The sequence below is a fragment of the Schistocerca nitens genome, chromosome 11 (assembly GCF_023898315.1).
Source record: "Schistocerca nitens isolate TAMUIC-IGC-003100 chromosome 11, iqSchNite1.1, whole genome shotgun sequence".
In the NCBI taxonomy this organism is placed as follows: domain Eukaryota; kingdom Metazoa; phylum Arthropoda; class Insecta; order Orthoptera; family Acrididae; genus Schistocerca; species Schistocerca nitens.
Window position 1 is genome coordinate 53,221,089 of NC_064624.1, and position 144,179 is coordinate 53,365,267.

The 144,179-nt window shown below is 42.8% G+C and overlaps 1 protein-coding gene across 1 annotated transcript; it reads right to left on the reverse strand.

The window, feature by feature from the left end:
• Nucleotides 1–47,735: 47,735 nt before the first annotated feature.
• Nucleotides 47,736–106,410, reverse strand: LOC126213294 (putative ankyrin-containing lipoprotein Lxx09580). Its single transcript, XM_049940966.1, has 3 exons — nt 106,319–106,410; nt 53,557–54,124; nt 47,736–48,310 (listed from the first exon to the last, which is right to left on the reverse strand). The coding sequence occupies exons 2-3, from the start codon at nt 54,111–54,113 to the stop codon at nt 47,830–47,832; spliced, it is 1,038 nt and encodes a 345-aa protein (XP_049796923.1). The 5' UTR covers nt 54,114–54,124; nt 106,319–106,410; the 3' UTR covers nt 47,736–47,829.
• Nucleotides 106,411–144,179: the final 37,769 nt, after the last annotated feature.

Below are 144,179 nucleotides of genomic sequence, written 5' to 3' on the forward strand. Positions count from 1 at the left end.
GTGTCAATATTTGCTTAGGCTTAACCTTCGCTGGGGATGAAGTGTGCCTCCATTCCATTGATTGCCGTTTTGTTTCAGGGGTGTCGTACGATACCCAAGTTTCATCCCCCCGAACTATCCGAGAAAGAAAACCATCGTCTTCTTCATTGTAGTGTGTCAAAAACTGAAGTGCACTGCCCATCCGTTGTTTTTGTGTTGTTCAGTAAGAATTTTGGGTACCCAACGTGAGCAAAGTTTTCGAAATTTCAGTTTTCCAGTAACAGTTTCATGAATTAGTGATCGTGAGATTTACGGAACTTCCATAGCAAGGGCACTAAGTGTAAACTTACTGTTGTGCTTAATCCTCTCTTCAGTTGTGCGAGCCAGTTCATCAGTAACTGCAGACGGGCGTCCACTTCGTTCTTCATCATGCACTTGATCACGTCCTTCATTGAAAAGTCTGACCCATATTCTAACCATTCAGTCACTCATAGTATTTTGTCCGTATACCTCGCAGATTTGGCAATGAATTACCTTTGGTTTAACATTCTTTGCATTTAGAAAACGAATCGCAGATCTGATTTCACACGGGGCGGCATTTTCAATTTGGATGATATTATAAAAAGGCACAACAAAGCACACGTTGGCAGCAGCGATCTGAAAATGGCGTACACGTCTTCTCCTTGAGTCAGAGTAACTGCCGCACATGCTCGGAACTGCGATCGTAGCGCTGCCGCGGATAGAAACGGAACTTACTTTCTGGACAACCCTCGTGTAATCCGTTACATCGCAGCAAGATGAATTTATTTAATGTAAATGACTTCAATAAAAAATACTCTATATTTTCCCTTTTGATCTAAGGGAAAGAGTGAGAAAGGAGCTTGCTTAATCTGAAACAGAGCATGTGCTCGAAATTCCAAAGGTAGTTTGCATTTGACTTCCATGTAAGGTGATATCAATGTACAGTGAATGACACTAGATGTTTAGTGAATTACGCTCTCATACTGCACACGGCAAGATGGGACGATGTCGAATCGATACGGATGTACACGGCACTGGATATATGGTTATCTGTGGCCGCAGCATCAAGCGCATTTACTCAATATTGGAGATAGATATGACCTTGCTTTCAGCCTTAAAAATAAATTATATATGTGAGCGACACTTATCATGGAGCATTTTACAACCTAATGGCAACTAGATGCAAATCACTTAGTGGCTACACTCTTTAAACAGAAACTCTACGAAGTATATTGCATGCATTATATGATCTACAAGTATACAACTATGACCATAAAAAGGATAACTACGTTGGTATCAATAAAATATGAAATTCTCTTGTTTTAAAATAAAAGAATGTACTATTCGAAATTACTTGAGACGTGAGAAGACAATAAGTCTCGAAAATCGCACCCCTACATGTTTATTAATGGCCACAAATGAGTGCAGGTGTGTTTCATTAATAAGTGAGGTTTGTGAGTGAGTTGTGTGCCAATGTAAGATGTTGAAGGAAGAGTTTTATATGTATGGTAATGCATTTTTGTTAATTCTAAGGTGCCTAATGGCAGACTAACTTAAACATATATAATACTACAGCGCAATAAAAATAGATTTACAGTCTTGTAAGTGTGTGTCCCATTGCGACGTTGTTATTTGTGTTTCCTTGTTTTACAGAACTTGATTATGGCATAACATTGTCTCGAAACAACCGATGGTAAATAAATTAAATATTTCCGACAACTAGAACATAAGATTCCCAGTAGTGATTCGTGATAAAGATATATAATGGCTTTCCTAAAGTACTTCTCAGTAAACCGCACACGGCTCATATTATTAACAATGAAAGGATATGCGTAATCGATTTTCTTAGCTCTCTTAGCCTACCACGATTAGCGAACAACAAAAGATACAATACTTTCACGGCAGTTTGTAACTGGTCTTTCATCCTTCTTACCACTAAAAAATAAACAACTCACACGCGACTTGCATGGCTGTATATCAAAAATACTAACTGTTCTGTCAAAAGCCATAGGAATTGTGTATAATGTGATCTACGCTAATCGTATTACCTACGACCAGAACACGGAAAGTGCCGTACGCCAATTTTCCAGAAATTTCGCTCAGTGAAAGAGGGGCCAAGATAAGGGAGAGCGTCTCTCGGTTTATCCGTAGATGCTCGGCCCTTTCTGAGAATACGATAGCCCAAGTTTTCGAGGTATTTCATATGCCTCTTATCGAATAACGGTTCAACAAAAGCACTGGCTAACTAGATAGCATTCCGACTTCTGACTTCAGAGCCCCGTGTACGAAAAGCGATTACTATCTCTATTTTTGTTTTTCGTATACCTATCTACGTCCGTAGAAGATTAGTAGACGAATGTTTACCAGTGTATACCGAAATAACTTTGTCCTGTTCGTCTACTAATTGTATGTCTCGCGGATGAATTTAAAAAAAAAAAAAAAAGAAAGAAAACAATAAATGAATCGAAAAATTATTTGAAATTGTTTTCGGTCATATTCCTGTGTATTTTGATTCATGATCAGTTGGAAGAGCTTGTATTCGGAAAAGCGGCTTGCAGCGAAATTATTCCGAAGGCCTGGGGTCTTCAACAGTGTTAACGATGTGTCTCTCACCAGTAGGATTCGTACGAGGAGAGATCGCTGTATAAAAACTACCTTCGCACAATGCTAGTGCTGTTCGGAATTTCTATGTTTCGAAAGTTTCTCCAGTCGTTATCATCTAAGGGAATGCACTAAACCTAACTCAAGAGTAAACATGAGAATAAAATACAAGAATTAATATAAGAATAGAAATAATAGCGAAATGTAAGGATATGAGAACTTAAGGAGATTGCAACCATTGAAAGTACCATGCGCAGACATATATTACAATGAGGTCACAAAAGTCATGGGATACCTCCTAATATCCTGTGTGGACCTGCTTTCATCCAGCATAGTGCAGCATGGACTGAACAAGTCGTTCGAAGTCCCCTGCAGAAATAGTTTTAAGTAGGCTGTTTAGGTTTTTTTTATTGGTAACGCCACCTCTGTATGAAAATCACTGGCTGTGCTGTGTGCAGTCTGTGGCTGCTTTGCATTGTTGTAATACTCGCCATTGTAGTGTTAGGCAGCTGGCTGTGAACAGCGCGTAGCGTTGCGCAGTTCGAGGTGAGCCGCCAGCAGTGGTGGATGTGGGCAGAGAGATGGCGGAGTTTTGAAATTTGTCATGAACTGCTATATATATTAGTACTATTGAGGTAAATACATTGTTTGTTCTCTATCAAAATCTTTCATTTGCTAACTATGCCTATCAGTAGTTAGTTCCTTCAGTAGTTTGAATCTTTTATTTAGCTGGGAGTAGTGGCGCTCGCTGTATTGCAGTAGCTTGAGTAGCGAAGATTTTTGTGAGGTAAGTGATCTGTGAAACGTATAGGTTAATGTTAGTCAGGGCCCATTCTTTTGTAGGGATTATTGAAAGTCAGATTGCGTTGCGCTAAAAATATTGTGTGTCAGTTTAAGCACAGTCATGTACAATTGTTCTAAGGGGATGTTTCATATAGTGAACCATGCTCCCTATATAGCCGTCCATAACTGCGAAAGTCTTACCGGGTCAGGATGCTGTGCACGAACTGGGCTCTTGATTATGTCCCACAAATGTTCGATTGGGGGCCAGATAATTCCCTCAACTTGTCAAGAATGTTCTTCAAACCGACGGCGAACAGCTCTGGCCAGTGAGACGGTGCATTGGCGTCCATAAAAATTCCATCGTTCTTGGGAACGGCTCAAAATTCCATTTCGAGTCAATCATCGGTTCAGTTTGACCAGAAGACCCAGAGCATTCCATGTGACCACAGCCCACGCCACAACGGAGCAACTACCAGCTCGCACAGTGCCTTTTTGGCAACTTTGGTCCATGGCTTCATGGGGTCTGCACCACACCCTAACCCTACAGTCAGCTCTTACCAACTGAAATCACCACCCATCTGACCAAGCCACAGTTTTGCAGTCGTTTAGGGTCCAACCAATATAGTCACGAGCCCAGGAGAAGCGATGCATGGGATGTAGTTCAGTTAGCAAACACATTGACGTAGGTCATCTGCTGCCACCGCCTATTAACGCCAGATTTCGCAGCACTGTGCTATCGGATAGGTTCGCCGTACGTCTCACATTGGTCTCTGCTGTTACTTCAAGCAGCGTTGCTTGTCTATTAGCACTGACAAGTCCACCCAAACGCTGCTGTCCTCGATCGTTAAGTGAAGGCCACCGGCCACTGCGTTGTCCATGGTGAGGGTTAATGCCCGAAATTTGGTATTCTCGGCACACTCTTGACGCTGTGGATCTCGAAATATTAAGTTTCCTAAAGGTTTCCGAACCAGAATGTCCCATTCGTCTAGCTCTAACTGCCATACCGAGTTCAAAGTCTGGTAATCCTCGTCGTGTGGTCATAATCCCGTCGGAGACCTTTTCACATGAATCACCTGAGTACAAATTACAGCTCTGGCAACGCACTGCACTTTTATACCTTGCGTACGCTGCTGTTTCTATATGCGCATATGACAATCCCCTGACACTTATTTGAAAAACCGCTTATAATTTTACAATTAATATAACGCCATTGTATGCATACATTCATGAGAATGTTCCGTGAAGTAAACTTCTACGTACATCTGTAGATAAATGAAAATAAATAAAATAACATAAATAAAAACAGTGTTTTGAAACGAGGATATAAGATGAACATCAACAAAAGTAAAACAACGATAATGGAATGTAGTCAAATTAAATCAGTTGATGCTGAGGGAATTAGATTAGGTAATCTGACACTGAAAGTGCTAAATGAGTTTTGCTATTTGGGGAGCAAAATAACTGATGATGGTCGAAGTAGAGAGGATATAAAATGTAGACTGGCAATGGCGAGGAAAGCGTTTCTGAAGAAGAGAAATTTATTAATATCGAGTATAAGCTGTCCGGAAGTTCTTTCTGAAAGTATTTGTATGGAGTGTACCCATGTACATGGACGATAAATAGTTGAGGCAAGAAGAGAATAGAAATTTTTGAAATGAGTGATACAGAAGAATGCTGAAGATTAGATGGATAGATCACGTAACTAATGAACAGGTACTGTACGTGGACGATAAATAGTTTGACAAGAACAGAATAGAAGCTTTCGAAATGTGGTGCTACAGAAGAATGCTGAAGATTAGATGGGTAGATCACATAACTAATGAGGAGGTGTTGAATAGAACTGGGGAGAAGAGGAGTTTGTGGCACAACTTGTCTAGAAGAAGGGACCGGTTGGTAGGACATGTTCTGAGACATCGAGGGATCACCAATTTAGTATTGGAGGGCAGCGTGGAGGGTAAAAATCGTAGAGGGAGACCAAGAGATGAGTACACTAAGCAGATTCAGAAGGATGTAGGCTGCAGCAGGTACTGGGAGATGAAGAAGCTTGCACAGGATAGAGTAGCATGGAGAGCTGCATCAAACCAGTCTCAGGAGTGAAGACCACCACCACAACAACAACTGAACAGAATTTTTTATCAGTTGCTGACCCTCGAATCATGAAACGACGCGACGCAGTCTTGTTTCGATTCATGAGGGTCAGCAACTGATAAAAAAAAGGGGCCCCCGGGGTCCCAAGGTCGCGATGGCGGCGGTCCATGTCCCGCTGAGATAATTTGTCCTTTTAGGACAATTATCTGGGCAAGCACCCACGCCAGCAAAAGGTTGCCCGACACGTGCTGTTCGATAACGTAATGTATATAAAAGGTGGCAATGATTTATTTATTTTAGTCAGCAAAATGTCTTGGGTAAATCAGTATTTAAGGACGGGCAACCATTGCTCTATACAATACGATGGAGGTGTTTTATATCCGGGACCAGAGGAAGACATTGAAATGGCAGAAAGAATTCCATTAACAAGTGTTAATCGTTCTCGTAGCAGTAATGATACTCGAACAGTGCAAAGAGAGGATGCTGCTAATCGTATACGGTATGGAGATAATCCAGCATACGACGATTTGGATACGAGTGGCGAAACAGTTGAATTTGAACGGGTGCCTGAAACAAGGCCAGAAGAAAGTAATCTTGGAGTGCGACGGCGCCGCCCAAATAGACCACGAAATCGTGGCCGAGGTCACCAGACTGCAGATGTAGCAACCGCTAGCGAAACAGTGCCCTTGTTATCTCCGAGTGTCACGGACGGGGCCGCAATTAGCACAGCTGGTGTTACAAGTTCAGGGCAGATAGCGGTAGCGGCTGGCGCGACAACTGCTGCCGCCGCAGGTGCTGCTTACGGCGTTAAAAAAGTAGTTGAACGTGTACAGAACAAAGGATATACTTTACCTGGTAGTGATTACGTAGGACCGGGAAATCCTGTAAATATAGACGCACCTCGCAGTGGAGCAGATGCCATTACTAAAGAGCACAACGTAGGATACGATAAGCTGCTAAAGGAAGCAAGAGAACGACCATTTACAGAAGAAGAGTTTAGACAACGAGTTCAACAGTTGGATGCAAAAGCTATAATTGATTTCGCAATTGACTGGAGTCATACACGAAATTGGCATTTATTTGTGGGAAAATATGGCCTAAAATTGAAGACAGCTCTTGAACAACGTATTGGAAAAACTTTGTACCCGAAACAACCGAATGCCGAAAAAACAGGTATGTAAATATAATTTTGTTGTGTATATATTTTTGGTTTTCATTGTTTGATTTTAACGTTTCTTGCCTTCAGAATTATGATATTCCACCGTGGGAACGGTCTAATTGGGAGTTCATGCATGAAGGCCAGAAACGCTATGCCTATGAACAATGACTAATGTCTCGTGTTCGCCGTGGTTTGCCTATAGATCACGAGCGTCCATCAACATCTGGTTCAGCCACTGGAACAAGTTCTGTAGACGAACATCACGTCGACCACGAGGTATCAGACAGCGAAGAAGACGAAGACGAACAAGGACCAGAAGAAACACAACAACATTCTGAACCACAACGTTTAGTACCATATTCTGATAGTGACGAACGTATGAGTTCGCCAAAGCAGGTAGATTAAGGTAAACGTCAGGCTGCAGCAGCTCAATCTGGTGGATCTAAGAAAAAAAAAACGTTAACAGGCACTGCAGCACCATCTGCTAACTTGGGTGATTCTCCTAATACTCGTGTTGATCCATTACCTGCTCCTTCTATATTAGATACTGGTAATATTACAAGATATCGCAAAGTACGTAGATTTTTCACATATGGTTTACCATATAAAGTGATTGAACATGAAAAGGTAGTATGCATGGTTACTCCTTTGGCAGAAATTCCCGTTGATAGGCCATTTTTGTATATGACACCTTCTGAATTCAATTTATTACCTGATGATAGTAGAATTGTTCATTGTTCTGTAAAAGTAATTTCACGTAATCCTAGAATTGCGTTTCTGACTAATTCAAGTGATACAGAACTTGCAACATTAAATCAAAATAAGAATATGATTACAAGTGTAGAAATTAATTTGAAAATACCGGGTATTAATGTAAAACCTACAGCATTTACTGCAAATGCACCTATGGAAACAACTGCCATTGATCATAAACGACAGTTTGATTCCATTTGGAAGTCATGCTATGGTTATAGAAATGATGAAGCAGACTTTCTTACTAAAGTGCCTGCACATCAATTTGGACAACCCATTAATTTGAAATATTATTATGCGTGTGTTTCTAGCTCAAAAGATAAGGGTTTACATAATTGGGGTTGGAAATGTGTACAGTCTTGTGTTTCTGAAGTAGATGCCGATGCAAGAACAGGAAGTGTTATTGTTGATTATACTTATACACCAACATTAGGTTTTCTCAAAATTCCAAAAGTAGCCAATGTTGATATTTTCCCTATTACAAGTACTGCTCAAGATGTAATTCAAAGGTATAATATTAATGCTGATAAGCACTGTAATCCTTTTATGTCGTGTGATAGTTTTTCTTTAACCCATTTTGAGCCAGCAAGAATGGAAGAACAATTAGTCGGAGCTGTTAGTCCAGTCACAAATGCAGAAGCATCGGGATATAATAATTTAATAGAAAAAGCTGATATTGCTTCTGCGGGTCACAATATTAGACTTCATGATACAAATGTGTAACCGAGCCTTCATGTAGGCATTAATCCTACATATGCTTTAAGCACAAGCAGTTTAAATAGTGATGTTACAAAATATACTGATACTCAAATGTTGTTTGAAGTTATTGCAGAATGTTCAGTTTATGCAGATGGTCTAGAGACACATTACCCTAGAGCAACTGTATCAAATGTACAAGTATCAGATATGATTTATATGTCTAATGTAAAAAGGAATGAGGAATCATCTGTTTATAAGGGTCAATATGACATTAAACAATTGTAATTTGAAATGTAACAATTATAGTTTATTTTTATTTGTTGTAATAATTGACAATAAAATATACATTGTACAAATTCTTGGTTTTTATTTAATAATCAATATTATACATTTGAAGTAACTGAAAGAAAGCCAAAGGATACGGCTTTTTAGAATCATTTTTTAATTCATCAAACTTTCTCCACCTAATTGTACGTACATGAATATCTTTAAAATCTGGGTGAGAACAAATAACTGGTTGTGAATTTGAAATTAACAATAATGGAGTACGTCTTAATACAGTGTCTCCTTTGTACTTCACTCTAATGTTACATGCAATTCCTTCACACACTTTTTTGAAATCCTCAATTGCACCCTCCTCTAAAGAAATTTCATTACCAACAATGACACGTCTATTAACAGTATCTTGCAATGCAAACTGGTTTATTTTATTATTACAACGTCCAATGTGGCCAACATTTAAACCAAGTGAAATTATGCAATTTTTGCCACTATTTGGTGGACCAACAATACATAATGTGTTTAACTTTTTATTTGGTACATATATATTTTTACCTTCAAATTATTGCCATTGATACAATCCTTTTTTATTAATCCAAGATACAAGATTTGTTAAAAATTTTGTAGCCTCATCAGTATCATCTTCACATTGAAATAATAAAATTTTATTTAGCCAAAAAAGGGAATCTTGTAGAGTATAATAATATTCCCAAACATTTGTTGAATGAGAATAAAAAATATTATCTTCAGAACCAGAACACAATAAATTTTCTAAACCATGTAAAGCCAATTCATTTATTGTTTTTTTTATACAATTCTAAGCCCATATCGAAAAATCGTTTGAATTTAGGGTCAATCAAATTAATAAAATATGGATGAGCAGATGGTATTACATTGACTATATTTTCCGGAGGGATACAATTATAACTTAATAAAAGGGATAGTACCTTTTTCGCTGTTTTTTCAGCATTGCACCCTTTCCCTGTAACGATTGGCTGGCGCTTGCTATGAGGCCATTTACATGCTGCTTCACTGGCGAGTTCGCTTCCACATTGATTAACATTTCCAGTGTCTTGCCCCTCCAATACTGTGAGGGATTGCTCGACGAAACTGCTCCATTGTAAATTTCAAGCTCACCAGGCAATCGCTTATCGGTTCCTCTAAGCCAAACTTGTTCCCTACTTGGCCGTTTTTGCAAGTAGATATACAAATTATACAAATTATCAGTAGATTTAGTATAGATTTAAGTGTCGGAAAGTCGTTTCTGAAAGTATTTGTATGGAGCGAAGCCATATATGGAAGTGAAACGTGGACGATAAATAGTTTAGACAAGAAGAGAATAGATGCTTCCGAAATGTGGTGCTACAGAAGAATGCTGAAGATTAGATGGGTAGATGACATAACTAATGAGGAGATACTGAATAGGATTGGGGAGAAGAGGAATTTGTGGCACAATTTGACTAGAAGAAGCGATCGGTTGGTAGGACATGTTCTGAGGCATCAAGGGATCACCAATTTAGTATTGGAGGGCAGCGTGGAGGGTAAAAAATTGTAGAGGGAGACCAAGAGATGAATACACTAAGCGGATTCAGAAGGATGTGAGGTGGAGTGGGTACTGGGAGATGAAGAGGGTTGCACAGGATAGAGTAGCATGTAGAGCTGCACCAAACCGTCTCTGGACTGAAGACCACAACAACAACAACAACAAATCAAAACAGTAAGGAAGTTTCGAACATAGGGTTCAAACTCGAGAGCGAGCGACCGTGACCACTGTGCCACCATATCGACTGAGGTTATCGCGCACTTAAAGACATGCAAATTACGCAGGAAACTTTGACCGTCGTTTTGTCAGAAACGCGCGAGTCTGTAGATAAGCCGAGACACTTGTTTGCTTATTTCGACTTCTCTTGCTCCGTGAGAGATTTGAGGAAAACCGAACTGTGGCACTTGCCAGTTTCTACTCGATAGTTTAATGCATTCATCTACGTACGCACGTGTGTATACCTGCTGCAATACTTACTTCACCGAAACAGTAGTCCGTGAAATCGAACTCCTCAGTCAGTACGCGACGCAGGTGATCTTCACTATCGACACTTCTGCAATCGACTGCGAAGGGGAAAAAATAATACGAAGGTAATCCGAAAAGTAAGGTCTCCTATTTTCTTATAAGTACATAGACCCGTTTATTTCTACAATCGTTTACATCAGTTTACAGCTTGAACATTTAGCTGTTTTCGACATAATCACCATTTCTGTAGATGCATTTTTGTAGACTGTGGCACTTTTTGTATGCCCATGTCATAGCAGCTAGCCCCCATGCTGTTCAGAAAGTTATGACCTCTATTTTCACCTCGTTTGAATCGCTTTCCGGCCAAATGTTCTTTTAACCTAGGGAACAGGTGATAGTCACTGGGCGCCAAGTCAGCACTATAGGGTGGTGGGTGGTTATGTTCCACTGAAACTGTTCCAGGAGAGCAACGGTTTGCCGAGCGATGTGTGGGCGAGCGTTGTCATGGAGAATGCGTACGCCCCTGCTCAACATTCCCCTTCTCCGGTTCTGAATTACACGTTTGAGTTTTTTCAGGGTCTCAGAGTACCTGTCAGCATTAAGGGGGGTAGGACGTCAAACGGGCCGACTTGGAGCAGGAGAGGCATCACCGAAGATTTTAATTTTGCACTGTCTACACTTTTACAAATAAACTGATAAAACATTGTCAGCATCACCAGGAAGGATTCAGGCTTCACACTCATTGCAGTGGAAGTTCGAAAACATAACAAAATAATTTTTTTACATGTGAAATTTCATCATTTTTTCACTTACTAGTGGCTGAGTTTGTTGCTATAGGTACACTTTTCTTCATAAGTTAGAGAGATTCTTCGATGAATTTTGCACAGCATACATACCATACTTACAGGTGTATCAAACTGTAGAATTTATTTAATTTATGAAAAAAAGAATGAGCTGTTGTATTTTAAATTTCATGTTTAGAAAAAACACAAATTTTGTAGTTAATTACTTCAATTTTTACCGCAGTTTTTAATAGATTTGGAACATTCTAGAGTTTCATACACCTTTAAGTACGGTTTGTGTGCTGTGCAAAATTCATCTAAGAATCTGTCTTATTTATAAAGAAAAGTGTGTATATAGCAACAAACGCTGCCATTAGTAAGAGAAAAAAATGATGAAATTTCACATGTAAAAAAAAATTATTTCGTTATGTTTTACAACTTCCACTGCTAAGAGTGTGAATTCTGAATCCTTCCTGGTCATACTGACAAAGTATTATAAATTTATTTGTAAAAGTATAGCTATATAGATATTAAGATATTAGGGTATGCAGATGATCTAAATATCATTAGCGATAGGAAAGAATCTGTAACAACAAATGCGAATGCGTTAATCAAGGCTAGTGAAGATGTAGGTCTAAGGATAAGTGAAGACAAAACTAAATACCTGGTTACTACTAGAATGCCAACAGCAGTAGATCAGGAAATGTTAAGAGTTGGACACATGCAGTTTGAAAAAGTGAACACATTTTAGTATTTAGGCGTGGACATCACTTCGAAAAATGAGATTGAATCCGAACTGAAGAAGAGATTACGGGCGGAAAATGCGTGCTACCTCTCACTGAATAGATTACTTTCATCACGGATATTGTCTAGGAATTTAAAGATTAGAATATACAAAACTATTATTCTACCAGTTATGCTGTATGGGTGTGAGACTTGGTCTCTCACTGTGCAAAATGAAAAGCCGTTTCGAGTATTTGAAAACAAAATTTTGAGGAAAATTTTCGGAGCAAAAAGGGATGGCATTAGCGGAGAGTGGCGAGAACTGGATAACGAAGAGGTTTACGAACTCTATTCAAGCCCTGACATGATCAGTATTATTAAATCACGTAGGCTGCGATGGGCGGGTCACGTAGCTCGAATGGATGAGGGCAGGGCAGCGCGCAGAGCAATGGTAGGGCACGTAGAGGGAAAACGTCCTGTGGGGAGACCGAGGCGTAGATGAGAGGACAATGTGAAGGCTGATTTGAGGAGCCTGGGTATTGAAGGCGAATGGAAGGAAATAGCCCAAGGCAGGGACAGATGGCGAAAATGCGTTGCTGCGGTGATGGACTCTCGAGTCCGGTATGACCAGTGAGTAAGTAAGTAAAATAATAGACAGTGGAAATTGAAATGTCCTGTGGTGCCTCTCCTGCTCCAAGTCGGCCCGTTTGACGTCCTACCCCCCCCTCCCCCTTCCCCTTAATTGTAGGCCCAGCGATTCAGCTCCGACGACGAGGTGAAAGAGGAGGTTCATAACTTTCTGAACAGCATGGCGGCGAGCTGGTATGACATGGGCATACAAAAACTGCCACAGCGTCTACAAAAATGCAGCGACAGAAATGGTGATTATGCCGAAATTAAATGTTCAAGCTGTAAACTGATGTAAACCATTGTAGAAATAAACAGGTCTATGTACTTACAGAAAAAGAGGAGACCTTACTTTTGGGATTATTCTCGTATAAAGAGCACTGAAGGACCTGAGTCGAAACAAGGTCCCGGGAGTAGACAACGTCCCATTAGAAGTACTGACGGCCTTGGAAGAGCCAGTCGTGACAAAACTCTACCATCTGGTGAGCAAGATGTATCAGACAGGCGAAATACCCCCAGACTTCAAGAATAATATAATAATTCCAATCACAAAGAAAGCAGGTGTTGACAGATGTGAAAATTACCGAACTATCAGTTTAATAAGTCACAGCTGCAAAATACTAATACGAATTCTTTACAGACGAATGGAAAAACTGGTAGAAGCCGACCTCGGGGAAGATCAGTTTGGATTCGGTAGAAATGTTGGAACACGTGAGGCAATACTGACCTTACGCCTTATCTTAGAAGAAAGATTAAGGAAAGGCAAACCTACGTTTCTAGCATTTGTAGACTTAGAGAAAGCTTTTGACAATGTTGACTGGAATACTCTCTTTCAGATTCTAAAGGTGGCAGGGGTAAAATACAGGGAGCGAAAGTCTATTTACACTTTATACAGAAACCAGATGGCAATTATAAGAGTCGAGGGGTGTGAAAGGGAAGCAGTGGTTGGAAAGCGAGTGAGACAGGGTTGTAGCCTCTCCCTGATGTTATTCAATCTGTACATCGAGCAAGCAGTAAAGGAAACAAAAGAAAAATTCGGAGTAGGTATTAAAATCCATGGAGAAGAAATACAAAATTTGAGGTTCGCTGATGACATTGTAATTCTGTCAGAGACAGCAAAGGACTTGGAAGAACTGTTGAACAGAATGGACAGTGTCTTGAAACGAGGATATAAGATGAACATCAACAAAAGCAAAACGAGGATAATGGAATGTAGTCGAATTAAGTCGGGTGATGCTGAGGGAATTAGATTAGGAAATGAGACACTTAAAGTAGTAAAGGAGTTCTGCTATTTGGGGAGCAAAATAACTGATGATGGTCGAAGTAGAGAGGATATAAAATGTAGACTGGCAATGGCAAGGAAAGCGTTTCTGAAGAAGAGAAATTTGTTAACATCGAGTATAGATTTAAGTGTCAGGAAGTCGTTTGTGAAAGTATTTGTATGGAGTGTAGCCATGTATGGAAGTGAAACGTGGACGATAAATAGTTTGGACAAGAAGAGAATAGAAGCTTTTGAAATGTGGTGCTACAGAAGAATGCTGAAGATTAGATGGGTAGATCACGTAAGTAATGAGGAGGTACTGAATAGAATTGGGGAGAAGAGGAGTTTGTGGCACAACTTGAAAAGAAGAAGGGACCTGTTGGCAGGACATGTTCTGAGGCATCAAGGGATCACCAATTTAGCACTGGAGGGCAGCGTGGAGGGTAAAAATCGTAGAGGGAGGCCAAGAGATGAATACACTAAGCAGATTCAGAAAGATGTAGGCTGCAGTAGGTACTGGGAGATGAAGAGGGTTGCACAGGATAGAGTAGCATGGAGAGCTGCATCAAAGCAGTCTCAGGACTGAAGACTACAACAACAAAGAGAAGGTGGGGGCGGGCTTTTTATACAACATCGATTCCGCTCCCGGCGCGGCCTGGCTGTGACGACGGCGACGGCGGCCTTGGCGGGACGTGTGTAGTCGAGACGATGCATGCGCTGACCTGCTGGAGTTTATTGGGCGGCCTCTCCGCATCGATTATTGCGGGTGGGCGTGGCCGGGGTGGCTGCGACCACACGGCACGAGCCAAGTGTTTCCTGCAGGGAAGACGCACTGCGGCGACACACAGGGTGCTGCAACCACGCACGGCGGAACGATAGAAGCCACATACCCACTGTCACGTCTCCTCGAATGTTGTTTCTCGTAGATGAAGCTTTGCTTCTCGGTTCTTACGAGGAGAACACGGCAGGTGCCACAATCTGATATCCCTTAAGCTTCGCTCATTGTAAGAGAAGCAAAAATAAGATCACATGATGTGTCTCGGCTTGTCTGTAGGTACTCTACCGTTTGTGAGGAAGCCTGTGAGTGCGTGCTGTCCGTTCTTCCGGGAATGTCCAAAAGAACAGTGCTAAATCCCGCCTAATCGTCAAATATGGCGTGTCTAGGAAATCTCCTCTCTTAGATCACTAGACAGCAATACAAGCAGATCGTATTAATGAGTTTTATAGGAAAATGAACAAGTAGAAGATGAACCGTCCCCTTAGAAAAGTTTATGAATTACATTACATTATTTGATTTTTAAACAGCTGAGCAGAACTGAACGTACTCACACATTTCCCTCTTTTCTTACTCTGATCAACACTAATCTGGCACTCAATATTTTTAGCGCAATATATTAGCGCAGTTCTGACTTTCAATAATCCCTACAAACAATGGCTCTGACTAACAATAACCTATACCTTTCATGAATCACTTACCTCACAAAAATCTTCGTTACTCGAACTACTCCAATATAGCGAGCGCCAATACTGCCAGCTAAATAAAGGATTCAAACTACTGAAGGCACTATCTACTGATAGGCACAGTCATCAAATGAAAGATTTTGATAGAGAACAATGTATTTACCTTAATAATGTTCAAAAGTCATTATATATATATATATATGTATATATATATATATATATATATATATATATATATATATATATATATATATCAGTTCATGACATCCAGTCTTACAAATTTCCTTTTTCTGACGGACACACGTCCAGATCGTCCACTCTCAAAATTGTGCCATCTCTCTCCCCACATCCACCACTGCTGGCGGCTCACCTCCAACTGGGCAACGCTATGCGCTGTTCACATCCAACTGCCCAACAATACAATAGAGAATATTTCAACAATGCCAACCAGCCACAGACTGCACACAGCACAGTCAGTGATTTACATACAGAGCGCTCCGTGGCGTTACCAACATAAAAACCTAAACAGCCTACTGACAAATACTTAACTTTTTGTTACATGGATGTGTCGCAAGCAAAGGGCGACATGCAAAATAAGCAAGGTTCTTTGGTATGTTGTTGTTGTTGTGGTCTTCAGTCCAGAGACTGGTTTGATGCTGCTCTCCATGCTACTCTATTGTGTGCAAGGTTCCTCGTCACCCAGTACCTACTGCAACCTACATCCATTTGAATCTGTTTAGTGTAGTCATCTCTTGGTCACCCTCTACGATTTTTACCCTCCACGCTGCCCTCCAACACTAAACTGGTGATCCCTTGATGCCGCAGAATATGCCCTACCAACCGATCCCTTCTTCTAGTCAAGTTGTGCCACACATTTCTCTTCTCCGCAGTTCTATTCAATACCTCCTCATTAGTTACGTGATCTACCCATCTAATCTTCAGCATCCTTCCGTAGCACCATATTTCGAAAGCTTCTATTCTCTTCTTGTCTAAACTATTTATTGTCCACGTTTCACTTCCATACATGGCTACACTCCATACAAATACTTTCAGAAAAGACTTCCTGACACCTAAATCTATACTCGATGTTAAAAAATTTCTCTTCTTCAGAAACGCTTTCCTTGCCATTGCCAGTCTACATTTTATATCCTCTCAACTTCGACCATCATCAGTTATTTTGCTCCCCAAATAGCAAAACTCCTTTACTACTTTAAGCGACTCATTTCCTAATCTAATTCCTGCAGCATCACCTGATTTAATTCGACTACATTCCATTATCGTCGTTTTGCTTTTGTTGATGTTCATCTTATATCTTCCTTTCAAGACACTGTCCATTCCGTTCAGCTACTCTTCCAGGTCCTTTGCTGTCTCTGACAGAATTACAATGTCATCGGCGAACCTCAAAGTTTTTATTTCTTCTTCACGGATTTTAAGCCCAACTCTGAATTTTTCTTTTGTTTCCTGTACTGCTTCGGTATAGACAATCCTAATACAAGCGAAGTAATAGAGTTGGCTCTTCTATTCAGGTCGCTAGTCTTGAAGCCTCTGTTTGACTGGCCCGCCGCTGTGGCGGAGAGGTGTCGGTCAGCGAGCGACGTCTTCTCAAAGCCCTCTCTGTTCTATCGGTTATAAATAAATAAATAAAAAATAAAATAAAATATTAATTATTGTGTATGCATGATAGTGATTGGTTGTAATTAATATTTGCTTATCTAGAATGTGGACGTTTATTTATTTGGTATCAGACGTTTGACAATGGCTTTTTATAAATGCAGTGTTATTCGTAGTTGACCGTGAAATGTAACTCAAATAATCGGACTTCGTGTTTAAATCGTTTCCAAAGACTGCTGCGGTAGGTGCGGACTCAAAATCTCAACATTAGAATAATTTGCCAGCCATTTCAATACGTCGTACAGAGGTGACTGTCTATTTCATAAATATAGAATCTTTACAGAGTCGAGTGCCTAGTGAATTGCAACTCGCACTGTTCTTATATAACATCAAATATGGCGGTGTGCCAGTTAACAAATATACGTGCTTCCTGCACCAGCTATTGTACAAGACCTACTTCTTCTTAATGAAACATAAGAGTGTCATAACTATATTTTGTTTTATCAGCGACATAGTGCTGCAGTTCTTTGCCATAGGCTTTATTTATTTGTCAGAGATTAATTATTTAATTAAGATTTCGCGTTTCCGAGGAAACTTACGCACGGAATGCAAATGTGCCTTTATACAATCCCGACTGGAGTGCCGGCGCTTTGACTTTACGCCGTAACAAACAGACACCGAGCATTCATATAACCGATTCGCCTCGATGGGCAATGAATTCACAACCTTCAGTGTGGATGCACAGTTCGTGTGGGAATTTTAAAGTAGCGAACACAGAGGACATGGACGATGACGGCGGATAAGTGGCGCCAGGTGGAAATGTGGGAGACGTGTCGCAATGGCGATAAACAGTGTCTGGATGGCCGAGTGGTTAACGCAACTGCTTGGTAAGCAGGCGATCCTGGGTTCCAATCGTAGACCGGCACACGTTTGCACCCGTCGCCGCTGATTCCGCGTTATGTCCTGGTGCAGCTTATACCAGCAGTTTCCTTTCCTTTCCTCTCTCCCCCACCCACTTCAATTTACAGAATATGTTACTGAGAAAATGACGGTCACAATTTTCGAAATTATTTTCGATGCCTTTTAGCACACGATAATGTCATTCGAAATTGTGGCACATTGGCCAGCATTCCGATCTCTTACTTTGGCCCATGTCTTAAACACTACCATTATTTTCATTCATTTTATTTTATTCCTCTCCTTTGCGCCCTAGTACCTGTGGTTCAGACACTGCCCATCCCTGTGAAACAATGCTCTGAGCAATAGCAACCTCCTGGGCTACACTCGTCAGACTTTGTCTTCCTTCCAGTTTCCCAATGATTCCTCGCCATTTTAATCCATACAAATTCTGTCTCTGGGGCACATTGTAATGAAAAACACCACCACGGTGCACCGTAACTGCCCCCTGTGTGTCAGACACAGTCTCTTCCTATTCCTTCAAGTGCCTTGTATCATGCGCCCATCTCCACTTGGTGCTATGGCCACAGTGACATCACACCATGTGATGACCAACTGTCTGTGCATGACTGGATGACATCTGGAAACATGCTCCCATACTTTGATTCGTTTCCAATGAGCAGTTACGTCACTTCATCTAAGGTGTCCTTGCATTCTTCAGAGCAGTGTAGTTTGTTCAAAGTAAATGATCAGTTTGGGATTAATTTAATCAGCAGTATCATATGTGTAATCCTAAACCAGCTCTGTTGGAAAATGAAAGAAACCAAAATGTACAAAAATTTATTAACAACATTAATAAAGTAAGTACACCCTCCTAATACAAGGCTTCGGTTTTCAACCTTATTGTAATAATATTGTGGCATGTGAATTACTGTGTGCAGAAAGAGGGAGAGGGAGAGAGAGGGACAAGAATAGTTTTCCTTTATTTTGCTTTTATATTCTCTTTTGCAGTCAAAGCTGTCATTGCAGATTGACACTGACTGTTTGAGTTTGAGTAAGCAAAACCAATAAATGGAACTTCACGAGAATAACTTTGTAGTGGCATATATACTCCTGGAAATGGAAAAAAGAACACATTGACACCGGTGTGTCAGACCCACCATACTTGCTCCGGACACTGCGAGAGGGCTGTACAAGCAATGATCACACGCACGGCACAGCGGACACACCAGGAACCGCGGTGTTGGCCGTCGAATGGCGCTAGCTGCGCAGCATTTGTGCACCGCCGCCGTCAGTGTCAGCCAGTTTGCCGTGGCATACGGAGCTCCATCGCAGTCTTTAACACTGGTAGCATGCCGCGACAGCATGGACGTGAACCGTATGTGCAGTTGACGGACTTTGAGCGAGGGCGTATAGTGGGCATGCGGAAGGCCGGGTGGACGTACCGCCGAATTGCTCAACACGTGGGGCGTGAGGTCTCCACAGTACATCGATGTTGTCGCCAGTGGTCGGCGGAAGGTGCACGTGCCCGTGACCTGGGACCGGACCGCAGCGACGCACGGATGCACGCCAATACCGTAGGATCCTACGCAGTGCCGTAGGGGACCGCACCGCCACTTCCCAGCAAATTAGGGACACTGTTGCTCCTGGGGTATCGGCGAGGACCATTCGCAACCGTCTCCATGAAGCTGGGCTACGGTCCCGCACACCGTTAGGCCGTCTTCCGCTCACGCCCCAACATCGTGCAGCCCGCCTCCAGTGGTGTCGCGACAGGCGTGAATGGAGGGACGAATGGAGACGTGTCGTCTTCAGCGATGAGAGTCGCTTCTGCCTTGGTGCCAATGATGGTCGTATGCGTGTTTGGCGCCGTGCAGGTGAGCGCCACAATCAGGACTGCATACGACCGAGGCACACAGGGCCAACACCCGGCATCATGGTGTGATCTCCTACACTGGCCGTACACCACTGGTGATCGTCGAGGGGACACTGAATAGTGCACGGTACATCCAAACCGTCATCGAACCCATCGTTCTACCATTCCTAGACCGGCAAGGGAACTTGCTGTTCCAACAGGACAATGCACGTCCGCATGTATCCCGTGCCACCCAACGTGCTCTAGAAGGTGTAAGTCAACTACCCTGGCCAGCAAGATCTCCGGATCTGTCCCCCATTGAGCATGTTTGGGACTGGATGAAGCGTCGTCTCACGCGGTCTGCACGTCCAGCACGAACGCTGGTCCAACTGAGGCGCCAGGTGGAAATGGCATGGCAAGCCGTTCCACAGGACTACATCCAGCATCTCTACGATCGTCTCCATGGGAGAATAGCAGCCTGCATTGCTGCGAAAGGTGGATATACACTGTACTAGTGCCAACATTGTGCATGCTCTGTTGCCTGTGTCTATGTGCCTGCGGTTCTGTCAGTGTGATCATGTGATGTATCTGACCCCAGGAATGTGTCAATAAAGTTTCCCCTTCCTGGGACACTGAATTCACGGTGTTCTTATTTCAATTTCCAGGAGTGTATTTTACACAGATGAGGACTATATCCTAAGATTCATGTCTACCATTTTGATAACATCACAGGTCAGTCAGAACAGATGGGATTGGCAGGTTCGATATTCACCATAAATGAATTTATAATATAAACATTCTAAACTCGAGGTTCCTTTATCATGGTGGTATAAAAGTAATGGGAAGTTCTAGAATGGATGAAACCCAGTTCTGAAAAGTTAAATACTGCTTTAACTTTAGAAGCGAACTTAAAAAAAAAAAAAATGTTCAAATGTGTGTGAAATCTTATGACTAAGGTCATCAGTCCCTAAGGTTACACACTACATAACCTAAATTATCCTAAGGACAAACACACACACCCATGCCCGAGGGAGGACTCGAACCTCCGCCAAGACCAGCCGCACAGTCCATGACTGCAGCGCCCAGACCGCTCGACTAATCCCGCGCGGCGAACTTTAAAACCTATGTATCTTCTCTCACATCATGTGAAACTTGAGTTGATGTGCTGAATAGTTTCTGTGACATTTCTAAACGTCAAAGCCACTTACACTGCATAAGTTAATAGAATATGTTTTTCAGTCAGTGTGTTTTGTGTAGTCAGTAGATACATTAGAACATTCTCACCACTGATGCATTAATACATGTGAAAACTGTTGCCTTGAGAAGTATTTCATGATGCAGTCTCTAAGCAGATAGATGTTACTACTGACTCTTGTAGACTGGAAGCCAAAAGAAATTTTTACGTATGTTGTAGTTCCTATGGAAAGAGTGTCAGAGGAAGCCAACAGCAGACCACCTCCATTAGGATACGGGAGTGAGGGTCTCCCCATCGTTCCCCTACGCTCAGTCAAGAAGCATCGGACTTCATTTCCATGTCCATGGAAAGAGTAATGCCTCGCTCTCCACCTTCCTGATACTTTGGATTAACTACGATGGCAAACTAATGAATTGGTAACTTCCTAGGCATGAGTAATGTCGTGTACAAAGGAAATCAGTTACAAAAACTGTGTCCACTTGATTCTTGGGTATCATTTGTAAGTCAAGAACATTTACAAAATAAGATTAAATGAAAGATAAAGGATTCACAGAAGTGCAGCACTATTCGTTGCATGTTTCTGTCTTTAGTTTCAGAATGTCACAAAAGATCAATGTGTAGTTTTTTTACTGTTTTTTAAAAAAATTTCACGGGATATAAGGGAAAGGATTAACTTTATTAATTTCTATAATAATGTGTTATATCACAAACAAGTTTTACTTTAGCACATCTTCCACCACCTTTAGCCCAAACAGAAACACTCTCCTGCTCATTTATTTTCCTACGATTTCTTGTCCTTATCGTGAATGGCATTGTAGAGGTAAAATATGATGAACCCATATCTTTGTTGAAAACTTCTCCAACATGATAGGTACGATGAGCTATAACATCTCTGTTATTAAATGCTTCTAAAGAAGTCACACCTTTCACAGTAGTACTTGGATAACGCACTACAGCAACAGTAATCCATCCATTACCAGACACATTTGAATCTTCTTGGGTAAGTGTAAAATTAATTACACATCCACAAAACATAGAAGGCCCTTGCAGAAAACTCTGTGCTCCCTTATTAGCAACTTTAAATTCCAAATCATCTGTGGCCTTGTAAACAGCAAGACGCGAACGTCTATATCTTCTCCTATAACGAGAGAATTCAAGATGACGTAATCCGTCCTTGAGCGACGCGTGAGCTACTGAGGTTGTGGCTAACTTCCCTCGAAAAAGAAAACTTACCCAGAGCTAGTTATAAAATAATTGATCTTATGAAAGTTTTATATTGTATCATTGAATGCAGAGGTCATGCTGCATAAAAGTACTTACTACACTATATTAATTTTTTTCACCCTCGGTCATGATTTATTCGTTCAGCATGAAAGTGAAAGAAAAATCGCAGGAGGAGGTGAATCAAGAGGTAAACAAAAAATTATTTGTGTATACAGAATTATACTGTGATGTGTTGTGATATGTTGTGTTGAATGTAGTGGGATGGACAACAAATATTGTAGCTGTGGTTTAGCAGCCTTCCCTTGTATTGGCTGTAATGATGAGAGACTGATAGTAACATAATGTGCCTCTAGCAAAAACTAAGGAGAAGAAGGCAAAATCCGTTTTTAGGCTTTACACTATATGGACTGAAGTATTATTATGAGTGGGTGAAATAATTTGGGCATATGTGCCTGGAGACCTTTTAGAAGTAGAACGTCGTATCACAACTGTTGTCATCTCAGGATGTGAGCAGTCGCCTAAATGGCGAGACTGTTGACACCTGCCACTTAGGCTTAGTCAGATGTCAAACTGTCATGATCACAATGCACATGCCTAAAGGCTAAAGTGATTACTCACAAATACAGGGAATAAAGGCTCTATTTCCGATTTTGGCAAAAATAAATTTATCTGGTGCAATCCTTAAGTATTGTTACATTAACTTCTATATTCCCACATTTCTTAGAGATTTTCTGAAGTTAAAAATCTGTGAAATCTAAAGCAATCATTTGTGCTTAGCCGGTCGGGGTGGCCGAGCGGTTCTAGGCGCTACAGTCTGGAACCGCGCGACCGCTACGGTCGCAGGTTCGAATCCTGCCTCGGGCATGGATGTGTGTGATGTTCTTAGGTTAGTTAGGTTTAAGTAGTTCTAAGTTCTAGGGGACTGATGACCTTAGGAGTTAAGTCCCATAGTGCTCAGAGCCATTTGAACCGTTTGTGCTTAGGAATACAGTATTTGTCTGTAGTGGATCTGGTTGCATACATATACCTTAGAATTCTCACTGTATGTGCCTGTGAGGAGGCGGATGGGAGGAAAAGCATCAATGATGTTGTAATTTGTGTAATATATAAGGGAACTTGGGGTTAGTTGTCAAACATGGCAGGTCATGGTTTTTTTTTCAGTAATAAAGTAGAAAGGGTACTTACAGACCAGCATATAATTCACAATTTTAAAAGCATGCAGCTTTCTGTCATTCAGAATTCTTTTTAGTTGTTGTGATTTTGTAATACAATATTTTAACTACCATTTTCAGCCTCTAGTGATTCCTCTATTTTTGAAAGTGTTGCAAACTTCTCTGACTGTTTCTTTCCCATTGTTTTTGGATGAGTCTGTGTATGTGTGGTGTGTGTGTGTGTGTGTGTGTGTGTGTGTGTGTGTGTGTGTGTGATGGGATTTGTGATCAGCTGTTGGGCTCTTTATCTATTACATAATCGATTGGTGTGAACAGAAAGTAGTTAGTCGTATTCACATGGTCGTTTAGTTGTAGTTTCCTTTCTGCCTCTGTTTTGTATATGTGATTTTGCAGTGGAAAGTCCAGGCTGGAATAGCAATATTATGAATGGGATAGATGTGATTTTGCAGTGGAAAGTCCAGGCTGGAAGAACAGTATTATGAAAAGGATAGACTGCTACTCGCCACTTAAAGGAAGCGCTGAGGAGCAGACAGGCATAAGAAAAAGACTGCGAAACGTTTGTGCTTTAGGACGAAAAGGGAATTTCCTTGTAAAGTTAGCAGGTGACTTTCTTAACTTGTTCGGTTATCATATATTGTTCTCTTGTTGTTGGAGTGTTATTCACTTTTCTTAAATCTTCTGCAGAAGTTGAGGGGCTAGTTCCATTTCTCCAGACTCTGATATGTTCTTTGTGTTGGGTGTCAAATGTTTGCTGCCTTCCACTACACACTTTCCATTACATGTATTACGTTTTAATGGATGTACTGCTACTTTCTGGTAGATGTACATGTCTGTTGTTTTTGCAATGTACTTTTAGACTGAATGATATGTCTTCATGTTTATACCTTGTTGTTCAAACCGGTTTGATTGAAAGACATGATAATTTTTAGAACAAATGTCAAAAGGCACCTGTTTCTTGACAACAAAAATTTGTCACATATTAAAAAAATACATAAAAAAGTACTTATAAATTAAGTGAATGTGACTAACAAATCACTGCTTACAGTAATTTATTACGTAATAGACAATCATCCCAATAAATGAACACCAATCCCACTCATCTCCTAAGTATTAAAAGGTACACACACTCTCTCTCTGTCTCTCTCTCTCTCTTCCTTTCTCTCTCTCTTCCTTTCTCTCCCTCTCTAACATAAACATGTATACAGTCAGACCATAACCAAGGGATGGCGAGGACTAGAGACGGTGGCAATGCTAACAAATCAGATAACACTTTAGGAACTGATAACTGCAGGTAAGTTTTATGTTAGGAAACTCAATGACCAAACTAAGATTGAAGGTTTTCAACTGGTTTTCCACATGAAGAAAATCTTTGTTGTTTTCAAATAATGAATTGGATGTGACACACACAGTGGTTATGGTTACTACAAGCCACACCACAAGTTGGGAAACGGGACCAAATTTCTATTAGTTTACTGTCGAGTTGAGATTTTCACACACAAATGTTTTATTCATATCTTACATAAACTAACAGTACGGCAATAAACAACATTTTAAACACGCCGCTAACGACAATCAAATCATTTATAGCAATACAACAGTTAAAAAAATTTAAAGAACATTAGTAAACAGGCTACTAAAGTAAACACACAACTTTGTTAATAAAGTACGGTGAGGTAGTGAAGCTACTACCGCCATTAAAGAAAATCAAAGGTCTCAGCAAACACACGATTACTGGAATATCATTAGAACACAACAGATATGACGGACACGTGTAAGGCGGCCACAAATCACCCACTCAGGGATGCTCAGGCTAGACAGAGTACTGACCTATTTAAATACGCCCGTAAACACAAATGCCACTCTCAGGCTGGTCACTGCACCGACTTTTAGCCAGCGAAAACTTGTGATAAGATGGATTAACTTGCTGACAGAATTACAGCTAACCTCGTGCAAGGAAACCTTACTCTACAAAGTCCTGAATGAGCGACCACATGATCAACCAACAAGAAGCCTGAATTTACTCATAACACACGACAAAATAGGGAAACAATTATACTGCTAAAACTACACATCGCATCGGGTAGTAAAAAGAGGAGGAGGAAAGATCGCTGTCTTCAATTACACCGGTGGTGGGGACAAGAAACCCGATCGCCGGAGGCCACAAGGCAGAAGAGACACTGGTTACGCAAACTTATTACTTAATGATTACAATCTTCCACTAACTTAACTTGCAATTATGCTCGAACAGGCAGTACACGACCTCCGATGGCCAGGATCCACACATCCGACCGCGCACGCGTCGCCAGCGTACCCAACACGCCACGGTCACGCGTCAACACGCTCTCTCACCGGAGTTCACGTCTTCTCTGCAACGTTGACGCGTATTGACCGCTTCTTCATGTGGTGTCACCGCCAGACACCACACTTGCTAGGTGGTAGCCTTTAAATCGGCCGCGGTCCGTTAGTATACGTCGGACCCGCGTGTCGCCACTGTCAGTGATTGCAGACCTAGCGCCGCCACACGGCAGGCCTAGTCTAGAGAGACTCCCTACTACTCGCTCCAGTTGTACAGCCGACTTTGCTAGCGATGGTTCAATGTCTACATACGCTCTCATTTGCAGAGACGACAGTTTAGCATAGCCTTCAGCTACGTCATTTGCTACGACCTAGCAAGGCGCCATATTCAGTTACTATGTATCCTGAACAGATAATATTGTGAATCATGTACCGTCAAGAGCGACGTGCATCATTAATGGATTAAAGTTAAATATCAAACTAATGACGTCCGCTTTCTGAATTCTAATTCCTTGTCATGTTCCAGACCTCACGTCAGTATAGTCCTTCCCTCCTCACGCGAGCCTGCGTGAGCTAAACGCATGCGTTTCGGCATCCACTAGTAACACGGTGTTGGCTCTCCGGCCAACACAACACTTCATGTTAGGTGTCTCCTTTTAAACTCCAGTGTTGAAACGGAGGACTTAAAGAAGCTTGTTAACGTCCCACCAAGGTGAAATGAACAGCAGCTACTCGTGGGGCGATTCTGTGTACAGCCAACCCGCAGGGAGCTCTTCCGTCAACTCGCCCGCTCGTTACACACAACCGACATACATCACGAGGCGACTCGGTACAGCCGACCACGCCTGGTCCGCGCTGGCGAGCCACACTGCCCTCCTCTGTCCACCAGACTCTCTGAGCGCACGCCCCTACTTCCGCGCCACCACACGAAGTAACCACCGGTCAAAGATCTCACTTCCTCCATAGCAGTTTCCCGGAAGCAAAAACGCAGATATCGATAGCAGATAGAAAAGGCAACCAAGCAGCCACTTAATGACAGACAACATATCAAACAAACACGTCAGGGGAAGAAAACGAAAACCAGTGCGATCTAAATACAAGGTGTAGCACGAGTCGATACACGGCTCAGATGCTAGACAGTAAGTACCTCTCCACTTTATTATTCAAAATCATTCATTGACTGCTTTAGATCAATTACCGTAATGTGACAATGAAGAAATTCATATACGAGGGCACGCTGAAAAGTAATGCCTCCGAATTTTTTATGTGAAAACTCGTAAAGCTTTTTAAATAAAACAAACGTGACTAACATTCTACACCTTTATTCTTCATGCCTACGTATTTACAGCCTTTTGCTGGCTCTGAGCACTATGGGTCAGCAGTCCCCTAGAACTTAGAACTACTTAAACCTAACTAACCTAAGGACATCACACACATCCACGCCCGAGGCAGCATTCGAACCTGCGACCGTAGCGGTCGCGCGCTTCCAGACTATAGCGCCTAGAACCGATCGGCCACTCCGACCGGCCAGCCCTCTGCTGCTAGAGGGCTCCGAATTAAAGTGTGTAACATGACGGTGTGTAAGTTAACTACAGCAGTGCGCGAGAAACAGCTAGCTTTAGTCGAGTTTCAAATTTGAACAGTTTGTTCAGACACTGAGTGAGGTTCCTCTCCTTGAGCAAGACAATGCCAGAACACACACGGATGCTGCGATGCCTGCAGGAATCAAAGGCTTGCTTTCACTGCCAGTGATCACCCTTCATACAGCCCCACTTGGGCCCACCTGATCGTAAAGAACACCGCTGAGTACTTCACTTTGACAGTGCAGGAATGGTGCAAACTCTGTCAACAAAGACAAACATTCGCCACTGACAGTATCAATTAACTTGGCTCCTGTTGAGAGAAATGTGTACGTTACCAGATTGACTATGTTGAGATCTTCACACAAAAAATTTAGAGCCATTACTTTTCAGCACACCTTTGTAATATTCTGAGAATCACACAGAAGATGCCTAATCTAGCTCTCTAAATATTTTTTTTTTAAAAAATGGCAACATGCAAAATCTCTTTTTCCAGTAAACTACTTCAGTTATTTACAGCTGCTGCGAAAAATTGTTACTACAAAAAATTGTTAATGTCATGAAATATCAATTTGCCCAGCTTTGTATATTCTCAGTGTTCCCTACAATTTCTGAGTGACATGGCCCCACACATTTATACAATATTCCAAAACAGGATGCGCGAGTGACTTTATAGTGGTTTCCAATCTCTTTGTAGACTGACATTACTCTATTAACCTGCCAATTAATTGAAGCGTGCCAGCTGCTTTACTGCTACTTGACCCTTTACGGTTATTGCATTTCGTACCTTTAGAAACTGCCACATTCCAGGTATTTGTAGTAGTTGCCTGTAACTGTTTATTGTAGTGATCAGACACCACCTTTTTGCATTTTTAAGGTGCATAATTTTACATATCTATCCATTCAAAGCAAGTTACCCATTTTTGCACGACATTATGCTAATAACAAGACGTGACTGGACATTTGTGCATAGACATTTCTGCATAAATAACTTCATTGACTGCAAACATTCTGCGATTGTAACACACTTGGGTGTTAAAGCATCCTAAAATATCTGATCATTCTCACTTCGAATCCTGCACAAAGTTCGGTAAACACAGGAATGAGATGACATACGCAGCTCCTGTCTGGGGATACGCAGCGTCCACACACCTGGACCGCCTCCAGACAATACAGAACAAGGTATTACGTATCATAAGCAATGCTCCCCGATACACACCGACAGCGGACCTTCACCGAGAATACCGACTGGAGACTCTCCAGGAGGTATTCACAAAACTCGCCACACGACTGTACAAGAAATCAAGTCACTCGAACAATCCTCACATCCTACACTTGGGCAACTACGATCACAACCATAGACGGAAACACAAGCGCCCAAAGACACTCCTTAGGGACTGAACATCTATGGTAACTTCGTAACTACGCAAACGACACAATGAGGCGAGCCCCTGCACTTCAGCCACTGACTAGCTTGCTAGCTGAGCCTCTGCCAAGAGAACTGGCAATCGCAGGGAAGCCACACACGACTCACAAACAAACCCCCAACACATATCACACTGCCAGTTCCTTCAGGACCATCGAACTGACAAACCTACGACGACATGGCTATATTACAGGAGCGGCAGGAGCAGCAGCTGGCCCAGGAGACATCGCCGGCCCAGCAGGAGCAGCGCTCACCTCCTCGACAGGAGTGATCGTTCCATCACAATCTGGCATCGCTTCTATGGTACTGATGCATGATACCCAGCCACTAACACAACCTTACCTTGCACGATCTGTCGCAGATAGCAAGAAACCGCTACTGCCCTTGCTACCCAACCTGACACTGTCGCGGAGGTTTTCTTTTCCTTTGGCACTTGCCTTGGCACTTTTTTCCCTCTGCCCTTAAAACCGCTCTTCTTTCAAGCTTGACTCTGTCGAGCTTTTTCGACCACTTCTATCACCCAGATGCGCCCGTATTAATGGGTAGCAACCCTACCCTGACGTACGGATAACATCGCAGTTCCTCGCTCCTGCGATCTCCTCGATGTAATTACTAACAATGCAGAGGTGACAGCAGACCTTTTGAGTTGGTCACCATGCTTTTGCGAGCGTGGAGGGGCTCACATCTAAAAAAAAAAAAAAAAATGAGCACTATGGGACTTATCATCTGAGGTCATCAGTCCCCTAGAACTTAGAACTACTTAAACCTAACTAACCTAAGGACATGACACACATCCATGCCCGAGGCAGGATTCGAACCTGCGACCGTAGCGGTCGCGCGGATCCAGACTGTAGCGCCTAGAACCACTCGGCCACTCCGGCCGGCAGTGTGTAATCCACTGGAATGTACTCATGTCTATTGTTATAACATTAACCGCTCAGTTCAGGTACCTGGAGCAGAAACACATGAAAGCCACTGTTAAAACAGGCTGTTATAAGATTAGGTTAGTGCCACAGTTCTTTGAATTGGTAAGAATCCATTCTAGTGGTTTTACTACTTATTTTCATGAGTGTATGTGTGACAGATTGAGATGTCGCTTTCTGAATACTTCGTAGTACAATATGAAACGAAAAGTATCTACACTCTTCATATTTGTCAAACTGATTAGATGTGTCTCTCTCTCTCAGTTTCATTGTTCACACAGGTAATTGTCCAGTATACATTATCTGTCCAATAACCATCGTGACACAGCTGAATGATGTTCTTGTGACACAGTTCATGATTTTAGGACTATCACTTTCAAATAAATCACCAAGACTGAACTGTTGACAATGATATATAACACACAACTTCCATGGAAAGTATTTCAACTACTTTGGCCAAATTATTGTAGATTGAGTTGTCCAAGTGTGGCATTGACACTGCACAACACACACACACACACACACACACACACACACACACACACACACACACACACACACACACCATGGAACCTAAGCTTCTACTGAGCACCAGAGGGAGGACTCAGTAAAGACATGCAGTATACGCAGTGATACTACAGTATGCTTATGTCCCTGCGCAAAAATTTTCCGTCTTGTGAAAGAGAACTGCAGAGAATAAGAAATAAAGTACCTCTGGCAGTGGAGATAGGAAGGGCTAGGAGCTGTTCCATGGATCCAGACCTATCTAGCATGTGATCACATTGTCATACCATGTAGTTTGACCAAAAACATATGAAAATACAGAGTTGTAACCCATGGCATGAGGAATCGGAGACATCTACAAACCTACAGTGCAGCCTGTTGCAAGAATTAGTCATAATATTAATCAGTTTTAACGAAGAAAGAAAATGAAACAAAATTTTATATTCTTAAATTCTTGATAAAAGAGGTAAAAATGTATAAATGCTACAAAAGTCACATTATACGTCATTCCCAATGTTGTTGTCGTTGTTGTTGTGGTTTCAGTCCAGAGACTGGTTTGATGCAGCTCTCCATGCTACTCTATCCTGTGCAAGCTTCTTCATCTCCCAGTACGTATTGCAGCCTACATCCTTCTGAATCTCCTTAGTGTATTCATCTCTTGGTCTCCCTTACGATCTTCAGCCTCCACCCTGCCCTCCAATGCTAAATTTGTGATCCCTTGATGCCTCAGAACATGCCCTACCAACAGGTCCCTTCTTCTAGTCAAGTTGTGCCACAAACTCCTCTTCTCCCCAATCCTATTCAGTATCTCCTCATTAGTTATGACATCTACCCATCTAATCTTCAGCATTCTTCTGTAGCACCACATTTCAAAAGCTTCTATTCTCTTCTTGTCTAAACTATTTATCGTCCACGTTTCACTTCCATATATGGCTTCGCTCCATACAAATACTTTCAGAAACGACTTTCCGACACTTAAATCTATACTCGATGTTACCAAATTTCTCTTCTTCAGAAACGCTTTCCTTGCCATTGCCAGTCTACATTTTATATCCTCTCTACTTCGACCATAATATTTTGCTCCCCAAATAGCAGAACTCCTTTACTACTTTAAGTGTCTCATTTCCTAATCTAATTCCCTCAGCATCACCCGACTTAATTCGACTACATTCCATTATCCTCGTTTTGCTTTTGTTGATGTTCATCTTATATCCTCGTTTCAAGACACTGTCCATTCTGTTCAACAGTTCTTCCAAGTCCTTTGCTGTCTCTCACAGAATTACAATGTCATCGGCGAACCTCAAAGTTTTTATTTGTTCTCCACGGATTTTAATACCTGATCCGAATTTTTCTTTTGTTTCCTTTACTGCCTGCTCAATATACAGATTGAATAACATCAGGGAGAGGCTACATCCCTGTCTCACTCCCTTCCGAACCACTGCTTCCCTTTCATGTCCCTCGACTCTTATAACTGCCATCTGGTTTCTGAACAAATTGTAAATAGACTTTCGCTCCCTGTATTTTACCCCTGCCACCTTCAGAATTTGAAAGAGAGTATTCCAGTCAACATTGTCGAAAGCTTTCTCTAAGTCTACAAATGCTAGAAACGTAAGTTTGCCTTTCCTTAATCTTTCTTCTAAGATATGTCGTAAGGTCAGTATTGCCTCAGGAGTTCCAACATTTCTACGGAATCCAAACTGATCTTCCCGCAGGTCGGCTTCTACCAGTTTTTCCATTCGTCTGTAAAGAATTCGCGTTAGTAATTTGCATCTGTGACTTATTAAACTGATAGTTCGGTAATTTTCACATCTGTCAACACCTGCTTTCTTTGGGATTGGAATTATGATATTCTTCTTGAAGTCTGAGGGTATTTCGCTTGTATCATACATCTAGCTCACCAGATGGTAGAGTTTTGTCAGGACGTTGGATATCCTCCCATAATATGTAGGATACTGATTGAAGAGTGTTTTGAAGAATTAATCTTAAATTTGGTGGTATCTAAATACATGCAGGCATGAAAGGACTTTTATAAAACAGCCAATTCTACAGTTGGGATAAAACTTTTATAGACGGACGATGAGTCTGTCGTTGCTCTGAAAATATTAGGCAAATGCTCAATCATGTACTTGCGTGAACCACAGTGTGACGAAAGTCAGCCTGATGAGCGTATAATCACGAATGCCCAGTTTCGATGATTTCACTGACGGTACTTGAAAGCCAAATCCAGAATCGTTGTCCTTTCCACAAGTCGCATTACTCTATCAGTTTTGAGATTGTAGCTCGCTGTAAAGTAAGGAACTGAAATATCTTCTATAGGAAATATTGTCATTGAATACTGTGAAAAATGTCATTTAATCAAATTATTATTACTATTTATAACAAAAACAATGTGTTGGACATATGCACTTGTCGGCCGTCGTGGCCAAGCAGTTCTAGGCGCTACAGTCCGGAAACATGCGGCTGCTAAGGTCGCTGGTTCGAATCCTGCTTTGGGCATGGATGTGTGTGATGTCCTTACGTTAGTTAGGTTTAAGTAGTTTACGGGACTGATGACCTCAGATGTTAAGTCCCATAGTGCTCAGAGCCATTTGAACCATATGCAATTACTGTGTCACACCAAACTGGTGGCAGTATTTCTGATTTTTTAAGGAACATAATTCAGTTTCCTAGTGAACTTAGATCTGACGTGCACAACAAAACCTACAGCAGAACAACGCTCAACATTACGCAGTTTTGGGAAAGGGAAATTTCTGTCAAATTATGTATAACTTTCCTGTTATTTGGGCAACGGCCTTACCGCAGTGGATACACCGGTTCCTGTCAGTTCACCGAAGTTAAATGCTGTCGGGCGTGGCCGGCACTTAGATGGAAGTCAATCCAGGCTGTCATGCGCTGTTCCCATTTTTTGGGGTGCACTCAGCATCGTGATGTCAGTTGAGGAGCTACTCGACCGAATAGTAGCGGCTCCGGTCACAGAAAACCATCGTAACGCCCGGGAGAGCGGTGAGCTGACCACACGCCCCTCCTATCCGCATCCTCAGCTGAGGATGACACGGCGGTCGGATGGTCCCGATGGGCCACTTGTGGCCTGAAGGCGGAGTGCTTCCTGTTATGTGTTACATTGTTCGTCGCCCTAGACCCGGTATCGGATTTCAGAAACATATAAAAGTAAGAGACGATAAGTAGAGGAGCCGGCCGAAGTGGCCGAGCGGTTCTAGGCGCTTCAGTCTGGATCCGCCAGACCGCTACGGTCGCAGGTTCGAATCCTACCTCGGGCATGGATGTGTGTGGCGTCCGTAGGTTAGTTAGGGTTAAGTAGTTCTAAGTTCTAGGGGACTGATGACCTCAGAAGTTAAGTCCCCACATAGTGCTCAGAGCCCGTAAGTAGAGGAAACATAGGCCAGCTCACCATGCTACATGTTGCCAATTCACAGGTCTCACCTGGTCATATGGCTCCAACTGATACCTTTCTACCCATTGCACCAATGTTAAAACTATTTGCATCATTCGTTTAATGTCTCCATTTCATGCTCAGTGCTTTATTCTGGCTTGAGCAATATCGTTCCATATATCATTTTTACTGATTCTAACCTTTCTTCTAAACTGACAGAAAAAAATAAATAAAAAGATAAAAAAGAAAATCGCAACAGCAAGAAGGAAGTGTGTGACATAAACGAAAGTTGGTAGGCATGTTTCCACATCTGAAAGATGATGTCTGTTCCAACTTCGTGCGAGTTGAGTTGCAGAAGAGTGGCACTAGCAGCCCAACTATGGGGATGCAAATCAGGTTTGCTTTAAATACATGCCTTAACGCTAGCTATGTTTGAGACTGCATCTGGTGAGCTGATGTTATTCAGGAATGCCTTTAAGACAACAAAGACGCAGTTCTTCTTATTCTTATTCTTCTTCTTCTTGCGTTACGGCCTCTGTAGGACCACAGGTAGCCCCTTCGTGGACTGCATTTTCCTTTTCTTCTCCCAGAAGCTCTTCATTCTTTTTCTTCTCCTCTCCCGCTCTTCTTCCGAGATCTTCAGTTTCCGTTTCTCCTGGCGGCTCCACTGGTGACATTCTAATCTTTTCCTGTATTCTTCTCTGTCATTGATCTCCGTCATATTTGTCGTTGTATATTTGTTCCTCCAATTTTCCTTTCCTTCGACCTTGATCCCCAATTCCAACCATCTTTCCGATGTTCAACAACTCACTTGGTTCCTGTCTTTCCCCTTGTCCTCCCTGTTGTTTCCCACACCCTCTTCGTCATTCTGTCCGTACTCATCCTAACTACATGTCCAGCAAACCTTGTCCTTTTGAGTCTGATTTCCCCAGATATTGTTCTCATGTTCCGGTGCAATTCTTTCCTAGGTCTTCGCATCCACCTCTCTCCACCTCTTTTGGGACCTAGTATCTTTCTCAGTATTTTCCTCTCTTCTTTCTCTAGTTGCTCTGCCCCATTTCTTCCTAGTGTCATCGTCTCAGCAGCATATAATACTGCATTCCTCACTGTTGCCTTGTAGTGGCTTATCTTCGCCTCTGTGGATATATTTATTTTATTGTATACCTCTCTCGTCATGCGGAAGTCTGAACTCATCTTCATTATCCTCTCTGTTATTCCCTCCTTGCTCCTGTTCCTTCCTGTTATAAATTCTCCCAGGTAATTAAACGTGTCCACCATTTGCACAGTGCCTTCCGGTGTTTCTCAGTTTGCAGTGGGGTTTAATGTCTTTGTCTTGTTATAGGCGATCCTCTGTCCCACGTTTCTCGCTACCTTACTGAAGTTGTCGAGTTGTGTCTTTACGTCTTCTTCCGTCTCACTTACTATTGCTATGTCATCTGCAAACGCTAGGCAGTCCACCTGAGCTCTGTTGTCCTTTTTGTCCCCCACATCGGTCTTTGGGTTTATTGCTCTCCACTGCCTGATCACTTCGTCCAGTGCTATATTGAACAACAATGGTGACAAAGACGCAGTTATCAACACCTCACTGAGTTACAATGATGTCACGTAATAGGGCCGCGAGGAGCTGCCTATTCCTTCTGCAATCTTGCAGGTATGTAGCCACTGTACGTAACTGGTGGCAGCAGTCGTCACGAGAATGTACCGTCTACATCTACATCTACATCTACATCCATACTCCGTAAACCACCTGACGGTGTGTGGCGGAGGGTACCTTGAGTACCTCTATCGGTTCTCCCTTCTATTCCAGTCTCGTATTGTTCGTGGAAAGGAGGATTGTCAGTATGCTTCTGTGTGGGCTCTAATCTCTCTGATTTTATCCTCACGGTCTCTTCGCGAGATATACGTAGGAGGGAGCAATATACTGCTTGACTCCTCGGTGAAGGTATGTTCTCGAAACTTTAACAAAAACCCGTACCGAGCTACTGAGCGTCTCTCCTGCAGAGTCTTCCACTGGAGTTTATCTATCATCTCCGTAACGCTTTCGCGATTACTAAATGATCCTGTAACGAAGCGCGCTGCTCTCCGTTGGATCTTCTCTCTCTCTTCTATCAACCCTATCTGGTATGGATCCCACATTGCTGAGCAGTATTCAAGCAGTGGGCGAACAAGCGTACTGTAACCTACTTCCTTTGTTTTCGGACTGCATTTCCTTAGGATTCTTCCAATGGATCTCAGTCTGGCGTCTGTTTTACCGACGATCAACTTTATATGATCATTCCATTTTAAATCACTCCTAATGCGTACTCCCAGATAATTTATGGAATTAACTGCTTCCAGTTGCTGACCTGCTATTTTGTAGCTAAATGATAAGGGATCTATCTTTCTATGTATTCGCAGCACATTACACTTGTCTACATTGAGATTCAATTGCCATTCCCTGCACCATACGTCAATTCGCTGCAGATCCTCCTGTATTTCAGTACAATTTTCCATTGTTACAACCTCTCGATATACCACAGCACCATCCGCAAAAAGCCTCAGTGAACTGCCGATGTCATCCACAAGGTCATTTACGTATATTGTGAATAGCAACGGTCCTATGACACTCCCCTGCGGCACACCTGAAATCACTCTCACTTCGGAAGACTTCTCTCCATTGAGAATGACATGCTGCGTTCCGTTATCTAGGAACTCTTCAGTCCAATCACACAATTGGTCTGATAGTCCATATGCTCTTACTTTGTTCATTAAACTGACCAGACTCTGGACGGCCGTGCAGAACTTCTGACAGGGAAGTATGGGTCTGGTGCACCGTACTCCATTTACAGCATCAGTTTTAGCAGCAGTTGGCACCACAGTCACAGAAATAATTTTTAAAAATCGGTTACTTCAAGGACAGCTCCAAGCCAGACCCAAGACCACTGCCATTTCCGACTTGAGTGGTGTGAAGCGACGACTCATTGGAGGGCAAGATGGAGACCTGCTGTTTCCTCCGATGAAAGCTTGCTCTGCCTTGGTGCCAGTGATGCCCATGTGTTAGTTAGGAGGAGACCAGTTGAGGTCCTGCAACGGACCTGTCTGTGTGCTAGAAACGCTGGGCCTACACCTCGAGTTTTCGTCTGGGGTGCACACCAACTGCTAATTTGTACATCAGTCTGGTGATTCGACCCGCCGTGCTGCCATTCATTAACAGCATTCCCGGAGATGTTGGTGTTTTCCAACAGGATAACCCTCGCCCACAAACCGCTGCTGTAACCTAACCCAACATGCTCTACAGGGCGTCGGCATGTTGCCTTGGCCTGCTCGATTACCACATCTGTCTCCAATCGAGCATATGTCGGACATCACCGGACTACAACTCGAGTGTCATCCACAAACAGCATTAACCTCCCTGTATTTACCGACCAAGTGCAACAAGCATCCCATTGACATATGCCCCTGTACAACGTAATGCATGCACGTTTGCATGCTTGCATTCAGCGCTCTGGCGGCTATGCCGGTTATTAATATACCAGCATTTCACATTTGCAATGACTCATCTCGTGCTGACATTAACCTGTCATCTTGTAATGTCAGCATAACCTTCCCTGCTGATGGTTCTGTTCGAAACTTCTTTCGTTTTGGTGATGAGGAATGGCGCCATTCCTTGCTCGCTCTCTTCGTTTCCGGTTGGTGGAAGTGAACCCAGGTTTCTTCCCCAGTAACGACTCTCGCAAGGAAGCCATTATCTTCTCGTTCAAAGCATTCTTCACAAGCATCAACACGTCGTTCTCTCATTTCAGGAGTCAGCTGCCGTGGCACCCATCTTGCAGACACTTTGTGAAACTGGAGCACATCATGCACAATGTGGTGTGCTGACCCATGACTAACCTGTAAACATGCTGCAATGTCATTCAGTGTCACTCGGCGGTTTTCCTTCGCTATGGCTTCAACTGCTGCAATGTTCTGTGGAGTCACAACTCGTTGTGCCTGACCTGGACGAGGAGCATCTTCCACTGAAGTCACACCGTTTGCGAACTTCCTAAATGGCTCTGAGCACTATGGGACTCAACTGCTGAGGTCGTTAGTCCCCTAGAACTTAGAACTAGTTAAACCTAACTAACCTAAGGACATCACAAACATCCATGCCCGAGGCAGGATTCGAACCTGCGACCGTAGCGGTCTTGCGGTTCCAGACTGCAGCGCCTTTAACCGCACGGCCACTTCGGCCGGCCGCGAACTTCCTACTCCATTCGTAGACTTGCTGCTGTGACAAACATGCATCACCGTAGTGAACCTTCATTCGTCGATGAATTTCAATAGGTTTCACACCTTCACTACGGAAAAACCGAATAACAGAACGCTGTTCTTCCCTGGTGCAAGTCGCAAGTGGGGCTGCCATCTTTATACTGATACTGCGACAGTATGTGTGCATCTGCAGTATGCTGCCACCTACAGGCCATTCTGCACGCTGTTTGTAGCACGCTTACCAAGTTACAGGATAACGGCGCGAAATTTCAATTTGTTATTATAAATTTAAGGTTTTCATTTGACTCACCCTCATATTTTGTGGTGTTGCGAATTTTTTCGTCAGTGTACTTTCTTTGTTAGTCTTCACATATCTGCTACACATGTCACAATGCATTGCGCAAAAATCTTATACATCTGGTTCTTTGCACCTTTCAATACATTTTCACTTCCTACCTTTCAAATTTTTACAGTGATCAACATTATGACAATATTGTGGTATGCTCGTTGATATCAGACTATGAATTAACGGTACCTAGTTTGTCTGTATCTATATGGTATAGTTACATATCTTGCCGGCCAGAGTGGCCGAGCGGTTCTAGGCGCTACAGTCAGGAACCGCGCGACCGCTACGGTCGCAGGTTCGAATCCTATCTCGGGCATGGATGTGTGTGATGTCCTTAGGTTAGTTAGGTTCAAGTAGTTCTAAGTTCTAGGGGACTGATGACCTCAGCAGTTAAGTCCCATAGTGCTCAGACCCATTTGAACCATTTTGAACTTACATTTCTTAAGTGGATCCTCTAAAAAGTGTGGTGCACCTGTTTAGTAATTCGTATGCAGGAGACTACTGAAAGTTTTTGTAGGGCATTGCCCCAATCTTTTGAATCCTTGTAGAGCAGACTTGACAGCAGACAGTAAATGACATATAATGTGTGTGGCAGTTATCGTAGTAGGTGAAGCCGGCCGGAGTAGCCGTGTGGTTCTAGGCGCTTCAGTTTGGAACCGCGTGGCCGCTACGGTCGCAGGTTCGAATCCTGCCTCGGCCACGGATGTGTCTGATGTCCTTAGGTTGGTTAGGTTTAAGTAGTTCTAAGTTCTAGGGGACTGATGACCTCAGATGTTAAGTCCCATAGTGCTCAGAGCCATTTGAACCATTTATTTATCCTTGCTGACTCACACAGTTAATAATTGCATTTCTTCTATAGCACAATAGCTGTATTTCCCCTATTGTTTAGCCGGCTGCTGTTGCCGAGCGGTTCTAGGCGTTTCAGTCCAGAGCCGCGCAGCTGCTATGGTTGCAGGTTCGAATCCTGTTCTAATTATCCATTGTTTCTACTCAGTTTAAACTGTGACATGGAATTCTCCATCCTTTGTGATCAGTGTGGAGTGTGACATCATGGACATCACTGACTGATGCTGAGTTGGAAGAACCAGTAAATACCTTAACAGATGAAGGACCACTTTCCGATTTCGGAGATCATCTCAGTAATGCACCTAAAAAAGAATTGTATGATGTCAACATGTTCAAAATAGTATACAGACTTCTGTTTCTAAAAACTGGAACAAAGAATGGCAGTTGCAACCACCGGCACACCATGGCTGACTCCATTCTTCAAACATCATCAAGAATACTATGAGAGTTACCAGGTATGCAAGTGACCGAATAAGTGATGTAAAAAGGTCATTTGAAGTAGTATTGTGTACAATGCTTCAGAATGTCATTATAGAGCTGTCAAATATTGAGGGTCGATGAGCTTATGGTCAATAATGGACAAACATCGATGTTTCTGTTTCCCACACACGCTTGGGAGTCATTGCTTGTGGTAGTATATTCATCACATGTCGAATGTACAAAAAGTTTGGCGGACATGGATACTGGGGGGGGGGGGGGAGATATTTTGATTAACCATATCCTTTGAAAATATTGCGTCTTACAATCTGATAAGAAATCCAGAAGAGAGGAAAGACGATGTGCTGGTAAACTTGTCACAATGTGTAGTATCTGGACTAAGGGGTTAGAAATCCTTCCCAAACTAGACAGGATGGAAAAAAAATGTGTGACGAAATTTTATCCCTGGATAGCTGATGCCAGTAGGAACCTAAGTTACTAATGTTGTAAACGTCGACAACGCACCATTTTCAAACTACGGAAACTTGGCGCCAGACGCTCCGATTGGCTGTGGGATTGCCCTGTTGCCATTCGTCGCTATGGTTGTCGGTTCACCCATACAAACATCTGTCGCCTCGTCACTGCTCCAACGTGATACGCACATGTGTCGAATAGGTCTACCTGTTTGTCTCTACCTCACGTCAGAGCACACACACATCACCTGCGATTTAGTCATACAGTAAGCATGGCGACACAACATTCGTTTGAAGAACAACGAGATAAGGTTTTTGTTTATGGACTAGCCGAACGTAATGCACATGAAGCTCGACGGTTGTATGAGGAACGGTACCCAACAGCCCACCACCCACACCTCCAAACGCTTACAGCAGTTCACCGTCGACTTGGTGAAGCAGGCTCATTAGCGTGATATCATGGTGATGCTGGAAGACCTCGAACACGACGGGATGCTGCATTTGGAGAGTCTGTTCTCAGGCACTTCGAGGAAGCACGTACGACAATATCTCGAGTGGCTGGACACGACACTGGGATGGCTCATTGGTTAGTCTGGGAGGTTTGGAGGGACGGCAGACAGCATCCATTTAGTTCCCACCCTGTCCAAGACCTAAATCCTGTGCACGACTATGAACACAGGCTAGCGTTTTACCGGTGGATTCTGAACGTGTTGCACGAGATCCCGACTTCCCCGCCATTGTGAAGTTCACCGACGAGTGCACCTTCCATCGGGATGCCTTTACAACGCTCAACACGTTCATTACTGGACAAGGGGAAATCCTCATGTCACATGCGTCCAGGGAAACCAGGAACGATTTTCGCTCAACATTTGGGCAGGCATTGTGGGTTGGCCATCTGATTGGACTAGTCCAACTACCTCCTCGACTTACCGGAGAAATTACCTTCACTTTTTGCTAGAAACTCTACCTGACTGAAAGATCTTCCCCTGGAGATACAGCTACACATACGGTTGCAACATGGTGGGACACCCGCAAATAACATTCGTGCTGTGCACGGATATGTAAATGAACTCTTCGACGGCGGGGTTACTGGCATGGGTGCTCGTAGGACATGGCCTCTTCGATCACCAGACCTCACGCCACCGGACTTTTACCTGTCGAGATTCTTCAAGGTTCTAGTTTACCTACCCAGACGCGAACCACCTAGAAACGAGGAGTAATTAATAGATCGCATTCAACATGCCGTTAACCACATCAGGGCAGTGCCAGAAATCTTTGAAAGAGTTTGACAAAACACCGTTCGGCGTTACCAAGCTTGTGTTCCGTCGGAGGGTCACCGAGCAACTGCTTTAAGTGAACAATGTCCTAGCTACAAAAAAAGGACCTTTCTAGGGCCGACACAATTTGTAAAAAACATTTCTGTACGCGAATTAACTGGTGTTGACGGGTTTGTTTCGAGTATGTTTTATCATCAAACTACAGTGTATGTGGGGATTCGCCCCCAGGCCCCCAGAGTGGAACGCCGGCGCCTTTCCACCGAGCGTGCGGGCCGCCTCGGATACATAGCGATCTCTGGCAGACAAAGAATTCGCGGTTCTGCGTTGTCCAGAGCATCCGGCAACAGGGCAATCTCGCGGCCAATCGGAGAACGTGGCGCCAAGTTTCCGTACTTTCAAAATTGTGCGTTGTTGATCTGCACAACATTAGTAGTTTTGGTTCCTACTGGCATCAGCTATCCAGGATAAAAATTTTGTGACACGGTTTTTCTCCACACTGTATAATCTAGGGAAAACGAGTCCATCGACGAGCAGTTGGTAGCATTCATAGGCCGCTGATTCAGATTTCTGTTTGTTTTAGTGGCTAACATGATCAGAGAGGTATTGCTTACACTGCTTATATGCAGTTGGTCATTAACTACTTTATTTCTGAATGCAAGGACTCTTTGTATGTGAAAGTTTCCTTGTAATATCAGAATTTTTTCACTCTAATAACTTTCATGTCTTGTCCCAAGTTGGATGGTACATGTCCACGCTATATCAGGTGTTCGGCGAAGGTAGAATGACTATTTTCTTCCTTCCAGCTTTTTATACAGGGTGTTACAAAAAGGTACGGCCAAATTTTCAGGAAACATTCCTCACTCACAAAGAAAGAAAATATGTTATATGGACATGTGTCCGGAAACGCTTACTTTCCATGTTACAGCTCATTTTATTACTTCTCTTCAAATCACATTAATCATGGAATGGAAACACACAGCAACATAATGTACCAGCGTGACTTTGTTACAGGAAATGTTCAAAATGTCCTCCGTTAGCGAGGATACATGCATCCACCCTCCGTCGCATGGAATCCCTGATGCGCTGATGCAGCCCTGGAGAGTGGCGTATTGTATCACAGCCGTCCACAATACGAGCACGAAGAGTCTCTACATTTGGTACCGGGGTTGCGTAGACAAGAGCTTTCAAATGCCCCCATAAATGAAAGTCGAGAGGGTTGAGGTCAGGAGAGCGTGGAGGCCACGGAATTGGTCCGCCTCTACCAATCCGTCGGTCACCGAATCTGTTGTTGAGAAGCGTAGGAACACTTCGACTGAAATGTGCAGGAGCTCCATCGTGCATGAACCACATGTTGTGTCGTACTTGTAAAGGCACATGTTCTAGCAGCACAGGTAGAGCATCACGTATGAAATCATGGCGGTGAATCGAGGAAGTAAAGTACATACTGACGAAACTAAAATGAGCTGTAACATGGAAATTAAGCGTTTCCAGACACATGTCCACATAACATCTTTTCTTTATTTGTGTGTGAGGAATGTTTCCTGAAAGTTTGGCCGTACCTTTTTGTAACACCCTGTATATTTTATATGTCTTGTTTTGAAGTTCTTTCCTGTATTCCTGAGATACACTGATTCACATTCGTGACAAAGTAACTGGGTGAGCCACTAACTATTGCCACCAAGAATAACTCCGAAAGTATGATAGTAGCTGAAACGCTTGTGGGACAGATGTTGCATGCGACAACGGGGGCCATAATATGACTTTAGTTTTTTGTTCCTAGGTGGGGTCGCGTCAGAGATATGAAAGTCAACTTTTTTTTAGTGGAATGTTATAGTTTGGCTATCGAGACGATGATTTCATCTGATGGGATGCCACAGCTATTTTCTGATAGCGGCTATCGAGACGAATCCAGTGATGTGTAACAGTAAGGTCTTTGAAGGTCAAAAAGGTAGCATGAACGTCCATTTATAGAAAGTTTTCGAAATGATGACCATTGGTATCAATGCAGTGCTGCAATCTTCTTATCATGGACTGAGTGGTATTCCTCATCACATCGGCACTTATCGAAGCTCATGCTCTGACAAATCTCTCTCGCGTATCGTGCAAATAGTAAATATTCGCCGAATAAGGCGTATCCATATAACGTGCCATTGACATGTAAACAGTGTTCGACGGTTTCGCAATACAATACTAATAGGAACAGTAAGACTAGTATCGTCGAATCAAGCGAATGTGAATGATATATTCCTTCGAAGAACAAGTCGATATGCTTCTCATTTACGTAGAATGCCAACGAAATTCAGTGAGAGCTATAGACTTTTATGCTGAAACATATCTTCAGCATACTCACCCGACACGTCGTACATTTAAATATGTGTGTGACAAATTGAGAACAACTTCTCATTCTGGAATTTCCAAATCGTTGGACTGGACGCGGAGGAGATGTGTCGTGGCCGGCTCGTTCGCCAGACTTGACGCCTCTGTATTTTTTTCTTGTAAGGATTCGTAAAAGACATTGTTTATAAAGACGTTCCAACTACACCTGAAGATATACGAGAGAGAATTGTCAGAGCATGTGCTTCGATGAGTGCCGATGTGATAAGAAGTACCACTCAATCCATAAGAAGATTGCAGCACTGCATTGATACCTATGGTCGTCACTTCGACCACCTTCTGTAGATGGACGTTCATGCCACCTTTGTTACCTTCTTTGACCTTCAAAGACCTTACTTTTACACATCACTGGATTCGCCGCGATAGCCACTATCAGAAAATAAATACCAAACCGTAGCATCCCATTAAAAAAAAAAAAAAAAAAAAAGTTTACGTTCGTATCTTTGTCGTGACCGCAACTAGCAACAAGAAACAAACGTCATATTATGGCGCCCATTGTCCCATGCAACTTTTGTCCCACAAACTTTTCAGCTCCTATCATACTTTCGTAGTTACACTCCTGGAAATTGAAATAAGAACACCGTGAATTCATTGTCCCAGGAAGGGGAAACTTTATTGACACATTCCTGGGGTCAGATACATCACATGATCACACTGACAGAACCACAGGCACATAGACACAGGCAACAGAGCATGCACAATGTCGGCACTAGTACAGTGTATATCCACCTTTCGCAGCAATGCAGGCTGCTATTCTCCCATGGAGACGATCGTAGAGATGCTGGATGTAGTCCTGTGGAACGGCTTGCCATGCCATTTCCACCTGGCGCCTCAGTTGGACCAGCGTTCGTGCTGGACGTGCAGACCGCGTGAGACGACGCTTCATCCAGTCCCAAACATGCTCAATGGGGGACAGATCCGGAGATCTTGCTGGCCAGGGTAGTTGACTTACACCTTCTAGAGCACGTTGGGTGGCACGGGATACATGCGGACGTGCATTGTCCTGTTGGAACAGCAAGTTCCCTTGCCGGTCTAGGAATGGTAGAACGATGGGTTCGATGACGGTTTGGATGTACCGTGCACTATTCAGTGTCCCCTCGACGATCACCAGTGGTGTACGGCCAGTGTAGGAGATCGCTCCCCACACCATGATGCCGGGTATTGGCCCTGTGTGCCTCGGTCGTATGCAGTCCTGATTGTGGCGCTCACCTGCACGGCGCCAAACACGCATACGACCATCATTGGCACCAAGGCAGAAGCGACTCTCATCGCTGAAGACGACACGTCTCCATTCGTCCCTCCATTCACGCCTGTCGCGACACCACTGGAGGCGGGCTGCACGATGTTGGGGCGTGAGCGGAAGACGGCCTAACGGTGTGCGGGACCGTAGCCCAGCTTCATGGAGACGGTTGCGAATGGTCCTCGCTGATACCCCAGGAGCAACAGTGTCCCTAATTTGCTGGGAAGTAGCGTTGCGGTCCCCTACGGCACTGCGTAGGATCCTACGGTCTTGGCGTGCATCCGTGCGTCGCTGCGGTCCGGTCCCAGGTCGACGGGCACGTGCACCTTCCGCCGACCACTGGCGACAACATCGATGCACTGTGGAGACCTCACGCCCCACGTGTTGAGCAATTCGGCGGTACGTCCACCCGGCCTCCCGCATGCCCACTATACGCCCTCGCTCAAAGTCCGTCAACTGCACATACGGTTCACGTCCACGCTGTCGCGGCATGCTACCAGTGTTAAAGACTGCGATGGAGCTCCGTATGCCACGGCAAACTGGCTGACACTGACGGCGGCGGTGCACAAATGCTGCGCAGCTAGCGCCATTCGACGGCCAACACCGCGGTTCCTGGTGTGTCCGCTGTGCCGTGCGTGTGATCATTGCTTGTACAGCCCTCTCGCAGTGTCCGGAGCAAGTATGGTGGGTCTGACACACCGGTGTCAATGTGTTCTTTTTTCCATTTCCAGGAGTGTATTATAGGTGACTCACCCAGTACATCTGCATCTTGGTATTTATCTGGTTTGTCTGTTGTTTGTTAACGTGATAGGTGCGTGTTTCTTATTCTGTAGGCAATGCGTAATCCCTGCTTCTTTTATGTATTCGCTATCCTGTGTGTTGCTTTGCGTTTGTACGTCAAAGTGTACGACTCTTTTCTTCCGTTAGTCATGTTATGGGCGTTAATGTTTTCTTTTACTGTGTGTGTGGTGTGGTATCTGTGAGGTTCTGTGGTGTTTGTATTCTCTGCTTGTTTTCATTTTTCTTTGTGTTTTTGATTCTTTGGTTGAGCTTCTATCCTATATGAGTGTTTTAACCATTGTTTGTGGCTGTGAGCTGTAATGTTTGTAATTGTTTTTCATAGTTTTCTTTGCTGAGTGGAATATTATTTAGTCTGTGTAACATGTATCGTAGGGCTGTTAATTTTCGATTTTTCAGGTGGTTGGACGAAGCATGTATAATTGTATCTGTAGCTGTTGGCTTTCTGAAGATGTCAAGTGTGTGCTTATTGTTGCCTCTCTTTACTGTTATATCCAAAAAACGTATTTCCTTTTGTGTTTCTTCCTCCATGGTGAACTGAACATTTTTATGTATATCGTTAATGTCTGCATTAACTGCTAGTTTGCCTACCATACAGATTATGTCATCCACATATCTGTATCAGTAAACAATTTTGTATCCTTTCTTTGTGATGACTGTATCAAAGATTGTGTTTTCTATGTGGTTGATGAACATGTTTGCCAATGTTCCCAATATTGGGTATCTCATTGGAAGCCCATCTTCTTGTAATTAAAATTCTTTTTTCAAATTGGAAGTAATTTTGGGATGTGATTGCTTTGAGAGCTTCAGTTATTTTATTAATATTGTCTGCAGCTAGTTTTTTGTATGTCAGTAAGTTTTCTTTAATTAGTTTTAGTGTGTATTGAGGTATACATGTTCTCTCTGTTGAAAGGGTGTCATTCCGTTTGTGGAACGCGAAATTTAACCGACAGGAAGTATATGCTGTGATATGCAAATGATTAGCTTTTCACACAAGGTTGGCGCCGGTGGCGACACCTACAACGTGCTGACATGTGGAAAGTTTCCAACCCATTTGTCATACACAAACAGCAGCCGACTGATGAAACGTTGTTGTGATGACTCGTGTAAGGAGGAGAAATGCGTACCATCACGTTTCCGACTTTGATAAAGGTCGGATTGTAGCCTATCGCGATTGCAGTTTATCGTATCGTGACATTGCTGCTCGCGCTGGTCGAAATCCAATGACTGTTAGCAGAATATGGAATCGGTGGGTTCGGGAGGGTAATATGGAACGCCGTGCTGCATCCCAATGGCCTCATATCACTAGAAGTCGAGATGACAGGCATCTTATCCGCACGGCTGTAACGGATCGTGCAGCCACGTCTCGATCCCTGAGTCAACAGATGGGGACGTTTGCAAGACAAGAACCATCTGCACGAACCGTTCGACGACGTTTGCAGCAGTGCTGCGTTGGTGTACTTAACGATGAACCTGGGTGCACGAATGGCAAAACGTCATTTCTTTGGATGAACCCAGGTTCTGAGTACAGCATCATGATGGTCGCATCCATGTTTGGCGACATCGTGGTGAACGCACATTGGAAGCGTGTATTCGTCATCGCCATACTAGCGTATCACCCGGCGTGATGGTATGCGGTACCACTGGTTACACGTCTCGCTCACCTCTTGTTCGCATTGACGGCACTTTGAACAGTGGACGTTACATTTCAGATGTGTTACGACCCGTGCCTCTACCCTTCATTCGATCCCTGTGAAACCCTACATTTCAGCAGGATAATGCACGATGGCATGTTGCAGGTCCCGTACGTGCCTCTCTGGATACAGAAAATGTTCGACTGCTGCCCTGGCCAGCACATTCTCTAGATCTCTCACCAACTGGAAACGTCCGGTCAATGGTGGCCGAGCAACTGGCTCGTCACAATACGCCAGTCAGTACTCTTGATGAACTGTGGCATCATGTTGAAGCTGCATGGGCAGCTGTACCTGTACGCGCCATCCAAGCTCTGTTTGACTCAATGCTCAGGCGTATCAAGGCCGTTATTAAGGCCACAGGTGGTTGTTCTGGGTACTGATTTCTCAGGATCTGTGCACCCAAATTCTGAGAAAATGTAATCACATGTCAGTTCTAGTATAACATATTTGTCCAATGAATACCCGTTTATCATTTGCATTTATTCTTGGTGTAGCAATTTTAATAGCCAGTAGTGTATTTGTACAGAAGGAAGCCGTTTGAGGAACGTAGTTTTTTAAAAATGATAAATGCCATGAATGTTTTGTAAATGGCAAAGTTGTAAGGTTTCAATTACTATGAATGAAATTTCTTTCCTTCATCACGTCTAGTTTTATTGGATTGTGGAAATGTTCCTGTTTTCTGTGTCGCCCTGTAGTTCGTAAATATGGGTAGAAAGAATGACTGCAGGATTAACTTTTTTGTATTATTTATTTTAAAAAAATAAAAATTTAGGTAGAGAAGCAGTTTTAGTCTTGCTCCAGGGTTATCTGTTGGAATGCTTGTTTATCTCAGCATGTCTACCAAGTGCAGGCGGTGATTCTGCCTGGCGATGTCCAGCGCCGTTTCCCCACAGCCAGTCCTCACCTGCCTGTTAGCCCCCGCTTCCAGCAGCACCGTCACCGCTTCGGCAAAGCCACCGGATGCTGCTTCGTGCATTGGCGTCCACCCAAATTGATTCATGGCGTTGGGGTCGGCGGAATTGGCCAACAGCAGACGCATCACATCCGTGCAGCTATTGAACGCGGCCTCGTGCAGAGGCGTGCTCTGCCCCCGGTCTCTGGCATCCACCTCGGCTCCAGCTGCTACCAGGCACCGCGCCACCTCCAGGTGCCCATTGCACGCTGCATAGTGCAAGGGGGTCCACCACCTCTCATCCCTAGCTGCCACGTCCGCCCCTGCCGTGAGCAGCTCCTTCAGCTCCTCCACAGCGCCCACCTTAGCTGCCTCGATCAGCCTCCTGTTCTTCTCCTCTGCAGGAAGCCTTCTGTCAAAACAAAGAAATTCTCACACTTTTCTCCAAACACACACTTCTGATAAACTAAATTATAATGGAAGCTGAGCTGTGACCAGTTATAAAAAGACGTATGTACAATGACAAATTAAAAATATACAGTACTCTCCTATGATACAGATCACTGGGAAAGTATTTCTGCATATTGAGGTTTGGATATATACTTGCATCATGATCTCCAAGTACTCACACTCTTCATTAAAATTTTTACATTGCACATCTCAAGAAATTCATTTGTCATTTTGATTCCTAAGAGTAAGTTCACTTGATCTCAAGATGCAATTGTTAAGTAGTCATTCCCCCTGGTGAAATACTTGCTGTGTATGTGTGTGTGTGCGTGTGTGTGTGTGTGTGTGAGCTGACGTTTGTGGCAGAACGGTTCTAGGCGCTTCAGTCAGGAACCGCGCTGCTGCTACTGTAGCAGGTTCGAATCCTGCCTCGGGTATGGGTGTGTGTGATGTCCTTAGGTTAGTTAGGTTTAAGTAGTTCTAAGTTCTAGGCGACTGATGACCTCAGAAGTTAAGTCGCATAGTGCTCAGAGCCATTTTGAACCACATCCATGCCCAAGGCAGGATTCGAACCTGCGACCGTAGCGGTCACGCGGTTCCAGACTGAAACGCCTTGAACCGCTCGGCCACCTCAGCCAGCTAAAGATAACAAGTTTCTGTTTTTGTATACTTGTGATAAAACTTAGAATGAGAAATGATCTTTTACAAAATAATGTTGTGAAGTTCGCGTTTTTGAAACATACATTCTTACAATCAAACCAAGAAAACCACAAAATTTGTGCTATTGTAACAGTATCAGTTTCTCCCTTTCATATCATGAACAAGTTGAGATTGTATTTGTGTACAGCCAAGCAGATGGGAACAGTAGAGCGGCAGTACGGCTATACCAAAACAATAACCCTCACAGACACTAACCACACCACATAACATTTTAAGCTAGTTTTGGGTGTTTGTGTGATCATGGGTCCTTTCAGACAGACGAATGTGAAGGGAAACTGAGGACTTTGCATAGACCAGGTCTGGAAGATATTGAAACGAACCCTTGTACAAGCTATGGGCAAGTGCTCTCCAACATGGTGTAAGCCAAAGTACAATTATGTGTATCCTGCATGACAGCTGTTACTATCCCAATTGCGTGCAATCCCACAGGGGCCACTTCGCACATTTGTTGGGATGTGGATGTTATGCAGCTCTGTGATAAGCTCCAGCATGACTTCTTGTCGTTGCATCCACATGCTCGTATATACTTGCAGTTGGCTCCTGGGTAAGTGTAAAGCGATGCAAGAACTGTACATATCCTAAGTTTTTACCTGTTCGGTAAAATTAAAGTTTGGCTTCTAGACCTCTTTGTAAACCACTCATTTATAATGTTCCCATAATGGGAGTGCTTTGGCAAACAAATTAGCTACATATTCTCTGAAGAAAGTGTTTCTGCTTATTCTGTTTTCATTTATGGAGGATACATAAATATTAAATAACAGATCCTGTAGCTATACCACTAAGGCCCTTCAATCATTTCAAACCGAATGTATTACATTTTACTCCATATCTAGATAAAGTTGTGTACCCAACTGTATCGCCTACATTACACAATGTGTCATATCGGAATTTTTATTTTTTATCAGATTTTACTTCCTATAAGGAAATTATAGCTCACTCTGCTGTGTAAAACTAGTCTTTAAAAGTCTATATATTTTCATTTATGACGTGTTATTTTTTATAAGGTCTTTTATTTGTCCTCAAAACCATCTGATGTCCACCAAAGAGAGACGCCTTCACTTTCTTTGACCTGCACGTCTTTGTTCTTATTGGTTATTGGCAAACATACCTAATAGTACTCTGTCTCGAGACACATTCTGCTTTCCAGTACGGTTTTCTTATTCTCCTTACCAACGAACTTTTGGCCACCTTTTTTTTAAAGTGCTCTTCTAGTTGACTTTATTTTCTGCTCTTTTATTTCCTCCTCGGATTGTTCCCTTGTCACTTTTTAGTAACCTACTGGGAATGCATCCTGAATGATGTCCTCTCTCTTTAAATTGGTGAAACTGTAGTGATGTCTGTATTGTGGCAGACACACATTGTGGCAGGGTGCATGGAACGTCTGCTCTTAATTACACACACTGATAATGCATCACATTCCTATGTAAGCTTATTACGCTTATACCACACAGAGTTTTAATATCCTCCTGCGCCATCAGGAACACTAACCCATGGTTCCCCACTTCTCGGTGGGCTGTTTGTGAAAGCTGTGACTGTCATGCTTTAGGCCGCTGACTTGTGAAGATGTCCACCTGTTAGCTTTAAGGTGTCGTTCTGGCTGCTAATTGTGTACTGTGAGACGTGATATCGGCATAGTGATATGCTTCAAGTCTAAAAACTGCAAAAGGTCAGAATTTATAGTATGACAACACCACAAATGGAAAATGATAGATACATGACTGCCATCCTTGTATGGTACCACAGCATACTCCAGAGTTCCTGGTGCTGGTAAAAAATGACATTTCCTGCTCATATTCTGTTTCTGTTTAAGCTGCATTGCTGTCTTATTGGTAGAAGCAGCGAAGCTACTTTTTGTACAGACGTTTGCATCGTGCAACCCAAGAGCTGAGCACTCTTCTACTGGCCTGCAAAGAGCACAGGTCACTGTTATATACTGAACAGTTGGAGCTATGAAAATCTTGATTCATTCATGACCTTTGTTATCTAACTTATTTGCTAATAACCACAGAACAGTTCAATGTAGTGATCCATCGAACCAGTTATGAAAAGGCAATGAAAGCATTGAGAGCTACACTAAATGATCAAAAATATTCGGACATCCCAAAAAACATACGTTTTTCATATTAGGAGTATTGTGCTGCCACCTACTGACAGGTACTCGTTATCAGCGACCTCAGTAGTCATTAGACATCGTGAGAGAGCACCATGGGACGCTCCGTGGATCTTATGGACTTTGAACGTGGTCAGGTGATTCGGTGTCACTTGTGTCAGACATCTGTACGCGAGATTTCCACACTCCTCAACGTCCCTAGGTTCATTGTTTCTGATGTGATAGTGAAGGGAAGACGTGAAGGGACACGTACAGCACAACAGTGTACAGGCAGACCTCGTCTGTTGACTGACAGAGAATGCTGACGGTTAAAGAGGGTCATAATGTGTAATAGGCAGAAATCAACCCAGACCATCACACAAGAATTCCAAACTGCGTCAGAATCCACTGCAAGTACTATGACAGTTAGGCGGGAGGTGAAGAAACTTTGATTTCATGGTCGAGCAGCTGCTCATAAGCCACACATCACGCCGGTAAATGCCAAACAACACCTCGCTTGGTGTAAGGAGCGTAAACGATGGACGATTGAAAAGTGGAAAAATGTTGTGTGGAGTGACGAATCACGGTACACAATGTGGCTATCCGATGGCAGGGTGTGGGTATGGCGAATGCCCGGTGAATATCGTCTGCCTACGTGTGTAGTGCCAGCAGTAAAATTCGAAGGCGGTGGTGTTATGGTGTGGTCATGTTCTTCATGGAGGGAGCTTGCACCCCTTGTTGTTTTCTGTTTCAGTATGACAGCACAGTCCTACGTTGATGTTTTACGCACTTTCTAGCTTCCCACTGGGGAAGAGCAGTTCGGGAATGGCGACTGCATCTTTCGACACGATCGAGCACCTGTTCATAAAGCACGGCCTGTGGCGGAGTGGTTACACGACAATAACATCCCTGTAATGGACTGGCCTGCACAGTGTCCTGACCTGAATCGTATACAACACCTTTGGGATGTTTTGTAAAGCCAACTTCGTGCCAGGCCTCACCGACCGACATCGATGCCTCTCCTCAGTGCAGCACTCCGTGAAGAATGGGCTGCCATTCCCCAAGAAACCTTGCAGAACATGATTGAAGGTATGCCTGCAAGAGGGGAAGCTGTCATCAAGGCTAATGGTGGGCCAACAACATACTGAATTCCAGCATTACCGAAGGAGGGCGCCACGAACTTTTAAGTCATTTTCAGCCAGGTGTCCGGATACTTTTGACCACATAGTGTAGAGAATTGCCGTAGCCGTAACAGAGATACACCAAACAGAAACTCAGTAGCAAATATTGTAGGCTTGACAAAAACAAACAAAAACACACATACACAAAAAAAAATGTTCAAATGTGTGTGAAATCTTATGGGACTTAACTGCTAAGGTCATCAGTCCCTAAGCTTACACACTGTTGTTGTTGTTGTTGTTGTTGTTGTTGTTGTGGTCTTCAGTCGTGAGACTGGTTTGATGCAGCTCTCCATGCTACTCTATCCTGTGCAAGCTTCTTCACCTCCCAGTACTTACTGCAAACTACACCCTTCTTAATCTGCTTGGTGTATTCGTCTCTTCGTCTCCCTCTGCGATTTTTACCCTCCACGCTGCCCTCCAATGCTAAATTTGTGATCCCTTGACGCCTCAGAACATGTCCTACCAACCGAGCCCTTCTTCTTGTCAAGTTGTGCCACAAACTCCTCTTCTCCCCAATTCTATTCAATACCTCCTCATTAATTATGTGATCTACCCATCTAATCTTCAGCATTCTTCTGTAGCACCACATTTCGAAAGCTTCTATTCTCTTCTTGTCCAAAGTATTTATCGTCCATGTTTCACTTCCATACATAGCTACACTCTATACAAATACTTTCACAAACGACTCCCTGACACTTAAATCTATACTCGATGTTAACAAATTCCTCTTCTTCAGAAACGCTTTCCTTGCCATTGCCAGTCTACATTTTATATCCTCTCTACTTCGACCATCATCAGTTATTTTGCTGCCCAAAAAGCAAAACTCCTTTACTACTTCAAGTGTCTCATTTCCTAATCTAATTCCCTCAGTATCAGCCGACTTAATTCGACTACATTCCATTATCCTCGTTTTGCTTTTGTTGATGTTCATCTGATATCCTCCTTTCAAGACCTACTCTGAATTTTTCTTTTGTTTCCTTTACAACAGATTGAATAACAGATACTTACACACTACTTAACCTAAATTATCCTAAGGACAAACACACACACCAATGCTCGAGGGAGGACTCAAACCTCCATCGGGACCAGCCGCACAGTCCATGACTGCAGTGCCTTAGACCATTCGGCTAACACACACACACACACACACACACACACACACACACACACACACACACACACCATCGGGAAACACAGAGGAGTGCCTTGTCTTGTCCTTACCTGATTTCTGCACGTAGCTCATCGAGTAGCCGATTCACTTCACCTGTTGCTTCAGGCTGCTCGCGTTCCGCATCAGCCCAGCCCTGCGTGGCGAACACCTGGGGGTTGGACCATATGAAGCTGATGGCAGCCGACTTGAGGGTAGGACAAGGGTGTCTTAGAGCGAACACAGCTGTGTCCGCTGCGTTCTCCACAGTCAGCCGAGCAGCCAGCTGCTTCTCGCAGTCAGCCTTCAGCTCCAGCAAGCCGTACTTGTCTGCAGCCTCCAGGAGCTGAAGGCTCGTGCTGGATGGCTGTGGAGACTTCAGCTTGTAGCAGTAGCCCACCACCAGGCGCAGGACTGGGCCCTCCACGTCGCTGATGGTGACCACGCCACTGCTGGCCTCCAGCGTGTCGTGGCGAAACATGGCGCCGAACACGGGGCTCCTGGCTGCCAGGACCGCCCGGTGCGCCGCCAGCCGCATCTCCCCCGCCACCAGCACCACGGTGGCGCCGTCCGAGGCGTCCAGCACTGCAGCCAGGTCCTCGGTTACGGTGTCCTCAGCCTTGGTTTCCATTCAGGATGATTCTGAAACACGGCACCACTGAGCAGGCCTTTGCCCTTTCACAGCACCCTCAGCACTTTTACAAGGCAGAGGAAAAGCTTTGTCAAGAAACAGATTTTAAAAGCCACCCGGAGTCGCCAAGCGGTTCTAGGCACTTCAGTCCGGAACTGTGCGACTGCTACGGTGGCAGGTTCGAATCCTGCCTCGGGCATGGATGTGTGTGATGTCCTTAGGTTGGTTAGGTTTAAGTAGTTCTAAGTTCTAGGGGACTGATGACCTCAGATGTTAAGTCCCATAGTGCTCAGAGCCATTTGAACCATTTATTTATCCTTGCTGACTCACACAGTTAATAGCTGCATTTCTTCTATAGCACAATAGCTGTATTTCCCTTATTGTTTAGCCGGCTGCTGTTGCCGAGAGGTTCTAGGCGCTTCAGTCCGGAACCGCGCAACTGATATGGTTGCAGGTTCGAATCCTGCTTCGGGTATAGATGTCTGTGATGCAAGGGTGTACCCAGGATCTGAAGTGGGGGGGGGGGGGGGCAGGTGATACTAGTCTCAGGAAACAAGGACTCGAGACAACATACAGCACTTCTTATTTAATAAACAGTAAACCAGTGGAAAACTGCTTTTAATAAAAATTTTAAATGCAAGAATGCACTTGTACAATCCGAGAAAACGTGCAGCATTTCTTATTAAATAAAACAGTAAACTAGTGAACAACTGCTTTAAATAAACATTTTAAATATAAGAACAGTAGCATAGCGAGGTGCCTGTTTAGACTGCGGGCTGAGCAGAGCGATGCAGAACAGTGCTGCACGGTAGCTCCGAGTTTTGTTTCGTGCGATCGGTGGATGCGATTTCTTGCGATGGACATCGAAAGTCCCATATGTACGTCAACATCCCGTGTTGTGGGATCAGAAAAAAAAAACACTGCCACGACAGAGGCCTGGTATGCCAAGCTTGGAATGAACTGTATACCTACAAAAAAATAAAATAAATAACTACCAAAAATACTACAGACAAGAAACGCATAAACTTTGGTATATTTGAGTTATGTACAAATTTTATCATTTTAATAAAGAAATCATAGCCCCAGTAGTTACAGTACTCAATAAACGATTTATGAGGTAAATTTGCAATAATGACAGTTGACAGGTTTTGAACACCTCTCCTCATCCTTCTTGAAGCTCCACTCTTTGCTTCTGAAAGCATGCTCCAAAGCGCTGTTTTCGAATATGTCCTGGTAAGAACTCAACTCAAGGGAGATTTTGGGTCTGCCTTTATCGATTAATATGTTGTAAAAGAAGGAGATGTACTGAATAACAATGTCTTCGTGTTCTAAAGGAGTTGTTTTTCTTTGGGAGAATATGCAACTTGCTCGTCAAAAATCCGAATGTGTGTTCCACTAGAACTCTAGCCGCCGATAATTTTTTAGTAAATAATCTTTCTTCGTCACTTAGTAACAATCCAGAAAATGGACCCATTAAATTATGCAAGTGAGCAAGGGCTTCAGGCAGCCCTAATGGGGCTTTTACTGAAGTGCCCGGTTGTATTTTCGGTGATGGCCAGTTTTGTGGAACGTTCTAAAAATTATTTTATAAATCAGTTGCACTAAATGTCTCATCTACTGCTTGTCATAACATGCACGTCAAATGCTATTAATCTACAGTTAGCGTCACCTGTAACTAAGAAATTAATAGTTTGGGAGCAGAAAAGCATTTTGCATTTAAATATGGTAGGCGAAACGATGTTGTTCGTTAGAAACTTCACATAGTCATGATCCCTTACTGCCTACAAGTGAATACGCTGTTCCTTGGCGACATAACATGCCTGCGAGTAGCAGAGCGGATTGCTTATCGCTCAATTTATTATTTCTACAAACTTCCCTGCAGACAGTAACGTGCCGAAGACGAAAAAATTACTCCCGGATCTGCGTGAACGAGTTCGAATATCTTCTGGGGGGGTACGCCCATGCTGTGATGTCTTTAGGTTAGTTAGGTTTAAGTAGTTCTAAGTGTAGGGGACTGATGACCCCATAGCGCTTAGAGCCATTTGAACCTTATTATTTCAATATCCTCATTATGCACCTGACCAGTGACATCCTGATTATATACTGCATCACCATAGAAGTGTGAGAAACCTCATTTCTTTAACTTCTATACACATTCCAGTGTTACTTGAACATTAAGTCTTTCAAAATGTTGACGTAGGACAATACTAACAAGAGACAAATGTTTTACTAAGCGACTTCTACTCTCTCTTGAAATTTAGGAAAACAACGATATTTTGCGACTGGAATCTGTTGTTAATTGCTACTCCCATATGTTGCCACGCAGGAGCTGATTCACGAAGCTTACTGGTCATATGCTACCAAAGTATGGGAGGGAGGGGCTAACTGAGAAACGTTAGCTCTGGGAAACTGCTACAGTCAGACAAATTACTCCTCAACATGCTTCCCATATTCCAAAATGACGACGGCCAACCATGTTCACACGAAATGTTGTTGAGTGAATCATACTGAACATGCCATCCATTGTACTAAGACGATGCAATCGTTCCGGAAGTAAACTCAGATTATCACAGCTTTTGAGATGATACTGATAACAGGGTATTACTTATTGAGTTACTTCTCCATTGCAGCACCACAACCTTTTGCTTGCCCAACACTCACTCCCACTTCATACAGACACAATACCAGCATAGACTCTTGGGGGGGGGGGGGGGGGTGTCAATACACTACTAAGTAACTGGTCTTCCTATATTTTACTGGCATGACTCACTGTTCTTGGTGGTCATCAATGACTGCTGTCAATTAGCATATAACCACCGACTCCAATGTTTAAAAACCAGATACCAGAATCTTTAAACAAACTCTGTACAGTGTCAATACAAATGACACAAATTAAATTCCAATAAGAGGATTTCCCATTGGGTGTGTCAGGGAGGCATCCTGGAGATTTCTGCTGGAGGCAATGGCAATCACAGTGCAATGTGTGACCCACTGCCATCAACACTTTCCCCAAACACAGTGGAGCGCATCAAGTCCGTCAAAAAACAATTCTACAGTTATAAATTCATCATTTACATTTGGTCTTTCCTCGTGTGTAGCACTTCTTTACCATACCCTTCCACTGTGTTTCCTTTCTAATTATAGAGCTGTCACATATAGTCTTAAGGATGTCTAAGGTCATAAGAGGTCTCAACGATGGAATGAGCAAAGTGGAATGACCTCAGTATATCATAAACATTAAGGGTCATTTTACAACTAACTACAATATTAGATGTAAAAAAAGTCCTATGCACACCATACACCACTATCTAGGGATGAGAGTGGCGTGTTATACTGCACAAGAAAAGTGTTCTTCTGGGACACTCTGTAGTAATTTTCTCTATTTCTAAGTGGACATGTGATGAAGACCATTTAGATTAATGACTTTTTTGGGGTGACAAGATGTAGTTTGGTAACAGCTGCATCAAATATGTTGCAGGTAGTTAGTAGACTTGAGACAGACATCGTCCAAATATACAAAACAGAGGTAAGAGTATGATGTTAGTGATTACTACTGCAGTTTATCTGCGTATATCGACTCAGCGTCGCCAGTGTCACGTGACCTTGATCTGTACTGGAGATCTTTACTTCTCCAGCGTGTGGGCAGGTAATTGTATTCTGTGGGAAGTTTACATAAATGCTTTGGTTGAAGTGTTAGGTAAAAACAGCAGGTGAGTAGTACTGTAGAAGCAGCAGTAGCTTGTTTCACAGTGGCAATTTTTATCCTTATATACAAATACAATCTGCCGGGAAGAAATCGCATTACCAGGATGGAGTTGTGTGACATAACGAAAATTGTCAGCCGTGTTCCTACATGGTGTCTAGTACACACATCGCACCAGTCAGGTAAGAGTGGCGCTAGTAGCGCAACTATGAGGATGCAAATCACTCAGACTCCGTCTGAACAGGCCTTGGGAGGCCAAACGGTACCGACCGGGCGCCGTGTCATCCTCAGCCCACACGCATCACTGGATGGGGATATGGAGGGGCACGTGGTCAGCACACCACTCTCCCGGTCCTATGTCAGTTTACGAGACCGGAGCTGCTACACCTCAATCAAGTATCGCCTCAGTCTGCCTCTCAAGGGCTGAGTGCACCCCACTTGCCTACAGTGTGCGGCAGACCAGATGGTCACCCATCCAAATGCTGGCCCAGCCCGACAGCGCTTAACTCCGGTGATCTGACTGGAACTGGTGTAGCCACTGCGACAAGGCTGTTGGCGATGCAAATCAGGTTTGCTTTAAATACACGTTGTAGCGGTCGTGACGGTTAGTTACATTTTAGACTGGAAATGGTGAGCTGGTGAAGGCGACAATGACGCCATTATGAACACCTCACTGAGGTTGGACGAGATCATGTAATAGGGCTACGAAAAGCTGGACGTTCCTTCTGCGATACTACAGAAAGACATGGCAGGAATGTAGCCACTCTGGTAGCAGTGGTCATGAGAATGTGTGGCCAAAAAAAGATTGGGCTCTGGATGGCCACATGACACTACCGAAGGGGAGACCATCGTGTTCAGCAAATGGCTCTAGCGCATCTGGAGCAACAGTTGAAGTTGTTGGCACCACAGTGACACAACCAACCATTACAAATCGGCTACTTCAAGGACAGCTCTGAGCTAGACGCACTGTAGCGTGCATTCTGCTGACACCAAACCGTCGCCATTTGCGGCTTCAATGGTGTCAGTGAGAGCTCATTGTAGAGATGGTTGGAGGTCAGTTGTGCTTTCTGATGAAAGCTGGTTCTGCCTTGGCTGTGTGCTGGTCAGAAGGACACTTGAGGGCCTGCTATCAACCTGTCTTTATGCTAGGCACACACTGGACCTACACCTGAGTTATAGCCTGGAGTGCCATTTTGTGTGACAGTAGGATCACTGTTGTGGTTGTCTCACGCACCCTGACTGCAAAACTATACCTCACTCTGGTAATTGGACCTATTGTGCTGCCATTCACGAATAGCACTCCGACAGGACAACGCTGACTCACATACCGCTGTTGTAAGCCAACAGTCTCGCAGAATCGGCATATTGACTTGGCCTGCTACATCACCAGATCTCTGTCCGACTGAGCACATATGGGACACGATCAGACGACGGCACCAGCATCATCCACAAAGAACATTACCCATCCATGTACTGACTGACCAAGTGCAACAGGCACACAGTTCTATCCAGCACCTGTGCAACACAATGCATGAAACATATGCATGCTCACATCCAACATTCTGGCGGTCACACCGCTTATTGAGGTTACAGCATTTTACATTTTCAATGGGTTATCTCGGTCTTGCACTAACCTGTGATCCTGCAATGTTAGTCAAATACAAAGATAAAAAAAAATGTCTTGCATCACCACGGTTCCGAGAGTTCCGAAACCTGTACAGAAAATTGGAACAGAGATCAACATTAACATCATTTCCACCCTTTTTATTGCTCATGAAAACCACACACTGCATGTTGTACCATCATACAGCGAGACCTTCAGAGGTGGTCGTCCAGATTGCTGTACACACCGGTACCTCTAATACCCAGTAGCACCTCCTCTTGCATTGATGGCTGCCTGTATTCGTCGTGGTATACTATCCACAAGCTCAGTATTTCTGTGTGGGATTTCCAACAATTGGTTGAGTCTAGTTGTTGCACTCCGCCGGGAAAAAGGAAATCTGACACTTTATTTGCAGGCATCACATGACGTTCCTCATCTCAGTGTATGAGGTGGACAGAGTATTCTCATTTTCGACTTTTCCGCACAGCAGCGTGCCTCGCTTCACGCGGGGTGGGATCGGTAAACAACTTTTTAGCGAAACTTCCTGGCAGATTGAAACTGTGTGCCGGACCGAGACTCGAACTCGGGACCTTTGCCTTTCGCGGGCAAGTGCTCTCCCAACTGAGCTACCCAAGCACGACTCACGCCTCATCCTCACAGCTTTACTTCTGCCAGTATCTCGTCTCCTACCTTCCAAATTTACCTTCCAACGGCACACAGTCTTAATCTGCCAGGAAGTTTCATATCAGCGCACACTCCGCTGCAGAGTGAAAATCTCATTCTGGAACTTTTTAGCGAACTAGCGGTGGCAGAAAACAGCTTAACTGGATTAAATAACCGGTTATTGAGTACTCACTTTTGGCGAAATAACCTGTTTCACCAGTACCAGGTAGTTATTCCGACAACAAAAAATGGTTCAAATGGCTCTGAGCACTATGGGACTTAACATCTGTGGTCATCAGTCCCCTAGAACTTAGAACTACTTAAACCTAACTAACCTAAGGACACCACACAGATCCATGCCCGAGGCAGGATTCGAACCTGCGACCGTAGTGGTCACGCGGTTCCAGACTGAAGCGCCTAGAACCGCTTGGCCACACGGGCCGGCATTTCGACAACAGCCAATTCCGCGCACGTCGTCTGTTATGTCAACTTGAGCACACGCCATTACCTCCCCTCTGGTCTCGCTCTGTCTTACCACGGATAATGAATGCCCTGACCACGTTACCTTCGCAGTACCACGGAAACAGCTGGTGAGTAACTGTTAATACTGGGTGCTGTCTATTTACCGACGAATGTACTTCTGGTTAGGTCTAACTCTGTTTGATCATGAATAAATGACAATGACGTTAAGATCTACATCTACGTTATTACTCTGCTATTCACAATAAAGTGCCTGGCAGAGCGTTCAATACACCACGTCAAAGCTGTCTCTCTACCGTTCCACTCTCGAACGGTGCGCGGGAAAAACGAGCACTTACATTTGTCTGTGCGAGCCCTGACTTCTCTTATATCATCGTGATGATCATTTCTCCCTATGTAGGTGGCTGCCAACAGAATTTTTCGCAAACTGGTGATTGAAATTTCATGAGAAGATCCCGTCGCAAAGAAAAACGCCTTTGTTTTAATGATTACCACTCCAATTCACGTATCATGTCTGTGGCACTATCTCCCATACGTCGCCGTAATACAAAACGAGCTGCCGTTCATTGCACTTTTTCGATGTCATCCGTTAGTCCCATCTGACGCGGATCCCACACCACACAGCAATACTCCAGAATATGGCGGACAAGCGTGATGTAAGCAGTCTCTTTAGTAGACCTGTTCCACCTTCTAAATGTTCTGCCAATGTATCTCAGTCTTTGGTTGGCTCTACCCACAATATTATCTATGTGATCGTTCCAATTAAGGTTATTTGTAATTGAAATCGCTAAGTATTTACTTGAATTTACAGCATTCAGATTTGTGTGACTTATCGCGTAATCGAAATTTAGCGGATTTCTTTTAGTGCTCATGTGGATAACTTTACACGTTTCTTCATTCAGGATCAATTGCCGCTTTTCGCACCATACAGATATCTTATATAAATCATGTTGCGATTCGTTTGGTCTTCTGATGACTTTACAAGACGGTAAATGACAGCATCATCTGCAAACAATCTAAGACGGCTACTCAGATTGCCTCATATGTCGTTACTATAGATCGGGAACAATAGAGGGCCTATAACACTTACTTGGGGAACGCCGGATATTATTTCTGTTTTACTCGATAACTTTCCGTCTATTACTACGAACTGACCTCTCTGACAGGAAATCACGAACCCAGTCGCACAACTGAGGCCATACTCGGTAGGCACGCAGTTTGGTTAGAAGACGCTTGTGAGGAACGGTGTCGAAAGCCTTCTGGAAATCTAAAAATATGGAATTAATTTGACATCCCCTCTCGATAGCACTCATTACTTCATGAGTATAAAGAGCTATTTGTGTTCCGCAAGAACGATAATTCCTGAATCCGTGCTGACTATGTGTCAATAAATAGTTTTCTCCGAGGTAATTCATAATGTTCGAATAGAGCATATGTTCCAAAACCCTACTGCAAATCGACATTAGTAATGTGGACCTGTAATTCAACGGATTACTACTACTTCCCTTTTTGGGTATTGGTGTGACTTGAGCAATTTTCCAGCCTTTACGTACGGATCTTTCTGTGAGCGAGTGGTTGTATATAATTGTTAAATATGGAGCTATTGTATCAGCATACTCTGAGAACAACCTGACTGGTATACAATCTGTACCGGAAGCCTTCCTATTATGAAGTGATTTAAGCGACTTTGCGACACCAAGGATATCTATTTCTATGTTTCTCAAATGGTTCTAGGTACTATGGGACTTAACATCTGAGGTCATCAGTCCCCTACACTTAGAACTACGTAAACCTAACTAACGTAAGGACATCACACACATCCACGCCCGAGGCCGGATTCGAGCCGGCGACCGTAGCCGCCGAGTGGCTCCGGACTGAAGCGACCAGAACCGCTCGGCCACAGCGGCCGGTTTCTATGTTTCACATCTTGGCAGTTATTCTTGATCGGAATTCCATGGAAATAACTGCCGGAATAACTGGTTATTTCCAGAGGTACGTATAGAAATACTAATGGTTGCTGGTAACCGTAATATTGGACAACTGGTATCTGTAGAGCAAATATTTTCTTCTCTCAGCTCCACGATCCCAGAACATTATACCACACGACAGGATTGAGAGAGAGTATGCCAGAACTCATTTTTCCAGGCCAACACAATGAAAAACATTTCTGAGGCCTGAAAATAAAAATATGTTAGCAAGAATGCTTGGTCTCAGACTAAAAGTTAATACGTCGTCAACTGAAACAGTTTTGCGAGCAGTTTTTAAAACCTTACTCAAACCTTTATCATTGTACTCTTACAAGGGGAACCCGCCAAAGGTCGCTCTAGGACACGGACGAAACTTGGCAAATAATGAGACCGTCTGAACGGTTGCATAGTGATTAAGAGGTCTAGTTGGTGTCCAATGCTGCTCTCCCTTCATATTTTGTCGTTGAGGATGTACGTGACATGAATATTGTTGTGGCATCGTGAAATACAGTGAAATTATCGACAACTGAAGTAAGTGTTTGAGTTCTTATTGTTAACACATTTTATCATTACAGAATTTACATCATTTTATATTCTAACGGTAACTGAAAATAAAAACAAAGTCTAATATTTCAATTTTTGCTTCCATTTCTACTTTTTACCTGTAGATAACCATTGCCTCCCCTATGACCACAGCAGTCATAAAGACATTGAAAGCATAACAGTTCTGAACACTACGGGCAACGTGCGAAGGCGCATATGTCGCGGTCGTATTTTTTAGTCTGACAACTGAAAACCATTAGGAAAATCAGCCTCGTTAACGCTAATAAATACCTCGCGGTTAGGCGTTAGTTTCGCGGCAAACCACAACGCATACAAAGGCATTTTCTCGAAAGCTGGAGCCAGAATCTGATGAGGGATCAAAGGGTATACTGTGACTCCAACGCTCCTACTTCTCAGCTCCCATTTGCTGTGCGATGAGAACAGGGCAGTAATCAGCGAATGTAACTATTCACCTGGCGTCGCAGGGTTGATACAATGGCGTGCACTTTAGTCAAATTACTGTTAACGAACACGTCAGTATTCTGATTTTATAGACACACAGGCCATCGCGTAAGGGAGTGGAAGTTCTAGAATTTGTGTGTTTTATTTTATTTTTCAATTACTTTTAATAGTATAAAGTTACATAAGATTAGTAATCAGAATGAGATATTCACTCTGCAGTGGAGTGTGCGCTGATATGAAACTTCCTGGCAGATTAAACCTGTGTGCCGGACCGAGACTCGAACTCGGGACCTTTGCCTTTCGGCGGCAAGTGCTCTACTAACTGAGCTACCCAAGCACGACTCACGACCCGTCCCCCTAGCTTTAATTCCGCCAGTACCTCGTCTCCCACCTTCAAAACTTCACAGAAGCTCTCCTGCGTACCTTGCAGATCTAAAGTGCGCGTCATTTATGACGGTGGCCGAGTTTAGGTTCGTTCTGCGCATCTGACGTCACAAAACACAGTCAGCCAATGAACAGAGAACGACGTTGCCAGAGCTCGACTGCAGTGCAGAGCAGACGAGTGTCTTCAGTTTTAGAAACGTTCAGTCATAAATAAAGTAATTGAACAAAAGCAATGTCTCGATAGCAGACTTTCTTTTATAGAAAGTTTGGAAAAAGCATTCTTTATACCAATTGCTTCATATTCTATTAATTAATTAAACCAAACAAGCAATAAGCCTCCTAATTCAGGCGATAGCAAGGAAAGGTGTTTGTATCATTCCCACGAACCGCTTTTTCGGAATAAAGAACAGCGGTACTTGCTTATTTCCTATTGTACTTCGACCAAACGTGAGTAATTCATAATCATACCAGCAGTGTTTGTCGGTATTTTGCGTGATATTTTAAAGTCCTCAGCGTGTTCGGTCAGAGATCCGGTTGGCCTCTGTAATAAAAAAAAACTGAAATCGAAGGCTCAACCACCGAACTTGAACAGGATGTCTTGCGACGTCCGCAACGACCAAACACAACGATTTAAAAAAAAAATAATTAATGATTAAAGTGTAGGGTTGCTAAGCGAAAGGTTCTGAGTTCAAACTTTGATTGGTGCTTAATATTTTGTTTATTTAAAACAATATCGAAGTGTCTTACTTCATGAATTTTATTCGTTTGAACGTAATTTTTTGAAATTTCTAGTGGCAACTAAAATCGACCATACGGAAAGTATACGCTATCAACTTTTACCTCTGCAAACTCTTCAAAATTTCGTGCAATGGTTTACTACATCTAATGCTGCACAATAACTGCGTTGAGCATCGAAACAAAATTAAGTCATTTATGGGGGGAAGGTATCAGTCAAGATGATGTTTAAAAATCAAATTTTTGGGCCAAATAGTTTTTGTGAAATCGAATGATAAGTGTGTCAAAGCAGTCGGAACACAATGTGTCTGCACAGGCGAGCAGTGCAGTGATGACAAAATCGCGCACAGCGCGGAAAGCGGGGAGCACGTCTTTGTAGCAGCGAAAGGGTTAATGCGGTCGTGGTGGCTTTACTTCATAAACTGCGCGCTCCCCCCTAAACGTAAGTTTGCGAACTATACTATGGCACTGCTTCTCTTGGTGCGTACAACTGACAATGCAGAAATCTCCCGCGCCTGGGTGGGCATGCGCGAAGTTAAAAGAATTGAACTATAGCACTCCTGGAAGAAAGGATATTGCGGAGACATGGCTTAACCACAGCTTGGGGGATGTTTCTAGAATGAAATTTTCACTCTGCAGCGGCGTTTGCGCTGCTGATATGAAACTTCCTATCAGATTAAAACTGCGTGCCGCACCGAGACTTGAACTCGGGACCTTTGCCTTTCGCAGGCAAGTGCTCTACCATCTGAGCTACCCACGCACAAGTAGGAGACGAGGAACTGGCGGAATTAAAGCTGTGGGGACGGGTCGTAGGACGTGCTTGGGTAGCTCAGATGGTAGAGCACTTGCCCGCGAAAGGCAAATGTCCCGAGTTCGAGTCTCGGTCTGCCACAGTTTTAATCTGGCAGGGAGTTTCAAGATTCGTGATGTTTAGGTTACAAGCAACAGGCGGTATCCCAATAGCATTTGGCCGGCCGCTTTGGCCGAGCGGTTCTAGGCGCTTCAGTCCGGAACCGCGCTGCTGCTACGGTCGCAGGTTCGAATCCTGCCTCAGGCATGGATGTGAGTGATGTCCTTAGGTTGGTTAGGTGTAAGTAGTTTTAAGTTCTAGGGGACTGATGACCTCAGATGTAAGTCCCAAAGTGCTTAGAGCTATTTGAACCAATAGCAATGAAGTGAACACCCTTAGCTGCTTACAGGCGTTGATATACGTCAACGGGGACAGATGAAAATTTGTGCCCTGACCGGGACTCGAACTCGGGATCTCCTGCTTACATGGCAGACGCTCTATCCCTCTGAGCCACCGAGGACACACAGGATAGCGCGACTCCAGGGATTTATGTGTGGCACGCCTCCCGCGAAACTCACATTCTCAACGTATTGTCCCGCACTACATTCGTAGTGCCCCCGCCCATTATACTCATTACTCGCGGCGCGTTGCCGATTCCTGTAAGAGTTCGGGCATTGTTAGCGCTTTCGCATAGAAGATCAAGATGGTCAAGTGGCCGGTGAGCCTTAACTATATATTTACTAAGATGGTATCTGTTCTTTCGGACATCTTAGTAAATATGAACCAACATCATTTGTTTATTTGCCCCCTTTCGGCTTATGTTAAAGACATTTTCAGAATTTTTGGCCACTTACGGAGGCAACGGCCTTGTCGCAGTTGATACACGGTTGCCGTAACATCGCCGAAGTTAAGCGCTGTCGGGCGTGGCCGGCACTTGGATGGGTGACCATCCGGGCCGCCACGCGCTCTGGCCATTTTTCGGGGTGCACTCGGCCTCCCGTCATAACCACCGGGGGAGCGATATGCTGACCACACGCCCCTCCTGTCCGCATCCTCTGCTGAGGATGACACGGCGGTCGGTTGGTCCCGATGGATCTCTTGTGGCCTGAAGACGGAGTGCTATGGCTGGTGCTGGCGGCTGCTCGGTCGGTTTTCTCGTGGTTCCACGACAATAAACTGTATAATCGCACAGTATACGATCGTGTTACCACGAGAAAACCGAGGACCGGCCGACAACAGCCACAGGGGCCAAAAATTCTGAAGATGGCTTTAACATAAACCGAAACCGATGGATAAACAAATGCTATTGCCATCTCGACTATTGATTTTAACCTAAGTATACCACCAGATCGCTGCACTCAATCGACAATGTTGTCTAAATTTATGAGATTTGTGATGGTAAAATATTTTTTGATCTTTCAGTCAATGCTAATAACATAAAATTGTATAACACATGTAATGATATAGCATTTGAATGGGATTTTAACTTCCTTTTTCTTTAACAATATTGCAGTGCCTGTGTTGTTAAGAAGAACGATGGGATGGTCCCCCTTGCATCTTTCCTCGTTACAAGGCGGGCACCGCAATATCATATTTATCAGCCGAGACCTGGCAACGACTTTCAATTAAAATCTCCACCACTGCGTGGGCTGAACGTTGCGTGTGTACGAGTGCAGGCTGTGAGGTTAAGGGCGACCGCCCTCGTAAAGCCGAAAATCCGGGTTCGAGTCGCGGTGAGGCACACATTTTCATTGTCGTCATTCCCTTACACAGCTGCTGGTTGTTCGTATTTGCTACTGCGAATGAGTTTCACTTAGAAGAGGAGCGTTTTTGAAGCAAGTACCGTTCTGAAATTAAAAAAAGACGTGCTAAGATATCCCAATAATTTTATTTTTACATGAAAGCCTGTACCTTAATCTACTTTTCTACATAATTTCCGTCAATTTTGAGGCACTTGTCATAACGCTGTACAAGTTTTTGAATTCCCGCCTCATAGAAGTCTGCCGCCCGACTTGTTAACCACTGCATCACCACTCTATTGACTTCTTCATCGTCTCGAAAACGCTGACCGCCCAGGTGTTTCTTCAAGTGTAGGAACAGATGGTAGTCTGACTGCGCTGTGTGCAGTTTGTGGCTGGTTGGACTCATTGTCGGATTATTCGCCATTGTAGTGTTGGGCGGTGGGACGTGAACAGCGCGTGGCGTTGGGCTGTTGGAGGTGAGCCGCCAGCAGTGGTGGATGTGGAGAGTGAGATGCCAGAGATAGGTTACTATGAGCGGACGATCTGGACGTGTGTCCGTCAGAAAAAGGAAATTTGTAAGACTGGATGTCATGAACTGATACACATATTATGAGCACAAAGAAACTCTCCTCTCTGAATACAAAGTACGGCACGATTTACAAAACAGCAAACGTCAAATACCTCGGTGAAACACTACAAATGAGTGGACATAACAGAGACTCAAACGAAGAAAGAAAACCTAAACTGCGCAAGGCATACAAAGTAGTGTGGAATCATTACAACAAGAAGTTCAAATGGTTCAAATGGCTCTGAGCACTATGGGACTTAACATCTGAGGTCATCAGTCCCCTAGAACTTAGAACTACTTAAACCTAACTAACCTAAGGACATCACACACATCGATGCCCGAGGCAGGACTCGAACCTGCGACCGTAGCTGTCTCGCAATTCCAAGCTGAAGCGCGTAGAACCGCACGGCCACACTGGACGGCAACAAGAAGTCTATCTCACAAAAAGCCATATTACGCCACCGACACGGTTGTGCTCCCCGAGGCACTATATGCAGCAGAGACCACACTAATCGTAGGGCATACATCTATCAGACAACTAGAAAAAGTAGAACGGAAAATACTTAGGAAAATATTTGGCGCAACTAACAACAATGGAATATGGCTCAAGAAACCTACAGAGGAACTATACAAACATACAGAGACAATCACAGAAAACACTAGAAAACGCAGACTACAATTCTATGGATACCCATACAGAATGCCATCACACAGACTGACCAAACAAATCTTTGACTGGTAACCACTAGAAATAACAAATGGGTGGCAGAGGTAAGAAACGACCTGAACCAACTCAACATAACAGCAGACACAATAAACGACAGAATAAAATTCAGAAACATCATTAAGAAACGTAAACTACATGAGATACACTGTGACAAACGAACAGGCGTTAAGTGGACCGAAGAACGCAAGCGAGATCACAGCCGGAAGATGAAAGAAATATGGGTAACCAAAAAGGCAATCAAGGTGAAGCCCAAGACACAAAGCTGACAAGAAGCATGGGCAGAAGACCGCAAACACAAAAACAGTGAGCGAATGACGGAAGTTTGGGCAGCAAGGAAGGCAGCAAAAGGAATTGACCATGTAGTTTAGTCCAACTGCGCTCTTTAAGGGCAAAACACGAATAATAATAATAATTATGACTTTTGAACACTATTAAGGTAAATACATTGTTTGTTCTGCATCAACATCTTTCATTTGCGAACCATGCCTATCAGTAGTTAGTGCCTTCAGTAGTTAGAATCTTTTATTTAGCTGGCAGCATTGCCGCTCGCTGTATTGCAGTAGTTCGAGTAACAAAGATTTTTGTGAGGTAAGTGATTCATGATAGGTATACGTTATTCTTAGTCAAGGCGATTCTTTTGTAGAGATTATTGAAAGTCAGATTGCGCTGCGCTAAAATACAGGGTGATTCAAAAAGAATACCACAACTTTAGGAATTTAAAACTCTGCAACGACAAAAGGCAGAGCTAAGCACTATCTGTCGGCGAATTAAGGGAGCTATAACGTTTCATTTAGTTGTACATTTGTTCGCTTGAGGCGCTGTTGACTAGGCGTCAGCGTCAGTTGATGCTAAGATGGCGACCGCTCAACAGAAAGCTTTTTGTGTTATTGAGTACGGCAGAAGTGAATCGACGACAGTTGTTCAGCGTGCATTTCGAACGAAGTATGGTGTTAAACCTCCTGATAGGTGGTGTATTAAACGTTGGTATAAACAGTTTACAGAGAATGGGTGTTTGTGCAAAGGGAAAAGTTCTGGACGGCCGAGAACGAGTGATGAAAATGTAGCACGCATCCAGCAAGCATTTGTTCGCAGCCCAGGAAAATCGACTCGCAGAGCTAGCAGAGAGCTGCAAATTCCACAATCAACTGTATGGAGAGTCCTACGAAAAAGGTTAGTTATGAAACCTGAACGTCAACTACCCGAGGCGATGGATCGGTCGCCAGGCAGCCTGTGACAGAGCACTTCATCACTGGCCTCCAAGAAGCCCTGATCTTACCCCCTGCGATTTTTTCTTATGGGGGTATGTTAAGGATATGGTGTTTCGGCCACCTCTCCCAGCCACCATTGACGATTTGAAACGAGAAATAAGAGCAGCTATCCAAACTGTTATGCCTGATATGCTACAGAGAGTGTGGAACGAGTTGGAGTATCGGGTTAATATTGCTCGAGTGTCTGGAGGGGGCCATATTGAACATCTCTGAACTTGTTTTTGAGTGGAAAAAAAACCTTTTTAAATACTCTTTGTAATGATGTATAACAGAAGGTTATATTATGTTTCTTTCATTAAATACACATTTTTAAAGTTGTGGTATTCTTTTTGAATCACCCTGTATTGTATGTCAGTGTAGTGATGATCATAAGTAAAGATAAAACTGTCTAAGTACGTTGAGTTTTACTCAGCAGTTTCTGTATCAAATAACGTAAGAGTTTTTCCAGCACTTTCATTCTTAATTTTCAAAGGGGAAATTTCAGTCGTTTTGCTTTAGTTTGTGGTGTTGTTGCGGTGTTTTGCAAAAGTTTTGCTTTAAAATGCCTAGGTGTGGTGTAACAGTGCGTCTGTCGTACAGCAGAAACACAAAAGGCACGGATATAATTTATCAATCGTTCCCAAAAGACGTTAAAGTGCAGAAGTGTCACCGAAAAGATTGTTTCAATGTTGTGACTTCAACTGTCAGTTCGTTACATTTCACATTAGATTAGATTAGATTAGTACTTGTTCCATAGATCATGAATACGACACTTCGTAATGATGTGGAATGTGTCAGGTTAATAAAAGGTGTCTATACAAGATATTACATTAGACAAAATATTACATGACACTCAATAATTTTTTTGTGGTTGGGAAATTACCCACTTACTATATCCAAAAATTCATCTAATGTGTAGAAGGAGTTGCCATTAAGAAATTCTTTCAATTTCCTTTTAATGCTATATGGCTATCTGTCAGACTTTTGATGCTATTAGGTAAGTGACCAAAGACTTTTGTGGCAGCCTAATTTACCCCCTTCTGAACCAAAGTTATATTTAACCTTGAGTAGTGAAGATCATCCTTTCTCCTAGTGTTTTAGCCATGTACACTGCTATTACTTTTGAATTCATATATATATACCCTATCCGAGCCTCAGGTACAGGGCGGGTCGCAGGTGGCGGATAGCGAACGATCCATCAGATATGGTGGACAGCTGCGAATAAGGGGAAACCCAAATAAGCAGTCCCGGACCGAGGCGGCAGCATCACGAGGGTGTGGGAGTGTGACTTTTGGCAAGGGTCACACTCATTCAAAAACCACAGAACCCGAAGACGTTGCTGTGTCATGGCGAGTAAGTGCCGCCATTACAATAAGCACCGTCAACACCCAAATCCAGGACGCGTCTGAAGTGGGAACCATCGGCATCCTGGTCAGCGTCTGTTCACACAATGTGCGGCTGGTCATAATGCTCCAGGAACTAGCAATCCCTGGTTCTAAACACCCAGTGGAAACACTGGACCAACTTGATTACAAGCAAGTATGACTCGTGCAAGTAATAACAACATTACCCCAGGTGGTAACCAATCCACCCATCAACAGATGGCAACCAGGAATTCGGATTCTGGGGAACCTGGACTTACACGATTACATCAGAGAAAGTCGGAGCTCTCTGGCAAACTTCCACTTAAAACACCTACATACATTGGAACCTTTAACATAAATACATTAATCCAACCAGGAAAACTTCTAAACCTTACAACAGAACTTGAAAAGCAAAAGATAGTAATACTAGCTTTACAGGAGACACGTTTTACAGATGAAGAAACATCAGATTATGGCAACTATCGCATCTTTAAGAGCAAGACGGATAAACGAATCAGAAGAGGAGCCCCCCATCTCGGGATGGCGTTTATCATACACAAGAGCGTGCTCAGCTCCATCAAGGAAGTTACTCCCGTAAATAATAGGATAATGACGATGCGCTTACAATGTGCCAACAAAACATACACAATGGTTAATGTTCATGCTCCCACAAACGGAGACAACAAGAAAAACCCCATAGAAACAGAAAAGTTCTGGGAAAATTTGGAGAATATAATGGAAAGATTCCAAAAGATGATACAAAAGTTCTACTCGGCGATTTTAATGCCCAAATTGGTAGAGAGAAAATCCACCAAAAAACCGTAGGCAAATATCCTGCACATAAATTTACCAATAAAAATGGTACAAGGCTCGTCGAACTATGTAAGCAGAATAACCTGAAGATAATGTCAACATCTCTAAGAAAATGTCCAAGAAAACAAAAGACATGGAGATCTCCTATACAACAAATTGGCGAGTTTCAAATACACTCCTGGAAATGGAAAAAAGAACACATTGACACCGGTGTGTCAGACCCACCATACTTGCTCCGGACACTGCGAGAGGGCTGTACAAGCAATGATCACACGCACGGCACAGCGGACACACTAGGAACCGCGGTGTTGGCCGTCGAATGGCGCTAGCTGCGCAGCATTTGTGCACCGCCGCCGTCAGTGTCAGCCAGTTTGCCGTGGCATACGGAGCTCCATCGCAGTCTTTAACACTGGTAGCATCCCGCGACAGCGTGGACGTGAACCGTATGTGCAGTTGACGGACTTTGAGCGAGGGCGTATAGTGGGCATGCGGGAGGCTGGGTGGACGTACCGCCGAATTGCTCAACACGTGGGGCGTGAGGTCTCCACAGTACATCGATGTTGTCGCCAGTGGTCGGCGGAAGGTGCACGTGCCCGTCGACCTGGGACCGGACTGCAGCGACGCACGGATGCACGCCAAGACCGTAGGATCCTACGCAGTGCCGTAGGGGACCGCACCGCCACTTCCCAGCAAATTAGGGACACTGTTGCTCCTGGGGTATCGGCGAGGACCATTCGCAACCGTCTCCATGAAGCTGGGCTACGGTCCCGCACACCGTTGGGCCGTCTTCCGCTCACGCCCCAACATCGTGCAGCCCGCCTCCAGTGGTGTCGCGACAGGCGTGAATGGAGGGACGAATGGAGACGTGTCGTCTTCAGCGATGAGAGTCGCTTCTGCCTTGGTGCCAATGATGGTCGTATGCGTGTTTGGCGCCGTGCAGGTGAGCGCCACAATCAGGACTGCATACGACCGAGGCACACAGGGCCAACACCCGGCATCATGGTGTGGGGAGCGATCTCCTACACTGGCCGTACACCACTGGTGATCGTCGAGGGGACACTGAATAGTGCACCGTACATCCAAACCGTCATCGAACCCATCGTTCTACCATTCCTAGACCGGCAAGGGAACTTGCTGTTCCAACAGGACAATGCACGTCCGCATGTATCCCGTGCCACCCAACGTGCTCTAGAAGGTGTAAGTCAACTACCCTGGCCAGCAAGATCTCCGGATCTGTCCCCCATTGAGCATGTTTGGGACTGGATGAAGCGTAGTCTCACGCGGTCTGCACGTCCAGCACGAACGCTGGTCCAACTGAGGCGCCAGGTGGAAATGGCATGGCAAGCCGTTCCACAGGACTACATCCAGCAACTCTACGATCGTCTCCATGGGAGAATAGCAGCCTGCATTGCTGCGAAAGGTGGATATACACTGTACTAGTGCCGACATTGTGCATGCTCTGTTGCCTGTGTCTATGTGCCTGTGGTTCTGTCAGTGTGATCATGTGATGTATCTGACCCCAGGAATGTGTCAATAAAGTTTCCCCTTCCTGGGACAATGAATTCACGGTGTTCTTATTTCAATTTCCAGGAGTGTAAATAGAGTAAAACATTTTAAATACCTAGGTGAAATTTTGGAGCCAACCGGAGGAGAGAAAGTTGCACAGAAGATCAGACAACAGAAAATGAAGAGAGCATATGGTGTGACACATGAAATATACAATAAAAAATGCATCTCCTCGAACACAAAAATCAGACACTACTGCGCAGTAATTAAGCCAGCAGCACTATATGCTAGTGAAACGCTCACACTCCACACAAAATGTGATTTAGAAAAAATACTAAAAGAAGAACGAAAAATTATGAGAAAGATTTTAGGTCCAAAATTAACAGAAGAAGGATACCGGATACAATCAAGAAGAACCACAGAAACTACACTGCTGGCCACCGTAAATGCAACACCCTGAAGGAAGCCTCCGAATCAAGTGAAATTTACACCATGAGTTTGCAGCGATGAGATATGCAACTGATTAGAATTTCAGCGCAGACGCACATCACGCGCGCCTGTGGCGCCACCTCTAAGCGCCATTTAAGGCTTGGCGATTTTGACGAGTGTACGTTCGGCACGTGTGTTTACCTTGTGGTTGTTTCACAAGACGATCAGTTATGCCTCGTAGACAACAGCGAACATCTTTTGATCAAGTATCCGAGTTCGACAGAGGAAGGATAGTGGCTTACCGAGATTGTGGATTATCATACAAAGAAATCGCTAGTCGTGTTGGACGAAACCAAACAACTGTAATGCGGATATGTGACCGTTGGATGCAGGAGGGTACGACGGACCGACGTGGTCGATCGCATTCACCTCGGTGCACCACTGCACATGCTGATAGGCAAATTGTGCGCATGGCAGTGACGGATCGCTCAGTGACATCCCGAACCATAGCACAGCACATTGCGTCTGTAACGCATCATCCAGTGTCTGCGCGTACCATTCGACGCCGTTTACAGCAGAGTGGTCTGTCCGCAAGACGTCCATTGCTTCGTCTACCACTGACGCAGAACCACAGACGTCTCCGTCGCCAATGGTGTGATGACAGACGAATGTGGACGGCAGAATGGAATGACGTTGTCTTTACTGACGAGGCACGCTTCTGTCTGCAGCACCACGATGGTCGGATTCGAGTGTGGAGACACCGTGGAGAGAGGATGCTGGACAGCTGCATTATGCACCGCCACACTGGTCTTGCACCGGGTATTATGGTATGGGGCGGTATTGGATATTACTCTCGCACGCCTCTAGTACGCATTGCCGGTACTTTAAATAGCCGGCGCTACATATCCGAGGTGCTGGAGCCAGTTGTCCTTCCTTACCTTCAGGGCTCGGCCACAGCCATATTTCAACAGGATAATGCGCGACCACACGTGGCATGCATTGTCCAAAGGTTCTTCGTCAATAACCAGATTGAATTGCTTCCCTGGCCGGCTCGCTCTCCGGATCTTTCGCCGATAGAAAACATGTGGTCCATGGTTGCTCAACGCGTGACCCAGATTACATCCCCAGCTGCCACACCAGATGATCTTTGGCAACGTGTGGAAGCTGCTTGGGCTGCTGTACCCCAGGAACCCATCCAACGTCTCTTTGACTCAATGCCGAGACGTGTGGCAGCGGTGATCTCCAACAATGGCGGATACTCTGGCTACTGATTTTGGCAGGAACCACATGTCACAGACGTCTGTACACGTAATCATTTGATACTTGGTCAACATGTTATCTACAAAATAAATTTTGTTGTGCTACCTCTTGTCTTTCTTGGTGTTGCATTTACGGTGTCCAGCAGTGTATATCAAACCTGGCAGCAGACATAAGAAGGCGAAGATTAAAATTGTATGGACACGTCACTAGACTTCCCCCCACACGACTCACCAACAGAATTCTCACTTACATAGAAAAAGTCAAATCAACAACACCATGGATTAGCCAAGTAAAATTAGATTTACAAAAAGCAAATATTGAAATTAAAGATGTCAAAGATAGAAAAACTTTTAGAAATAAGGTGGAAAAGTGGAATGTATTGTCGGAGAAGGAAGCACTAAAGAGACCAGGAACAAAATGGACAGAAGAAAGAAAAAGAAAACATGGAGAACGAATGAAAGAAGTATGGAAGAAACGACGTCAGAAAGCTTTGCGTGATCCTTCTGGGTCCATTCGCGATAAGTATATATATATATATATATATATAGTGAGGCTAGAGAAGATCTCTAGCTCTTTAAATAAGTGTCTGCAGGACGATCTTGGATTAGCTCCAGCAATTATTCTGATTACACGCTTTTGTGCAATGAACACTCTTTTACTCAATGATGAGGTACGCCAGAATACGATGCCATACGAAAGCAGAGAATGAAAATAGGCGTGGTAAGCTAATTTACTCAGATGTATATCGCCAAAATTTGCAATGACCCTAATAGCATAAGAAGCTGAACTCAAACGTTTCAACAGATCCTCAGTGTGTTTTTTCCAGTTCAACCCCTCATCAATGCATACACCTAGAAATTTTGAATATTCTACCTTAGCTACCGATTTCTGATCGAAGTCTATATTTATTCATGGTGTCATTCCATTTACTGTGTGGAACTGTATATACTGTGTTCTGTCAAAGTTTTTGACAGCCCATTTGCAGAGAACCACTTAATGATTTTCTGAAAAACATCGTTTACAATTTCACCAGTTAATTCTTGTCTGTCGGGTATGATAGCTATACTTGTATCATCGGCAAAAAGTACCAGCTTTGCATCAGATGATTATCTCCGTGACTTTCGAGCAGAACTCCTTAATCTACCGCCGAAGAAAACACATGGACCAGACGCATTGCCGAGTGTAAATATACCTGGAAGTGTTCCCAGTGTTAGTGGAAATTCAGGCGCTGCTGACATGGTTTCTCCGAATAGGGCAGACAGGTTGCAGGCAAGAAAGACAATGAAAAAGGCAACTGAGCACCTGGCTACTGCATCTGCGAAAAAAAAAGAAAAATAGACCAGTCAAAAGCGACAGATGACTGTGACACTGATAGTAAACAGATCAGTGGACTCTGTAAACGTACAGAAGAACTACAATACAGGAACCACAGACTGACAGCTGTGTGTTCAAACCTCATGTATAGTGAGAAGTGCTTGAAACTCGAAGTGAAAGCTTGTGGTGAGAAAATAAAATATCAACAAAAGTGTCAAAAGAAGCAAGTGCAGGAGAAAATGACTCAAATTTCAGGCTAACTGTTTTAAAAAAAGAGATAAACTGCTTGTTGAGTGGAAAAAAATGGTTCAAATGGCTCTGAGCACTATGGGACTCAACTGCTGAGGTCATTAGTCCCCTAGAACTTAGAACTAGTTAAACCTAACTAACCTAAGGACATCACAAACATCCATGCCCGAGGCAGGATTCGAACCTGCGACCGTAGCGGTCTTGCGGTTCCAGACTGCAGCGCCTTTAACCGCACGGCCACTTCGGCCGGCTTGTTGAGTGGAAAGAAACGAGCAAAGTGGCAAAGGGAAGATATTTGTAAAGCGGTTACACTTCCTGCTGTGTCTAGGAAGTGTTATTTGTTTTTAAGGAATCAGGTCGATTTCCCACTTCCAGGACTGTCAACAGTTAAGAGATGGACGTCACGCTCTTTCAGATGCTTTCCTGGTGTACTCACAGATGTTTTGCAACTATAGAAAGTCCACTCATCCGTATTGACAAAAAACCGAACGTGTGTGTGTGTGTGTGTGTGTGTGTGTGTGTGTGTGTGTGTGTGTGAGAGTGCGCTATCATTCGACGAAATGAATGTAGACAGCAGTATTACTTATGATCCTTTTGAAGATTTTGTTGTAGAGCCACTCAGTAACGTGCTATTTGTTATGGTACATGGTTTGTTTTCTGGATGCAAGCAACCCATTCACTATGATTTTGACACACAAACAACAGCTGATCGGTTAAACAGTATTGCCTGCTCTGTACAAGATGATGTTGCGGTGGTGTGGGACCTCGGAACAACAAATCGATCTGTGTGGAAAGATTTTAATGTGATAGCAACAAATTCCTGCTTTTCAAATCCGCAATATGAAAAGAAACGAATCTGGGTGTTTTCAGGTGTCCCACATTCGTTTAAATTAACGAGGAACCGCTTTCTGGGTGACGGACTAAAGCTGCCAAGTGGGAAAATTGTTAACAAATCTATTATAGAAAGACTGCTCGCATTAGATAGGAGTGAAATGAAGTTGTGTCCTAAACTGTCACAGCTTCACCTCAGTGTTAAGGGGAGAGAGCTTCAAAGGGGAACTGCACGACCGCTACGGTCGCAGGTTCGAATCCTGCCTCAGGCGTGAATGTGTGTGATGTCCTTAGGTTTAAGTAGTTCTAAGCTCTAGGGGACTGATGACCTTAGATGTTAAGTCCCATAGTGCTCAGAGCCATTTGAACCAGTTTAAGCTTCAGAGGGTTTATTTGGCAATGCAACTGTTTTCGAGTACCGCAGGTAAAGCCATAAAGTACCTAATGCCTGAAGGAGAGGAAGCAGCAAATTTTTTTTCAGTTAGCAAACAACGCATTTGACATTCCGAATGCTCGGATATACAACAAGAATGCGTTATCATGTGGTTATGGGATACATAAGGATGTTCAAGAAAGAATATTAAGAGAACTGTACACGTGCGCCGAAAAAATGCGCATAGGCAATACAAATCACTTGCTCCCATTCCAGAAAGGCACAATGACAACTGTTCGGTCATTATTTCGACTGTTTTCAGACCTTCAGCCACTACAAATGATATACAGAGTGAAAAGTATTTAAACCGACAAACTCTGGAAGGTTGTAGGGGACATCAAAAAAATATTTTTCCCTAATGTCATTTTTTCCTATGAGGATTATTTAAACCAGTGGAGGCCATATTACACTCTTCAGTTGTTAGAGGCCGTATTACGATCTTCAGTTGTTAGAGGGCGTATTATGCTCTTCAGTTGTAGGCAACTGCTGTCCACCAGTGTAGTAGTGCATTGTCTCTGTTTACTAACGGATCGATACACCTGGAGTGAGTACACTGATATGGTTGGTGCGTACTACGCAGCGCACCACAACGGACGATCTGCACAGCGGGTTTATCGACAACAATATCCTAATCGCCGTATCCCGCATCATACGACCGTTGCTGCTGTGTACCAACGTCTGCGTGAGACCGGGTCATTTAGCAGATTACCTGGACAGGGACGCCGTCGCACGGTAAGAACACTGCAATTTGAGGAAGCTGTCTTGTAGCATGTGGAGCGGGATCCTTCAGTCAACAATCGTGCAATTGCACGTAACATGGGGACGAATCAGACGTTTGTAGGACAGTCCTTCGAGAGCAACTGTTACGTCCATTTCACTTACAGCGTGTCCACAACCTGGAACCAGTTGATTATCCACCCAGAGCACGTTTTTCGCAGTGTTACCTGGAACAGTGTGAAATGCATCCTACATTACCATCTCCTATGTTGTTTACCGATGAAGCAACGTTCGGGCGTGATGGAGTCTTCAACATGGACAATTCGCATGTTTGGAGTGAGGATAACCCACATGTCACAGTTACTAGCGCTCATCAAGTGCGGTTCTTCGTTAATGTGTGGTCGGTGTTGTTGGGGACTGTTTAACTGGGCCGTATCTGCTACCTAGGCTATTAAATGGCAGGAACTATTACAATTTTCTCGCCAGAGCATTGCCAGAATTGCTGGAAAACGTCCCGCTACTTACAAGACAACGCATGTGGTTCCAACATGACGGGGCGCCGGCGGATTTCAGTCGTCGTGTGCGTCGATTCCTGGACCGACGGTTCCCAGAAACGTGGATTGGCAGAGGTGGTCCTGCACCATGGCCTGCTCGATCCCCAGGTATGCCCCCTCTGGACTCTTTTGTGTGGGGAGAGATGCGCAACCTTGTTTACGCAACTCCTGTTGCATCAGAAGAGGATCTGGTTGCCCGGATGGTAACAGCAGCAGGAACAATTCAGGATACTCCAGGGGTTTTTGCCCGTGTCAGAAAGAACATGATCCGACGGTGTAACCTTTGTTTATGTGTCAAGAGAAGGCATTTTTGAAAACCTACTGTAATTGAAATTGGGTTGTGTTAATGTGTTGTCTCTTGGTCATAAAAAAATGGAGAAGTATTTGTTGGTTTAATTAATTTGCCGCCAGATAAATCTTCCTCTACCGGTTTAAATACTCCTCATAGCTAAAAAATGACATTAGGGAAAATATTTGTTTTGATGTCCCCTACAACCTCCCAGAGTTTGTCGGTTTAAATACTTTTCACCCTGTATATTTTAACTGCAAGATTGAACCTGGATGCACTGGAAAATTTTTTCTCGCAGATCAGAGCAATTGGTCATTTGCGTTTGAACCCTTCTCCAACAGAAGTAAAATATCGATTACGGCTGTTCCTGCTGGGTCACAATGCTCATGATATTCCTTTGTTAAGTGAGACATCAGTAGAGCCAGATTAATGAGTGCGACGGATTTTTTATGTCACATCTGTTCACAGGAATTTTTCCCGACGTGAGCGAAGCACTGCAAATGATAGATGGTGAAAAAGAGCTACAAGATATTAACTTTCCTCTTTAACCTGGATCAGAAGAATCTGCTGTCAAAGAGGGATCTACATCTACATGGATACTCTGCAACTCACATTTAAGTGCCTGGCAGAGGGTTCACTGAACCACGTTCACAATTCCCTATTATTCTAATCTCGCATAACACGTGGAAAGAATGGACACTCATATCTTTCCGTAAGAGCTCTGATTTCCCTTATTTTATCGTGGTGATCGTTCCTAGCTATGTAGGTCAGTGTCTACAAAATATTTTCGCATTCGGAGGAGAAAGTTGGTGATTGGAATGTCGTGAGAAGATTCCATCGCAACGAAAAACGCCTTTCTTTTAATGATGTCCACCCCAAATCCTGTAGGCCTATTATTTCTGTGACACACTATCCCATATTTCGCGATAACACAAAACGTGCTGCCTTTCTTTGAACTTTTTCGATGTACTCCGTCAGCCCTGTCTGAATAAGATTCCACACTGCGCAGCAGTATTCTAAAAGAGGACGGACAAGCGTAGTGTAGGCAGCCTCCTTAGTAGGTCTGTTACATTTTCTAAGTGTCCTGACAGTAAAACGCAGTCTTCGGTTAGCCTCCCTGACAACATTTTCTAGTGTGTTCCTTCCAATTTAAGTTGTTCGTAATTGTAATGCCTAGGTATTTAGTTGAATTTACGGCTTTTAGATTAGACTGATTTTTGGTGTAACGAGTATCTTCAGCACTCATGTGTATGACCTCACACTTTTCGTTATTTAGGGTCAACTTACACTTTTCACAAAATTCAGATTTTTTTTTTCTAAATCGTTTTGCAGTTTGTTTTGATCTTCTGATGACTTTATTAGTCGATAAGCGATAGCGTCATCTGCAAACAACCGAAGATGGTTGCTCAGATTGTCTCCCAAATCGTTTATGTAGATAAGGAACAGCAAAGGGGCTATAACACTACCTTGGGAAACGCCATAAATCACTTCTGTTTTACTCCATGACTTTCCGTCAATTACTACGAACTGTGACCTCTCTGACAGGAAATCACAAATCCAGTCACATAACTGAGACGGTATTCCATAAGCACGCAATTTCACTACGAGCCGCTTGTGTGGTACAGTGTCAAAAGCCTTCCGGAAATCCAAAAATACGGAATCGATCTGAAATCCCTTGTCAATAGCACTCAACACTTCATGTGAGTAAAGAGCTAGTTGTTTTCTAAACCCATGTTGTCTGTGTGTCAATAGACCGTTTTCTTCGAGGTAATGTAATACATGTTCCAAAATCCTGCTCTGCAGAAGGATTCCGCTACCTAGCTGGCTACATTGCATATCGTGCAAAGAACTGTGACAAGACACTGGGAAAGCCTTCTGGTGATATTTTAAGTTCTCCAACAAATGAAAATTATGGTTGGATTGAAGATCTATCTTGCAGTGGGCTTACAGTTCCAACAGTTGAGTGGTTACATAAGGTGTCTTAGTTGGAACTAATTTTTAATGGATTTAATGGATTGGACAGTATTTCCAACGAAAAAAATATAGTTAAACCAATATGTACTGCTGTCCAAACTAAATTTCCGGAGTTTTCTTCACTGTTATGTCATAACACAACTTTTCAATCGTATGTGGTTCCTCAATGTTGTTGTTGTTTTTGTGGTCTTCAGTCCAGAGACTGGTTGGATGCAGCTCTCCATGCTGCACTATCCTGTGCAAGCTTCTTCATCTCCCAGTACCTACTGCAACCTACATCCTTCTGAATCTGCTTAGTGTATTCATCTCTTGGTCTCCCTCTACGATTTTTACCCTCCACGCTGCCCTCCAGTACTAAATTAGTGATCCCTTGATGCCTCAGAACATGTCCTACCAACCGATCCCTTCTTCTAGTCAAGGTGTGCCACAAATTTCTCTTGTCCTTAATTCTATTCAATACCTCCTCATTAGTTATGTGATCTACCCATCTAATCTTCAGGATTTTTCTGTAGCACCACATTTCGAAAGTTTCTATTCTCTTCTTGTCTAAGCTATTTATCATCCACGTTTCACTTCCATACATGGCTACACTCCATACAAATACTTTCAGAAACGACTTCCTGACACTTAAATCTATACTCGATGTTAACAAATTTTTCTTCTCCAGAAACGCTTTTCTTGCCATTGAGTCTACATTTTATATCCTCTCTACTTCGACCATCATCAGTTATTTTGCTCCCCAAATAGGAAACCTCATTTACTACTTTAAGCGTCTCATTTCGTAATCTAATTCCCTCAGCATCACCCGACTTAATTCAACTACAGTTCATTATCCTCGTTTTGCTTTTGTTGATGTTCATCTTATATCCTCCTTTCAAGACATTCTCCATTCTGCTCATCTGCTCTTCCAGGTCCTGACAGAATTACAATTTCATCGGCGAACCTCAAAGTTTTTATTTCTTCTCCACGGATTTTAATTCCTACTCCGAATTTTTCTTTTGTTTCCTTTACTGCTTGCTCAATATACAGATTGAATAACATCAGAGAAAGGCTACAACACTGTCTCACTCCATTCCCAACCACTGCTTCCCTTTCATGTCCCTGGACTCTTGTAACTGCCGTCTGGTTTCTGTACAAATTGTAAATAGCCTTTCGCTCCCTGTATTTTATCTCTGCCACCTTCAGAATTTGAAAGAGCGTATTCCAGTGGACATTGTCAAAAGCTTTCTCTAAGTCTACAAATGCTAGAAACATAGGTTTGCCTTTCCTTAATCTATTTTCTAAGATAGTTGTAGGGTCAGTATTGCCTCAATACGAAGCATAAAATGCAGAAAGCAGCATCAGTACATAAGCGGAAATTAAGGCAGTGGCACTCTTCTTCCACTACAAAAATGAAAACAGGCAAATCAACTGTTTCAAATAATTTCCTGAGTACTTATTGTTGTTCTACCGAGCGAGGTGGCGCAGTGGTTAGACACTGGACTCGCATTCGGGAGGACGACGGTTCAATCCCGCGTCCGGCCATCCAGATTTAGGTTTTCCGTGATTTCCCTAAATCACTCCAGGTAAATGCCGGGATGGTTTCTCTGAAAGGGCACGGCCGACTTCCTTCCCCATCCTTCCTAATCCGATGAGACCGATGACCACGCTGTCTGGTCTCCTTCTCCAAACCACCCAACCAACCATTGTTGTTCTAAGTAGTTGCCTGTCTTTAGTAAGAGTCGCTCTCTGCGGTAGCCACTACCTCGCTTTGCTCCTACAGAGACGTCACTGCGCCAGCCAATCACAGCCGATTTAGCTTCTTGAGTCTGATCCATCTTCTAACCACAGAATCACCCACAGCATATTGTCCGTGAACTTCGCAGATTAGCCGATGAATTTCCTTTGGTTTAACTTTCTTTGCATTTAGAAAACGAATCACAGCTCTGATTTCACACGCGGCGGCATTTTCAATTACGGCTGACTTCATAAAGAAGCACTACAAAGCGCACGTCGGCAGCAGCGATCTGAAAATGGCGTACGTGTCTTCTCCTTGAGTCAGAGTAACTGCCGCGCATGTTCGGAACTGCGATCGTAGCGCTGCCGCGGACAGAAATAGAAACGGAATTTACTTTGTGTATGACCTTCGTACATATGCGCCATAGAGTAAATATCACTGGAGTGAGCATTCACATGCGCATAACAGATTTTGTGTTGTCAACATAATTGCCGGCCTGGTCACGTGTTCTCGGGATGTCGTGTGTTTGTCCGTATAGCGCCCTGTATATTTAGAATGTCACTACATCCCTAGTACTGACGGATTCTTTTCGTACGTGTATTGGATTATTTATACATTTTAACAGTATCCATTTGATACCGGGAATAAACCAGCTATCTTTGCGATAGGTGTCACAATTCAGATGCACTCGATTTTTGGTAGTTTCCGGTATGATACAGCACTGTATAGTACTACAGAGCCTGACGTACATTTTTGCAGCGATAGTCTTGCAACACGACTTGACAGTACTCTAGTACTTTTGCAAGTGTCCGAAAAATACCGAATTTGCCACACATTAGCGATTATATCCTTTCTAATTCGTCCTTTTTTTGCTTTTTTGGCGTATTTGTTTTCTCGTTTTTGCGACCTAAAGCACAATTTTTCTTAGTGGTGACACTTTGAAGTATTTATTTAACGCATTTTACGTACTTGCTTTCAGTATATTAAATAAGTAATAGACTGAGTAATCTATATTCATAATCGACATGTCACTGATAAATGCATGGAGGATAGTATTTGCTGAAACAACTAATCATTGCCTTTCCTGTTCCACTATCAAATTTACGAGACGAAGCGATTGTTTGTAAGGTTTTGTACGAGACGTAATATATATTCTATAGTCCTAAAATCGTAGAAAAAAAGGTCTACAGAATCAAGCCTTAATTATAATGCGTCTCGAAATTTTTAAACATATACAGTGTGTCTTACTAATATGATAACTATAATTAGAGCTACATGGTATGTACCCATGAAAAGTTACTATCCCTCCGATCACATATTTTTCTTTGCATCCGTAGCAACAACAGTAACTCACCATCGCTATTACACTATCAACAAACGGTAAAACATAACATAAACTCTTGATATTATAAACTTCAAACGCTGCAGAAAGCACACACGCACAGCGATGTCCCGAAAACACTTGACAATCCTGGTTTAATGTTGACAACATGCGCAGAACGCAATGCTCACTCCAGAGATATTTACTCTATGATATGCGACCATGATTGATTAACAGCAGATGGAATTTAATGTGTGTGCCGCGAACTCAGCAACGACGGAGACGCGCAAAGGAAGTTGTAATGGGAGAGGCAGGCAACTCGTCAGACGACAGATCACTTCTGCTGAGACTAAATACACTATCTGGACATATGAATAATTATATCATTTGTCAAAGCTAAAGGAAACATTTTTCTGTCACAAAAGCTTATGTGGCATACAGCTGCTCACATTATTTATGCATCATTAGTTTCCACATCAGAATAAAAAAAAAAAAACCTTGAAAACGATATGAAGCGTATCAGACACAGTGTTATCGATATAACCGTATGCTCTCATCCACATGTTCATAATTCATTAAGCTTGGTCTTAACCACGACACATCTTGGATAAAAATTAAACCTAAATATGAAGTCAAAATTAGACATGATTGTCTGATTGGGGATTCCGCGATCGGTCATTAAATAAAATATGGCGTTTCAGTCTTCAGATCTGTTAGACAAAGTTTAAAATGTAATTAATAAGAGAGATACAGTTCGTGATAGAAATATCTTAGTTTACAAAAAGAAATTTTGAAACGTATTAATTGCCAACATACCATAAAAAGTAAAGTAAATTTCAATCTGTTAAAACCTTATATCGCAGTTTTTAAGAGAAACCTAATTGGTAACAGTAAAAAGTGCCCTCTATCTATAATTATTCTTGAATGCAACAGCACGCTCCAGTAAGAAACAGCTGCAGCGGAACGGCCCTCAGCGTACTGGCGGTTAGGTGAATTGGGCGCGGCGGAAGAGGACTCGGCGTGGCGTTGTATACGTTCTGACGTAGGGAAATTCTCTCCACCACCAATCAAAACAAAGAAGAGGAAACGCACATTTTAGAAAGAATATCTACATTTTAATTATATTTTATGTTTCTTTATAAAGAAATTTAAATTAGTGTAAATTTTTCGTTTCATGGTCCACTCAATAAATATTATTCATATGTTATTACCTTAAAAACTGTTTTATTAAAAAGAATATTCGCCATTAATATATACGGTGAAATAATAACAGATGCACAATTATTATAGGTAGAGGGCACTTTTTACTGTTACCAATCAGGTTACTCTTAAAAACTGCGATATAAGGTTTTAACAGATCGAAATTTACTTTACTTATGACAGGGAACCGAATGTTCTGTACGGAGAAGTTACTCTATAACTACAATATATGGTATTTTGGCATTTAATACGTTCCAAAATTTCTTTTGTAAACTAAGATATTTCTATCACGAACTGTATCTCTCTTATTAATTATATTTTGAACTTTGTCTAACAGATCTGAAGATGGGCAGCTAGCCCGAAACCGGTAATTGAAAATAAAGAATAGCGATCGAAGACTGAAACGCCATATATCATATTTTACTAAATATGAAGTACTACAAAAGTAATACTGTGTTGGAGCGTATGGCAAAAACAAATAAATGACCTTCCATATAATGTGTTGATCATAAGAATAAATCTGATGTAAACATTACACCATGAATTATTCTGCGTTTGCTGGGAACTCATTGGATTTCGTTTAACGTGGAGTGGAAGCCAAGCCGTCTCGAATATAGTCAGTTGCGATAGTACGTTTTATACCGTGCGATACGCGCATATCGAGTGAGCGATAATACGGCGACCCAGCTTTACCAGCGCATTTAACTTCCACGGCAGTGGCCAGCCGGCTGGTCCAGACTAACCTGCAGACATGTGGGCAGTAGCAGGTAACACGTAAAAAGAGACGAACAGAGAAACATTGTAGTTACGAATGTTATTTAATTTTTAAGCAGAATGAAATAATATGTGTCAGAACTCCAGCAATACCGCACACTTCTTAGGGGACCAGGCGGAAAGCATAACATGCTCTCGTTCTTAGCTAACATAGTATTGTAATTAAAAACAGGACTGATGGAAATTCTTGAGATAAACGTGGCGTAATTTTTCTGATCGACCTACGTGCAACGCAAAAGCATATTGCAGGGCTTTCACCGTATAGTTACATATTGAAGCCATATCCGAATCCGAGAAATACATATTTGTACTAGAACTGTCATCTGCTACGTTGATAACGAGTCGATCAACAACGGAATCCATGAAGCCACCCAAAGGCCACATTCTCCGCTCTTCTTTTATGAGACGACATTTTTTATTCCGCCAGCGTTCACCAGTGACATAAGCTTCGTGGCAGCTTACGTGTCTTCTTATTTATCGCGACAAATCCCTTAACTTTGCTCCAGATCACTTGTGTTCTGTTGTGTTCATATTGCAGCGGAACGGTATAATTTTGCTTGCAGTATATTGTTAGAAACAAAAAGACGTGCATTTTTCAATAACATGATGATTAGATATCTTAATTAGCATATATCTGATGAATTATACATTTAAAATATCTAGGTATTCCAAAATGCGTGGAAAAAAAGGAAAATGAAAGGAGATTTGCACTGTCGATTCATGGGTTGTATCGCTTTATCATTCTACAAAGCTACGGATTCAGTTATACATCAGATTTTCAAAGCCCACTTAACTTTAATAAATATACTAACTCAGAAAACTTCAAAGCTGGTTCATTCTTTAAATATGTAAAAAAACTTGAAGAACAACCTGTTTCTCGCTACTTTTTAGCTGTGTTTCACGCGTGTGTTTCACTGCGGTAAAGGATGCAGCGTCAGTCATTTTGACACTGCGTATTAACAGCACAACAATCAGAGCACAACAGTACAAAGACTGTGACTGTACACGATTTTTTAAATAAAAACTACATAGCTAAAGTGTGGTTGAGGAAAACGTTGATGGCAGGTAATACATTAGAATGCCTAAAAACTTCATTTACTGGAACATAGTAACAAGATATAAATAGGTCCTACATCCGAGAGCATAACACCAGTGTACTGCTTGCCTCCTAGAGAAGACACTTGTGCCATAAACTTTCGTGAAAGTGGACTTTATTTACCATGAAAACCTTCGTTATGAGTTATAAAGGGTCAAAGACTGACAATGAATTTTCTTTCCAAAAATATTACGAAAAATATTAGTTAAATGTGTCATAACCTACAAACAACTGTTACATGCGAAACTATTATCTATGATCATTATCATTCTTAGAACAAATGCTCTGACAATTTTTTTTGTTCTCAATTCTTCTTCGATTTCTGATGTATCATGAGCGTATTGGAGGCCGGACGTAATTGCTGTAAGTGTAATTTGGTAATTTCAAACAATAGACGAGATTTTACCTAATTTTCTACTCTCTTATTGCAGTATTTGCTAACGTCACCAGCCTACGCTCTAAGAGGTCTCTGAATATTTTAAATAACATACTAGAGACACAGATGCTATTCATATTGTTGTCGGCCATCTTAAGACCGATAGCGTTATTTCTCTGTATTTCTGAACTGATTAATAACATTCAACTCACACTTGTTTTTAAAAAATAATACTAATAATACTCCGTCAGAGTGGAGAGGTATTTTGCCTAATTTCAATGGATTTTACATAGAAACATCGTGCTTGTGTGTGTGCTGATAGATCTGTGGCAAAGACGATGTTTTATGAATACTTAAAGAAAGCATATACTTATCGAGAGAAGTTTCAAATATTACGAGATGGTACATACAGTTGTTCATGCTAGACAGTTTAATACCGTTAGGTTGTAGCTTTTGGCTGTAGGCGAGATGCACTTTCTGCTAAAGCAGATGAACAATTAACAGAATCTTACCACCAAAGATAACTGCTATTACGGATGTGCATGCTGCTTCATCTGCATCTACATGGTTACTCTGCAATTCACACTTAAGTGCCTGGCAGAGGGTTTATCGAACCATTTTCATACTACTTCTCTACCATTCCACTCTCGAATGGCGCGTGGGAAAAAGGAACACCTAAATCTTTCCGTTCGAGTTCTGATTTCTCTTATTTTATTATCACTATCATTATTCTCCCTACGTAGGTGGGTGTCAACAAAATATTTTCGCAATCGGAAGAGAAAGTTGGTGGTTGAAATTTCGTAAACTGATCTCACCGCAAAGAAAACCGCCTTTGTTTCAGTGACTGCCACCCCAACTCGCGTATCATATTAGTGACACTCTCACCGCTACTGCGCTATAACACGAAACGGGCTGCCATTCTTTGCACTTTTTCGATGTCCTCCGTCAATCCTACCTGGTAAGGATCCCACACCACTCAGCAATATTCCAGCAGAGGACGGACAAGTGTAATGTAGGCAATGTAGGCTACCTCTTTAGTGGGTTTGTCGCATCTTCTAAGTGTTCTGCCAACAAAGTGCAGTCATTGTTTCGCCTTCCCCACAATATTATCTATGTGGTCTCTCCAATTTAAGTTGCTCTTAATTGTAATTTCTAGGTATTTAGTCGTATTGACAGCCCTTAGATTTGTGCGATTTATCGTATACCCAAAATTTATCGAATTTCCTTTAGTACCCATGTGGATGACCTTGCACTTTTCTTTGTTTAGTGCTAATTGCCACTTTTCGCACCATACAGAACTTCTCTGTAGATAATTTTGTAATTGGAATTGATCGTCTGATGATTTTACTAGACGGTAAATTACAGCATCATCTGCAAACAATCTAAGGGGGTTGCTCAGATTATCACCTAGATCATGTATGTAAATCAGGAACAGCAGAGGGCCCATGACACTACCTTACGGAACGACAGATATCACTTCTGTTCTACTCGATGATTTAGTGTCTATCACTAGGAACTGTGACTTCTCTGAGACGAAATCACGAATCCAGGCACACAACTGAGACGGTACTCTATATGCATGCAATTTGATCAATAGTCTCCCGTGAAGAACGGTATAAAAAGCCTTCTGGAATCTCGGAATATGGAATCGATCTGAGATCCCTTGTCGACAGCAGTCATTACTTCATGGGAATAAAAAGTGTGTTGCACAAGAACGATATAATCTGAATCCGTGTTGGTTGTGTATCAATAAGTCATTTTCTTCAAGGTGGTTCATAATGTTAGAGTACAGTATACGCTCCAAAATCCTACTGCAAATTGAGGTCAGTGATATGGGTGTGTAATTCAATGGGTTACTCCTATTTCCTTTCTTGAATATTGGTGTGACCTGTGCTACGTTCCAATCTTTAGGAAGAGACCTTTCGTCAAGTGAGCGGTTGTATATGATTGCTAAGAAAGGCGCAATTGTGTCTGCATACTTTGAAAGGAACCTGATTGGTATACCATCTGGACCGGAAGACTTACCTTTCTGAAGTGATCTGAGTTGTTTCGCAACACCTAAGATTATCTACTTTTATGTCACCCATGGTTAAGGACAGTTCAGAGATAAAGCTATTTCCCTGCATTTTAATACATTCAAGATATTCGCAATCGTTTTCAGCGTATATTTTGAAAGTTTCACGTAACATCACGCAAACAATCATAAAGTAGGCCCACATCAAAAGATTTACTGTAGACAAACAAGCTTTATCAGATTCGTACGATACATTTCACAGCGTGTGTATGTCTTTACAATACATTAATACAATAACACGATTCATGTTGTTGTTGTTGTTGTTCGTTGTTGTGGTCTTCAGTCCTGAGGCTGGTTTGATGCAGCTCTCCACGCTACTCTATCCTGTGCAAGCTTCTTCATCTCCCAGTACCTACTGCAGCCTACATCCTTCTGAATCTGCTTAGTGCATTCATCTCTTGGTCTCCCTCTACAATTTTTACCCTCCACGGTGCCCTCCAATACTAAATTGGTGATCCCTCGATGTCTCAGAACATGTCCTACCAACCGATCCCTTCTTCTAGTCAAGTTGTGCCACAAGCTCCTCTTCTCCCCAATTCTATTCAATACCTCCTCATTAGTTATGTGATCTACCCATCTAATCTTCAGGATTTTTCGGTAGCACCACATTTCGAAATTTCTATTCTCTTCTTGTCTAAGCTATTTATCGTCCACGTTTCACTTCCAAACATGGCTACACACCATACAAATACTTTCAGAAACGACTTCCTGACATTTAAATCTATACTCGATGTTAACAAATTTTTCTTCTTCAGAAACGCTTTCCTTGCCATTGCCAGTCTACATTTTATATCCCCTCTACTTCTACCATCATTAGTTATTTTGCTCCCCAAATAGCAAAACTCCTTTACTACTTTAAGTGTCTCATTTCCTAATCTAATTCCCTCAGCATCACCCGACTTAATTCGACTACATTCCATTATCCTCGTTTTGCTTTTGTTGATGTTCATCTTATACGCTCCTTTCAAGCCACTGTCCATTCCGTCCAACTGCTCTTCCAAGTCCTTTGCTGTCTCTGACAGAATTACAATGTCATCGGCGAACCTCAAAGTTTTTATTTCTTCTCCACCGATTTTAATACCTACTTCGAACTTTTCTTTTGTTTCCTTTATTGCTTGCTCAATATACAGATTGAATAACATCGGGGATAGGCTACAACCCTGTCTCACTCCCTTCCCAACCACTGCTCCCCTTTCATGTCCCTCGACTCATATAACTGCCGTCTGGTTTCTGTACAAATTGTAAATAGCCTTTCGCTCTCTGTATTCTACCCCTGCCACCTTCAGAATTTGAAAGAGAGTATTCCAATCAACATTGTCAAAAGCTTTCTCTAAGTCTACAAATGCTAGAAACGTAGGTTTGCCTTTCCTTAATCTTTCTTCTAAGGTAAGTCATGGGGTCGGTATTGCCTCACGTGTTCCAACATTTCTATGGAATCCAAACTGATCTTCCGCGAGGTCGGCTTCTATCAGTTTTTCCATTCGTCTTTAATGAATTCGTGTTAGTATTTTGCAGCTGTGACTTATTAAACTGATAGTTCGGTAATTTTCACATCTGTCAACACTTGCTTTCTTTGGGATTGGAATTATTATATTCTTCTTGAAGTCTGAGGGTATTGCGCTTGTCTCATACATCTTGCGCACCAGATGGTAGAGTTTTGTCAGGACTGGCTCTCCCAAGGTTGTCAGTAGTTCTAATGGAATGTTGGATTCATACAGACAGACATTCTACACGCCGCAACACGGTACACACCGCACCAGTACACGTGTGCTATTGCTGCTGACCAATCATCGCATTTGTATTTTGTTTCCATACGCTTTATTCTTATGACAAACGAAGTATACACTTCCGCTCCTGAGACCACTTTACGGTGTGTCACGGCCACAGGAGTGTGTTGTTTACGCGCGTCTGTGACGTAATTCACTCCGCCATTCTAGACCACTGCCTGTTGAATGGGGCTGGTCAGAGGACGCCATCTGCACGCTGCTGCTGCCTGCAGACTTCTGCGGTCACGCGGCGCGCACGCGCTAGGTTGCATTTTGTCGCCGTGTTTTTCAAGCTGGACACTGGTCACACGAATGAGAAACGCGCTGAGTTTTTATAATCCGTCAGCCTTCCAGCAAGAACATAGAGTAAATATCTCTGGAGTGAGCATTCACATGCGCAGAACAGATTTTGTGTTGTCAACATACATTGCCGGCCTGGTCACCTGTTCTCGGGACGTCGTGTGTTTGTCCGCATAGCGCCCTGTATATTTCGAATGTCACTACATCCCTAGTACAGACGGATTCTTTTCGTATGTGTCGTGGATTATTTATATATGTTGCGCAGATATTTTAACAGTCCATTTGATACTGGGAATAAGCCAGCTATCTTCGCGATAGGTGTCACAATTCAGATGCACTCGATTTTTGATAGTTTTCGGTATGATACGGCATTTTATACAGCGTGTTACAAAAAGGTACGGCCAAGCTTTCAGGAAACATTCCTCACACACAAAGAAAGAAAATCTGTTATGTGGACATGTCTGGAAACGCTTACTTTCCATGTTAGAGCTCATTTTATTACTTCTCTTCAAATCACATTAATCACGGAATGGAAACACACAGCAACAGAACGTACCAGTGTGACTTCAAACACTTTGTTACAGGAAATGTTCAAATGTCCTCCGTTAGCGAGGATACATGCATCCACCTTCCATCGCATGGAATCCCTGATGCGCAGATGCAGCCCTCGAGAACGGCGTATTGTATCACAGCCGTTCACAATACGAGCACGAAGAGTGTCTGCATTTGGTACCGGGGTTGCGTAGACAAGAGCTTCCAAATGCCCCCATAAATGAAAGTCAAGAGGGTTGAGGTCAGGAGAGCGTGGAGGCCACGGAATTGGTCCGCCTCTACCAATCAATTGGTCACCGAATCTGTTGTTGAGAAGCGCACGAACACTTTGACTGAAATGTGCAGGAGCTCCATCGTGCATGAACCACATGTTGTGTCGCACTTGTAAAGGCACATGTTCTAGCAGCACAGGTAGAGTATCCCGTATGAAATCATGATAACGTGCTCCATTGTGCGTAGGTGGAAGAACATGGGGCCCAATCGAGACATCACCAACAATACCTGCCCGAACGTTCACAGAAAAACTATGTTGATGACGTGATTGCACAATTGCGTGCGGATTCTCGTCAGCCCACACATGTTGATTGTGAAAATTTACAATTTGATCACGTTGGAATGAAGCCTCGTCCGTAAAGAGAACATTTGCACTGAAATGAGGATTGACACATTGTTGGATGAACCATTCGCAGAAGTGTACCTATGCCTCACATTAGTGATTTTATCCCTGCTAATTCGTCCTCTTTTCTGCTATTTCTGCGTATTTATTTTCTCATTTTTGCGACCTAAAGCACAATTTTTCTTACTGGTGACACTTTGAAGTGTTTATTTAACGCATTTTACGTACTTGCTATCAGTTTATTAAATAAATAGTAGACTGAGTAAGAAGGGGGAAAAAGGGCGATCGGAGAATAAATGTGCTGTAAAGCAAATACAGTTGGTCATGTAACAATCAACGTATATAACAACATTAAGGGAAGTGGAAAGTGACACAAATGAAAGAGTTTGGGGACATGTTTACCAATATTTTACGCTTCTTAATCAAATGGCGAAGAAAATAAATTGAAGGCAAAATACAGCAAAGAAGATATATGTGTACTTTGATTAGCTAGACTATTGTGTTTATTTGATTTGTGCAGAAAATGTATTTAAGCTGAATGCAGAAATTGGTAGTAGGTGCTGTGGAAAATTAAAAATAGTTGGTATAGCATCTACCTTCAGCCACACACGTCCAAATTTTTGTCTTTCTAAACATTCCTCTTCAAAGTGTTTTGAACATACTTTGGAATAATTTGTGGGGACAAAATTACTCCTCATTTTCTGGAGCCACGTCTTTACTCATTGTTCATCCTTCGGGAAACTAAAATATAAATCACACATAATCATTCTCCATGTCCTAGACACACTTAACATGGTCTCCTACTGTAACTTTATAGTAAACAAAAGGTTTGGAGACACATATTATACGAAGACAATTACAGACTCCCAATCTATTGATTTTATCTGTCTCCCGTCTTTCAAATCTATATACATAACCGACAAGTCACTGATAAATGCATGGAGGATAGTATTTGCTGAAACAACTAACCATTCCCTTTCCTGTTCCACTAGCAAATTTACGAGAGGAAGCGATTCTTTGAATGCTTTTGTACGAGCCGTAATATATCTTATATAGTCATAAAATCGTAGAAAATCGTAGAATCAAAGCCTTAATTATAATGCGTCTCGAATTTTTTATGCATAGTACCAATGAAAAGTTACTATCCCTCCTTTCGCATATTTTTCTTTCCATCGTAGCAACAACGGTAATTCACCATAGCTGTAACACTATCAACAAACAACTTCAAACGCTGAGGAAAGCACACACGCACAGCGAAGTCCCGAAAACACGTGACAATCCTGGTTTAATGTTGACAACATGCGCAGAACGCAATGCTCACTCCAGAGATATTTACTCTGAGCTAGAGCGGCGGGTTTGGATGACTAAGAATCTGTTGCCTGCATAGCAAGTACAGCAAGCAATCGGTGATTTACCTACATTCCGTTCGCGTGTGTTTTTTCATTATTTCCATTAGTAATTACTGCATTTCGTATAATTAAACGTGTTTAGTACAACATTAAGGCAGTGCAGACGTGTCTGCGCAATGTATCGCCACTGATATGACAAGCGGAATAGTCAGTATAACTTTGTGGAACACGCTGTACGCAGGTGTTGCTTGTGGCAGGTGGGAACTCGGCAGTTCGACGTTCGGTTTGCTGACTTCACTGCAGCCTTCTCGTTGTGCTTTATATGACGTACTGAAATGGATCGTCTGGACAGCGAACTAATTATTATGGAAGCGCAGAAACACGCATGTATGTACGACACACGGGACGAAGAGTATACAAACAGAGAGAGAGAGAGAGAGAGAGAGAGAGAGTTGTGGTGAGCAGTTACAGCAGTCGTTTTGGCAGAAAGGTGGGATAGTCTGACAGAAGCAGAAGTCAGATCTTTGCGAGCACTGCCGGCCGGTGTGGCCGTGCGGTTCTAGGCGCTTCAGTCTGGAACCGCGTGACCGCTACGGTCGCAGGTTCGAATCCTGCCTCGGGCATAGATATGTGTGATGTCCTTAGGTTAGTTAGGTTTAAGTAGTTCTAAGTTGTAGGGGACTGATGACCACAGACGTTAAGTCCCATAGTGCTCAGAGCCATTTGCGAGCACTGACAGTAAATATTTTAGTAGTATCTATAAACAGTGTACACTGAAATATATTCAAGAATAAAATGTCAACAATTCCATTTTTAGACTAAGAAAACTAGTCTTCATTCGAGGAATTTAGCGCAACGATATTGTCGTGGTACACATCCTTGAAGGGAGCAAAAGTAATCAACTCAACAATCTCTGATACTTTTGCCGCTATTATTCCCTTTTGTTCTATATGCATGTCAGCGTGTCATCAAAATTGAAACCGTCTTCCAGTAGTTGCTTTGTGACTACTTTGTGAGTAAAGTAGAACCACGTGTTTATCAGTAACTCTTAAGATCATCAATCTTAAATGGGAATGTGCGTGAGATTATAACGTCTCGTCTTGACAATATTTTTCAATATAGCAACTTTTCTTTATGTTCAACCCACGTGGGGTGTATTTTGTGAGACCAGTACTATGTGCCTATACAGTTGTTTGACCCATCAGGTTAATAGTAAGACAATAGTAACCAGCTCGAGGTTTTTCTTTTGTAAATTGCGTTTCGGTGTAATTTATTTTAATTATCAAAATTATTGTGGAGTTACACTCTTTGTGTAAATCAAGTTGACCACGTGAAACATGTGGTGTAATCATCAAAGTAGCCCTCAGCTATTCTTTTTGGGGAAGATTTCACAGAGAGTTAGTATGAATTTAGTATACCAGTATGTGATAATTTCATGACGGACAGGATTGCGCTACGAACGTAACTTCTTTGGGTGAAAATTGAATCGGTTGGTTGTGGTTAATTTCCTCTTGCATATGTTTCAACATTCGTCGTGTGTTATTTTATGAATGCAATGTTGTATGCAGTCTCCCAATCTTGGCTCCATATTTGAGGTGTTCTGTAAGATTACAAACTCACATTTTCACAATACTAAATAAGGCACCAGTTTTATATATGTATCACCAGTTGTTGTAAGATGACTATTAAAAGATTATAATTAATGTTAGTCTGGTTGGGAATTTGGTAAGCTAGACTGGATACCTGGTGGAACAGTTGGTCAGTAATGCAAGGTTAACTTCCCCAGATAGCCCACAGCTTTTAACCCGATTTTACTGTCTTGAATATCAGCACCGCTTTCAAAACAACTTAATGCATCAACATTACAATGGAGGGGACGAACAGGGGGCTTGCCTCCACCCAGGAGTACAGAGTTTTTATTCGTAACAAAATTCTCACACAATTGCAATTTTCGTGATTCTGCAAAACCTCTCGTTTAGCCAACTGTAGCGTTATGTGGCTGATAGCAGAGAAATAATATAAGGTGGCGCACGAAAAACCGGCCCACCAATTATGCAGGATTTGTTGACGGCTACGAACAGAATAGATAAACATGTAATAATTAGGCAGTGAGGAAATAACAAATAAGCTAATGCAAACAACAACTTCGAAACAATAGATGACGATTGGTAAGCGACAATGAGCAGTCTAGTACTCGGGGCCGATTTTTCGTGCGCCTCCCTGTAGCACTGAAATAATATTGTAGAAGTTATTGTATTCTCTTTACAAAATGTGACACCAGACATTTGATTGTGGAATGCGGACTTCATTCGGTTGTTAAGTCGGTCTGCCTTCCATAACATTGACCATGCTCTTTTACCTTGGATCAAATAAAGACAGAAACTGGCCACTTCCTTTGCATGTGTAATAAAAAAATTTTGCCTTTTTAGAAGAATGTCGTCTGCGGTTTATTGACATAGTGAAGTAAGCTGATATGCTGTTTTGTTACCTGAAAAGATGTATGTATTACATACCACGTAATTTTATGTAATTTACGAAATTATTAAATACAGTTTCATTACCGGTCACGGACGCTGAATAGAATACGAAAAGAAACAGAAGTTCAGAGTTCAAAAAAGGTATGAAACAGATCTATAATGGGCGTCCGCAGCGAACGAAACTAACAACTGCATACTGAACTAGCTATGACGAGATGTTGCCGCAAGCTTCACAGACGCACTACTGATGGGATTTCCCTATGCTCCACGCTGCGCCAGTAACGCATCCGCGTGGCCAGCACCGACCAGTGCCTTGACTTCTGCGTAAATTACGTCACACACGCGCGTGGAAAAACCCGCTCAGGCCTAGTGGGGCACCAAGGAAATTGCGAGCTCCACATGTGCGTCAGCTACGCTGTTCCATATTTCCCTCCCTTGCGACGAAATAGAGAAAATGGAGAGAGAGGGAAAGTATGAAATGATGTATAGACTGGATAGTTAGATAGTTTTTGAACGTAAAAGAAAGAGCAATAACATGGAAATAGAAAGAGCGGATGGTATTCTAGCAGAAGAACCACAGGAGGTTTTGAACAGATGGCAAGAATATATTGAATGTCTGTATAAGGGGGATGAAATGCAAAGCGAAATTAAGGTTGAAGCGGAGCAATATGTGCCGGAAGATGGAAAGGGATTTACCATCTTGGAAGCAGAAGTAGAAAAGGCGCTGGAAGGAGATGAAGAATAGGAAGGCATGTGGAATAGATGATTTGCCAGCAGAACTGTTGAAGAGTCTGGGAAACAAGGCAAGAAAAGAAATAGTCTACCTCTGTAACGAGATATATGACAAAGGGGAATGGCCTGAGGACTTCGCTGCAACAGTTATGATACCAATAGAGAAAAAGAGAAACACTAAAAAATGTTAAGAGCACCGGACCATCAGTCTAATTTCTCATGCAGCTAAAGTCTTGCTGAGAGTGTTGAATAGAAGGTTGATTGGCAAGCTGGATAGAGGGATTGCAGAGGAGCAGTTTGGATTTAGAAGAGGAAAAGGAACAAGAGATGCTACTGGCCTCCTAAGAACTATAGGAGAAAGATATATGGAAAAGGGTAGAGAAATCTTTGCTGTTTTCATAGATTTGGAAAAGGCGTTTGACAGAGTTCAGTGGAACAAGCTGATGGATATCTTGAAGAGGAAAGGAGTAGATTGGAAAGAGAGACGACTGATACAGAATCTATATTTACACCAGAAAGTAAGGATAAGGATTGGAAATGAAATGTCAGAAGGAAGCAGCATTGGACGAGGTATTAGACAAGGTTGTTGCCTTTCCCCACTGTTGTTTAACGTATACCTTGAAGAGATTATTGCGAAAAGTTTAGATGGGAAAAGAGGAATATGTATTGGCGGAAAGAGAATACAATGTATAAGATTTGCTGATGACATGGTATTAGTGGCATAAAGTGAGCGGACAGTGAATACCATGCTCAAAGATCTGAATGAAGCTTGTGTGGAATATGGGATGCAAATAAACACAGCAAAAACAAAGAGTATGGTCATCAGTACAAGACGCAGAGTGTCCAGTATTAAAATAGGACAATCTACCATTAGCCAAGTAAGTGAATTTAAATACCTCGGAAGCACAATAACTGAAGCCTTGAGATGTCACCAGGAGGTGAAAGCTCAAATTGCCATAGAGAAGGAGGCATTCAACAGAAAGAGGAGACCTTTATGTGGCAAATTAGATAAAGGACTAAGGAAGAGGCCTGGCAAATGTTTTGTCTGGAGCATGGCACTATATGGGGCAGAAACATGGACACTGAGACGAGAGGATGAAAAAAGGTTAGAAGCATTTGAGATGTGGATGTGGAGGAGAATGGAGAGAATAAGCTGGATGGAAAGAGTGAGTAATGAAAGAGTATTGGAGAGGGTTGGTGAGAGAACATGTCTGCTGAAGGTTGTATGAGAAAGGAAAAAGAACTGGTTGGGACATTCGTTGAGAAGGGAGTGCTTGCTAGCAGATGCTTTGGAAGGATTGGTTTGTGGGAGAAGACTGAGAGGAAGAAGGAGATACAAGATGATAGACGACATAAAGGGAAGAGGAAATTATGCAGACCTGAAGACGATGGCAGAAGACCGGACAGCCTGGAGAACTACCATGTGAAAACCTGCCTTTACGCAGAACACTGATGATGATGATGATGATGATGATGATGATGATCCTCCCCCCCTCCTCCCACCTGAAACCCTACATCCAGTACGATTCCACCTGTTTGGCCGCATTGCGTCATCTCCATGGTCAATGCCCTACGTCTTACGGCCTTGAGCTGGTGACATCTGTCAATGCCACGTGCCTCCTTTGACTATTTTTCTTTCATTTCACAATTTAATATCATGACACTTAACGGTCTAAGTGTATAACAGCCTACTTCATGAAAAAGAATGACAACTCAAAATGGTTAAGTTTTGATTGTAACAAAACCTCAAAATCGTAATGGCAGAAAGTTTTTCAGTGTCGCCTAACATAAGAGAAAATGCACTGAAGTGAACTCTCTGAAAACGAAAAATCATACACTGATAAGCCAAGGAAACTGATACACCTGCCTAATACAGCGTCGGAATCCCCACGAGCACACAGAAGTGCTGTAACATGGCATGGCATAGACTAAACTAGTGACTGGAGTAGACTCTGCTGGTCCGCTGACACCATGAATCCTGCAGGGCTGTCCATAAATTCGTAAGAGTACGAGAGACTGGAGATCTCTTCTGAACAGCACGTTGCAAGGCATCCCAGATTTGCTCAATAATGTACATGTCTGGGGAGTTTGGTGGCCAGCGGAAGTGTTAAAAAAATGGTTCAAATGACTCTGAGCACTATGCGACAACTTCTGAGGTCATCAGTCGCCTAGAATTTAGAACTAATTAAACCGAACTATCCTAAGGACATCACACACATCCATGCCTGAGGCAGGATTAGAACCTGCGACCGTAGCGGTCGCTCGGTTCCAGACTGTAGCGCCTAGAACCGCGGAAGTGTTTAATCTCAGAAGAGTGTTCCTGGAGCCATTCTGTAGCAGTTCTGGACGTGTGGGGTGTCGCATTGTCCTGCTGGAAGTGCCCAAGTCCGTCGGAATGCACAATGGAGCTGAATGGATGCAGGTGATCAAACAGGATGCTTACATACGTGTCACCAGTCAGAGTCGTATCTGGATGTGTCAGGGGTTCCATATCACCCCAACTGCACACACCCCACACCATTACAGAGCCTCCACCAGCTTGAACAATCCCCTGCTGACATGCACGGTCCATGGATTCATGAGATTATCCGCATACCCGTACACGTACGAGACTCGTCCGACCAGGAACATGTTTCCAGTCAACAACAGTACAATATTGGTGTTGATGGGCAGAGTACCATCATAATCTTTGTTGAGTGTCTCATTTCCCCTGGTGTGTAGACAGTACCTGTGCCAAACTGTTTACCAGACTATCATTACAGCTTCGCAGTGAAATCAGTTAGTGCTTACCACGGAAATCAGTGTTTACATGTTTAAATATGCCCTCTCTTTCACCGTGACTGTCTGTCTCCTCTCTCATTCTCTTTTACTTTCGCTCAGCACTTTTATCAAATTTGTTTTACGTTTACTCTGTCCACTGCTTCCGAATGTGTTGTTCCTCACTCTGTCGATCTAAGTGTTTTGTTTCATGACCTAATATAATGTGTTTCTTGCTTCCCCTTGCTTAGACATAATATGTAAATAGTTAAAATACCACATCATTTTAAAGCTGAAAGTTTTTTTTTAACATATAGTGAAAACCAGGAAATATCCTGCAACCATGTGCTAGTAAACCTGTAAAAACAGTACACAGAACTTTAACTGCCCATACCATACGAAAAATAATAATTATTTGCTCTCCATCCCATTTATGTAGGCCTCAAAATAGAAAACATAGACGACACAAAATATCACTATAGCCAAACTAGTATTCTGAGTGAAAAGACATTACTGTTGTTATTGTTTTTCTTTTCTTTTGTGTAATTTAGCTCCTTATTGCTTTCAATGTTTTCTGATTTCTTTCTAGTTACACGTATAAACGGTTGCTCTACTTTTCACAAAAAGCTATGTTGTTGTGCTAAACTGAATAAGCAAGCACTAACGAACGTTGTTCGAGGGACACTCACAAATTAAAGAGACCCACGAAAAAAAAAAAAAGACCTGGACACTAGCAAGAGGTCAATTTATCGTACTGAAAAACGTAACACGTATGGTGTTTTGTAAAACGTAATTTGTTATTCTGTAACAAAAAGTATACACACGTTAAAAAAAAGAAAAAAGATGGAAGTCCTCTCTTTTTTTTCTAAATGTACTTTTTTTTCAACACAGGTCCTATTATTTCAAATATATAGCATTTCAAAGATAACTTAATAAAAAATGCACGTGTACTTGCACGAACTTTACTTGAATGTCCAATCATATTTGGCTGTTTGCTACTTTTGATCATTACAACAAATATATTACTAACCATCGATAAGTATATGATCAAACGTATCATGTTTTCCTTAAAATGTATACCTATTGTGATTTGCGAAATCCCTTACAGCTTCAATGCACACAGAGCTGTTTTGCGCCACGATGCTTCGATCAGCAGACACTGTGATGGGCGCCATTGGCCAGTTAACTTGCGTAGCTGAGACGTTGCTAATGTAACAAGAACGAATAGTGACACGTGCGATTTTTTTTTAAAGTCACAAAATTTATGTTAAAAAATATATCGGCTCAACCACTTGTTTATAATGTAAAACACTAAAATTGACGCGTTTCGGAAGTCAAGCTTCCATCATCAGAATAATAAAAACTAAAAGAACCTGTTAAAACTCGCTAAAATGGATCATGCACCAGGAACAATAAAATTGATAGTAAAATTAAAACATCGTGGCTACTTCCCTTGTTGCAGCCGTGTCTTCCAAGGTGCATCTCCACATAGTCGTCGAAATATAAAAAACTCTAAAATGGTGTCCCTACGGTGTTCAACATCTAACCACATGGCTCTCTCCTCTATCGTCGTAGACCGCCCGTACGTCTTCGTTGATACCACACACCAAGTAGCCAAACACGACACAAACGCGAGTGAGCTCACGCGCAAGTTAACAAGGAAGTCACAGAGATGATACAAACAGATAACGTATACATTTTCCAAGGACCTCATGACATGATGGTATCCTAACAATTGCTAAAAATGTAGTTGCTAAAAGAAACCAGTGAAATGTTTGAAAAAGTTATTTGTATCACCAGTTAGCTGTCCATTCAGTGTGTTCTGATCATCCACGCTATGTATCGTAATTTCCAGCTGTTCTAGTAGATCCAGCTTTTTGCCTTTGTCCTGTCTATGTAAAATAACGAGATCCTGATCTATTCCCAACATGGGGTGTCCCGTTTCCCAAATATGCGTGGCTACAGCTGACTTTTCGAAATTATTACGCCGGAAAGCATCGCCATTTTCTTTGTAAGGTACTTTAAAGGACCTACCAGTTTGGCCTACATAGCTTGCCTTGCACGTGTTACACTGAATTTTATAGACCCCGGCTCTCTCATATTTATCGCTTTCCTGCTGTACATTATTTCTTAGTTTAAATCGCTGCGTATTATTTGTCTGAAAAGCGGTATCAACTTTAAAAAGTTTGAAAATGTTGGCCACTTTTTGCGAAATATCACCGAAGTATGGTATTGTGACTCTCGTAATATTATTTGCGGTATTTTTCCTTGCATTCGCGCGCTGTTTCTGTCGTATTGATTTATTGACAACGTTTTGGTGATATCCGTTAGCTCTGGCTAGCTGTTTCACAATGTTCAGATCAGTCATTCTGTCTTCTTCATTCATAAGGACTCTAAAGGCTCTATCTATCAAAGATCTAAAAGCAGAAAGTTTTTGGCTATTAGGATGGCAGGAATTATTTTGAATCAACACATCAGTTGTGGTTGGTTTCCTAAATATTTTAAAAACATGCCTACCATTTCGTTTCCCAATAGCTAGGTCGAGAAATTGCAGTTCACCATTTTTCTCTTCTTCCACAGTGAATTTAATTTTACCGTGTAACTCGTTAAATTTATTTACTGTTTCTGCGACTTCTTTTTCTTTTCCATTAATAAGAAGCAGCGTATCATCTACATAGCGTTTGTAATATACAATTTTATCCACGGGATGTTGCGGGTTAACGAGGAGTCTTTTTTCCAAATGATTTATAAAGATGTCTGCTATGGTTCCAGATATACTGGAACCCATAGCCAGTCCATCTTTTTGCATATAAAATCTATTGTTAAAAGAAAAATAATTATATTTCAGAACGAATTCTAACAGTTCGATGAATTCGACTATTTCTTGCTGAGACAGTGTTTTGTACTTAAGCAAATTTTCTGTGACGACCTTAACGGGCTCATTTACCGGCACATTCGCATAAATTTTCTCTGCCTCGTGATGACTGGGTGTTGCGTGATGTCCTTAGGTTAGTTAGGTTTAAGTAGTTCTAAGTTCTAGGGGACTGATGACCATAGATGTTAAGTCCCATAGTGCTCAGAGCCATTTGAACCACATACGCATAAAGGTTTTTAATGTCTAGAGATACTAGGCGGGCCGTGTCAGCGAGTTTTAGCGAGTTTTAACAGGTTCTTTTACTTTTTATTATTCTGATGATGGAAGCTTGACTCCCGAAACGCGTCAATCTTAGTGTTTTACACTATAAACAAGTGGTTGAGCCGATATATTTTTTTAACATTGACATTCACAACCATGACCTCTGATCCAGAATGGATAAAATCAAAGCACAAAATTTATATTTTTACTGCGAAAATGGAGTTGATAAACCGATTCTTCGACTACTGTAGACGATGAATGTCATGAAAATTCAATGCATAATGCAGTTGCTAAACGTCATTTAAAAATTCCCTTCGTGGGACCTTACTGATATAGAATCATCAGCTACGATTTTCTGTGGATGCAATGCCGATTCCAGAAAAACTTCATTGGTGTACCGGCGAGGTGCTGGGACTAAAGATACTTATTACTGCATGAACTTTTATTGACGACCTCATTCATTCCGACGAAGCATATGAAAGTCTATTGTGTGGAGCCGAAAAATTTCCGATGATGAAGATAATGAGCCAGTCGAAAAGAAGGCCAAAGACAAGTATATTCCGTTGGAGACAGTAGTAGCGAGACTGGCAAAAGAACACGTCACGTCTTACCTACAAACTCTACAAAGCTCATGCAAAAACACCTATTAATGTTTTCATTCTCTGCCCTTTCAAATGTCGTATGTGAAGTAATATGACCAGTGTTGCAAAATATATGCAATAAAAAAAAATTTTGGCCGCTACTTGATCCAGAGGTTCACGGATTTCGGAGACTGGGCGCTAAATAAACGCTTGACCGCCGCCACCTTCCTGGCCAGAATGGCAAAGCACCGGCACATGTGCGACGCGCTAAAACTTCACTTGCGAAATTCTCGAATTTTTTAACGAGGAGAGGTCCCCAGCGGTGCGATAGACTTCTTGAAATATACGGTGATTTAGGTTAAGATCCCACTTGCCATACTGCAGCCATTCACCCTGGTGGGCCCTCGGTTGCGAGTAAATGACGAAAAAATAAAAAAAATTAAATTTTGTGTGACAGTAACAATAATAACGCAGCTTTACGTAGTGTGGTCGCGTGTTATTATGGACAGGATAACAGTTACCCAGGCAAGAGGTCGTGGGTTCGAGTTTTGTCAGCTGCACTAATTCTTTTTATTTCTAAATCTTTATCGAAATTACTTTGATCATTATTGTTATTCGATTAACTGGTTTAAATGAAGTTTTCATTTCTATTCCTTTGTCACATCATTTTAATCACTGCAAAAACTTTTTCATTTGTTTCATTTTTTCTTTATATCATTATTGTTCCAATCGGAATTATTGTGAATATGAATTCAACTATAATATTCAATTATTTGAAAACTCTGATCTATTGGTTGAAAAACAGTAAACTAAATAATCTATTTATATTTGTACAATGATGTGAAATATCTATTTTCGTTAAAAAATGTGCGTTTTTCTGCATAGTAATTGTCATACACAGATTTAATACCTAAATACCTAGTGCCCTAGGGACAAAATAAAGCATACGAAAATTGAAATGAAGGACAGGTTTATAAGCGAAACGGAATTCAAACAAAATGATAAATAGACATAATGAACGCAATAATGTGGACAAAAAAGCAGGGTGATAAAAGCAATTTCAACAAAATTAATACATAAAATTGTTGAAAAGCACATGAACAAAGATTTCAAGCGCACAAAGAGCGACAGGAAGAAAAATGACAGCAAGTGACAGCAAGCGAGTGGATATTATGATCAAAATTATGTGACAAAGGAATGGAATTCAAAAATTGCATTTAAACCAAATAACTGAATAAAAGTAATGATCAGAGTCATTTCGATAAAGATAAAAAAAAAAGAATTTGGAACACCTGACGAGATTCAAATCCACAACCTCTTGTATGTGAAGCTGCCATGCTATCCATTATAGCACGCAACCAAGCTATGTAAAGCACATATTTTGGCGTTATTCAGTATCACACAAAATTCTGATTTTTTTTTTTTTTCGTTAATTACTCGCAAGCGAGGGCCCACCGGAGTGAATGTCTGCGTGTGTGATACGTGGAATCTCAACCTATATCAGCGTATAGGTAGTTTCGAAAAGTCGATCGACCGCTAGGGACCTCTCCTTGTAAGCAGTACGCCTTATTAATTACGAATTACGTTGTCCTCCTAGCGAACTACTAAAAGTGTACAACGTTTGGAGTGATAGTGATGTTTTGTTTCTGGTACGTTCAACTGCGCGGTTATCGGCGACCGTACAAATTCCCATTCTTTCCGACCTCGCCACTGTCATAAATAATGATGAAACAACACAAACACCCGGGCGGAGAAAACCCCCAACCCACGCAGGAATCGAACCCGGGACGACGTGATACAGAGGCAGCAACGGTACCCACTAGACCGCGAGCTGTGGATTTAAACTAAATCCGTGATCCAAACGTCGTGGCCGCGCTTTGTGGGATGTAAACAGGACGTTCTGACATTTCGCGGCTAGCCACAACCAGCAACATATCGTGCAACAGTCGAGAGTACACATAAGTTTCATTTCTCGTAAATATGCTCCCGGAATCAATGAAGGTGATGAGTAACGTGATGGCTCGGCGCTCCTACCTGGCGTGTACGCACACAAAACTCTGTTATCCTGTAGAGACGGAACTCAGCGCTGCCTGTTCTGCGACGTCCTACCGCTGCCACGCCAAGCAAGTGACTGTTCCAGAACTGTAGCGGCAGCACCTCTGCAGTCACGTGACTCGCCCCGCCCTCCCTCCCTCCACGAGTCCTGGACTGCTGGCGGGGGAGAGGTGGCGGCCGAACGGACACGGCCTGACCGCGTCTTGCAACATCTTTCCTGTAATACGAGGTTTCTCCGTAAAATACGTATAAAAGTTGAATAATAACTTTATTTTACAATTATTCAGGTATTACAATATGGTCTCCTTCAAAGTACTCGCCCTGAGACGCGATACACTTCTGCCAACGCCGCTTCCACTGTTGATAACATTGCTGAAAGTTTTCAGTTGTGATGTTGTTCAGTTGGCGTGTCGTTTCCGCCTCGATGGCTTCCACATCTCCCAAGTGCCGACCCCGAAGCACCATTTTGCATTTCGGGAACGTGAAGAAGTCACACAGGGCTAGATCGTGTGAATAATGCGGATGGTCTGTCACGGTGATTGAGCTTCGGGCCAAAAACTCGCGCACGACGAGCGACGTGTGAGCGGGCGCATTGTCATGATGAAGGATCCACCTGCCCCCTTTTGCCAACTCCGGTCGAACTCGGGCCACACGAGCTCCGACACGTGTCAGAACTTCAACGTAAAAATTTCCGTTCACTCTCTGGCCGGGAGGGACAAACTCCTTGTGAACAATGCCCCTAGAAACGTCCCCTTAAAAAAGTTAGTGAATGATTGTGCTGGTAAACCTCTTACCTTATTTGATTTTCAAACAGCTGAGCAGAACTGAACGTACTGAGACATTTCGCTCTTTACCTATTCTGATCAACATTAAACTGACACACAATATTTTTAGCGCAACACAATCTGACTTTCAATAATCCCTACAAAAGAATGGCCCTGATTAACATTAACCCATACCTTTCACAAATCACTTACCTTACAAAAATCTTCGTTACTCGAACTACTGCAATACAGCGAGCGCCACTACTGCCAGCTAAATAAAAGATTCAAATTACTGAAGGCACTAACTACTGATAGGCATAGTTAGCGAATGAAAGGTTTTGATAGAGAACAAGCAATGTAATTACCCTAATATTGTTCAAAAGTCATTATTTATATATATATATATATATATATATATATCAGTCCATGATACCCAATATTACAAATTTACTCTTTCTGATGGACACACATCCAGATCATCCGCTCTCAAAACTTCGCCATCTCTCTCCCCACGTCCACCACTGCTGGCGGCTCACCTGTAACTGCGCAACGCTACGCGCTGTTCACATCCAACTGCCCAACACTACAGTAGCATATACTCCAACAATGCAAACCAACCACAGCCTTCACACAGCACAGTCAGTGATTTTCATATAGAGCGCTACGTGGCGTTACCAACATAAAAACCTAAACAGCCTCCTTACAGAATCAAAGAAAACAATCAACATTGTCTTCACATTAGACCTTGATTTTCGCGATTTTTTTGTTCTCGGTGCTCCTGCTAGTTTCCATTTCTTGCTTTGAGATTTGAGCTCCACATCGAATTCGTAAAACCAGGACTCGTCTCCAGTGATGACTCGCTTGAGAAAGTCCCCTCGTTCCTCTGCTTCCAACCAATCCTCACAGCACTCAACCCTCTTTGCTTTCTGTTCTGGCGTCAAGAGCTTCGGTACGATTTTCACACACAATTTCTTCATTTAAAGTTTTTGTGTCAGGATTTCGTGAACGATTGTTTCGGGGATTGACAGCTCGTCAGCAATCATTCTGACTGTCAAGCTACGGTCTTTAAGAACACGAGCCCGAATTCGTTCAACATTTGCATCGGAACTCGATGTCGACGGGCGTCCTGGGCGAGGGTCGCCGTTCACTTCTTCTCGGCCATCCCGGAACCTTTTTAACCACTTGTTCACGGTCGCTTCCTTCAGAGAGTTGTCTCCGTAAACCTGTTTCAAACACTCAAAAATCTCACGTCCTTTCTTGCCTAGCTTTGCAAGAAACTTGATGTTGACGCGCTGTTCCTCAATCAGAGAGAGATCCATGTCGACGGCAGGTGGAAAAGGGTGACTGTCAACAAGCTGCCGCACACTCCCACCTCCACGCAGAGTGCTCTGACTCGAACTGAGCGTTGATGGGATTGATTACAGCAGTAGTCCCACCTGGCGGTGACTGCAACTTGTAACATAAAGACATTATTCAACTTTCCTACGTATTTTCCGGAAAAACCTCGTATATCGACTGATAACTTCCTGCGAAAGCACTTACACACAAGCCCAACGAAGGCAAACGAACAACAGTGATTGGATTTGGCCGGGCGTTTGTCGCCAACGCATTGGCCTTCGGTCCGTCATCCTCACCAAAACAACGGCTTGGGACTAGGCTGTTGTAAAAATACCGATATATCGACACTCTTCCAAAATGTATCGTAAAATAGTGGCGTCGTATCTACTCCCGACATATCGATATGTTGTTGTTGTGGTCTTCAGTCCTGAGACTGGTTTGATGCAGCTCTCCATATTACTCTATGCTGTGCAACCTTCTTCATCTTCCAGTACGTACTGCAACCTACATCCTTCTGAATCTGCTTAGTGTATTCATCTCTTGGTCTCCCTCTACGATTTTTACCCTCCACAGTGCCCTCCAATACTAAATTGGTGATCCCTTGATGCCTCAGAACATGTCCTACAAACCGAACCCTTCTTCTAGTCAAGTTGTGCCAGAAACTCCTCTTCTCCCCATCCTATTCAGTATCTCCTCATTAGTTATGTCATCTACCCATCTAATCTTCAGCATTCTTCTGTAGCACCACATTTCGAAAGCATCTATTCTCTTCTTGTCCAAACTATTAATTGTCCATGTTTCACTTCCATACATGGCTACACTCCATACAAATACTTTCAGAAACGACTTCCTGACACTTAAATCTATACCTGACGTTAACAAATTTCTCTTCTTCAGAAACGGTTTCCTTGCCATTGCCAGTCTACATTTTATATCCTCTCTATTTCGACCATCATCAGTTATTTTGCTCCCCAAATAGCAAAATTCCTTTACTACTTTAAGTGTCTCATTTCCTAATCTAATTCCCTCAGCATCACCCGACTTAATTCGACTACATTCAATTATCCTCGTTTTGCTTTTGTTGATGTTCATCTTATATCCTCCTTTCAAGACACTGTTCACTCCGTTCAACTGCTCTTCCAAGTCCTTTGCTGTCTCTGACAGAATTACAATGTCATCGGCAAACCTTAAAGTTTTTATTTCTTCTCCATGGATTTTAATACCTACTCTGACTTTTTCTTTTGCTTCTTTTACTGCTTGCTTAATATACAGATACATGGTTACCGAAATGGCCATATCGAGTGCTGATATTTTTACTTTATATTATATTTTTTCGCAATTTTCTATAAACGGTTGAAGCTGTTTGTTCATTTGAAATTATAGTAGAAAATAAGTTTCCTTTCTCTGTGTGAAGCAGTCTTACTACTTCTTGAGTTCCCAGAATGAGATTTTCACTCTGCAAAGGAGTGTGCGCTGATATGAAACTTCCTGGCAGATTAAAACTGTGTACCGGACCGAGACTCGAACTCGGGACCTTTGCCTTTCGCGGGCAATTGCTCTACCATCTGAGCTATCCAAGCACGACTCACGCCCCGTCCTCACAGCTTTACTTCTGCCAGTACATCGTCTCCTACCTTTCAAACTTCACAGAAGCTCTCCTGCGAACCTTGCAGAACTAGCACTCCTGAAAGAAAGGATATTGCGGAGACATGGCTTAGCCACAGCCTGGGGGATGTTTCCAGAATGAGATTTTCACCCTGCAGCGGAGTGTGCGCTGATATGAAACTTCCTGGAAGATTAAAAGCCATGTCTCCGCAATATCAATTCTTTCAGGAGTGCGAGTTCTGCAAGGTTCACTGGAGAGCTTCTGTAAAGTTTGGAGGGTAGGAGACGAGGTACTGGCAGAAGTAAAGCTGTGAGGACGGGGCGTGAGTCGTGCTTGGGTAGCTCAGTTGGTAGAGCACTTGCCCGCGAAAGGCAAAGGTCCCGAGTTCGAGTCTCGGTCCGGCACACAGTTTTAATCTACCAGGAAGGTTACTTCTTGAGTTTTCGTCACGTCCAGTCTTCCTCTTTGACTGTGTGAATGCAAGAAGAGAGAGAAAAGATTAACTCGATTTCAGTAAACTACAGGAGCATCTAAGGAAAGGTCCCAGAATTAGTATCGCTTACTGAACGTTATAATGCACACATAGTATTGGGAACAGAAAGCTGGTTGAAACCACATGTCAATGACAACGAAATCCAAAGTTCAGATTGGAATATTTACCGTGAGGATAGGTTATTCGCCAATGGTGTCGGCGTGTTTATTGCAGTAAAAAATGCGATGAAATCTAGCGAGGTTATCACGGATTCCGAATGTGCATTAATCTGGGCGAAGTTGAGTATCAAAGAACGATTAAAAATGGTGATCAGATGCTTTTATTGACCATCTGGGTCAGGGTCTGTAGTTGTAGAGCGCTTCAGACAGAACTTGCAGAATATCATTTGTAATTTTCCTGATCATGCCGTTGTAATAGGGGGTGACTTCAACTTGCCACGAATAGATTAGGAGTGTTATGCCATCAAAACTGGTGACAGAGACAGGGATTCGTGTAGCATTGTTCTGGATGTCTTGTCCGAAATTTACGTTCAGCAGGTAGTTAGAGAACCAAATCGAGAGGGTAACGTCTTAGACCTCCTGGCAACGAACAGAACTGAACTTATCGAATCAGTTAACGTAGAGGAAGATATAATCAGTTAACGTAGAGGAAGATATCAGTGATCATAAGCCTGTGACAGCATCTATGACGACGGGTCCTACAAGGAATGTTAAGAAAGGTAGGAAGATATATTTTCTCAACATGTGTGACAGGATACAAATTTCAGAATATCTCAGCGGTCAGCATCACATATTCGGTGACGAGGACGAAGATGTGGAGAACAAATGGGAAAAATTCCAAGGCATTTTTCAATATGCCCTAGACAAGTATGTACCGAGTAAGGTTTTAAGGGACGGGAAAGATCCACCATGGTTTAATGGCCGTGTTAGAAAAGCGCTACGTAAGTAAAGAGCACTTCATCTCGGAGTGAAGAGAAGTAAAAACCTAGCTGACAAACGAAAGCTGAACGAAGCGCAAATGAGTGTAAGGAGAGCATTGAGAGTAAGCTTCCAATGACTTTGCCAGAAAGACTTTGTCAGCCGACCTGGGTAAAAACCCTAAGAGATTTTGGTCGTATGTAAAATCAGTAAGCGGGTCAAAATCTTCTATTCATTCTCTCAGCGACCACACCGGCACCGAAGCGGGAGATAACAGAGAGAAGGCCGAAATACTGAATTCCGTCTTCCGAAGTTGTTTCACCGCAGAAGATCGTAACACTGTCCCTCAATTCAATCGTCGTACGAACGTCGAAATGGCAGACATTGAGATAACCGATCGCGGAATTGAAACGCAGCTACAATCGCTTAATAGTGGAATGGCTTCAGGACCACATGAGATACCTATAAGATTCTATAAAGATAATGAGAAAGAAATTGCTCCCCTTCTAGCAGTCATTTATCGTAGATCGCTTGAGCAACGAAAGGTACCTAACGACTGTAAATAAGCGCAGGTCATTCCCGTTTTTAAGAAAGGCCGTACAACGGATCCACACAATTATAGACCTTTGTCGTTGGCGTCAATCTGTTGCAGAATTATGCAACATGTTTTATGCTCATGAATTATGACGTCATTGGAAAATGAACATCTTCTCTATAAAAATCAACATGGATTCCGCAAACAGAGATCCTGCGAAACTCAGCTCGCTCTGTTCCTCCGTCAGATCCACATCGCAGTGGACAACGGCGCTCAGGTTGATGCCATATTCTTTGATTTCAGTAAGGCATTTGAAGCCATCTCCCACTGTCGTTTAATGACAAAAATACGAGCTTACGCAGTATCGGAGCTGACCTGAGATTGGATTCAAGACTTCCTTGCAGATAGAATTCAACACGTCGCTCTTAACGAAGCAAATACGACAGATGTAAAGGTAACATCCGAAGTACCACAGGGAACTGTGATAGGACCGTTGCAGTTTACAATATACACTACTGGCCATTAACATTTCTACACCAAGAAGAAATGCAGATGATAAACGGGTATTCATTGGACAAATATATTATACTAGAACTGACATGTGATTACATTTTCACGCAATTTCGGTGCATACATCCTGAGAAATCAGTACCCAGAACAACCACCTCTGGCCGTAATAACGGCCTTGATACGCCTGGGCATTGAGTCAAACAGAGCTTGGATGGCGTGTACAGGTACAGTTACCCATGCAGCTTCAACACGATACCACAGTTCATCAAGAGTAGTGACTGGCGTATTGTGACGAGCCAGTTGCCCAGCCACCATTGACCAGACGTTTCCATTTGGTGAGAGATCTGGAGAATGTGCTGGCCAGGGCAGCAGTCGAACATTTTCTGTATCCAGAAAGGCTCGTACAGAACCTGCAACATGCGGTTGAGCATGATCCTGTTGAAATGTAGGGTTTCGCAGGGATCGAATGAAGGGTAGAGCCACGGCAAGTAACACATCTGAAATGTAATGTAATGTCCACTGTTCAAAGTGCCGTCAATGCGAACAAGAGGTGACCGAGACGTGTAACCGATGACACCCCATACCATCACGCCGGGTGATACGCCAGTATGGCGATGACGAATACACGCTTCCAGTGTGTCTTCGCCGCGATGTCGCCAAACACGGATGCGACCATCATGATGCTGGAAACAGAACCTGGAAAAAATGACGTTTTGCCATTCGTGCACCCAGGTTCGTCGTCGAGTACACCATCGCAGGCGCTCCTGTCTGTGATGCAGCGTTAAGTGTAACAGCAGCCGTGGTCTCCGAGCTGATAGTCCATGCTGCTGCAAACGTCGTCGAACTGTTCGTGCAGATGGTTGTTGTCTTGCAAACGTCCCCATCTGTTGACTGAGGGATCGAGATGTGGCTGCACGATCCGTTACAGCCATGCGGATAAGATGCCTGTCATCTCGACCGCTAGTGATACGAGGCCGTTGGGATCCAGCACGGCGTTCCGTATTACCCTCCTCAACTCACCGATTCAATATTCTGCTAACAGTCATTGGATTTCGACCGACGCGAGCGGCAATGTCGCGATACGATAAACCGCAATTGCGATAGGCTTCAATCCGACCTTTATCAAAGTCGGAAACGTGATGGTACGCATTTCTTCTGCTTACACGAGGCATGATAACAACGTTTCACCAGGCAACGCCAGTCAACTGCTGTTTGTGTATGAGAAATCGGTTGGAAGCTTTCCTCATGTCAGCACGTTGTAAGTGTCGCCACCGGCGCCAACCTTGTGTGAATGCTCTGAAAAGCTAATCATTTGCATATCACAGCATCTTCTTCCTGACGGTTACATTTCGCTTCTGTAGCACGTCATCTTCGTGGTGTAGCAATATTAGTGTTCTAGTAGAAAGAGTTGGAGGCTCTTTAAGGCTACTCGCAGATGATACAATTGTCTATACCAAAGTAGCAACGCCAGAAGACAGTAAGAATTTACAGAACGACCTGCAGAGAACTGATAAATGGTGCAGACTCTGATGATTGGTGCAGGCTCTGGCAGTTGACCCTGAACGTAAATAAATGTCACATATTGTGCATACATAGGAAAAGAAATCCACTACTGTACAGCTACACTATTGATGACAAACAGCTGGAGGCAGCATTTGCCGTAAAATATCTAGGCGTAACTATCCAGAGTGACCTTAAGTGGAATGACCATATAAAACAGATAGTGGGAAAAGCAGACACCAGGCTCAGAAATATCGGAAGAATGTTAAGAAAATGAAACTCATCCACGAAAGAAGTGGCTTATGAGGGATCTGTTCGACCGATTGTTCATTTATCTGGGATTCCTATCAGAGAGGACTGACAGAGAAGATAGAGAAGATCCAACGAGAAGCTGGGCGTTTCGTCACGGAATCGTTTAGCTGGCGAGAGAGCGTTACGGAGATGCTAAACAAACTCCACTTGCAGACGTTACAACAGAGGCGTTGTGCATCACAGAGAGATTTACTAATAAATTTTCGGGACAGCACTTTCCAGGAGGAGTCGGAAAACATATTACTTCCCCCCACGTATTGACCACGAGCAGACAATTCGAGAAATTAGAGCCAATACAGAGGTTTACCAACAATCTTTCTTCCCACGCACTATTCTCGAGTGGAACGGGGTTGGAGGGATCAGACAGTGGTACCGAAAGTACCCTCCGCCACACACCATTAGGTGGCTTGCGGAGTATGGTGTAGATGTAGATGAAGTATGGATGGCACAAAGAAAGAAATCCGACTGCACTAGCGCGTGGATGGAATAACAAGATATCCGATATGAAGAAATAGCACACCAATTGCGTTAAAAACAATTTTTAACGCAACTGTAGTCCACTCCACGAACGATGTCGGTTCGCGCATGTCGAGGCATGGACGGGGATTGCATTGTCGGCCATTCCAAGCGACAGTTGCGGTACGCACAAGTGCGTGCTTTCCGCTTGAAAAAAACGTACACCCTGCAAATTGTCTCCGTCGCGCGCTTTAGTAGAATTTATCTCTTACCACCACCATCATCGATGACAACTCGCAACAAATGTAATGGAAATTCACTAAACAACTCGCTACGATCACGTTTAATGTTATCATTAGCTACGGCATTCACGGTAGTGTGCCCACAAAACTTCTGATCCCTCATTGACTGTTGGAGAATGAGACTCGTAGGCACGCAGAACAAACCTAAACGAGACCAGCATTCTTCAAAAATAGTTGCTGAAACTGATGACCAAAAATCTAAATGACTATATTTGTCTTTGCAGTGCACATGGATGTGTGAGAGGAAACGCTGACGTAATCGGCGCTCGGTGCTACCAACAGAAACTGCTGCGTTTAACTTCACCACGCAGTTTTGACACTAGAACTGTTAGGTCGCTGGTGTTGGCAGAAGTGAAGAAACACGAAAGTCGATATGAAATTTTCCAGGCAAGTCGATATGCGACGAAACGGAACGACGGACCCATGAGACACCTGTTAATGTGGCCACTTACAAGCAGGTACCGTTCTTAGCAAAGTGGTTATCGCCAATCGTGAAACGTGCATCGTTTTCCTTTCAGTTTTCGCTTTAAGGGGGATAAGCGGGCTGCTAGCTTGTTGCTGTACAGAATGTCTAATAATAAATCAATTCTCATATACGTCTATAATCTACGTGATTACTCTGCTATTCACACAAAGTGCCTCGCAGAGGATTCAATAAACCACCTCCAAGCTGTCTCTCTACCGTTCCACTCTCCAACGGCGCGCTGGAAAATCGAGCACTTAAATTTTTCCGTACGAGCCCTGATTTCCATTATTTAATCTCCCTATGTAGATAGGTGCCAACAGGATGTTTTCGCAATCGGAGGAGAAAAGTGGTGATTGAAATTTCATGATAGGACCCCGTTGCAACGAAAAGCGCCTTTGTTTTGGTGAGTGCCACTCCAATTTGCGTAACATGTTTGTTTTAATGATTGCCACTCCAATTCACGTATCATGTCTGTGACACTATCTCCCCTTTTGCGCGATAATACAAAACGAGCTGCCCTTCTTTGTACTTTTTCGATGTCATCCGTCAGTCCCACCTGACGCGGATCCCACACTACACATCAATACTCCAGAATAGGGCGGACAAGCGTGGTGTAAGCAGTCTCTTTAGTAGACCTGTTTCAGCCAATGAGTTGCAGTCTTTGGTTTGCTCTACCCACAACATTATCTATGTGATCGTTCCAGTTTAGGTTACTTGTAATTGTAGCCCCTAAGTATTCAGTTGAATTTACAGCCTTCACATTTGTGTTACTTACCGCGTAATCGAAATTTAGCGGATTTCGTTTAGTACTCACGTGAATAATTCCATACTTTCTTTATTCAGGGTCAATTGCCACTTTTCGCACCATACACATGTAAGACGTCATGGTCTCCTGACCTTCATTGCTTACATATTCCGCCCTCACAATCATATTCTGCACATCGAGACTCTTCATTCGAACCCAAACTCGGTAAGATAAAGTCAATGTTGTATGGATTCGAGTAAAAGATACGCAAATAACAAGTGTGCATCAGGGTTGAGAGACTCGAGGCTGGCGTACACACATATTCAAGACACGATGGTCACAAGAGCTTTTAGTTCGGGAGAGGCGGACCGCACGTCGAGAGGCCGGTTCCTTCAGAGGACGATTCAGCCTATCTACGTCGGACGGCGACCGCCTGTGGAGCGGACAGCGTGTGCCCGAGTGAAAGGGGAGAACGTCCCCATGTTCAGCTTAAAAGAAAATTCCGCTACATTGTGTGGGAGCGCCCAGCCTACGCAGTTTCAGAGGTTTTCACAGGGAGACAGCAAACGCCAAACGCCGATGCTACAGATTTCTGGATTGGTCGCCTTAAACAAAATGTCATTCTCCCGTTTCAGAAGAGCGATGCTGATTGGCAGACGATATTCCTGACACCTTAAGCGGAAGGAGTAACGGAAGAGACCGACAGATATACCCCTTCGCGTCTAGCATGGAGAGGGGCCGTTCCGTTGTCACTGTTGGAGCGAGAACACGTAACAAGAGCGTGCGCGCTCGTACGTGTACTGAAAGAGCGAGGAACAAGTCTCTCCTCAGTACTTCACTGGGAGAGCACCTCTGTTGAGAGCGAATCGGAGTGCGACTATATTGAGTCCTTGCGATTAAGTGTTGTTCACTGGGTTGGCCGCCACACTTATTGTGCGGTGTGAATGGACAGAGTTATAGTTCAATGCCTGCGACCGAATTTTTGAGTGGCATCGCTGTGGATTCGTTATTTGACCGGTGTACCATGCCAATAGTTAGAGTAGGGGCGAATAGGAGTCATTGACTGCATCAAGGCGTAGGGAGAGTTTGATTGGCAAAGGTCAATCCAAGTAGAACGAGAGTTATCTTATTTGTCAGCAGCGAGCGGCGCAGACAGCAGTCATTGCAGCTTACGGTATTGTGCACTACAGCTCTTGCGAGCCCCATATTTCCTCCACAACTGTACACTTCTCTGAATTTCACACACGACAGCCTCGACCATGCCTAGCAGCATTCTAACGGATAATTATTCAAATTGAGTAGGCGCGGCTCTCAGCCATTCTGCTAAGTCAAATAACAATCTTAATCTTTGTATGGAAATTTCATTATCGAATCCTATCCTTAAGAGGTAACTTCACATTCCGAAAAGAACCCAGAAATAACTTGTTCAGTTCATAACTAAAAGAGCCATTGTGATTTCTCAGAATTTTGGCAAAATAAATAATAATTTTCGTTAGTTTCATGTTTTTCTTACACTAACTAGCACTACTCAAGTACCCAAGTATCCCACTAGTTATGTAGAAATTTTGTGAATTTTTGTGTCATTTCCTTACAGCCGACGACTCCCGAAGGTATTTATTGCTGAAAGTTTTTCAGGCATTTCTCTTTAGAACATTAGGAGCGTCTGTCTGACTTCTGTAGTAGTGTGGGGGTGGAAATTACATCTTGCAGGAGCCACAGGGTAAAGGGTACATCTCAGATTAATCCATTGCGCAGAATAACAAAATAGCACCCACACGCTCACAGACAGATATCTTATCTAAATTATTTTGCAATTTGTTTTGATCAGCTGATGAGTTTACAAGACGGTAAATGACAGCGTCATATGTAAACAATCTAAGACAGCTACTGAAATTGTCTCTTATGTCGTTAATATAGATCAGGGATAATAGATGGCCTATAACACTTCCTTGGGAAACGCAGGATATTACTTTTTTCGTTATTCGAGGGCCGATAATGATATTTTTGAAATATCGGTAAATCGGTTACCCGACATTTTTTTAAAATATAAACAGTCCTAGTTGGGCCAAGAGGTTCGGTGATGTGGGATCACAGTTGGCTCTGATGACATGCCGAGGTTGCTCCTTATTTCTCATTGTTATAGAGTAACAATCATGTACGAAAGGTACTACGGAAACAAAGAAAGCTTCACCATAGGTTTAAGAGTAGTCGAATCATAGCTGATAAGGAAAAGCTGAACGAAGCGAAAAAGAGCGTAAAGAGAGCAATGAGAGAAGCATTCAACGAATTCGAACATAAAACATTGGCAAACAATCTAAACAAGAACCCTAAAAAGTTTTGGTCATATGTAAAATCGGTAAGCGGATCTAAATCCCCTATTCAGTCACTCGTTGACCACGATGGCACCGAAACAGAGGACGACCGAAGAAAGGCAGAAATACTGAATTCAGTGTTCCGAAACTGTTTCACTGCGGAAAATCGTAACACGGTCCCTGACTTCAGCCGTCGCACGGACGCCAAAATGGAAAATATTGAAATAAACGATATCGGAATTGAAAAACAACTGCTATCACTTAGTAGCGGAAAAGCATCCGGACCAGACGAGATACCCTTAAGATTCTACAGTGATTATGCTAAAGAACTTGCCCCCTTTCTATCAGCAATTTATCGTAGATCTCTGGAAGAACGTAAAGTACCTAGCGACTGGAAGAAAGCACAGGTCGTTCCCATTTTCAAGAAGGGTCATAAATCAGATGCGAATAATTATAGGCCTATTTCACTTACGTCAATCTGTTGTAGAATAATGGAACATGTTTTGTGTTCTCGTATTATGACGTTCTTAGATAATACAAATCTCCTTCATCATAACCAACATGGATTCCGCAAACAGAGATCATGTGAAACCCAGCTCGCCCTATTTGCCCAAGAAATTCACAGTGCCGTAGACACTGGCGAGCAGATTGATGCCGTATTCCTGGACTTCAGGAAGGCATTTGATACGGTTCCGCACTTACGTTTAGTGAAAAAAATACGTGCTTACGGAATATCGGACCAGGTTTGTGATTGGATTCAGGATTTCCTAGAAGAAAGAACACAACATGTCATTCTTAACGGTTCAAAATCTGCAGATGTAGAGGTAATTTCGGGAGTACCGCAAGGAAGCGTGATAGGACCTTTATTGTTTACAATATACATAAATGACTTAGTTGACAACATCGGTAGCTCCGTGAGGCTATTTGCAGATGACACGGTTGTCTACAAGAAAGTAGCAACATCAGAAGACTCGTACGTACTCCAGGAAGACCTGCAGAGGATTAATGAATGGTGCGACAGCTGGCAGCTTTCCCTAAATGTAGATAAATGTAATATAATGCGCATACATAGGGGCAGAAATCCATTCCAGTACGATTATGCCATAGGTGGTAAATCATTGGAAGCGGTAACGACCGTAAAATACTTAGGAGTTACTATCCGGAGCGATCTGAAGTGGAATGATCACATAAAACAAATAGTGGGAAAAGCAGGCGCCAGGTTGAGATTCATAGGAAGAATTCTAAGAAAATGTGACTCATCGACGAAAGAAGTAGCTTACAAAACGCTTGTTCGTCCGATTCTTGAGTATTGCTCATCAGTATGGGACCCTTACCAGGTTGGATTAATAGAAGAGATAGACATGATCCAGCGAAAAGCAGCGCGATTCGTCATGGGGACATTTAGTCAGCGCGAGAGCGTTACGGAGATGCTGAACAAGCTCCAGTGGCAGACACTTCAAGAAAGGCGTTACGCAATACGGAGAGGTTTATTATCGAAATTACGAGAGAGCACATTCCGGGAAGAGATGGGCAACATATTACTACCGCCCACATATATCTCGCGTAATGATCACAACGAAAAGATCCGAGAAATTAGAGCAAATACGGAGACTTACAAGCAGTCGTTCTTCCCACGCACAATTCGTGAATGGAACAGGGAAGGGGGGATCAGATAGTGGTACAATAAGTACCCTCCGCCACACACCGTAAGGTGGCTCGCGGAGTATAGATGTAGATGTAGAAATAGAGCAGGGCTTTAATGACAGTTTCTCCGGGTGTTATTATGAAGGATCAGCAGTCGTCGGGTGTGCAACATTTTACGGGTGTTATTCGGAAAGTCCGGTCGGTCGCGACATGGATACCACAGCGAAAATCCGCTAAAGCTTTGCATAAACTTGTTGGACAGTGTCTCTTAGTACGTCCGTCAATCGCTTCACGTTGTTCTTTTTAGTTTTGAGCGTACAGTGCACACTTAAAAAACGCTTAGCAAATAATGTCTCTTGCAAAGTAGGAGTGTCTCTGAGAGGTATCTCCTGATTTCTTGGAGTCGACACAACGTAGCTGTCATGCACTTCATCACAACAATTCGCGACTCCGTACTGCAGGAGCAATGAGAGCGATCCTACAGTCTTTTCGATGGGAAGTGTTTGATCACCTACAATACAGCCCGAGCTTGGCTCTCTCTGATTTTCATCTCTGCTTACATAAACCGCTGCCTATAAAGACAAAATTTCGACACACACAACGAGCTGAAGATCAGCGTACGGAGTTGGCAGATAGGGTATTGGCCGGCTGGGGTGGCCGGGCGTTTCTAGGCGCTACAGTCTGGAACCGCGTGACCGCTACGGTCGCAGGTTCGAATCCTGCCTCGGGCATGGATGTGTGTGATGTCCTTAGGTTAGTTAGGTTTAAGTAGTTCCAAGTTCTAGGGCACTGATGACCTCAGAAGTTAAGTCCCATAGTGCTCAGAGCCATTTGAGCCAGGTAGGGGTACAACTCTACGAGAAATGTCTCAGAGCGGCGACTATGTAGACAAGTAGATGGAAGGTGTATCTGTTGCTAGCGATCGAACCTTACTATCAAAATAACCCTCGTATTTCACTGCAAGAAGTTGATCATGAGGAAACGAAGTAGAAGATGAAATGACGCCAGTGAACAACCTGTCTTTTAAAAAATAGGGGACAGTATGATGGGACAAAATTTCTGACCCTCAAACTGAATTGGAGTATGGGCAGTTTTTCCATTTTCTGTGTAATATCGTCCACATTATTTTCTACGGCTCGTTTTTCTTAAGCGACAAAGAAATTAGTATCGGCATGCCTATACCAATAAACAGGCACAATTCGGCGCTGCGATCGACAACGTCTACATCAGACAACAAGTGCCTGGCGCAGCTCTTAGACCGGTTACTGCTGCTGAAGTGAAAGGTTACCAAGATTCAGGTGAGTTTGAACGTGGTGTTACAGACGGCGCACGAGTGATGGGACACAGCATCTCCGAGGGAGCGATGAAGTGGGGATTTTCTCGTACTACCATTTCACGAGTGTACCGTGAATATCAGGAATCCGGTAAAACATCAAATCTTGGACATCGCTGCGGTTGGAAAAAGATCCTGCAAGAACGGGACCAATGACGACTGAAGAGAATCGTTCAACATGACAGAAGTGCAGCCCTTCCGCAAATTGCTGCATATTTCAATGCCGGGCTATAAACAAGTGACAGTGTGCAAAGCGTTCAACGAAACATCATCGATACGGGCTTTCGGATCCGAAGGTTTACTCGTGTGTCCATGCACGACACAAAGCCTTACGCCTCGCCCGGGCTCCTCAACACCGACATTGACAGTTAATGACTGGAAAGATGTTGCCTGTTCGGCCGAGTCTCGTTTCAAATTCTTTCGAGCGGATAGACTTGTGCGAGTATGGAGAAAACCTCATGAATCCATGGACCCTTCATGTCAGAGGGGATTGTTTAATTTGGATGAGGCTCAGTAAGGGTGTCGGGGGATTGCGGTGAGAGTGAGATGGGACCCCTGATACGTCTAGATACGACTGACGACACGTACGTAAGCATCCTGTCTGATCACATGCATCCATTCATGTCCATTGCCCACACGTCCATAACTGCTACAGAGTGGCTCCAGAACACTCTTCTGAGTTTAAACACTTCCACTGGCCACCAAATCCCGCACACATAAACATTATTGAGCACATCTCGGATGCCTTGCAACGTGCTCTTCGGAAGAGACCTCCAAACCCTCGTACTCTTACGGATTTACTCACAGCCCTGCAGGAATCATGGTGTCAGTTACCTCCAGCACTACTCAGACAATAGTCGGGTCCAAACCACGTTTTGTTTCGGCACTTCTGCCTGCTCGCAGGTGCCCTACACGGTATTATGCGGGTGTACCTATTTCTTTGCCTTTTCAGTGTGTATCCCTCAAAGCACCTAACCTTTTCAATTTGTTTTTTCAATTGCAGTTTGTAGGATCCTATAAACATCCCCTCTCGCGATAAAACCATCAGCTTTAATGCTGTCTCAGTTCCGCTCAGTGCTGCAATATTTTTAGGCACAATAGACACATGCCCGTTCAACGGGCACAGCAGATCGCCACGGAACTAACGAAAATTGGACAAGGCGTCGACCCTACAAGATGCGTTTCCAAGCCCAACTCACCGCCAACGCTTTGATGTTACTGCCAGCAATCCGAGCTGCAACCAAGGCCAAGCACTTCGTCGGCTCTGATTTGCCGACACAAATCCGATTTCGGCCAACGAAGCGGTCACTGTCGTTCGTTGAGCTTCGTTGGTCTAGTGTGACTCAACACTGCATTACAAGTGAGTCGCTCGGTCCTCTATATCGCTGCACGTCCGCTCAGCCATCGTCAGTGACGACACAAGCCACGTATTGCAAACAGCAGGTACTCGTGAACCAGTAGCTTCCGTCCTCCCACGGGTCTGAAAGGCGTTCCACACTGCATCGTCGACTGCCAACCAAGATACCACCACTGGATCGATGAATATTTGACTAAAGAAGAGAGTACTTTATACTGTGCATCTTTTGTGTTGTTGTTGTTGTGGTTTGATGCAGCTCTTCATGCTTCTCTATACTATGCAAACCTCTTCATCTCCGAGTAACTACTGCACCCCACATCCATCTGAATCTACTTAGTGTATTGATCTCTTTGTCTCCCTCTACGATTTTTACCCTCCACGCAGACCTCCAATACTAAATTGGTGATCCCTTGATGCCTGAGAAAGTGTTCTACCAACCGATCTCTTCTTTTGGTCATGTTGCACCACAAATTTCTCTTCTCCCCAATTCTATTCAGTACCTCATTATTAGTTACGTGATCTACCAATCTAATCTTCAGCATTCCTTTGTAGCACCACATTTTGAAAGCTTCTATTCTCTTCTCGTCTAAACTGTTTGTCGTCCATGTTTCACTTCGGCAAATCAGAGCCGACGAAGTGCTTGGCCTTGGTTGCAGCTCGGATTGCTGGCAGTAACATCAAAGCGTTGGCGGTGAGTTGGGCTTGGAAACGCATCTTGTAGGGTCGACGCCTTGTCCAATTTTCGTTAGTTCCGTGGCGATCTGCTGTGCCCGTTGAACGGGCATGTGTCTATTGTGCCTAAAAATATTGCAGCACTGAGCGGAACTGAGACAGCATTAAAGCTGATGGTTTTATCGCGAGAGGGGATGTTTATAGGATCCTACAAACTGCAATTGAAAAAACAAATTGAAAAGGTTAGGTGCTTGGAGGGATACACACTGAAAAGGCAAAGAAATAGGTACATCCGCATAATACCGTGTAGGGCACCTGCGAGCACGCAGAAGTGCCGAAACAAAACGTGGTTTGGACCCGACTATTGTCTGAGTAGTGCTGGAGGTAACTGACACCATGATTCCTGCAGGGCTGTGAGTAAATCCGTAAGAGTACGAGGGCTTGGAGGTCTCTTCCGAAGAGCACGTTGCAAGGCATCCGAGATGTGCTGCCATGAAAAGAAAAACAGATTGAATTAGTTACGAAAATTCTTTACAATATTGTTGTATAATCATTTGCTTAGGTACAATAAAGTTGGTGTTTTCGTTACCATTTAGAGTTCAGGATTTTTTTTATATTCTCTGTTGGGAAAAAATACAAATTAAAGTTTCAAATTTGCTCAAAAACGACACATCCGAAAATTGCGTCCTGTCGCGGGAGCCAGTTGTAGTGGTTAATAAAAAAAGATAAATGGAGAGAAGAGGAGAGACCGTGAAAAAGGGGAAAAATGAAAAGCAAATCGGACTTCGTATTACAGAAAATCTATTGTTGGGGTGGTCCTTGTGGCGTTTTTGAGCAAAAGTTAAACCAATTTCCACTACACAAATTTTTGAAAAAGAACAGAGAACAACAAAATGTAACTGACAGGGGGAAATGGCGTAGCTTTGAGTTCGTTCTTTACCAGGTTAACTTGTCTTCTTTCGGGCGGCGTCCAGGTCTTCAAAAATCTCCATTTTGCGTGAAAAGTCTGCTCCGAAATCTTGCAATCGTCCAGGAATTTCTAATGTATACAAAACCGTCTTGATCTTAAATACAATTTATTTTAGTTGCTTCTCTCCATCCTCCGAATTTCATAATAACTTCCACAATGTCTACACATTACAATCAGACTAGCTATTAAGTTTTTTACGTCAGCATCAGATCACGTCTGCCTTCAGCTTCGGCTAACAAGAGACAATTGAAAACGGATAGAAAAACAAAAAAGGTTACAATTTTGGTATTTTCTCTGCCGTCGAGCGCTTATACCGCTGCGACGGGATATTTTTTTATCCGAGGGAACGAGCGTAGCGCGGCGAAATTCAAAGTCCCGCTACATCGCCCCCTCGACTGTCACGCTAAAACATTTAGCGTGGCAGGCTAGTAAACCTAAAAGTCAATATATGCATATTTTCATTGGAAAGGCCACGTGCATCCATAGGGGATAATCTTAACCAACACTTACTTTCTAAACCTATATACTAAATACAATTATTACAGTTTGGATCCTTTGTACACAATTAATAAATATATTTACATACAGTTTGTTTGAAAAAGCTGCTCGCCAGCGCAGTTAATGTTGTGTGCTCCCAGCGTTGGTTTCCCAATGCATCTCTGGCAGCACGTAGTCTTTGCGCACGCGCAGTAGCATCACTGAATTTCGCGTGCGGCAGTTTCAAAATTGCTGTGTTATGACAGTCCTGAACAGTATTCACTTTCACATAGTGTTCATTACAAGTTGTTATTCCAGCATAAATGGCGTGTTAAGTCCGGTGACACCATAAGATTGAGCGTGTGCGTGATCTGAAGCAATGTCTATGTCTTCTGTTACGACACAACACTCCAGGTCCTTGTGCGTTTTCATGACTATTGTTCACGGGGCATATATGGTCAATGCAGTTTTTAGCCTCCACATCGCCTACGACAGGTGCTGAGTTTATTGTCTCCAAAGCATCTGAAGGCCGGCCAGGAACAACGGCGTCAATGTTCGCAAAGGTAGGTGTTTCACCACATTGTTTACACTTGTCAACAAACGTTCATTAGCAGTGTGAAAATCCTCATTATCGTCGAAGTAAATTGCAGTTTATATCGATTTACAAACAGTTATTTGGTTTATGCGCCATAAGTTTCACAAACACCACAAAATTCGTCGTTTATAACGTTCACTGTTTAACACAGTTTGCAACACTTTTTTGCCATATTTATATTTTAACAAAGCTCACTTTGTCCAAGCATGTTTACATCGTTAATTCTGAAAGCTTACGTTTCGTGGTCACATTTCAAAATATGTTGACAATATGCAAAGTTTTTATACATATACAAATACATATAAATTTACAAGAATATGCATGTGAAATATCTATACTAAAAAAAATTATACTAAGTCCCATTGGCTTTCTTTTATTGGGGTATTAATTTTTTATTCAGGTTTGGGTGTGCCAAGGGATATAAGACTTAATATTTAAAAGCACGGGCTTTCCTTCATTTATTATTTATCTCTTTCTTTTTTTTTTTTTATTATTCCATATCTTGGCTAGTGGTTGACCAGGCTTGTAATGCCATTCTCAATTTTCTTCATTTCTTTTAATTCATACCTGAAAGTTTACTGTCACACATTATATTCTTACACTCCATAAACAAACAATACCCAGCTGCAGGAGGTGGTAGGATAATGGAGAAAGAAAGAAAGATAGACTGGAAGAAACTATTCACTACCTGTAAACTACCAAATCCTACAGCTACTACATACAAAGAGAACATAATACATTATAATATTTGCATCACCTTCAAGGGATGTATGAAAGGAGGTGCTTACAATTTACCAAATCATGGGTAAATGTAAGTGTCCGTACGTCAAGTCTGTGTAGTGTAACATCATGACAGATCCTGTGTTTGTGTTCTGATTGTTAATATGACTTAGTGTATTATACCTTAACAAATCCTTGCATGAGTGAATCGCATATCTGCTCAGTACTACCTCAATATCTCCACTTCTTGTGGATACCGTCTATGCAAATGGAAAATGTATCTCAGAGATTGTCTCTCTCATAATGTGTATTATATAATTAACATACCAAATTTCCTCTCAAGAGTTCAACCATGAACTTTCTTCTACTTTAGTGAAGGTTAAACATCATGTATGTTGTGTATATATATCATTTCTTTCTATAAAACAAATAAAGAACATTGTATTATAATTGACAGTAAAATGTCTCTTTCTCACTGTCCGTTGCTCGACGTCGGCTGCATGGGTGGTCACTTCTCCTTTGCACTTACCTTGCATAGCCTGAAAAGTCAAATGTCTTCAACGTAGATGTAATTTTGTCATCTGTTCGCTTAAGTGGAGGTGTTGTACGAATCGCAAAACGGCCTTAATAACTCTATCTTTTGTTTCCTCATGGTTTTCTGTGGTGTGTAAGTATAATAAAAGCTAACATGGCACTAAATTTCACTTTCGTAAAAAAAAATTATACAAATGTATTCAGATGAGGGCTAGGTAAAAACTATATTTCAAATTAAGTTCCTTAAAATATCATTCTCCTGTCTGAACGCAAACTATAAATGTTTTCTTCCACACAGTGGCTTAACAAAAGGTTACCAAGTTACACTTCTGCCATAAATTAAAGCTAATGTGTTTCCAAGCTACGTTCTTATCACACTTATCTCCACAGCTGTAATCATCATTATGTTCACTCTGCTTTTCTTGCATTCATTCATTTTCAAGGGCACTGTAAATAGATTCACATTTAACGTCTTGTACTCACATGTTCTAACTCATCACCAATGTTTTCTTTCAAACTGAAATTCTTACGTAATCTTAAAGATGTAGACTGTTTACTCACTTCTCCATGTAGCACAATATTACCAAAACATTCTCACTCATTCCTTACTCACATATTCATCATAATATATATATTCTTATACATTAAACATATTCCTCATCAAACATTCATATATCACATATGTGGGCCATCTGGCACTTCCATTCTCATAAAACTCCAATATCATCTTCCTCAAATAATCTCTTGTCTCCATCAACTACTTCACAGTAACTTACCTTCTTATATTAACTTAAATATTAACTCATTCATACTGATCATTCATTCTTACATCCTCATTCATTCTGCTACATACCTATGTCATTACTGATCTCAATAGCTATTATTTCCTCTCATTGTAGTGCCTTGAAATAACTAACTAGTTGTTGATTCACCTTATAATTTACAATTAACAACCAATGTAACCTGCGTAGGTCTCATTCCTATATGAATATCTTTTCTCATTTAGTAAGTGTACTCACCTGGGTTTACCTTCTCTTCATAATTATGTGTACAAGTGTAACTGCAGTATATAATTTCCATAAATGAATGTTTGTGTTCTTAGGCTGTATAACTTAATGTTCGTGTATTCAATACAAATATCCATGATCTCGTTTTCACAGCAACTTGCTCATGTTCAACTTAGTTGTCATTATATTATGTTGTTTTAGTGCACAAAGGGTTTCAAATGTCTGTGGGGATGCAGCCCCTTCGGCTTGTGAGATAACGGGTATTCTAGGGAGTAACAACCTGGGTGAGGTATGCTTGCTATTCTGAAAGGACCTGAATATAATAGCTGTCAGTTTCTGTTCAGTTGTTTTAATGTTGTAGACTTGGGACGTGAACGCAAAAGAACAAGGTCATCAACCTGACAGGTTTATTAATTCCTGTTCTGCTGTCATTTTGTCGTCGTACCTGAGGAAACAAACCGTCTCAGCCGTTGCGCTCTTACACCTCACGACCGAAGCACGAGCGCTTAGCTCGGTCGGCGACTGTTTTCCGTCGTCTGCTGTGTTTGGCCGGGTTCATTGACCAGCTCCACTATGTTTACATTCCGGCCGGTTGGCGCCCACGCGTCAGCTGATGGCGCGCCGCAATTGTTATTGCTACTTCGTGGCGGGGAGTGCATAACTGTACTAGGGAACGGGGGCGGATTCCGTGGAGGGTTATGATTTGTCATGCGTGAATTTTGTGTGTTCCACATATTCTGTCGGTGATTGTTGCGATTGCTAATGTTTTGGTGGTAATTATGTCTGTTATATGTCACGTTCCTGTCAAAGTAGCCCGGGTTGTACCGGTTATTCTCACGTCTCCTATTGTTGTTGTACTGTCTGTAATTTTCATTTTGCTTGTAGTTACCATTTTGATGTGGGTGATAATTATTGTTATTATTATTATTATTCCACGAATTTCTGCGTTTGTTCCTACTGTCATACACGTTTCCATTTGAATATGTTTCGCGCGCAGGCATCGTAATGTGTTGCGGCGCGGATGGATGGTTCCACCAACCACCGTCACTACGGTTCCTGTGGGGTGGGTGCTGATTTTGGTTACTAATATGAGTAAAATTTGAATGGCGTGAATCGCCTCTATAAACTACGTCCATTTGATCTAAGAAGTTTAAGAAAGTCTTAACGTCATTCTCCGGTACTCCTATTAATCTGTCTCTGTATGGAAAGGGTAAGTGGCTCTTTAAAGTGTCAATTATAGCTGGCAAGTCGGCTGGTTTGGACCAGTACAGTGTCTTGTCTAGGTACCTCTCAAAGTATTGTCTTAATGTCTCTTTTTTAGGGTCATAGGTCTCCGGGTTGCACACTTCTCTCCTTAGACTCTGTTGCTCATTTTCGGACCAGAATTCGTCCAAGAAGGCTTGTTCGAACTGATCAAACGTAAGGCACCGCCGTTTCATAGCGGCACCCCACTTAGCTGCTCGTCCTCTCATGAGATTGGTGACGTATCTGATTTTATCGACTTCTGACCAACTACGTGGAAAAACACCGTCAAATGATCTAATAAACACAATAGGGTGGACTTTGTGCTTGTCCTCACTGGAAAATGTCTGGAAATGCCCATGTCTTACAAACGTGTCATCGGCCATGCCGGTTGGCATAACTGTATTGACGTAGTTTGTGTCACTTGCTACTCTAGGTGTCGTGTCGTAATATTGCTCGTTTGGTGGAAAAGAAGGCGGCACATTGTAATTTTGATTGGAAATAGGTGATTCCACAATAGGTGTTCTGTCTGTGTCATTAGCCATGGTTTTAGCTGTTTTGTCGTTTCCTAGCGGTGCGTTTGCACCAATCGCCAAACACGGCACAACATTGTCTCGTAATTTTGTCACTTCGTCTTCTGTGGTTTTTGGCCCGTCTTTAACATGTGTCTTTGTTTTTGAAAGTATGTCCTGTGTAATTGTTTCAAGTTTTTTGTCCAGATAGTCGTCACACAATTTACATTCGTGTACAATTCTTTCGGCCATGTTGGTGTCGTTGTTTAGTGACGCGAGGTCCGCTCGTTCTTCTAATTTTTCTATCTTTTCTTTGAGGTGGGTTTGTTCGAGAACTACCATTGTGAGCTGTTGGGTAATATTTCCCACTTCTTCAGTCAGCTTTTCTTGGGTGGAGCTAGCTGAAGTGTGGGCCTGAGCTAACTCTTCCACACGAGTGTTCACTTCCTGCTGCACATTAACTATTTGAGTTAACTGATTCTCACATCGGTTGATATTGTTTTTTGTTTCGTGTGTGAATGTAACCAAAGTTTCTTCCTGTTTAGTGACTCGATCGGACAATGTCTCAAATCGATGGCTGAGCTGTTGAGTGGTGTTATTTAATTCTGTCATCTGTTTTGTCGTCCGTTCAAAATTTTCGGTCATAGTATGGTTTAATATGTCAATTTTCTGACTAACGTCTCGTTTCATGTCTGCAAATAACTCTAATAGTCGGTCCAGTTTGTCAGTTTCCTGTGTCCGGTTTGTGTCACATTGCTGAATTTGTCTCATATTCGGTTCTGACATTGATGTTAACAATGGCGCTGACGTTCTAGTCTCGCGTCCATTCCACATTTCGTCATTTAAAGTCGCCATCTGTGTATTATCACAAATGTTGCGAGTTCGAGGCAAAATCATTGCATTGATCTGTGAACTCGTCCATGGAGGGAAACGCGGACTTTCTTGTTGGTTGAAAGATGAATCTACTTCACTTAACTCATCTGCCGAAACTATCTCTACCTTACCGCGTTCCATTGTAATAGGATGTATAATAGTAAGTCAAAAAGGGAATAATATAAGTCTGACTAATAAAGATTTGACTCAAATTTAGGTTGAAATATTTTCTCGTCAATGTAAATGATTGCTCTATTGCAAACAATGGTTGAGAAAGATGCAGCAGGGCGGACAAAATTTTTCATAACAAATGACTGTTTGGCGGTCAAATTCACGATCTTCATATGCAGTTACAACAATACTATAATTACCACAAACTACAATAGAGATAGATAATTTTGGAAAAATCTAGAAGAAAACTACAGGATGCGTGGAAAGGGAAAAATGGATTCTGCAGTTGGCTATTGAATGTTTGAATGAAACATAATTGTGTGACTCACCATTAAATTTTCTGTCCTGCAGCGGCTGGTCAATCACTTCTGCGTAAATCGTATTCGTCCAAATTTGGATTTTCTTAATACATCTCCATCGGATAATCACCAAAAGGTCTCAAAATAACAGTTTTTGCATCAATATATGCCATGAAAAGAAAAACAAATTGAATTAGTTACGAAAATTCTTTACAATATTGTTGTATAATCATTTGCTTAGGTACAATAAAGTTGGTGTTTTCGTTACCATTTAGAGTTCAGGATTTTTTTTATATTCTCTGTTGGGAAAAAATACAAATTAAAGTTTCAAATTTGCTCAAAAGCGACACATCCGAAAATTGCGTCCTGTCGCGGGAGCCAGTTGTAGTGGTTTAAAAAAAAAGATAAATGTGAGAAGAGAGAGACCGTGAAAAAGGGGAAAAATGAAAAGCAAATCGGACTTCGTATTACAGAAAATCTATTGTTGGGGTGGTCCTTGTGGCGTTTTTGAGCAAAAGTTAAACCAATTTCCACTACACAAATTTCTGAAAAAGAACAGAGAACAACAAAATGTAACTGACAGGGGGAAATGGCGTAGCTTTGAGTTCGTTCTTTACCAGGTTAACTTGTCTTCTTTCGGGCGGCGTCCAGGTCTTCAAAAATCTCCATTTTGCGTGAAAAGTCTGCTCCGAAATCTTGCAATCGTCCAGGAATTTCTAATGTATACAAAACCGTCTTGATCTTAAATACAATTTATTTTAGTTGCTTCTCTCCATCCTCCGAATTTCATAATAACTTCCACAATGTCTACACATTACAATCAGACTAGCTATTAAGTTTTTTACGTCAGCATCAGATCACGTCTGCCTTCAGCTTCGGCTAACAAGAGACAATTGAAAACGGATAGAAAAACAAAAAAGGTTACAATTTTGGTATTTTCTCTGCCGTCGAGCGCTCATACCGCTGCGACGGGATATTTTTTTATCCGAGGGAACGAGCTTAGCGCGGCGAAATTCAAAGTCCCGCTACAGTGCTCTTCGGAAGAGACCTCCAAGCCCTCGTACTCTTACGGATTTACTCACAGCCCTGCAGGAATCATGGTGTCAGTTACCTCCAGCACTACTCAGACAATAGTCGGGTCCAAACCACGTTTTGTTTCGGCACTTCTGCGTGCTCGCAGGTGCCCTACACGGTATTATGCGGATGTACCTATTTCTTTGCCTTTTCAGTGTGTATCCCTCCAAGCACCTAACCTTTTCAATTTGTTTTTTCAATTGCAGTTTGTAGGATCCTATAAACATCCCCTCTCGCGATAAAACCATCAGCTTTAATGCTGTCTCAGTTCCGCTCAGTGCTGCAATATTTTTAGGCACAATAGACACATGCCCGTTCAACGGGCACAGCAGATCGCCACGGAACTAACGAAAATTGGACAAGGCGTCGACCCTACAAGATGCGTTTCCAAGCCCAACTCACCGCCAACGCTTTGATGTTACTGCCAGCAATCCGAGCTGCAACCAAGGCCAAGCACTTCGTCGGCTCTGATTTGCCGACACAAATCCGATTTCGGCCAACGAAGCGGTCACTGACGTTCGTTGAGCTTCGTTGGACTAGTGTGACTCAACACTGCATTACAAGTGAGTCGCTCGGTCCTCTGTATCGCTGCACGTCCGCTCAGCCATCGTCAGTGACGACACGAGCCACGTATTGCAAACAGCAGGTACTCGTGAACCAGTAGCTTCCGTCCTCCCACGGGTCTGAAAGGCGTTCCACACTGCATCGTCGACTGCCAACCAAGATACCACCACTGGATCGATGAATATTTGACTAAAGAAGAGAGTACTTTATACTGTGCATCTTTTGTGTTGTTGTTGTTGTGGTTTGATGCAGCTCTTCATGCTTCTCTATACTACGCAAACCTCTTCATCTCCGAGTAACTACTGCACCCCACATCCATCTGAATCTACTTAGTGTATTGATCTCTTTGTCTCCCTCTACGATTTTTACCCTCCACGCAGACCTCCAATACTAAATTGGTGATCCCTTGATGCCTGAGAAAGTGTTCTACCAACCGATCTCTTCTTTTGGTCATGTTGCACCACAAATTTCTCTTCTCCCCAATTCTATTCAGTACCTCATTATTAGTTACGTGATCTACCAATCTAATCTTCAGCATTCCTTTGTAGCACCACATTTTGAAAGCTTCTATTCTCTTCTCGTCTAAACTGTTTGTCGTCCATGTTTCACTTTCATACACGCCTACACTCCATACAACTGCTTTCATAAAAGATTTCCTGACACTTAAATCTGTACCTGATGTTAACAAATTTTTCTCTTCTTCAGAAACACTTTCCTTGCCATCGCCAGTCTACATTTTACATCCCCTCTATTTCCATCCTATCTGTTATTTTACTGCCCAAATAGCAAAACTCGTCTACTACAGGTTTTACAGAAACGAAAATAATTTTGGGCTTGCTTAAAATAACGCTAACCGTTGATGTACTCAGTATACGTAGACGACTTAACAGATAACACTATGAGATTGCTCTGTGACTATGTTGCTGTCCCCAGGGGAGCATCGTTATTGGACGATCCAAATGTAAGGTTTGGAAACAATTTTCAGTTTTTGTAATAAATGGCAGCTCTCTTTACATGTGAGAAACTTAAAATAATGCCACTAACAAAGAGAAAGAGTCCGATAGGATGCGATTACAGGGTCATCTTTAGTAGGTCACCATGTGTAAACATTGAGGGTAAATTTTAAGTGACGATGTGGAATGGACTAGTTGCGTAAAATCAGTATCACGGAAAGCGAATGGGAGACTTGGCTTGGTTGTAAGGGTTAGCATGGTGCACCTGTAAAGCGCCTTCCTAATGCGACTGCCCCAGCGTTTGGAGTTCGTATCAAGCAGACATGACGACAGACATCGAACGAATTCAAAGACGCGCTAATATCATCGTAACAGGTTGGTACAACGGAAGACTAATACATAAGGTCAAGGGACTTTTATAGGAAACTCTGGAAGAAAGACGAACCTCTTGAATAAATTGAAAGAACCTGAGTTCTATACGAACTGCGCGACTGTTCTGGTGCGGGCAATATACCGGGTGATCAAAAAGTCAGTATAAATTTAAAAACTGAATAAATCACGGAACAACGTAGATAGAGAGGTACAAATTGACACACATGCTTGGAATGACATGGGGTTTTATTAGAACCAAAAAAATTCAAAAGTTCAAAAAATTACGACAGATGGTGCTTCATCTGATCAGAATAGCAATAATAGCAAGACAAAGCAAAGATGATGTTCTTTACAGGAAATGGTCAATATGTCCACCATCATTCCTCAACAATAGCTGTAGTCGAGGAATAATGTTGCGAACAGCACTGTAAAGCATGTCCGGGGTCATGGTGAGGCATTGGCGTCGGATGTTGTCTTTCAGCATCCCCAGAGGTGTCGGTCGATCACGATACACTTGCGACTTAAGGTAAACCCAAAGCCAATAATCGCACGGACTGAGGTCTGGGGACCTGGCAGGCCAAGCATGACGAAAGTGGCGGCTGAGCACACGATCATCACCAAACGACGCGCGCAAGAGATCTGTCGGACATTTTGTGAACTTTGTTTTTTTTTTGGTTCTAATAAAACCCCATGTCATTCCAAGCTTGTGTGTCAATTTTTACCTCTCTATCTACATTATTCCGAGGTTTATTAAGTTTTCAAATCTATACTGACTTTTTGATCACCCTGTACATCTCCAAATGGTTCAAATGGTTCTGAGCACTATGGGACTCAACTGCTGAGGTCATTAGTCCCCTAGAACTTAGAACTAGTTAAACCTAACTAACCTAATGACATCACAAACAACCATGCCCGAGGCAGGATTCGAACCTGCGACCGTAGCGGTCTCGCGGTTCCAGGCTGCAGCGCCTTTAACCGCACGGCCACTTCAGCCGGCTGTACATCTCCCTAAGGGATCGTAAATATACGAGAGTAAGTCAATTATTATCAGCAAATTAGTTATATTTTTGTTTATTTTGGTAGTACTGCCATTTTACGTTGATGACGCATTCTTTGTTTATTTATTGTTATATCTTTGCAGTTTTCAAGCTGCTAGGTTAGTTTCAATCTGTATATTGAGCAAGCAGTAAAGGAAACAAAAGAAAAATTCGGAGTAGTTATTAAAATTCATGGAGAAGAAGTAAAAACTTTGAGGTTCGCCGATGACATTGTAATTCTGTCAGACACAACAAAAGACTTGGAAGAGCAGTTGAACGGAATGAACAGTGTCTTGAAAGGAGGATATAAGATGAACATCAACAAAAGCAAAACGAGGATAATGTAATGTAGTCAAATTAAATCGGGTGATGCTGAGGGGATTAGATTAGGAAATGAGACACTTAAAGTAGTAAAGGAGCTTTGCTATCTATGGAGCAAAATAACTGATGATGGTCGAAGTAGAGAGGATATAAAATGTAGACTGGCAATGGCAAGGAAATCGTTTCTGAAGAAGAGAAATTTGTTAACATCGAGATTTAAGTGTCAGGAAGTCGTTTCTGAAAGTATTTGTATGGAGTGTAGCCATGTATGGAAGTGAAACATTGACGATAACCAGTTTGGACAAGAAGAGAATAGAAGCTTTCGAAATGTGGTGCTACAGAAGATGCTGAAGATAAGGTGGGTAGATCACGTAACTAATGAGGAGGTATTGAATAGGATTGGGGAGAAGAGAAGTTTGTGGCACAACTTGACTAGAAGAAGGGATCGGTTGGTAGGACATGTTTTGAGCCATCAAGGGATCACAAATTTAGCATTGGAGGGCAGCGTGGAGGGTAAAAATCGTAGAGGGAGACCAAGAGATCAATACACTAAGCAGATTCAGAAGGATGTAGGTAGCAGTAGGTACTGGGTGATGAAGAAGCTTGCACAGGATAGAGTAGCATGGAGAGCTGCATCAAACCAGTCTCAGGACTGAAGACCACAACAACAACAATAGGTTAGTTTCATTATCGCTGTCTGTTTTCAGCAAATAAGAGCAACGTTCAGTGATCCGTTTTTTGTGGTCGGAAGGCGTATCAGGAGCCGAAATTCATCGACGAATTTCGCTACAGTATGGGAGCAGTGTTTTGTCAGAATGGAGTGTCTACGAATAGATTGAAAAATTCCGAGATGGTCGCACTAGTGTTACGCACGATGAAGGAGCCGGACGACCGTTTACCGCCACAAATGAAGAAACCATTGAGTGTTCACGTGAAATGATTCTCATAGACAGACGATTAACTATTGACGAAGTGGCACATCGGCTGTAAATTAGTCACGGTTCTGCGTACGAAATCATCCGCAACAGACTTGGGTCTCATAAAGTCTGTGCAAGATAGGTCCCAAATCAATTCATACAGCTGCATAAACAAACGCGCTAGGACATCTGCAAAAAACATTTGGATCGCTATGGTAACGAAGGGGACAACTTCTTAGACAGGGTCATTACTGGTGGCGAAACATGGATCCATCGTTACGAGGCGGAGAGTAAACGGGAGAGTATGGAATGGAAATATTCCCATTCGCCTTGCAAGAAAGCGTTCAAGACCCGAACGACCGCAGGAAAACTGATGCTTACGGTTTCTTGGGACCCACAAGGTCCAGTAATGGAACATTGCGGGGAAAGGGGCGCGACAATAAACAGTGTACGTTACAGTGAGATGCTTACTGCCAGGCTTAAGCCCGCAATTCGAAGCAAACCCCGATGATTGCTGTCACAAGGTGTTGTGTTGTTGCACGACAATGCCCGTCCGCATACTGCTGCCCACACTGCTGGAACGCTCCAGAAACCCAAATTTGAAGTGCTGGATCATCCTCCATATAGTCCCTATCTTGCCCCTTCTGACCTACACTTGTCTGGTCCACTCAAACAGGCATTAAGGGGCCGTCGATTTGCCTCGGACGAAGCAGTGAAAGAAGCGGTGCATTCCTGGCTCGCAGTTCAACCGAAAACCTTCTTTTATGAGGGCATCATGAAGCTTGTATAACGATGGACCAAGTGCGTCGACTCGCAAGGGGACTATGTCGAAAAATGGTGTTCTTATAAGTTTCCTATTTGATTACAGTAAAATTTTATAACTACTTTGTGGATAATAATTGACTTACCGTCGTAAAACGACATTCATTTGGAGACATAGATAAATATGTTGGTAGGCAATTTGTACTCGCTCAATACGCGAATGCAATAAGAAAGGAAATCGTGAATATTGGATGGGAGAACTCTCCGCTGTGAATTGTCGACGTGCGTTTGTCAGATCTACTGCAGGCGTGACTGGTTCTGCTGTGCTCCGTGTGGCATATGACACATTCAGTAGCTCATTGCGGACTGTACAAGGGAAGCGATAGAGAAAACATTCCACATTGAATTTCGGCAATGTTCTGTAATGGTTCACATAACCCAAGACTAAAACAACACCGAAATCAGAAAATGATGTAATTTCTCGCCAGAAACTCCAGAACCATATAGTGTAATGCTTACTGAAGCCGCAGTATTTCCCCTTGCACTCTGCACAGCTAAATCTGCAGCTGAGTGGCATTCGAGACAATTATTTCTAGAAATATGTGAGAATTCTGAAGTAAATAAAAATCCTACTACGCCAGTTTCAAGGTGGAGGCGGACAGGTGCCCCCCTTTGGCCTCGCTTGTGGACGCCAACTATGTTCACATGTGAAAGGGACTTTTCATGCTTTTCAGTAGGCAACAGTTATTTGGCTTAACGTTACGTGGTTTTGTATACATTGTACACCTGAATTTTATTTTCCTATGCCATAGTCAAAAGTTTAAACTGTCGTGTTCCAAGATGCTACTCCAGCCGGGTGTAAAATGAATGTGCGCAACGGAAAATAATAAACGCTAAAATGATGATTTGGACCTGTCTGACTACCCCCTGAAGATGATCTCAGTATCTGTTAATTCTATAAATTACAATCTAAACATAAATGAATGATGAAGGCAACTAATCCTACTAAATGAAAAACCTTGTTGCTGATTATATTTTTATTGTAGATTAAAAAATCCTTTTTATTACAAAGTTAACATTTCCTAAGTACAATTACTAATCAAGTACGCAAATCTGCCCTTTATTATGACTGTGCGATGTAATATCAATAACGCTTAATGACTGACACCATCTACGTACCGAACACTAGAAGACACTACTTTCAAAGATGATCTACGGTGGCGTGGAACCTCAGTGGAAATAAACTAACGTGATCGCAGCTGTTTAGCTTTTATAGCCCTAATAAGCCGAAGCAATTTGCGACATCACCGTATGTACTGCGTCCGGTGCGTGCGTGTATCCTGTTTATCATTGTGGGTGCTGCCTTGGCGTCTGGGTGTCATGTTCACCTTCCCAAACTTATTTCACGGGGTCCTAATTCCGATTATATTGAGCTCAGCTATTGTGACCAGCCAACAGGTGCTTTCTTGCCATGCATTCCATTATAAAACTTCGTGTCTTAAACCTTACACCTTGATTCATATACACTCCTGGAAATGGAAAAAAGAACACATTGACACCGGTGTGTCAGACCCACCATACTTGCTCCGGACACTGCGAGAGGGCTGTACAAACAATGATCACACGCACGGCACAGCGGACACACCAGGACCCGCGGTGTTGGCCGTCGAATGGCGCTAGCTGCGCAGCATTTGTGCACCGCCGCCGTCAGTGTCAGCCAGTTTGCCGTGGCATACGGAGCTCCATCGCAGTCTTTAACACTGGTAGCATGCCGCGACAGCGTGGACGTGAACCGTATGTGCAGTTGACGGACTTTGAGCGAGGGCGTATAGTGGGCATGCGGGAGGCCGGGTGGACGTACCGCCGAATTGCTCAACACGTGGGGCGTGAGGTCTCCACAGTACATCGATGTTGTCGCCAGTGGTCGGCGGAAGGTGCACGTGCCCGTCGACCTGGGACCGGACCGCAGCGACGCACGGATGCACGCCAAGACCGTAGGATCCTACGCAGTGCCGTAGGGGACCGCACCGCCACTTCCCAGCAAATTAGGGACACTGTTGCTCCTGGGGTATCGGCGAGGACCATTCGCAACCGTCTCCATGAAGCTGGGCTACGGTCCCGCACACCGTTAGGCCGTCTTCCGCTCACGCCCCAACATCGTGCAGCCCGCCTCCAGTGGTGTCGCGACAGGCGTGAATGGAGGGACGAATGGAGACGTGTCGTCTTCAGCGATGAGAGTCGCTTCTGCCTTGGTGCCAATGATGGTCGTATGCGTGTTTGGCGCCGTGCAGGTGAGCGCCACAATCAGGACTGCATACGACCGAGGCACACAGGGCCAACACCCGGCATCATGGTGTGGGGAGCGATCTCCTACACTGGCCGTACACCACTGGTGATCGTCGAGGGGACACTGAATAGTGCACGGTACATCCAAACCGTCATCGAACCCATCGTTCTACCATTCCTAGACCGGCAAGGGAACTTGCTGTTCCAACAGGACAATGCACGTCCGCATGTATCCCGTGCCACCAAACGTGCTCTAGAAGGTGTAAGTCAACTACCCTGGCCAGCAAGATCTCCGGATCTGTCCTCCATTGAGCATGTTTGGGACTGGATGAAGCGTCGTCTCACACGGTCTGCACGTCCAGCACGAACGCTGGTCCAACTGAGGCGCCAGGTGGAAATGGCATGGCAAGCCGTTCCACAGGACTACATCCAGCATCTCTACGATCGTCTCCATGGGAGAATAGCAGCCTGCATTGCTGCGAAAGGTGGATATACACTGTACTAGTGCCGACATTGTGCATGCTCTGTTGCCTGTGTCTATGTGCCTGTGGTTCTGTCAGTGTGATCATGTGATGTATCTGACCCCAGGAATGTGTCAATAAAGTTTCCCCTACCTGGGACAATGAATTCACGGTGTTCTTATTTCAATTTCCAGGAGTGTATTTTACACAGATGAGGACTATATCCTAAGATTCATGTCTACCATTTTGATAACATCACAGGTCAGTCAGAACAGATGGGATTGGCAGGTTCGATATTCACCATAAATGAATTTATAATATAACCATTCTAAACACGAGGTTCCTTTATCATGGTGGTATAAAAGTAATGGGAAGTTCTAGAATGGATGAAACCCAGTTCTGAAAAGTTAAATACTGCTTTAACTTTAGAAGCGAACTTAAAAAAAAAAAATGTTCAAATGTGTGTGAAATCTTATGACTAAGGTCATCAGTCCCTAAGGTTACACACTACATAACCTAAATTATCCTAAGGACAAACACACACACCCATGCTCGAGGGAGGACTCAAACCTCCGCCGGGACCAGCCGCACAGTCCCTGACAGCAGCGCCTAGACCGCTCGACTAATCCCGCGCGGCGAACTTTAAAACGTATGTATCTTCTCTCACATCATGTGAAACTTGAGTTGATGTGCTGAATAGTTTCTGTGACATTTCTAAACGTCAAAGCCACTTACACTGCATAAGTTAATAGAATATGTTTTTCAGTCAGTGTGTTTTGTGTAGTCAGTAGATACATTAGAACATTCTCACCACTGATGCATTAATACATGTGAAAACTGTTGCCTTGAGAAGTATTTCATGATGCAGTCTCTAAGCAGATAGATGTTACTACTGACTCTTGTAGACTGGAAGCCAAAAGAAATTTTTACGTATGTTGTAGTTCCTATGGAAAGAGTGTCAGAGGAAGCCAACAGCAGACCACCTCCATTAGGACACGGCAGTGAGGGTCTCCCGCATCGTTCCCCTACGCTCAGTCAAGAAGCATCGGACTTCATTTCCATGTCCATGGAAAGAGTAATGCCTCGCTCTCCACCTTCCTGATACTTTGGATTAACTACGATGGCAAACTAATAAATTGGTAACTTCTCAGGCAAGAGTAATGTCGTGTACAAAGGAAATCAGTTACAAAAACTGTGTCCACTTGATTCTTGGGTATCATTTGTAAGTCAAGAACATTTACAAAATAAGATTAAATGAAAGATAAAGGATTCACAGAAGTGCAGCACTATTCGTTGCATGTTTCTGTCTTTAGTTTCAGAATGTCACAAAAGATCAATGTGTAGTTTTTTTACTGTTTTTTAAAAAAATTTCACGGGATATAAGGGAAAGGATTAACTTTATTAATTTCTATAATAATGTGTTATATCACAAACAAGTTTTACTTTAGCACATCTTCCACCACCTTTAGCCCAAACAGAAACACTCTCCTGCTCATTTATTTTCCTACGATTTCTTGTCCTTATCGTGAATGGCATTGTAGAGGTAAAATATGATGAACCCATATCTTTGTTGAAAACTTCTCCAACATGATAGGTACGATGAGCTATAACATCTCTGTTATTAAATGCTTCTAAAGAAGTCACACCTTTCACAGTAGTACTTGGATAACGCACTACAGCAACAGTAATCCATCCATTACCAGACACATTTGAATCTTCTTGAGTAAGTGTAAAATTAATTACACATCCACAAAACATAGAAGGCCCTTGCAGAAAACTCTGTGCTCCCTTATTAGCAACTTTAAATTCCAAATCATCTGTGGCCTTGTAAACAGCAAGACGCGAACGTCTATATCTTCTCCTATAACGAGAGAATTCAATATGACGTAATCCGTCCTTGAGCGACGCGTGAGCTACTGAGGTTGTGGCTAACTTCCCTCGAAAAAGAAAACTTACCGAGAGTTAGTTATAAAATAATTGATCTTATAAAAGTTTTATATTGTATCATTGAATGCAGAGGTCATGCTGCATAAAAGTACTTACTACACTATATTAATTTTTTTCACCCTCGGTCCTGATTTATTCGTTCAGCATGAAAGTGAAAGAAAAATCGCAGGAGGAGGTGAATCAAGAGGTAAACAAAAAATTATTTGTGTATACAGAATTATACTGTGATGTGTTGTGATATGTTGTGTTGAATGTAGTGGGATGGACAACAAATATTGTAGCTGTGGTTTAGCAGCCTTCCCTTGTATTGGCTGTAATGATGAGAGACTGATAGTAACATAATGTGCCTCTAGCAAAAACTAAGGAGAAGAAGGCAAAATCCGTTTTTAGGCTTTACACTATATGGACTGAAGTATTATTATGAGTGGGTGAAATAATTTGGGCATATGTGCCTGGAGACCTTTTAGAAGTAGAACGTCGTATCACAACTGTTGTCATCTCAGGATGTGAGCAGTCGCCTAAATGGTGAGACTGTTGACACCTGCCACTTAGGCTTAGTCAGATGTCAAACTGTCATGATCACAATGTACATGCCTAAAGGTTAAAGTGATTACTCACAAATACAGGAAATAAAGGCTCTATTTCCGATTTTGGCAAAAATAAATTTATCTGGTGCAATCCTTAAGTATTGTTACATTAACTTCTATATTCCCACATTTCTTAGAGATTTTCTGAAGTTAAAAATCTGTGAAATCTAAAGCAATCATTTGTGCTTAGCCGGTCGGGGTGGCCGAGCGGTTCTAGGCGCTACAGTCTGGAACCGCGCGACCGCTACGGTCGCAGGTTCGAATCCTGCCTCGGGCATGGATGTGTGTGATGTTCTTAGGTTAGTTAGGTTTAAGTAGTTCTAAGTTCTAGGGGACTGATGACCTTAGGAGTTAAGTCCCATAGTGCTCAGAGCCATTTGAACCGTTTGTGCTTAGGAATACAGTATTTGTCTGTAGTGGATCTGGTTGCATACATATACCTTAGAATTCTCACTGTATGTGCCTGTGAGGAGGCGGATGGGAGGAAAAGCATCAATGATGTTGTAATTTGTGTAATATATAAGGGAACTTGGGGTTAGTTGTCAAACATGGCAGGTCATGGTTTTTTTTTCAGTAATAAAGTAGAAAGGGTACTTACAGACCAGCATATAATTCACAATTTTAAAAGCATGCAGCTTTCTGTCATTCAGAATTCTTTTTAGTTGTTGTGATTTTGTAATACAATATTTTAACTACCATTTTCAGCCTCTAGTGATTCCTCTATTTTTGAAAGTGTTGCAAACTTCTCTGACTGTTTCTTTCCCATTGTTTTTGGATGAGTCTGTGTATGTGTGGTGTGTGTGTGTGTGTGTGTGTGTGTGTGTGTGTGTGTGTGTGTGTGTGTGTGATGGGATTTGTGATCAGCTGTTGGGCTGTTTATCTATTACATAATCAATTGGTGTGAACAGAAAGTAGTTAGTCGTATTCACATGGTCGTTTAGTTGTAGTTTCCTTTCTGCCTCTGTTTTGTATATGTGATTTTGCAGTGGAAAGTCCAGGCTGGAAGAACAGTAGTATGAAAAGGACAGACTGCTACTCGCCACTTAAAGGAAGCGCTGAGGAGCAGACAGGCACAAGAAAAAGACTGCGAAACGTTTGTGCTTTAGGACGATAAGGGAATTTCCTTGTAAAGTTAGCAGGTGACTTTCTTAACTTGTTCGGTTATCATATATTGTTCTCTTGTTGTTGGAGTGTTATTCACTTTTCTTAAATCTTCTGCAGAAGTTGAGGGGCTAGTTCCATTTCTCCAGACTCTGATATGTTCTTTGTATTGGGTGTCAAATGTTTGCTGCCTTCCACTACACACTTTCCATTACATGTATTACGTTTTAATGGATGTACTGCTACTTTCTGGTAGATGTACATGTCTGTTGTTTTTGCAATGTACTTTTAGACTGAATGATATGTCTTCATGTTTATACCTTGTTGTTCAAACCGGTTTGATTGAAAGACATGATCATTTTTAGAACAAATGTCAAAAGGCACCTGTTTTTTGACAACAAAAATTGTCACATATTAAAAAAATACATAAAAAAGTACTTATAAATTAAGTGAATGTGACTAACAAATCACTGTTTACAGTAATTTATTACGTAATAGACAATCATCCTAATAAATGGACACCAATCCCACTCATCTCCTAAGTATTAAAAGGTACACACACTCTCTCCCTGTCTCTCTCTCTTCCTTTCTCTCTCTCTTCCTTTCTCTCCCTCTCTGACATAAACATGTATACAGTCAGACCATAACCAAGGGATGGCGAGGACTAGAGACGGTGGCAATGCTAACAAATCAGATAACACTTTAGGAACTGAAAACTGCAGGTAAGTTTTATGTTAGGAAACTCAATGACCAAACTAAGATTGAAGGTTTTCAACTGGTTTTCCACATGAAGAAA

Coding starts and splice junctions, on each gene's coding strand:
- LOC126213294 (XM_049940966.1), bottom strand. CDS start 54,113: ATGGAAACCAAGGCTGAGGACACCGTAACCGAGGACCTGGCTGCAGTG. Junction 48,311..53,556: donor GAGCTACGTGCAGAAATCAG/GTAAGGACAAGA, acceptor TTGTTTTGACAG/AAGGCTTCCTGCAGAGGAGA.